This window comes from Xiphophorus hellerii, chromosome 20 (assembly GCF_003331165.1).
Source record: "Xiphophorus hellerii strain 12219 chromosome 20, Xiphophorus_hellerii-4.1, whole genome shotgun sequence".
NCBI lineage: Eukaryota > Metazoa > Chordata > Actinopteri > Cyprinodontiformes > Poeciliidae > Xiphophorus > Xiphophorus hellerii.
Genome location: NC_045691.1, coordinates 15,591,597 through 15,735,775, shown reverse-complemented (window position 1 = coordinate 15,735,775; position 144,179 = coordinate 15,591,597). Strand labels below are relative to the sequence as shown.

Here is a 144,179-nt window from a genome sequence, read left to right as displayed (position 1 = left end):
CATACTTTGCATATTTTCTTGGTCGACAAACAGAGGCAGGACAGATTCTTCAACACAATAAATTCACCAAGTCCTTGGCAAATTTGGAGCAGTAGCAGAAGAAATATTCTGATTCTTCACATTTTTTATGGAACACTAGATAAATGTTGTAACTAAAGGGAGCGGGGGAAAAAAAGCATGAATTCTGTTGCAACAATATATTTTAAACATTTGGTCTTTTTTCCTTTGATTTCATACTTTATTTTCTGTTACAAAGAACATAAGATAGTCGTTGTTGTTGTTGTTAATTTTATTGCCGAGTGCTTTTACACGGGCGTGCCGTCCGGTTAAACTGTAAATAAAGTAAGAAAAAACAAAACATCAATACTTAGTATTGCAGAATTTAATCAACACAAACTTAAATATAGATTTATTAGCTAGGCTTGACTAACCAGTTATAAGGCAGTTTATTCTTAGAACACTTCGTCATATAATAAACATCGGCATTCAACTATCACAGTGCAGCAAACACAGCTAGCATCGGGCTAATTAGCGCTAGCAAATTCAGCAAGCTCACGCTTAGAACAGATAACAAAAAAACTCATCTCCCCACAGCTTACAGCATTAATAACTCACCACGTTGGACAACACTCATGAACGCCAGTAGAATATGACTTTATTGTAGCTTCAGCTTGTTAGCTTCAGCTAACGGCAGTCTCGGTGTACTACTGGCCTGCCGTAAGTTTCTTCTCTTGTTTCACCTCCCCTCCACTACCAATGCAAAGCAACTACAGAGCCCCCTAGCGGAATGGGAGGAGTGAATCCAACAATTTTCACTTATGATACATTCACAAAAACCACCGATAGTGCAGCAATAGTTTAAATTCAATAGAGTTGTGCCATGCACGAGAGTCTATATGAATATTTGTTTGCTCTTATTGCCAAAAGTTTTAGCTACACACTTAGAAATCAGAAAATCATTGACTAAATTAATAAATTAGACTTTTTCTTTGAGCTGCAGCCGAGTCTGTTGGATGGGTCAAGTCACTTCCTCCTTCGAGCAATCTTACATGTATACTCACCTGGTTTGATCATCATCCTTGGCAGCTCCCTTTCCCCTATCTATCACCTGCCTTCACACCCTCCTGCACACTTACCCACCCAAGTTTGGATAAACCCGCGGAGAAAAACAAACCTTCATCATGCCGTTCTTCGGTGCCACATCCAGATTCACCTGGGGAGTCTCACCTGGACTCCCCTCAGTGCCACCATCCACTGGTGAAATAATAATAATGATCGATCCTCACTGTTATCATACTTGCCTTTCACCAAACTATTCTATCTCCTCTCACCTCCTCATCAGACACTGTCTGCAAACACAGACATCAGTAATTGAACTGAACTGTAACAAATATCTATCTATCTATCTATCTATCTATCTATCTATCTATCTATCTATCTATCTATCTATCTATCTATCTATCTATCTATCTATCTAGTAATTCACTAATAATTAACTAATTCAAAACTGCCAAATTCATTTTTTTTTTAAGATTTAAAGAAGAGCAAAAGTAAATACTCTCCTATGTGAATGTGTTTTATGATGTTCTCAACGGATGTAGAGCTAGAGAATACTGGGCCTGCGTTGTTTTGTGTTACTGCTTCATTTCACACAAAGGGCTGCACCGCTCTAGGGGCATAGTCCAGCAAAATAGCTACCACATATATCCCCCACCCCCTGTGCACACACAGTAAGTGATTCTACATTACTGACCCTCAAGGCTACATGTGCACATTGTTGGAAGGAGATGCTTTACACAAGGGCTGTATTTTTTCTAAACGTGGCACCATGTCACAAACAACAGGGGTTATTTCACAACAACAAAGCAGCCCATTGGCTAAATTACTTGCAATGCAGATCTATATATTTTTCTCTTCCTTCTGTGTATGTGAGCTATCTCAACATGCAGGAAGTAACTAACAACCACACTAGCGAGCTCATCTCACAAGCACTCAAACTCAAGATGAGTTCCACGGAGAGACATGTCGAAATAAATATGACATTTGAAACACAATAATCACTGCTAAACGGTGGAACACTGTTTACTGGCAGGTATGCTGGGTAGCCGGTAATGTGCATCTGTCGGCGCCGCTGAGCCATATCGGGACTCAACAAAACCACCGCTGTGCTCTCAGCCCAGCTATGCCAACTACAACGGGAAATAGCCAGCTCTCTCTGTCAGGCTGTCTGGATGTCTGTCATTCTCCCTTTGTCTCCTGTTCTCACACACATGCCTCTAAAAATCCATCGTTTTTGCAAAAAAAAAAAAAAAAGGAGGGGGGTCGGATGAACCAGTCCTTAATCTATTCACAGCTGTCCAACAACATGAAAGGAGTTGAGCCAGTTAGAAAAATTGCTCTTTCCTTTACCGCTTCTTGGTCGTCTTCGCTCTGCAGCGGCGGGCCTACCTCTCATTAAACGAGCACAAAGAGGCCTTACAATTACAGTTTGATAGACTGCTGCTTCAATTAATAAATTTATCTTTAACATCGGTGGGATGAACGATTTCTCATTTTCTTTTTTTTCAAACAGGTTCTAGACCACAGTGCTGCGGAGCACATTGTAGCATTTTTATGAATATCAATCAACTCTCGGTCATGTGAATCAAACTTGATATGTATTTGGGTTTGGCAGGTAGATACTGAAGCACAGTGCTGGAAATGAATTTTAAGTGCTAGAAAATTATAAACACAGAAGGTGAAAGACTATTCTCAATCAACCGTATACGCTATGAAAAAATTTATGCATGTGGTATATAAAAATTACAGTTAGCTTTGAAGTAAAATTTTGCATATTCACATGCATAATTACTTCCATCTATTTATACCATTAAAAATACATTCCAGTAGCTCTGAAGATGTTTTCAATATTAAAGAGATTGTTAAATCAAGTGCAAGTATTCTAGTTACACATTGTCACCACAGACATTTGCAACACATAACTGCGATGGACCTGTCTGCAACTCATAAATATACTCGGCCCATTTTTATTTAATCATGAGATTATCCAAACCTGACAGTAACACAAGCAGCAATATGCTGAGAAATTATTGCAAATGGCTTCCTTAATCTAATAACAAGCATTATTTAACTATGATCATGTGACTAACACATCTGATTCCCATCGAGACGAAGACAAAATGATCAAATTCAGCAGCTCTGGTGAAAATATCCAGAGATGGCAATTAGAGTGGAAGTAAATGAGGCCTGCTAATCTTCTATTTTTTTCTGTCTTGCTTGCCACTTGTCTGCCTTGCCAAAACATTAACATAACCTGCTGACAGATATTACCAACATACAGGCCTTGGTACTGTCAGCTGTTGTCATGAGGTGTGGGTTTTTGCTTTTACAGTTGCTATTTATGTCATTAAATTATACAGGTGAGTTAGCTTTTTATGTCTTCTAATATGAACAGCTTGAGGCCAAATCAATCAATTTGATTCAAAAATAAATTATTCTTTTTTCTGTGCGTGATTTAGCTGCAGAGACATAGCTTAAAAGTAGCACAGGAACTTCTAATTTAACTGTACATATTCACTGATCCGACTTAAATGTAGAAAGCATAAAACATGTTATGAACTTTCTTGCTTTAAAACAAAAATATAACCAACCAGAGCTGCCTGATGCATATGTTTTACGTTTTGATTAATCTAATCATAAACAGTTCAGGTCAGAGGTGAACAAAAACTCATCATGGAGGTGGATGTTATATTAACTCTGGGCTTTTAGCATAACTACTGTTATATGAAATGACTGAGTTGCCTTTTACGGAGGCTCCCATATGAGGAGTTGATCTGTGCACCCTATGCATTATAAAAAAACACAGATGATTTTAGTCATATATCCTGGCAACAAATGCCGCATGTTCATTTTCTGGTTGTAAAGATCAAACAAGATATATCTTTTATTTAAAAAAAAGAAAGTAGAATTAAAGTGAATCTCTGCAGGGCCAAAATTATATGCTCACATATTATATTAATACACTTTCTCTAATATTTAGTTAAACATTTACTAGCAGGTCATAGAAAACCATAATGGCCATCAATACATTTCCAAACTATGCTTTCTTGTAAAAGTATTCATTCCACATGAAAGTTTTCTGATTCTTTATGATAAAATACAACTACAAACTTCAATGCTTTAATAAAACAATAAAAAAGAAGGGATACCTGGAAATTCTTCACATTCACCTCAAATCACCTTCTGTTAGCTGGTTTTTGGTTATACTGTTTTACCAATACAATGCAGTACAATGAGTAGAGCAGCCTAACATTATAATTCTGGAATGGTTTTGACCTCAACCCCATTGAAAATTTATGGAATATACTTAAAAGTGGAGTTTGTGCCAAGAAACTGACTAAGTAAAATGAGCTCTTCTACGTCCGACAAGGAGAGCAAAATGAATGAGATTCAGGCTAATGATAAGTGTTTGTAAACTTCAGACTTGAAGTGTGTCGTGCAAAATCACAGGTTGTTTTAATGCAGCAACTATCATCAGTAGTCTCTGTAATTCATCATGTGTCAAACAGAAGTGAAGCATTTCCTTTAATAAGTCAATGTGTTCAAAGCATTTCAAGTGTCAACATCAAGAGGAGTCACTCTATTACATCTCAATGTGTGATAAAGAGTTTTGCTTTTGGAAAAAGGATACTATTTGGGCGTATATTAAAGATTGAAACAAGCGCTTTGCAAAAGATTGTAGGGCTAGACCCGCCCGGCCCCCCGGGCAGTGCTTCTCAATTCCAGTCCTCAAGCCCCCCTGCTCTGCATGTTTTAGATGTGCCTCTATACCAGAACAGCTGATTCAAATGATTGCATGAAGTCTTCTGCAGCCGCCAAGTACTGCAGAAGCCTGTTAATCACCCAAAGATTCAATCCAGGTGTGTGGCAGAAGGGAAACACCTAAAACATGCAGGGCAGGGGGGCCTGAGGACCGGAATTGAGAAACACTGCGCTAGAGCATGATCAGAATTGGGGAGGCCTTGTGGATCCATGGTAACTGCATGATTTATGCTGAATGTTTTCATATTCCTGGGCGGAAAATAACATTAGACTAAGGGGTTGGAGGGGGGGGCTGAGCATATGGCTTAGTACATTTTTCATCATTTCCTTTTAGGATCGTTTCTACTGTAACCTGCAGAGCTCTCCAGTTACTTTCACAAACATCAGAAAGGTAATGCATTTTCATCATGTGTCTTCATGGTCCTGGCCAATTCAAAGCCCACCAGCCTCGTGTCTGCATTCAACAGACACATTCATCACTCTTTGCCGCTCCAAAAAATTGTCTCGGGGCGGGGTCGCGTTGAAGACAAAAACACACAGAGAACGACGGTGTTTCAGAGGCGCAGACGTGTGTTCCGGCCATTTTATCTGCCTCCTTTCCAGCAGAGCTACACAGCTCATGACGAACGTGACTGTTATCCAGATTCAGAGGCTCAAAACCTTAAATACAGAAAACAGCATGTCTGTCTCCAACCATGCGTGTGAATTATCACCTGTCATTAGAAGGACCCACGTTTTCTGAGCAACGCTGAAATGCAATTTGGAAACAGCATACTATGACAGCTTAATCAACCCCCCTTTTATGACTTCACTGACTTTGGTTTATGTGCCTAGGGCTAATTTTACTGAATGACAGTCCTCTTCCCATTTTCTGTTTCCGGCTCGCTTTCTTGTACGATTTCCTCTGGGGTCATACTTGATTGGATCACACTAAGTTATAATCAAGAATGGCTAAGAAAAATGGCAGAAGATAAAATACATTTATGACATGATAATTACCTTCTTGAATTATATCCACTAATTTCATCGTAAGACATCACAGCAGTGTCCGTGATTCATCAAAAAGTCATTGGTACATGGGAAAAAACATATAAGTTCAATCTTTAATGGCATAATGGCGCTAAAACTCATTTTGAAACAAATTTTCCCTGACAAAACTAAATTATCACCTGTCAACTCAATCAATTGACCACCATTAGGCTTTTCTCCCAATAAGTGTTTTAAAGTTGACATGACAAGAAAATTGCTGATATTACTAATAATAACATAACAGGACAATTTTAGTTTTTTAAATAAAGAGCTTTTATTGCAATATATCATGCTTGAATGAAAGGTTTCAAAAAGATTGGTAGTAGAAGTTAAATTTCCAGGAGTCATACAACAGGGCTATGGGTTCATTTAGCCAGTGGTAATCTTGGCATAGTAGCTGAATACATGCCCATAAAGAGTAAAACAAAGAACAGTGTGACCTAAATATGTCTTCAGATATAACAGAAGAGTTGGCCTTCAAGGTGATAGCGTTTATTAGACCAGAGGCTGAGTCTTTGCTCAAGCTCCCAGTGAGCCAGCGGAGGACTCGCTGTAAAACCTGCCATTGTTTGTAAGCAAAGTTTGACTGAATCTGGGGAATAAGGAAGAAAAAAAAAAAAAACATTTACAGAAAAAGAGATTAGGAGTAGCTGGTGGTTTGAGACAAAGACCTGTGGCTTATGATGTGCTGTGTTTGGAATAATATGTAAAATAGAACATAAATAAACAGAATTATGAATATCTCTGTGATTTCTTCATATCTGTGGACTTAGGAATAATAACTTTTTTGGAATATAAAAGGTCACCAAGCATTCAAATAATTTCCCTTCAGCAGGAGCAAAACAATGTAAAGATTTATCACTGCAGAGTGACAAGCCAGATACAAGAAGCAGAAATGGTATTCTTCTGTAGCATGTCTGGGCTCTATGCCTTTTGAGATAATGTCGAGTGGAGCCGCTGCTCTTACACATCGAAAGGAGTCTGATGAGGTGAGTCTAATATCTGATCAGTTACCTCCTGGTGCTTTGCTTTGTTGGGGGTTCAGAAATGGTCCATAAGAAAAAGACCTTGGAGCAGAACCACAATTTCCTGAGGGACTACATTTCCTGGTGTTAGAAAACCTTGGGATACCTCAGACGGACCTGAAGAGTGGTAATAGGATGGATGGACGGACGATTTTTCACTAATGTTCTCTTGATAGCTGTTAAACATTCAAAGCTGAGCATTTTAGTTTAATTCAGTTTAGATAAGTCACAAAAATGTTGTTTCATCACACTGACACACAAACAGGCTCAATTGAATTTCAAGAAAGAGACAGCTAAAAAGTTAAACATTCAGTCAAATGTACTTTCTTTAAAAAAAATAAATAAATAAAGAGACTAAACAAGCAAAATGGCACCAGTACCTCAGTCAGAATCTCTATTCAAGAACAATAAATGGTTAAACAATGAAGTGTTGAGCCAGGAAGTACTTTGAAATAAAGAGAGTATGTCAAGGTAGTGGGTACAATATCTCCAATATTGGCTTCTTTTAGGAAAGACAATGACAGCTAAACAATGAAGCCTTGAATATTTTCTGTATATAAAAGTAAAAGCAATTGCTCAGATAATTCCTTCAGCAAGGAGAGGGACTTGTCTATTGACTGAAGCATAATGTAAGAAAGAGAAGCAACTTATTTAATAATAATGGACACAATAGTTTATAAAATGGCTTCTTTTTGAATGGAGACACAGCTAAATACTGAAGTCCATTCTGCTGGAAAGAAAAAAAATAAACTCTATAAAGACTGTTAGCATTGGAGTCCTAAAGCAGGAGTACTTTATATACGAAAAAGAAATAGATTATAAAGTATACAACTAATGGCAGTATAACTCTGTCAATGACATAGTCGAGGAAGGAGATACAGCTAAGCATAGAAGAACTAATCCAGGAGTACTCACCAGTGGAGTAAAGGTAAAGAACACAAAGTTAATGGCATTACTAACGCTGTCAATGGCTCTTTCCAGGAACGAGACAGTAAGAAGTATGACATTTTCTATGAGAAAACAAAAAAAAGCAGTATATAAATCTATTTATATAGATTTAGTACAAATTAAATCTATATTTAACTTATATTAAATATATAATGATGTCATGTGGTCTTTCATGTCATGACTCAGTCAAGAAAAGTGACACCCAAAACAGAGGCATTAAGTAAATAGCACTTCTCGATGTGAAAGAAATACTAAGAAAAAGTGCTAAGTAAATGGGCACATTAGCAAGTTCATTCCTCCATCAAGAAAAACAACAAAGCTAAACACATGTATTCATAACCTAGGGGAATTTCTAGGAAAAGAAAAACAAAGGAAATTTTATATATGAACTAAATGACAACAGTAGCCTTTTAATGGCTTCATCAAGGAGACAATTACTGCTACACATACAGAGTTGATTTTAAATTGATTCCATGTTTTTTCTTATATCCTAATGTCATTCACAGCCATTCCCAAAATGTCTTGAAAGTATGTATTTTATTAAATGATGTGATTCTTTTTTAACAAAGAAATTTAGAAAGACATCTCATTGAAATAAGAAAAAAACAGAACAATAAAGGCCATCTTAGAAGTTGAAAAAACCCCAACAACTATTATAAGGTGATATCTATCAGATTTTATTTAATAAGTAACAATTCACACTGCTGAACATGAGCACTCGGGTTTACATGACTGTGCCAGATTGTACCATCTAGGCTCATGTCAATTTGCAATGTGGTCAGGAAGCTATTAAACACTAAAAAAACAACATACTGTATATAAAATACAATATACCATACAGGCCAAAACATCCAACACATAAAAGTAAATACTCAACGACCAAAGCAAATTTAGTCACTTAAAATTTTACTCTTTTAACACATTCTCTCCCAGTTTTAAATCAATACAAAAGTAATGAGAAAAACCAACAAACACATGAATCTTCTTGCAAACTATGAACGTTGCCACAAGAGGATTGGGTAATCTATTTTTTATCTTCTCTATGAAAAATGTATGCTCTTTGGTTGGAGGTTACAAAAGTTATTTACTAATGCATGTGCAAACAATGAATGCTTTTCAATGGTAGTCTTTATTAATTCCCACATTAGTTTAGACTGGGTGAAATTGGTAATCCACTCATACAAGGAGGTGATTTTACCTTTGGCAAAGAGTGGCTTTTTAGCTCATTGGCCTACTGGATTACACTTTCTGCAGGGTCTTGTGGTGAATGGTTACATTTTTTATGATGTAAGAAGTAAGAAGCTTACGCTTCAGCGTTGATGAGCGTTTGGAAGAAAAACCCAGACTGGATCAATACAAATAGCTTTAAGGTAGAAGACTGCTCCTGTATATGCACTGAGATGCATTAGTTTCTCAACCCGCCTGTAAGGGTCACTGCCTGCATTCAAATGCCATCTGCATTCAAATGCTATGTAAATACAGCACTTGGTCACAATGATTCACCTGTGAAGAAAAATTATATGCATCCATTAGTACTTGGAGGACACAAATATGACCATTTTAGCTGTAAAGCAAAACATCTAATGTGACTGTCCCTCCATAGTATGTCATAACAAACATTGCCAACTCTAATTGAAGTGTTTTGATTGGTCTAAATTAATAGATTCTTTTGAAAATAATGAGCAGATAATTAGTTATAATCAAGTATGCTAACAAGAGCTGATTTATTAACTGATTTCTCCATACCGGCTTCGTCAGTGTTCACTGCATGCCAGGCTTTATTTTAATAACGCTGTCTGTCCCAATCATCATCAAACCACTTTTTTTTATTGCAGAGAGAAGTCAGTTATGAAGCTTTCAAAGTGCCAGGCTCTGCTGATGCTTTTTTTCATCTAACACACAATGCCTCGTTTAGTGTCTTAATACAGCAGGTATTTAGAGAGAAGGGAATTTAGAGTGATTACAAGTCAGTTGGAGATGTATAGGTAATAGTTTTAGTACCATACCTATTCTGTAGTTCAGTGAAGAAGATAAGCATCTTTAGATGGCTGCAGCTTCATATTATTAGCATACCAACCATCTATTCTGCCACTTGTCCTTGCAGGGTCAAAGTGGTGGGTGCCAATCTCAAGCAATCAATGGCCAAGAGGTGGGGTACACCCTGGATAGGACTCCACCCCAATGCAGATTATTGTCATATAGTGCCTTGCAAAATAAATGAGTTTTCACATTTTGTCACAAAACCACCTGCTTCAATATATTTTATCACATTTTTAAGCTAGATCAAAACAATATGCATACAATATGCATACAAAACATATAAAAACATATATAAAGTTTCTTACGCATATGTACTCAGCTCCTTTTACTCTTTCAACTCAAAATAAAGTCAAATCCAGGCAAATGCCTTCAAAAGCCATCTAATTAGTAAATGTAATATAATATCAGAAAGAATCCAGCTTTTCTACAAAGGCATCAGAGATTTCTGAGAAAACATTAATGAACAAAGAAGATCATGAAGACAATATCATAATGCTCAGATATGTCACAATGTCAAAAAGAGCATTGATACTTTTGGAAGGAAATGTAGACATATCCGGGCACAAGTTTCTGGCTCCCGGTGCTGCACTAGTGAAAAGTAACAGTCAAAATTCAGCACAGATAGGTATCGACTTAAAGAGAACAAATGGCAAAGAAACGACAACCAAGAAAGTTGTAGAAACAAAGAGCCCCAATATCTGTAGCAATTAATTTCAAGTTCAAGACCGAGCTTTTTTGTCATGCCAACTAATTTGAGTTGAATACCACTGGCCTACATAGAGCAGGGGGATTTAATATAATTGTTGTGATCCCACATGTGAACATGACAGGCATGCCAACTTGAGAATATAATAGACCCTGGAGGCATAACTTGCTAAGGCAAGAAGTTACATGAAATCAGGTCATTATGTCCTCCACTTGTACTGATATGATTTCTAAACTGGAAAACATCCCAAAACATTAAAACAAGATCCTACGATCCACTGTGCATGACCTCATACCAATCGTATTTTACTTACGATCAAAACGAGTCATAAGGAATCTGAGATGTGTTTATTAAACCCTTTCTGGACATGTCCTATATGACTGTTTACTCCAGCTAAAACATCTAAAGTCTTTTAGCTGAAAACTGAATCAACTCACAGTGAAACAGTGACAGTAACAAACTCTGCAGCAGCGTTTGTTCTGGAACAATAAAACCTTGCTGTAGTCGTAGGTGCGACTGAAAATATTTCTCTTTGTGTGGCCTCTTTTGTTCTAAATCCGTAAATAACTGAGACCACCTATGCTTTTGAAGTGAGACGTGCAGAAATGTTAATAAGCAGTAAGACATACAGTCGTACTTCCGGATTTATTCTCCCTCAGTAGCTAATTAAAAGGCATCTTTTTGATCTTGTAATAGCAGTGCTTCTTGGGTAAACAAAGCAAGTGACAATGACACAGTAATGGATTTTAGCATTTCAAGAGCAGATGAAACTTCTTATCCATGCCTATTTTTAACATTTTTGTCTTGAAAAATAGGTATAAAAATGTATTTCAGTGCCTCACTGTAAGAGTAAAAAAAAAATTAGATTCTGCCACTTTATAAGAACAGTTTTATATAAGTCTACTTCTTTGTTTTTCACCACAAAAAGCTTCAGTTTGACCCATCTGACAGGATGAGGCCTTGTAAGCTGAAATAGAAAATAGAAAATAAAATGCCAATGAGAAATAAATACAAATTTTGAGAAGGCTGACAAAACAGATACTGAAACTACAACCACATCTTTTCTTGTTAAGTGCCTTGAGAAGACATTTGCTATGAATTGGTACTATATAAATAAAGAGAATTGGATTTATTTGAATTTCTGAAGGCTAATGGAACATTTTAAAAAGAATGCAAGATGGACTTACTTGGCATTGCGTTTTCCTGCTTTATCTGTTAACATGCTATAGGGGCTTGGCATTTCAGGACAACTAGTGCACATATTTTGAAAATGAACTTTGTGTTGTTTGCTTTGTAAAAGAAGGCAGGTAAAGTTTCCACAATCAAAAATAATGTTGTTATAGTGAGCACAGAATATGAAATTCTATTGTCTCTGGCTTTTTTTTTTCAAGACATTATTTAAGTAGCAGGCTGTGTACCTTCAGTTGAGCGTGAATAATGCCTTCAAAGATTAGATAATGTTACTTGCAGAAAAGCATCTATTTACCAGCAACTATCCTGCATTTTGAACTGTGTGGATGGTCTCTCTCCCTTAAGGTTCTCAAGGTCCAGTGGACATTGTTTCTAGGAAGAATTTAAAATGTTGCTTTCATCTGAGTAATTATTCAAATATGCTAAAAGAAGATGAATCATACTTTTTATCTTTAGTTTTTTTGTTGGTTTCAATTTCTATTTAATCATGACCTCTTAGTCAAACAGTTGAAATAATAATTTACAGATATGCCCAAAATTATTCATATCACTGGCAAGTTTATGTTTAATTTAGTCTTTACATTTTTGACTGGACATAATATTAACAACTGTAAAGTCAATAACTACTTTCATTATATTTCCTGTGTAAAACAAAGTTGTTGGTTTAATATGAGTCGTCAATGGATAATGATTTTGAGCTTGACTTAATTTGTTGTTGTGTTGTGTCATATAGATACAATATGAAAATTTTTGTTCATATTCCTGTTACAGCCTATATGCACTGGTTGTGGCCCCTTTTGCAAGGATTACTGCAGCTATGTTATGACTGGCTCAAGGTCATAACAAAAACGCTTTTAAAGTGCACAAAAAGGAATATTTATTAACAAAAACAACAATGGATTGAGAATGTCAGTGTCAGTGGTGTAATCCAAATGCTTGGATGTGGTGTATGAGTGCATATGGAAGTGTTGAAGTGCAAAAACAAAGACAAACTCAAATGTGCAAAAGGAGGGGAGCTGAGGCCTGGCAACAAAACACCACAAGCATCAAGCGGCAGAGTGGACGCCAAAGGCGACCCAGAAGGTGGAGACAGCATGGTTTAAATGCTCTGTGCTCCAAATTAACAAATCAGCAGCACCTGTAAAGGGGAGGAGAACAAAGACAGACAACAAGACACCTGCAAACCAGCCCATAAGGCCCAGGGCCGTAACAAGCTACATTGCAAGAGTTGCGTACAGGAAATTAGTTTGTGACTCTAAAAAAGCCTAGGTTGCTTAAATAGCCCGTCTGCGTTGTCACAATTCTGCATAGTTTACATAGGATTTATATCAGGTAAGGTTGCTGACCAATCATGCACAGTATTGTCATTAAACCAAGTAACACAAAGAATGCATCATTTTTCAATTAGGTTTTCTTCACAATCCCCTTAAGGCTGCAACAGTTAATTCTGTTGTTTGTTCATATATTTAAACCAAATACATTTTCCCTTTCTTTAAACTTCAAAACAATGTAGATGCTGTAGTCTGTGAACAGACAGTTTCTTAAACAATTGCATGTTGCCATCCCACCCTTATGTCAATGATAGTTGTTAGATCACCAGTGATCTTCATGATTATTGTCCAGCAGGGCATGATGTTTCTGTTATTAAAAAATATATTTTTTTCTTTATTGGTTATGTATAATAGTCTTCTTTCCTCAGAAAAATGCATTTGTGTTTGTATTAGTTGTAAGTCGTATAAATAGATCAAAAAATATGACCATTCTTTGAAAAATATATTTATTTAAACAAATTTTCGAATTTGAGTGTCTTCTAATCACATTAAATACCGCTTGAGGGGAAAAACAAAATACTTACAGATTAAAGTCCACTAAACTCCTAGCCTATGAAGGGCTTAGACTACACGGTTATGAAAACATACATTTCAATAGCTTTCGTAACTTTTCAATTTGACGCTCTGGCTACGTCACAGTTTCTAAGCAGGTGGTTGAAGCACGTCTCGCGAGCGCTGGAATGTAACGGCTTGGAGTCAGGTAACCATGGAGACATTTCCCGAGTTAGCTAAACAGCTATTTGTCTGCTGTGTACTGCGCTGACTTGCCAGCTATCGTGTTTTGAGATATTAAATATTTAAGCACCCTTATTTGTATTGCTTGATACGATTAGACCTTCAGAGACAGACGAACCATAAACGGAGAATTTATTTTGAGCAAATTCTTTGGGTGCATTTGGCTGATGTGACGTGTCATTGAAATGTTCAAGAACAATTACCAGGTATTTGTTAGGCTTACATAGGCCACAATTTGTTTGGTATTTAAATGTTTGCAAGTTATATTATTATTATTATTATTACTATAAAGTAGTAGTAGTAGAAGAAAAGGAGGAGGAAATAATGAATTCCTTCTATTTGTTGCAGGGGGGAGCTGTGTTTGATCTCTTCACTGGACAAGGAAAGGACCCTGTAGCCAAATGGAAGCTTTGTGGGGGACCTTCGGCCATACATAAAGTGAGGTTTACAAGCAAGCTTCTATTTCTGCTTTTTTATTTACACCACAATCAATTTTAACAGGCCTATGTGTCCTCTAAGTCACGCTATTGTCGCATCCACACTACAGGGTTGCAGAAGCCATTCATGCAATATATGGTACAGTCTAATGTAGCATAGTGGAACAAAATACATCAGTGAGCACTATGCTAAGAAAAAAACCAAAAATGTTATACAACAGCTCAATAACATAGTGTTCACCGCATAAGTGCCATATGGTGTCATCCTGATAAATCAGATCAGATGTTTGCTACACAGTTTTTGTGGAGGTCAGGTGCTTTTTTCATACAGAGCTGACAAATAATCTTACCTTCATTACAATAGATGCCAAGCAATACTGCCAACTAAACACTTTTTACAGCTGGAATTGATCTTGACACATAGACTTTATAGCTGAAGCCTCTTATATATGCTCCCATAAAAACCATTTGTTATCCCCTAGGGACATTTACACAACAGGTATACAGTCATACACGGAAAGGCCTCAGACTTAGTAAGACCTCTTCTGAATTATGTTCTCTCTTAGGAGTATAATAAAGAAGTTAAAGGATTTGTTTACTGTCTCGAAGGAAGCAGCCACACTGTCAAAATGCAAATGCCGAAGAATGCTAAGATGTCTCGTAAGTCAATATCATTCTTTTCATACATCCATCTGTAACATTACTTTTGTTTGTTTTTTAAATTTGCATGGTAATTAAAACTTTGTTGCTTTGTCGCAGTTGGGCTTATTCAACGATTTTTGATCATTCAAGTAAATATTTCAGAGCGGCATGACTTTTCTACTGAGCTTGTGTAAGTATATGAGAGTTTGAAATTGTGTTTGTATATTATACAACCATCAAAATGGGACTTAATTTAAATAAAATAAAATATCAAAATTCATTTCAGTTATTCAGTTGGGTTCACATGTTATAGTTTTACTGTATACGGAATTATATCTTTGAAGCATCTACAGTACATGCTACATCTACAGCATCTAATTTTTATGATTATAGTTGACAGCTAAAATTCTATTTCTTAGAAAATTACAATATATTATACAATTAACTTTTAATGAAGAAATGTTGGTCGTCTGAAAAGTGTGGTCATGTATCGGACATTATAAGCACAAAATACTCAAGCTCTTCTTGCATTGCAGTGTGGCATGAAGAGGACTGATTTTGGATCTGATAAAACACAGTAGACCAATACCAGCAGATCAAATAGCTCCCCAAATATTCAATATCTGTAGAAATTTCCCACTGTATTTGATGAAACTTGGATTCTGTTCTCTCCACACCTCCTATAGACTCTTAGACTTTAATTTCTAAATGAAGTGAAAAATGTACTTCAAAAATTTATCTGGAATAGTGCAGTCATTCCTTAGCCTAGGTAAAACTCTTTTGATGTCTATGGTTTAGGAGTGGCTTTGAAACTAGGACTAGAACAGTTGTAGCCTATGTTCTGGATCTGTGTGTGTGTTGTGACTTTTAAAGTGTCAAGTCTGGCTACAGTCCATGCCTTGTGAATTTCAACAAAATTTATTACTTCACAATCTTCTCAAATGTTGGTTATCCCTGTTCTATGTACACCTTTTTCTAATGAACTGTTTCCTTCCACTCAACCTTCCACACATATGCCTTGATAGTGATTACCTTTTTGGCTTATTTTTCTTATTTGATGTGTCAGTGGCTGTCTGCTGGACCACCACAGACAATGTGTCCACAATCTTCCTATGATTGGAAGAGTGTGGACATTATGGTCCTTACATAATATTTCTAAGTTCAGATTTATTATTATTATTATTATTGCTTGGTATTTTTGGAAAAACAAAATTTTGGTTTGTCTAACTGTAAGACATTATCATCAAAGTGAACAAAAAAATGCTCACTCTATGTGTAGTTAGTAAATATATAACATAAATAAATAAAGTAAATAAACTTTTTAATGAAATTCCTATTGACCGAGCTGTACCTGTAGCCCTAGAGAGGACCAAGACAGCTGCTCTATTAAAGTGAAGACATCTTTAAGAAGTCACATTAGATACCAATAAAGCTTAACATTTGTATAATCAGAATCTCCTAGTGACACAGTTGTAGCAGGTGATAATTTATGTGCTGTTGTGCTATCTGCTTTAAACAGGATTACGGATTTACAGCATCTTAAAAGAAGACTTTGCTTTTCAACAGTGCATAAAGAGATGTCTGCCACACTTTTGCACGCAAAGATACCTTTCACAGAGCTGAAGCGGAATACTGTGAGTATGTAATTCATGCTTTATGCATTCATTATGAATTTTTAAAAGCACTTTTGGCTATGTACTTTTTTAAAATCTTTTTTCATGTTTAAATGTAAGCTGAACTGTATCACTAAAAGCCTAAAATTATGTTGTATCTGTTGTCTCAGTGGTCTACTTTATGCATCGACCTTGAATCTTTCGCTAGTGGACTTTTCAAGGGATTTTCGACTCTGGATGGCATCACTTTGTTTGCTACCTGTAAAGTTCGGAGGATCTTCACTATGAAAACAGACCCTAAAGTCATGTCAGGTGATACTGATGTGTTTGGTTAGTGGTTAGAAGTTATCTCGCTTAGCCCTAATGCCATCTGCATATCTGGTTATTTGACTAACTGCTGTTCACTGAAGGAGTCCAGTGTTCCCAGCTAAAAGCATTGTTTTCAGTGAGTGTGTGTATGCATGCACATCTTGTGTATATATGGTGAAGTATAAGAATAGATTTGGAAACAGTTTGCTGTTTTTGTTGTGATGGTTTGCTGAAAGCTTATTGGTAGATTTAGTGAAAATGCACAATAGTACCAGGTGCAAAGATGTGGCTGGCCAGTACTTTTTTACACCATGCCATTAATTTGTTTTTTGTGACATGATAATATGTCACAATGATATATTTTGGCCTGTTTTGCCAAAAATATCCCCACATTTTGTTAGAATTTTTCCAACATTGCATATTTTTTCTATTGCAGACACATTTCTTAATGGGGCTTGTCTCATGGAGATGATCCCTTGCAGTTTCTGGTACCCTTCAGATGTGAACCAAATTACTCACATGCTGAACTATGAGAATTTGCAGAAGGCCGAAGTGAAGTCTGATCCTTTTAGCTCAGCCTCTGGTAAGTAAGACAAAACCCCAGAATTGAAATGAGTCAGTGCAAAAGCAAAAGCTCTAAAACAATCCATTTCAATTAAAAATGACATTAGGTTATTTAACAATACAAAAAAACACAATAGAACAGATTATGCTCATCGTCATAGTTTTATGTGCTTTTGTGGTGGACTTTGCCTGCTCAGTCAGTGGCATTAGGCAGTTGGCTCTGCAGCTGCAGTTTGAGAAGGCCCTTTTATTGTTTCAGCTTGACTTTACCCTATGCACAAAGCAGGTGTAAGTTTTATGTGGAGCTTATTTTTCTTCCTGAAATCTTAACCTAAACCTTGTTTTGCTATGAACTGGCGGTGGATGGAGAGGTTGGCCCTTATCTTGAGCATCAGTACCTGACCAGATCCACTGCTCTAGTGAAAGAAATCCCTGCTGCCTGAAGAGATTTCTTTGAAGGAAAAGGGATGTTATTTCAGAAAAAAATAGCAATAGTGACGTGCTCAACATCTATAAATAATATGATGAAGGTATTTCCATGATCTTATGTAACCAAAATCTTTGGAGCACCATGTGGGCAGGTGGGGGGTGCTGCTTTTTATGGTTATTGGTAGAGAGTTAGTACAAATTGGGACAAGTCATCAGTAAATCATAGAACAAGACACCCAGGACAGTATGTGCACAGTCATAACTTTTTATACTACAAATTCATAAGACAAGACATAGCAAAGCTTGTCAAATTTATTTGTACAGCAACATTCAAGATAGTGCAGTTCTTTACAGCAGAATAAACATAGGAAATCACATAAGGTAAGAAATATTTTAAAAGAATTATAGTAAAAATGAATACATCACATGAAATAAATGTTATACATTATGCCAATATAAATATATTAATAGTTCAGGTGATAAAAGTGAATTAAGGAAATAATAATCTTAGACACAAATGAGGAAGCTGTGACTCCTTTACACACAATTAACAGTTGTGTAAAGCAGTCAACAGTTTTACACATCTCAAATTGTAAGGCATGTTTTGTACTCGTTTTTGCTCCTACAAAATTGATCCAAAAATGTAGGACTATGGCCTAGTAGAAAACCATTATTTGCTTCAGGTGTGGTGGGTCAGGGAAAAATCTAAAAATCATAGCTTGGCTTAGTAATTGACTTCATTGGGATGTTAAAATATATGCCAACACATTGAGCCTCATTAAGTTAAGACAAGTGCTACAGTTAAGTCCAAATTATTAAAACCCTTACCTGATTTACATGTAATGTAATCTTTTAATTTTGTCAACATTCTTCTTTAGACAGGAAGTAATATTTGAATTACTTAAAATATTACTTTATTATTTGAAGTAATATTACTCTAACCTAAGCCGTTCAGTTCATTACCAAAGATAAACCATCAAAATACAAGTTGGAACATGAAAAACTATGGGTGCTAATTGTAACAAGGGTTTTCTGTGGTGCCATTAATAAAGTTTTTTATTGATTTTTGAGAAGGATATGAAGAGTTTTTGTTTTTTTGACATTTTACGCATTCTATATACTGTAAGAGAATGTTAATAAAAACTGCTAAAATGTTTTTTTTTCATTGATTCCCATGTTATATTGTTTTATTATCTTTTGATAGATTTATTTGTCCTATGACCAAGAATGTATTGATTGAATGGAAATAGATAATAAACTAGATAAGTGTATAAACAATTTTGGTTTAATGATAGTTATCTCTGCCCTTGTGTCTTTTGATTAAAAAACAATAACATTTTTCTTGTTTGCCTTAACCTGGAAGAAATTCTGACCCATCCAGTTAAAGATATGATGCTTAGAGACTGTAAAATACTATTTTCATTAGGTGACAAAAAATATTAGAGTAATTAAAATAAATATAAGTCAGCGGTACACATATAGATGTTGAATAATAGAGACCTTATTATGAAGATGTAATTTTCTTTTGTTTCAGATTTCTAATTGGAATTTAGGAAGCAGTCCAAGTATAAAATAAAGTTGTCAAACTTTAGGACCTTTACATTTTCTGAACCACATGACTGGCATATATCTTCGGGAAATAGCAAAGATGTTGCTTTGAAAAAAACATTCCAATGATGTCAGTTTATGTCATTAGAGTAAAGCTGATAGACAGTTAATACATTTGTATAGAGGATTGCATGTTTATAATAACACTGATCATAACCATTTTGCTTTTTATTGTGCGAAATTCCTTTATTTCTTATTTTTGTGTTTATTTGGATCTTACCTGCTCTTGAGAAGCTGCAATTATCTCCTCAAACCGAAAGACATGCACCAGTAATCCAGTTCTGTTGCCTTCGTGGCCTTTTTTATCAGCGTATATTTATTTGTTCTGACAGCTGTCCAAGTCATGTTGAATCAAGCAGTATTGGCCTTAGTTGAGAGCAGTAACCACACACGGGAAAAATCTTTTCATAATTAGCATCTACGTTATTAACACAACATACCTAATCATAATTAAAACGATTGCTATTAAAGTAGGTGTCCAATTTAACTAGGACAGAGTTGTTTGTTGAATGCATTTCCTTCGGTACCCAAACTGTCAAAAACTGTTACAAGGAAGGCTACGTTTTTTTTTTTTTTTTGTCATTTGACAACAAACAATGCCTGTTTATCTCAGCCCTACACCAAAGACTCTTTGTTGCGCTGAAGGTCAATGAATTTTCACAGATCCAAATCACTGTTGAAACTACTTCTCCAGAGCCAGCTATCATACCTATATCTCATTGTAATCCTTTCTGTTATCCCATTCTTTATGGGCTTTTGCAGATTTGAAGCACACTGAAATTTATTCACACAACAGGTACAGCTCAGTGTGTTCCATCTGCTGTATCAGAGAAGTGTGATTTCCTCTTTCCTTCTTAGAACGTCCAGCTAAGCTCGGTCGGTATCATGTTGTCGATCATGTTTGTCTTGCGGACTGAAAGTGTTTGCTGTGCGCTTTGATGAGGATCAGATAGAACGTGTGTTTTGCTGTTAGCTTCAGCAGAGGTGGTCCTGATTAGCCCTGGCACAGATACAGCAAGGTCAGGTTGATGCCATATCAGAACAACTCCCACTTCAGCCCATTATTTTCACATGATGAAATGGCACTGATAGCCAGAAACACATCTTTCAACTGTATTAGATAAACTCCAGTTTAACTGAAATCTAGTTATTAGGTGTTTATGTATCTTTATGCATAAGTGCTATTTAATAGAGCTATTAGTTGATGAAGACAGGATCATCCGTATCATGAAATGCTTAAAGTTTATTATTGGGTAGTTTACAATGTCTTGCATCCTAAACATACTCCTGTGTATAAGCTAAACATTTCTGTTTTAAAAGTTTTTTTTCTTCAGTTACAGTGAAAAAGAAACTTTTAATAGGCCTTGTTACCAGACAAAACACTTCTTCTCTCTGACCTTAAATAGACCGTTCTGTGCACCAATGAGATGTGGAAATTTCTTTCTTTTTGCAGTACTTGATCAGTCTTCCACTGCCATATCAACTAGTTATCGGAGAACCAAGCCCCAGGGTGTTTTACAGACAGCCGCGGGCTCCAGAGCTTCTTCAGCATCTCCAAATACTGGAAGAACAAGCATTGCACACTTGGACAGAATGGAGAGAAGTGTATGGTTTATTTACATTACTGTAATCTATCTCATGTCAGAGGAAAGTGGACTTAAAATACTTTGCTAAAAACTAAGGTTCTCTTTGTGCTCTCAAAACAGCTGTGGCCCCAGAGGCATGTACTTCAGAAACCCTCTTAGGATGCTTAATTGTAAAAACACCCAGCATATAGTTCCTTAAAAATCTGTTCTGTATAATCTGAGGGCCGGATTAATGTCGCTTTTTCACCACTTAACCCACCCCTTAAAAAGCTCTGTTGGAATAAAATGTGGAATTGTTGAATACTTTAAAATGTTCAAACTATTTCAGAAACATTATTCAGATGAAAGAGAGAACAATGTGGAGAAAATTGTTGTCATGTTAATTCAATTTGGAGCAATGTTGAGCCAAGCAGTAATATCAAGCATAAACTTGTCTGCTTGCAACCAATGTTTTCCATCTGAACATTACTTAGAATACAAGATTAATATTTTTCAATCATCTTTACACATAGTATCCCTGCTTAAATCTAACCCACAGTTGTATGCTGACTATTTGTACACCCTGATATTAAGGGAGATTGATCACATCCAACTTCTGTTACTTTAAGATCGGGTTTAGAGATTTCTGTTGTTATTCTGGTAGTTAACAGACACAGTGTTCTTTGTGGTCAGCTTGTGAAAGTTCAGTCAGACATTGTTTGTCTGAATAATTTGGAAACCAAAAGAAGCCCATATAGGTCAACTTCCGGTTAAAATGATTTATCTTTAAACTATAATATTTGCAATCCTAATAGTTCTATTCACAATCCTAATAGTTCTATTATCTTTACATGCATTTGTTTATGCATATAAAGAGACACAACCTAAAAAAATAACACTCTTGTGTTGCCTGTTAATATATTGGATACCCCAGCATATAAAATATGAGCTGTATCTAATCCAAACTAAGATGGATATTTTAAACATGCAGAAAACTTCTCAGGCATTGTACATATCAAAAACCATATTTGCCATTGCTACAACATTTAAGTGCTGCTGAAACGTTACGAGATGTCTTTGTATGCCATCCATGCCAGGAAAGCTGTTTCCAGGAATGAAGAATAACTTAGTTTGGCCTGTCGAATGCTTGGAGTAGCTAATGTCAGCAGACTTGACTCTGTCTATTTGGTAATTCATCTGATAAGTGTTTCACTGCTTGTGGGCACACATTGATTGTGTATAGTGAGCAAACAATACTGTTCAACCCAAGTTAAAAAAATGTTTTTAGATATGTCACCATCTGTGGCAAATTAAGAAATAATGTAGCAGAATCTTAAGATTCAGTCCAAACAATGTGTTCTCCAATATGCACAAAGACTCCTTTCTGCTTTATCTAATATTCTGGATTTCAAGAATGACTTGCTGCCACCAGAAAGTCCTTCCATTTTTTAAAATGGACCATGTGACCATGTCTATTAGAGTTATAAGTAGTGTTCCAAGCACTTTGTAGATTAGTAATTCTAACTACTCAGACAACCCTTCACTGTAAAACATGTCACAGAGCCTCAAACTACTCTGACCCCTTGAGAAGGGAATAACCTTCTCTGGGCAGCTTTTAGTAGGTATTAAACATGTAATATGGTTAATTGCCTGCCTTTTTGCATAAGGCTTTGCACAAATCGATGTAGTTCTTTGTGAATTATCTGTGTCATTAGAGTACAAAAATGTAGGAAAATTGTGTTATCGAGCCTTTACCGTATGTACCTTTTGATATTGTACCACAGGTTTCTCCATCATGTAGACTGAATAAAAAGGAGCCCGCTGAGAGCCAGCATGTTACCATGGTTGGTGAGCATTTCTCCCAGGGTCAACAGTCTCTTACTTCGGTAAAAGGTAAATCTGAGTATATATCCAACTGTTTTTTTATTGTGTGAACATTTTCAACAATTTTGAATGCCCTTGTTCTGCTATTTCATCTATCAAAATCTCTGGTTTTTTTTTCCTTTGTGAGCGTTGTGTACTTGCTCAAACTAACAACTCAGGATACAGCAGTCAATACACAATAATGTTTGTAACACAAAAATGGAGAGAATCTAGATTTGTCAGGGTACAGTTAGTTGTCAGTAAAATGAAAAAAATAAGAAACAATCATGAAAGGTTTCACATGGTCCTTGAAAAATATGTATACCCAAGGAGAAAAGGAAAAAGTTACTGATGTCACTGCTGCCACATCTTCAGTAAGCCATAATGATGTTGGATTTGCTGATGGTTATAATTTATTTATCCTTAGTAATTTATCCAGAGTCTCAAATGAATGTCTTCTTACCTTTCCCCACAATACATCAAAAGCAAAACAACTTTCCCTGAGATAATGTGAAACTGGCAAAAGTTTGATAGGTCCCCGATTAACAAAAGCAAGATTTTGTATTTGATTATAGGTTAACTTTGGTGCTTAGTTAACTTTTTCAACTATTTAAACAGGTAGTAAAATATAGTATCTTTATTATTTCGTGGCAGCATCTTTTGCTGCAGTCACTGTCGTAAGTGTTCTCTGTACTTCACAACATAAGACTTGATTTGACTTGCCAAAGAGCTCCAGTTTTTATTTTAGCTCCAGTCATTTTAGTTTAAAGAATATACCCCAGAAACTTTGGGCCTTGTCAACATGCATAATAGCAAATGACATAAAGATGTCTTTGTTGGATGTTCTTGTAAGTGGTGAAGCCTTTGTAGAGCTTCTTCATTTCTACTCATTATGGATCAGAACGCATGAGATGATTTGACATAGCTTGACTTTGCAGTTTAGCGTGGCTCTTTTCTACCTTTTGGACTATTTACCCAAGATTACATCTAGTCTTGCTTTTAGTAACAGGATCATGTTATATGCTATAGCTGTTTAAGATCTTTTTGTAGCCCTTAATAGATCTTCTAAGCTCTCTCTGGTTCATGTTCATGATGGTGCAAACAACACGAAATATCCAGCAGCACATTTGTTTCTTTTAAAATGACTACATAGCTAATAAAATGCTTGATAGCAAACGTGATAGTACTCAAGGTTAAATACTTAGTTTAAAACTTGACTGTGATGCAATTATTCATCGTTTCTTTTGGGGAGCTTTTGCATCTCTAGCCAGAAACTATTGCCAACTGAGACTGATGGTTCCTAACTTTTTTGGCAGCTTTCTTTAATAGCACACTATAAGAAGTAAAATAAAAAAGAAAACCGAATAAGGACCGCAAAAATACTGCACACATTTCTCTTTTGGTACAAACTGATCTTAAATTTTATTGCACTGGGAAACGCAAAAAGAGAAAATATCAATAAAAATGTCCATATGTTGGATTTTATTTTGTGTTTTTTTAATATATGAAAAAAATATCCAGTCATGAACTGCATTGGGATAATAATGCATTTCTGACTTATCAGCACCACTTTTGACATTTATTAAACATAAACAACTGCAGTTTGCATTACAAACATAATGGATAGGCTAAGCTAGTTGAAAAGGTATACATAATGGGCTCAGGACCAGGTAGGCAAGGCTAGCCAAGTTAATGTAATTGCTTTAGTACATTTTTAGACAATGAAAACACACTTTTACATACACAAACCACTATATTTTTTATACCATAAAAACATACTGTATTCATCCTCTTTATTAAAAAAATCTTTCCATACAGCTTAATGACCTTTCAAGCGCACTTGAAATGTAAATTTTTACCATTTTTAAATATCTATATGCCAGCTTTTTCTCTCTAAGTATTATCTGAAATATTTGACCTCAACACAAAAGGCCACAGTAAAATTGCTAACCTTAAGATAAATAAAAAGTTGCATAGAAGGCAATGACAGTTTCAATAAGCTCTAATGATACCAACAAGTTTGTCCATATGTATATATATAGTAAAGCTGTGGACTGGTCCTTGAAAAAGAAAATATGAGGATGAATTGTTGGAGAGCACACGTACACCCTTGACATATCTACAGTAATAGGATGAATGTAAAAATATTAAAAGAAAGTGTCACTGACTTTGCCACTGCAAGGAACCTAGATAACTTTGGCTCATTACATGGCATCTCCTGTAGTAGAGAATCCTTCTAAGAAAATGATTCAGTTTCTTCCAAGCTCCGTGCCCTTTCAGAAGTATTACTTATAGGGCAACAAAAAATAAGCCCTGTTTCTGCAGAGTACGAAGTCTCTCGAGCATCCAATAACAGCCTTTATGATTGGTAATACACTATCCTTTCAGCACGACTGAATGCAAAATCTGGCTGATTAAAATTCCTTAATTCAGCCGAACATAATGCAGCTGGATATATTCTTTTTGCAATGAATGAATGTAAGAAGCTCAGTTGCCGAAATGCCTTCATTATTAGGAATTTTCACAGTGCATAATCAGTTCACAGATATGCTTCTGGCAAGCTTTAATAACATTGTTGTTTGAATCTATTGTTATAAACCATTTTCTGATGTTCAAATTATTATTTGTAGGAGAATCTTGCAAATTACAACCCCACCCGCCCAAACAAAGGGTGTTTGGTAAGCAGGGATCTAAGAAGTTACGGATCCTGAGTGCTGGAAGAGAGAGGGTATCATCAGGTACATTATATACACATATCAATCTGTTGTATTGTGTTTTTATTTAGTTAAGAATTAACTTTTTGGTTATATCCCTCAGATGCTGAATTTGGTGGTAAAAGCAGTGGAAGGAGGGATAATAGCCCTTTTCCATCCAGTCAGCCAGAGAGCAGCCAGCAGCTTCAAACTCAAGAAGAACAGTCGCCCAACCTAGTAATGGGTAAGGGAAAATAAGAATGATGTGAATTTTAAGACAAAGCAAAAGTCACAGTATCATAATAAGACAGTGAGGGATGAGAACATAAAACAAAAAAAATATATATTGATATGCAGGTTGGATGGTTTTGCATGTTCTGATTTTCCTAGACAGCTACTTTATACTTGAGAAAAATAGTCAGTCCCACTCTTCAGATAATTCATAAATTAGATCACTTCAAAATATTGCATGAATTTTAATGCTTCTATGCTGCATATGTGCTTTTGTTCCCCCTTTTAAATTTTACATAACCCACATCAGGGCCACTTGCATGACCCTTCTCTCTCCAACCTGTGCTCTCTTCCCCACCGCCATCCCCCCACGTAACCCTCATGCGCACACACCCACACTCCCATTGTCCTTGCAAAACGAGTGCATGTGTTCTGAGAGCTCATTTATGGAGGTTTCTCCACAAGCAGTAAGCTCCTTTGGTGCAGCCCTGCCCACAGATGGAAAGTAGTTAGTTCATTAATGGTAATGTGGCACATTAAATAAAAGTCAGAGGGACATCTCCTGGGCCCAGGGTTTGCCACACAGTGGGCAATTAGAGGAAGTGATTATACTGTCGAGAGGTTCAAATGTGCTCACTCATTCAGATTTAGGTGCCTCTGTCTTTTAACTGAGGTTTATCTTGGAGAATAAAGATTCACCGTGTCTTATTTGCACTTACACATTGAAGAAACTTTCATTTAAGCTTGTAAAAGCTTTTTTCCCCTTGATTGTGCATATAGTGCCTTGCAAAGGTATTCATATACCTTGATCTTGTTTACACTACACCCACAAGCTTCTGGGTAATTTTTAATGATTTTATGTTATAGGCGAATGCAGAGTAGTGTCTTTTTTATAAATCCTAATTAAATACTTCTATTTACAGAGGGCATTTGGCCCTCTGTACATTGATACCCATAAGTCAAATTCAAGACAACCAACTGTGGAGAGCCACAGCTCAGGTGGAAGACTCTATCAACAGGACAATAATTATTTCACACAATTTTAAAACTGCGCATTTCCTTGAACATACTTGACATAAAAGTCCCTGCTAAAAAGGGACTGATCAGAAGAGATGTGAAGATTGGGGGAAATACTAACGGAAGAAAGCCTATTGGAGGCTGCAAAGGGCTTGAGACTGGGGTGGAGGGTCATGAGTCAGCAGGAAAAACCTAAACATACAACCAGAGCAAGAATGGAATGGCTTAGATTGCATATTCATGTATTAAAATGGCACAGTCAAAGTCCGTATCTAAATACAATTGAGAATTTGTGGCAAGAGTTGAAAATTGATGTTCACAGATGTTCCCCATTCAATCTGACTGAGGATGAGCGTTTTTGGAAGCACAGGCAGAAACTTGCAAAGCTGTTGCTGAAATGAAAAAATATTTCTGCAATGCATTGACTTAGTGAGGCTTAATACATTCTCAGCACACACCATAGCTGTAGTTTTATTTATATTTACATGGTTACCTCATTCAGAGATTTCTATAACAAATACATGAAAGGAATTTAACATATCATGGCCACAAATGCCAGGAATGAAGGTAGACTTTTCCAGGCAGAGAAATTACAACTATGCATACTGGTATCAAAGATTGCAAAGTGAGTATTATCAATAAGAATAGCATCACACCATCTTGAAAAAGATGTTCTGTTCATAGAGAAATTACTCATCAAAAACAGCTAAGGAGTAAATTAACTTGGAACGCAGAATAAATGAGTGTATTTATAATTCTAGATGAGCAGAGCTGCAGCCCTGCCAATGCAAGTATGGAAGCCGCCCCCACACCAGTGGAGTCTCAACTTCGATCAGGTTTGTCTTTTGACCCGGAGGTCTGGAACAGCCGGGAGAGTAATGAGGGGTCCGAGCCCCAGCTCACTTTGCAGAAGGAGGTGTTCACTTTCTCATCTCAGCCCCACTCACCCAAGCGAGGGCAAAGCCAGGGTGACCAGGAGAAGATGGATCTGGGAGACGGTCAGGTCCAGAGCACTGGTGGGGGGCGGCGTCAAGCGCAGCCTGAGGATGACTTTATCGGCAGTGAAAGTGATGAGGTATGTCCGTTTCTTGTGAGCCACAGAGTCACAAAGGTTTAATGTGCTTTCTATAATACCAGATAACTAATTACAAGCAGAACATTTGCTTTATGTCACAGAGAATACTATTTTTGACAGCGTTGCAGTAGATTTTAAAGCTGCCTTTGCCATTTTTTGCCATGCAACATAGTTGAATTTTTTCTAGCACACGTGACCCACGTTAAGTCCTACAATATGTTTAAAGTTAAATTAAGTTTACTTTGTTAAAATTTAAGACATTTACATCATCAATTGTAAGAGTCAGAATTAATTGTGCATTTATCATTTGAAGTGAAGAGTTTACTGTTGCACATTTCACTTGAAAAGTCAAAGTTGCTCGTCATCACATCATATATTAATTACTCTGTTATTTGTATTAAAGAGCAGGATTTTTTATGCTAAGCAGTGAAATTAAAACTGTAGAAATAAAATCATGAAGATCTATCTTCAAAGAAATGCTAATTGCTTTTACTTATTTAAAACTTGGTAATAAGTCTGATAATTCACAGTTAAGAACCTTTTTGTTGTGCAGTTGGTCTTTGTCATTAGAATACAGGAGCCGGTTTAACCATACAGAAAGATTCTAGAGCACATGCACACACCAGAAATCAGGCACTCACAGTCTTTGCTAAACCATTAGTAGGACATTTTAATACTTCAAAATAACTGAATCTTTTATACTGACCTTTTTGAACTGCAGGTATAACATTTTTTTCCATAACATTTTTAACTGAACTGACATTTACTTTTGGAATTCCCTTTCTAGTCAGATTTGAGAAGGTTTTTACACTGCCTTGCAAAAGTATTTATTCCCTTTTAATTTTTTTTTCAGTTTGTCACATTACAACCACAAGTATCTTGTATGGGGATTTTATATAATAGTTCAATACAAATTAGTGTATAATTTTGAGATGGGAAGAAAACTATAAATGTTCTCAAAATGTACAAATAGACATTTGAAATGTTTATATTAAGCTCCCCTGAGTATATCCTTTGTTGACTGATCTTTTACTGTAATTGCATCTGCAAACCTTATTAGATATTTCTTTTCCAAACTTAGTTATTTTTCTTTCCTATTTCTCTTTGCAAAGTAGCTTAAGTTGAGTCAGAATGAATAGAGTATACAGTTGCAAGTCTTGCCACAGACTCTAAATTGATTTAGGACTGGAAGTTTCTGGGTTCATTCTAACACTTGCATATAATTTGATCTAAGATGGTGGTTTTTGGAGGTGGTGTTACTAAGATTAAAATCCGCACCGGTGAACTCTGCTAACTAATTAGTTGGATTCAGAAGGCAATTATAACAGTTGGATTGGATTTCATTTAGGGGTATTTGAGTTAAGAGAAGCACTACTTTCTGTTGATTTATTACAAATAATATAATATTGTGCCTTGCCTTACCTTTAATTATTTGTGAAAAAGGTTCATGGGAAATTAATGCTTTGATAAGGCACTGTATATCTAATACCCCTGCATCTAGGTGGAAGTGGCCAGTCCTCTTCAAAGCTGTAATTTTACATAATGTATTCAAATAGTCTTTATACTTTATGATAAGTTATATATATATATATATATATATATATATATATATATATATATATATATATATATATATATATATATATATATATTATAATGGAAAGCAAGCTAAAAGTATAAATGCAAAGAAAGAGCTCAGTATAAGTGCTTGCTTTGTATGTGGGGAAGAGTCACATGGTATACTCATGCGCGAACTCACTGCACACCCACACACCCTCTCACAAACACACTTACACACCCACATGGAGACAGGTTGTTAGAGGAAAGCATCTTTCTCTCTATGCAATCAAATGATCATGTAGCCTCTTCGTTGAATCTGTCTGAACACTTCAAAAAAAAAAGAGCACTTCAAAAGAAACAAACACCGCTGTACGAGTGGACGCCCTGAGATTTTCAAAATACAGTATCGTGTTTTGTATGTAATTGTTTTTATCTGCTGCTGTTTCTGTATTATTGATGCATCTATTGCAGAAAACATGCCAATAACATCTAAAAAAACACCAACAATGCCTCCGAAATCCTAACCAATTTAGAAAGTCACTGCTACTTCATCAGTCATTGTAAAACTTTGTGTCAGTTATCAAAATTTTCCACAAGAACATTTACACACATTTTTGCTCTGTGATGATCATTAGCACAATTTAAAAAATTATGAATATTTCCCAATGAAATTGGACAAACTAAGTGTTTGAAATTGTTTCAAGTCTGTGTGTTTAAATTTCAAATTTTTATAGCTGGCAAAATATAAAACAAAATATTTGTACAGGTGCCAAAATTTTGGAGTACAGTCCTGCAAATTTTGCACAACTTTTAATAAAACTAATGAAACCTCTCTGGATTGGGAATATTATAGCAAATACCCTGTTTGAAGGGCTTTTGTTTGATTAGTCAGTTAGCTTTGTTACAGACATGTAAGTGAAACAGTGTTGCTTTTAATGTAACAAAGTAAAAACCCAACATTTCTCTCATGCACTCAGAAACCTTGCTATATTGGTCTAAGTACCTTTCAGTCCTACTCATCTGGTAATTCACATGCAACCTTCCTGAGCTTCAGTGATGGCTACATAAGCACCTGTGAGTGAGCCATAAGAGGATCTTGATAAAGTCACATAAAGGAGATTTGTTAAGACCAGAATAAGAACAACACTGACAATTCTGTGGAGCTGGTTAAAGAAAATGTTGAAGTATTTTGACAATTAAATTTAGGTAAAACCACAAATTAAAAAGTTATACAGAAGGAAATTAGATAACTAGTTGGGGCTATTCTTTGCTTATAGAGATCATGATTTAGTGAAACTTGTAATAATATACACTGTAAGTAATTCAAGATAGATGTGCTCTTAAAAAACTTCTGACAAAAAATTACTTAGGCTGTTATTTTAGAAAGGTGATAATACACAGACTTGTACACAATATGAACATTATGTTGTTTTTGACCAATAGCTTTACATTTAGTGACTAATGTCTTAAATTTCCAGGCTAAAGATGTTCAGAGTTACTAATTTATTGATGCCCAAGCTTTTCACAAAACGAAGGTTTATATTTGTAGTTAGTACTTCACACATTTCAATATAATATGGGTATAGATGTTGACAGGACATCATATTTCAGTCTCTGATTTTTTTCAGTTTTTACCATCTGATCATTTTTTGAGTTAAACATTTTTACACTGTGTTTTGTATGTTGGAGTTTTTAGATATTTTATTTTCTGAAGTTTGTTTTTCTTGTTTATTTTTCTTTCATCTTCTACTATTCCTTAGTTTTTCTAGTCCTATTGTTTGTTTGCTATAACATCCATTGGTATACTTTTCATTTTGTCTTTATCAGTCAGTGTTATGGTGCAGTTGTAATAAAGTGTATTTACTCTTGTTATCCTGCTTTCTGGGTTCCTGAACTTTCTGTTGTTACATGCATGAAGTTTTCTGGTACTTTGGTCCTGTTAGTTTGGAGGAGATATAAGGCAGCTGATAATGCTTATTTTGACTTTAAGCAGTGATCTCCGCTGGTTAGTCCTGGCTTTTGGTCATCTACTTTTTACATCGGCTTTGAAAAGGATGATTGTTTGTTTCATAACAAGAACAGGCATAAAAGTTTGACACAATCATAAATGCTCACATTTCAAAACCAATAAGAGGTGAGTACTTGTAACTTCATAAATAGAAAAATCAGACACCCTTTACTATATCTTCCAATAAACACAGTTTCTGAAAAAGACTGTAGTCTAACTAAACTTGATTTCTAATCATCAAAAAGCCAACTAAAGCCTACGCTCGACTCTAACACGTTTTACCCACAGCTGTATGTTTTCATAGGAATCCACACACTGTCAACAATATTAACTGAGGCAAATATTCTTTCCTGTAATACTGCAAGCCACTGTGTTGCTACCCTGTCAATATTATTAAACTGTATGTTTATACATCCAACATTGGTCAGCCTGATTTTGATTTTTATTCATTTGTCGGTTTTCTGAACTTGGAGCATTATTATCTTTCAACGTGTTGCATCAGGTTCATGCAACTCTCTTGAGCAGACATTAGTTTTTAAACAGAGAGAAATATTAAAAGCAGAACAAAGCAACAAACTTTCCGCATATGAAACACTTTGAAATATATCAGAAACAATGGACCAAGGTAAAGTTTGTTATAATTTCTGCCGAAACCAGTTGTTTTGATGTAAAAATACCTCAAACAATGGACAGCGGAGCAGCTCAGTAAGGCTCATTCATGCTTGCAGACACGCCCAGATCCGGCCTTTCAATAATACATGTATTTCATTGTTTATTCACCTGAACTTATGAAAATGATAAAGCAAAGAAAGAGAGTAGAGAAAATAATATGTGGAACCACTGAGCGTCAAACCTCCAGGGGCTTATGATAACATTTCACCCTAAACAATCCTAAGAGATGAAGGACAGTAGAAGGAAGCGATATAGTGCTGAAGTTACACTAGGAGGACTTAATTTGAGAGAAATAATGCCTATACAATGAGCGTAATAAATGTACATATGCTAGCAATCAGTCTAAATGCATGCAATAGCTGTGACTCCCTGTTTTCTGAAGAACTTGCAGAGGCTGGAGAGAAAAATGAGAGGACACATAATTAGAGAAACATTGGTTTTAGGCTGGGAATTCTCAGTATCCCTGAAAACATGGTTTATTAAAATATAAATAGAATTTGATGCATCTATTCATCAAGTTAGGATATTAAATCAATGTCAGTTTGTAACCAATAGTGCAGAATAACACTAAATTAATGCTCCACAGAAAATCTATGCTTTCGATATGAAACATTCATGCAGTGTAAGCTTGAACAGTGTGCCTCATGTGTGTAGCTTGCTCCTTCAAGAACGATGGAAGCAGTTGTCAGCTTTGTCTCACAACCCTTGCAATAGATTTTTTTTGTGGCGACCCAGTTGTACATTGAGGAAAAAACTGTCAATAGAAGGGAGAGAAATTTTCCATAACCCTTTCTGCATAATTACTGAGGGTTCGTCCAAATAAAGCATTTGTATTGAACATTTGTTGGCCTTGAATGAGTTAAAGAGTACATCTTGTCATGGATTTGCTAACCTGTGTTGCTACATATCTGAACAAACAATACATGCCTGTCTTTAGTGTACGGTTGTGCAGTGGTCAACTGATCTAAATAACAGTTTTTGAGGAAATTTATGTCAGATTTTTAATATCCTTTTCTTATGCTGTGAAAGTGGGTCACATTTTGAGTTCTGTGCTGTTAATTCAGCTGCAAACCCCCAGTAAAAGAGCAAGTCTCAAACTTTTTAGCATCATGCATCTTTGAAGCTTGCTGGGATAACTTTTGGTATTCAAAATTGTGGTTTCTATGAGTTTTTCTTCAGTGCAGAAAAGAACCATGCATTGCCTTTATAACATCCAGTGTCCTACATTATACAAGTTGGCACAGATCTATAGCTGGAGTGTTTAGAGCTAACTCTAAATCTCATAGTTTTGCAAATTACCACATTTAAGTCTTTTGAAATGTGATATCAACTTAAAAGAATTTTTGAAGTGAGTTTGTAATTGTATTTAATTTTTTGGATATTAATGAACGCAGGTTTTGTTGAAAAGTTTGAAACATTGAATGTGTTACCACAAGTACAAAACCTTATTGGTGTCAGTTGTATGAATCCGAATTAGTGGATGCCTGATCCAGTCTCAGAACTATCAACACATTTATATGAAAACCATTAAAGTTTTTCTAGCATGCTGGTGTAGAAGGAAAGAGAAATGGAGTAGGAGTTATCCTGTAGGAGGAGTTTGTTAGGAATATTCTGGAAGTGAAAGGGGTGTCAGATGGGCTGATGAGACTTAAGCTCAAAATTGAAGAAATGATTATTAATGTTGTTAGTGGTTATGCCCTACATGTAAGGTGTGTATAAGAAGAGAAGCAGAAATTCTAGAGTGACCTAGAGTGATGCAAAGTTGAGAGATTGGTGATTGGTGCAGACTTTACCCAACATGTTTAAGGGAACAAAGGTGATGAGGAAGTGTATAAGTGTATACCCTGTATGCCCTGTATATCAAAAACCTAATTAAATCCTATTCTCTTGCTCAATACACATACATTTCTGGTTCTTCAAAAATAAAAGCACTTCCTGTTTAATGAATTCAGATATATATAGCATTAACTGATATCATCCTATTTATGTTATTTTTCCCTGAATACAAATATTTAGATTTCCTTTTCTGGGTAAATATTATATCATAATTTTCTAAATGCATTATGTATTATGGATAATGATTTTAAATTCATAATTAATTCAATGAATTGTAGTTATTAGTGACTTGAGAATTGACTGCAATTTTGGAAAAAAAACCAACTTCATTTTGACATATTGAAGCCATAAATGTAATATTTACCTGACCAAAACCTTTTTTTTCCTTTCAGGATGTGAGCTACATCAAGTTCCACCATCAAAGTGTGTCTTATCCTTCTACTCTAAGATCTGCTGATACAAGCCAGCATGTGCAGCTAGAGAATCCTCTAGTTTCTGAATCTCCGCGTACAAACCCAGCATCACCAAGACAAGATTTAACTAAAACCTGCATGCAGTATCTATGCAGCGGGAGAGCTGAACCAGTAAGGATGGTCCCTGCACGTTGCCGCTCACCCAGCAGAAGCAAACACAAGTCTGAAAAAGCAGATCAGGTTTTGGGTGAAAATATCACCGTTTCACTTTGTAGGAGCTTTCTCCAAGAGGTTCACTTCAATGACTCCATACAGCATAAGGTAGGACTCAAAGACTATTACCCACTTTACACTATATCTCTCAAAGTGGTCTTATGGATAATATTTTCCTTTCCCTTGCTATAATTCACTGAATGGATGTAGATGAGATTCTGCACCTAGTTACCCCCATTGCGAGCTCCCATATTTGATGTTCCAGTGTACAGCTGCAAAACAGTGCTTTCCAGATAAGATTCACAAGAAATGCATCCTCAGTAAGATGACTATTGAATCAGGTTTGACTATAGTAGTTTTTCAGTTAAAAGCCAAACAAGTTAATCTTTTTAAGTTCAGTATTGTCATTGCTCTTCTTGTTTTATAATTTTATATAGCTGTTCAAGCTTGAAATTTTTATAGAATAACTGAAAATGATCAAGTGAGATGGGCACAGAAGAAGCAGAAGTTACAACCTTCTTTGAGGACATTTTTCTGTAAATATATTTAACAGTCAAAACCTGACTCTGAGCCACTGTCAGCAGAGCCTGCAGCCATCCGATCCTCTAAAAAAAAGCTCGGGTGAATCCACCGTAAACTGTTTGTCCTGCATCAAACATCAGACAGAGGTGACAGAAGAACAGGTGAATGCAGAGCTGGCTCAATCAAACATCCAAATGCTTGTGGGGAGTTTTGTGGACGCGGCAGTGGGATAAGACAGAAAGCTGTTGTTTAATTTCCACAAAAGATGATTAATGAACCAAAATAAACATAATTGCCTTTAAGCAATTATGTTTGCTGTAGAACTTCCAGTAAATTTCTTATTTATGTGTTGAAGCCTCATAAGAAACAGTCATCATATTAAATCATTTTATGATATTTTTACTACAGTGCTTTACAAAAGTTTTTAGGCATCCTTATCTTTTCCACATTTTTTCATGTTACATCCACAAACCTTTGTGTATTTCATTTGGATTGTATGTAGGCCTATGTCAAAATAGTGTAGTTTGAGGTGAGAGGAATTTTGAAATTTTCCACATATGAAAACACATGAAAAATATAATCTGAGTTAGCATCCTGCCAGTTTAATACTTTTTAAAAGTACCTTTAGCTGCAGTTGCATTCTTCTGGGGTATGCCTCCACCAGTTCTTTACATGTAGAGACTGAAATTATTCTCCTTTGTACAGTAGCTCAAGCTCAATTAGATTAGATGGTGGTGAGCTTAATGGGGCTAAGTATAAATGAATCCTGCACTTTTCAGACTTTTATCTGTGGGAAAAAAAGATTAAGATGTTTAATTTTCCTTCCACTTCATAGCTACGCTGGCCTGGCCAATGCCTTCCTACACAATTTTGCTCTATTCTCATCTCCCTTCATTTCTCTGTGTGTTTGCCCCATTGAGCTCTATTTCTCAGAATGCATTTCACCCTGGCCAATCAACAAACAGAAGGAGGAGTTATGAACAATGACAATGAGTTTCTGTGCTGTTTTTGAATTGTAGTCTGACTGTGGTTGTAGCTTGGCAACAGTAGCAGAGGAAGTGAACGAAGCCATTCAGTCCATGTTGGCCACACTTTCAGATATTGAACAATTAAACTTGGAGCTTCTCTCTTTGTAGTGGGGTATGGTTGTTTACAGTGCACACAACTCATAGCGTAGCTTCTTTCACAATTGAGCTGGCGCATTACAAATGTCACGGTCAAATGTTAGTAACTGGGCACAATCAGATCCAATTGTTTAAATTTCAACATGGTCCACGTCTGCAGCAAGCAATCTTTTTCTAAATAGACAAGGTTTCAGACCCTCTGTACGAAGCAAAGCAGAGAACAATGGACTTTTACCAGGTTTCAGTTATGTGCTGTGTTGTGCAGATCTGTCACACAAATCCCAGTAAAACACATTATTGTTTGTAGTTTTAAGGTAATGTGTAAAAGTATAAAGTGTACAAATACTCCTGTAAAGCTGTCTACCTGTTTCTACTTCAGCACTATGATCACTGTTATTTTAGACAACTAAAGGGGTTACCAAAAATGTTTTTCAGGATTAAACTATAGCTACAATTGAAGGAGTCCCTTGCTTATATCGAACACATCTAGGATCTGAAAGGAATCAGCTGAAGTGATCTCAAGGCCTGAAGCAAGTTCTGAGTCAAAGCTGTTGCTTTTTGCATGCGCACAACTCTGCTGAGTGATATCGCAGCATCCTTCATCAGTGCAACTTCTCACCGCTGATTTGTGCCAACTCCAGCAGGCAGCACGCAGTGATGGCTTTGAGTGAAATGTTGTCATAGAAATATGACAAGGGGTTTGTTTCCCCTCCTGCAGCTCCAGTGTATTGACTACCATTGATTCGCCACCAGAGTCCCTTACACTTTGTCTGACAAATCAAGTTACCATAGGACTCTCCTAAATCAATAGATACACTGTTTAAAGAGGGTTAAAGCAACAGATCAAGTCCAGCACTACCTTAATGTCTGCCTGGCATCCCAGCTGCAGTTAAACTTTTCACTCCTATGTTGACTGCAAAGAATACAGTACTTACAGATTCATACACCTTGAACCTTTTTACAATTTGCCACATTACGATTACAAATGTCAATGTTTTCTTGTAATAATAATAATAGACCAGCACAAAGGGGCCAAAAATTGTTAAGTGGAAGAAAAATGAATGCCAAGAATCTAAAATGTCTCTGCCCTTATAAGCCTAAAAAATGCAGTTCAGGTTGCCTAATTAGTAAATGAAATGTAATTGTGTGCAATGTAATCCCAACATAATACAGCTCTGCTTAGGCCTCATGGGTTCGTTAGAGAGCATTAGTCAACAAACAGCTGAGGTGCGAAAATCTGTTGACATGATATCTATTAGCCCTCCAAAAATAAAGGATTTGTTAAAAAAAAAAAAAGCAACAACGGTAGTGTAAGGTTGCTGTAAATTAAATATGTAAGTTATGTAAGGGGCACAAACATCCAAGAAGGTGCTTGGGTCAGCTAAAATCAAGTTATTTTTTTTGTTCTGCATTAAAATGGCAGTGACAGAAAACTAAATACCTAAAAACACCATGCTCACTGTATGACCTGGGAGTGGCATTGTCATGCTTTGGGGATGCTGTTTTTCAAGAGGGTCAGAGAAGCTGGTCAGCATTAATGGAAAGACTAGTGGAACTAAATGCAGAGCCAAAAAAAAAAGAGTTGAGAAAGTTAAGATGCATGAGAATGAGCAGTTTACGTCCCAGCCCAGTTGAGAGCCTGTAGTGGAAACTGTTTCTCACAAACATCCTACATCAAAACCGGGTTGTGGGTGTATAAATGAGTATGAATTTTGTTTGGTTTTATTGGTAAATTATACGTTGAATTTTGTTGTAAACATGTGGAAAAGTTCAAGGGGTATGTAATAAACATGGACTGATAGTCACATCTTTGAATTGAGTGTGTAGTTTGCAAAAAAATAAGGATAGCCTCCAAATAAGTGATCTCTATCTTTTATGGATAATAAATTTAAAGGAAGAAGAAAATGAGATGCTGAGGACTGTTGAGTCGAGTAATTGTGTCTCACAACTGCACGCCAGCACAAGGATGTGTGAAGACGATGACGAGGAACTCCAAATGCTGGCAAGCCTGCAAAGACAGCAGGACGAAGATGAATGTAGGGCTCCTGTCCTCAGCGCATCTCAAGTCCACCAGTGTGATGTCAGCATCAGCCTGAGCAGTGACGATGCCTCAACCTGGACCCACATCTCACAAGTATGCGCCATCACGCTCTGATACTTTCCATCAGTCCTCGTTAACTCTTTCCTAACAAACCCTGCTCAGCAGAGTGATGTAGTCATTAGTAGGTTGTCCTTCTGTCTGAAATATTTCCTTTGACCCTAGTTGACCCTCACTCTTGCTAATTTCCATTTCAAGCCCCTACATATGCCACCCTGAAGTGCTAATGCATCTTCTTCTCTACAGTGCTTTCTGCATTACAAAGGATGGAGAAGATAGTAGCACTTTTATTGGGCTTTTCCTGCTTTTAAGATTACACTGGCATCATATCCACAGCACCCTCAGTGACTGAAAATTATTTAGGTCAGTTGAAATTATCCCCCAGAAGTCTTTACAGAATTCAAAGATGGTGCAGTTTGCTCTTGGCTACTGAAGGTCATTATATTATGATCCATTAGCATATGCACGACTCTTTTATGAAGATAGAACACTGCTGGCTTCACTGTAGAATCCCCAGTGAATAAAAATCATCACAAAAGCTCAGGTTCTAGGGCTGTTAGCAACTCTATACATGCAGGTTTTCTTTAAAGTACTGGGATTCTAGCTACACATAAACAGAAGTGGTACCAAAGGGATTTTCATCTTGTGGTTTAGTTTGAGGACACACAGATATGGTCACCAATTTTATATATATACATATATATATATATAAGTTCCTGAAGCCTTTACTGAAAGACTGAGGGAGATTTACAGAAGTGATCTCTAGTCAGATGCATTGTTTAAAAGTCTTAATATGCACAGTATGACAACAGCACCACCAACAGTATATAGGGAAAATGCTTTTAAATAAAGAGAAGATGGAAACACAGTACAACACATTGTGAGAGCGGATATAGATTTGGAGACACTGTAACAAATAAAACCTCCAACAAAAATGAAGTGATGCATTTAGAACCAGAAGATAATCATGGAACCTTAATAGAAAAGGCAGGCACTCACAGGAAATGACAAGCCATTTCTTGTCCCTGGATGCTGTGATTTCAGTGATTCCCACTGCTGTCATTCGTGCCATTGTTGCTGGTTTTCACTGCTTCAGCAGCCACTGTAAGAGCCCAGACAGAAGTTCTCCCCCGGGCGATGCTGTGCGAGGCTTGCATTACTAGCAGTCTACTTGTAGATTAAGCAGTTGTGTGAAATTAGGTGTCACATTTACATGTGGTCTCAGACTTTATAGGTAAGGGATTTTTTGGGGGTAAAAAGAAGTCTTACATTGCCTTTCAAATGTATTAAATATTTTTCCTATTTTATCAGGACTCTGCTCTGTGGTTAGACTGTGATAAAACATGTTTTTCAGAAAAAGAGTTATTTTTTATTATTTTGAACCCCCTAAATTAAATTGAGAACTAAAGAACATAAAGTGAGACATGATGATGCATAATCTTCTGTGGCATTTTTTCACAGTGCCTTGCAAATGTTTTTGTGCTTCTTGTATATTTTTCTCATTTTGTCAGAAGCAGACTAATAGAAGTCAGCTCTGTTGTGTAATAAGATCTCCTTTTCATTATTTTGAAACCACCAGGCTGCCTCAATTAAAGTGAAAGAAGTTGAAGTTAGAAACGAACATGCATAACCTTCAGTGGATTTATTTACAGCATCTTGCTAGAGTAATATGTAGTAGTGCAGAATTGTAAGATGGAAGGAAACTGTTACATAAAATGTTATTTGCATTTGTATACAGTGCATACTGATTCAACAGTTTGCAAAACCGTCTTTTACCACAACTACATCTACAAGGTGTTGAGGTCTTTGCTATCTTTGTACTATTAGTATGAGACTAAAAATATATCTTTTAATTTCAGACATACTGAGACTAAAAGACAATGCCATTGTATGTATGCCTGTATGTGTAGTGTTGTTGTCCTGCTGGAAAGAAAAACTAAATCCCAGTCTTAAGTCTTTTGAAACTTGTTTTCTTCCAAGATTGCCCTGTGTTTAACTCCATTCATCTTCCCATAATTTCTAAATAATTTTCCCTTTCCTTGCCAAAGAAATAATCCAAGAGTGCAATAAGGCCGCAATCTGTGTGGGGCTCTTGTGCTCAGGGTGATGTGCAATGTTAATTTTCTGCCACATATTGCATTTTTCATGTATGTCAATAAGATTTAATTTTGGTCTCATCTGACCAAAAATGCTTCTTGTAAGATGTTTTCTACCTTCCAAACATTGCTTGTGGCAAATTGCAAATGGGACTACTTATGAGCTACTTTCTATTCTGGTTTTCTCTTTACACTAGTCCAAAATCACCACAATCTAGTGTCCACAACTAACAGCTGACAGATTCTCCCACTTGAGTTGTAGATCTCTACAGCTTCTCCAGAGTTATGGGTCTTGTGATTGCTGATTTCTCTGATTAATGATCGCCTTCCCAGGGCTGTTAAGTTTAGGTGGATGCCTGGACAACTTTGCGATTCTGCCATAGCCTTCCCATTTCCAAATTATGGACAACATAGTGCTCTGTAACATGGACAATGCTTGGCTTATTTCAAACCCTGCTTTAAGCTTCTCTACAATTTTCTCCCTGAATTGTCTGCTGTGCTCATTGGTTTTAATGATGTTGTCTTTTAGTAACGTTTTCTAACCTACCTCTAAGGCCTTCACAGAAAAGCTGGATTTATACTGAGCTGCAATTACACATAGGTGGACTGTTTACTAAATATGTCATTTCTGAAGGCAGTTGTTTAAACTGAAATGTATTCAGGGGTATCTGTTTAAATTGGACTGAATACATATGCATGTCACATTTTCTGGATCTCTGCCTGTTAATAAAAAAAAAGAAAATCATCTATTCTTCTATCTTTACTTAAAGATGGCAAATGACATTGAAGTTTGTGTTTTCAGTGAAAATATTGGAAAAAGCTAAAACGAATTTAATACTTTTGCTTTTATCTTGACAATAATAACCACAGATAAAAGTCTGATTCAAACAGAACCCCAAAAATGCACAAAAGCATATAACAAATGAAAAATACCAAGAAATGTTTTTTTTTTTTTTTTCTAAAATTGATCATTTTTTTCTCTCCTTGCACCAAAAACATTTGCCAAGTTGACTATGACAGTTGCTGTGAAGAATTTAAATGGTTAAGACATATGACTAGACTCCGGTATTTTAAATGCCACAAAAACGTTTGTAGAGAGCTCCATCCAGTCGCCTCATCAAAAGAGCTTTCTTACATGTCAGTGTTGACTAAACAGCTCATGACAAGCCTGCAACTTGCACGATGATAAAAGCTCAACAATCACCAGCAACACAGAGTGCCCTGACAATCTTTCCCAACAAATGGGGCATTCCTTTGTTTGTTATGAAAACGCCTTTCTGACCGATCCTGCCACAACAACTCCAGGCAGACTTACTTCGGCTCCATTTTGTAGTTGCTAAGGTGACTTTTTTATGTTTATGGCGAGCTGCCTGAGAAGTAGCAACAGTGATGACATCAGCGTCTTTTAAAAAAGTAGAGTTTTTTTTAGTTTTTTTTTACCTAAAGTACTTGGATCAGCTTGACAGAATAAAAGGAGAGGAAGCTCTGAAACAGCTTGGCACAGCACTTTTCCTATAGGAGGTCACATGCCGCCACAAACATTTTCTCATCATTGGGAGGAATAGATAAGAGATTCCAGTGTTCAGATACAACACTATGTGAATAAAAGCACTTAATATAGAGGCTATGTAGCCTAACCCTAATGTAACCTTTGTGTTGAAAAAGTCCAATTTACTGCTAAATTGTAAACACAATGGTCTCATTACTTATATTTCATGTTGGTTAAAAGGTTTGTGAAAACTTAAATTTCTAATATAAATATTAATGTAAAAATTAAACCTATACATCCATTAGTGGTATGTGATTTATCTTATAAGAGAGAAGCTGGATCTTTTCCCAGCTTTCTTTAGGAAGGAGGTGGAGTATACCCTTGGCAGGTTGGAAGTCCATATCAGGGCCAAAATGGTGACCTGACACCCACTTGTGCTCACACCCAGTTCAGAATCAGTAATTAACCTAACATGCTTGGTTTTAGATTTGTGTTGTCTGTAGCTGCAGGCCAGTGAGAAAAACCCACACATGGGTAGAAAGACACTCCAGTCAGATCAAATCTGCATCTGTCCTCCTGAAGGGAGAATGTACTGTATTAACTGATTAACTGAGCTGATTTTGGTTTTGCTGTTATTTATAACAGCAAAAGCTTCCAGAACTTTCTTTTTCTACATTGCTGAGACTTTATAAATAAAGGGGGGAGGGTCATACATTTCCCAGATACATAGTGTAATTTTATAGTACAATCAAGTAACTATGCTACCATCACTTGTTATGAAAATGCTGCATATATCAAAAACAACTTGAAAGAAATTTGACATTGCATTATAGTTGTATCTGACACTTTGAAATTGCCTGTGTCTCTTTAAGAACCTCCTGCCCCCTCTAACACTCCAACTTCAGCACCTCCCACGTCAACTTTTGAGTACAGAAAATGATATGGAACAGTTTTTCTTTTCTGCTTTTTTAAAATCTTTGTACTGTTAACACAGTTTTTCTAATCATACAGTTTGACTTTTCTATATCTTCCTTTTGTAAAATAAGATGTATGCTGAAGCAAAAAATGTTTTATGAAAAATAGTTAACTGATAAGCGAGTTAGAAAATAGCCTTCCATATTAATTAACACATTTATATTACATTTTCCTTGTATTTTGTATTACGTTACATAAAGTTTTATTTACACTGAATTTGTAATATAATTACATTTAAAAGCCGTGGCTGAGTAAGGTTTCAATGAGAGCTACACAATACACATTTGTTTCACTTAGGAGCAAATATTCATTGTTACTGCCTCGCCTGTAAATTTGTTTGGGCAGTAAGCAGAGGAAGTAAACACTTGGAGTTGCATATATAGAAAATGAAAGAGAACAGCCAAGAGACAGAAGTTGGACCACCTTTCAACTCCTGAAAACAGCCTTGATTAAAAGAAATGCTCTTGAGGTAAGCAGTAATTTTCTGCTTCGGTTTATTTAAACATGTTTGCCTATGGGGATGCAATGCATGCTTTTATTAAAAGCTTCTTCCTGAATGTTTTAATTATTTTTTTTTTTTGTCTTTCCAAAAAGTCCTAATTTTACCAGAGACAAACAGCTCTTAAGGTTTTCTCTGTTTTTGCAGGATGCAAGATCCTAATGTACAAAAGTGGAGTGAGGTGCAGCGATAATAAACTACAGCTCCATGATCACTGATGATAACACAGTGAGACAATGCAAGCAATTGAGATGTCAGCTGTAAAAGCCAGTCGTCTTGTATGATTTTTTCTGAGAAACTCAGCAGCAACTTGTGTGTCAGGCATGCCATCAGTGCCTCAGCTACAGCTGCTGAGTTGAACTTTCAAACCACATTTTGCTGTCAGGCAAATGGAAAATAGTGTTTGTTCAAAATAAATGATGTACGTCAGAGAACAGCAGATGCACTTTTGTGTTCTGTTCAATTTGTTTGAAATTCTAGTTTATCTAAGTTTCCATGATGAGATGTGGGGCTGTTTTTTTATGTTTCAGTGGAATACTGAAATGGTTCCTAACCTTCAGTTTCTGGTTGTTTTTCTTTCCTAGTCTTCTCCAGGTAACATGTCATCATCAGTCCATTTTACCTGTGGAATTCCTCAGGGTGCAATTTTAGTTTCTACTACAAGATTACATAAAGAAAGGCAGTGGAACAACTCAGACAGACCAAATTAAATCAAGCAATGCAAAGACTAGAGCTCCAGTGTGCCTGCTTCTTCATCAAAGTCTTCTAATAAAATAGCCCTTACACTCAAAAACACTCCTGAGACTTTAATATGGTATTTAGCCTCAGCAAGATCTGTCTGTCTGTTTGTTTCTGCCTTTCTTGCAGTTGTTTTTGTTTTGAATTATACATCAAATTATTTCTTTTCTATTTTATGGATGCCTTGATCTCATTGTGTTGACCTTTCACAGCCCACCCGTTTATTCTGGTTCTTAGATCTATTGTGTGTTTCTGTTTTTTTTTTCTTTTCTTTTCTTTGGTTTCAATAAAAATCCCAGCTTTTTTGACTTGTTAGCCTGTTACACTTCAAATAAAGCCCTTAAAAGATGTAAAAAACAGAAAACAAGTCATTATTCTCAAAAGTGAAAAAAAATCTGCCAATGGATCTAATAGTTTTTATCTACACTCAGGATTTATTGACTTAAGACAAGCTCAGATGTCTTACTGAAAAGTTACTTGTACTTTGGTTTAGTCTTATTTCAAGTTTACTAAGACATTTGTACTAAAAACTAAGACAATAACAATTGATAAGATTTTGTGTTTTGGCAGTGTATCTTCGTGTAGAACCATGAAATATACTTGTACAACACAAAAATATTTTTTTGCCCCAATCTGACCAGGCAGCATGATGCATACATAAATTACATAAAAATGTGGAACTAAAGAACTATAGGCTTTTATAAGAATTCCCTCTAGGTCTTCTTCATTTCCTTGTGTGCCTTTGTGTTGAGTAGTTCCAGTGGTACAGTTTGTGTTAGAGACGTGAGTTGATATTCTGAACCGTGTCTCCACAAGACACTTCTCACACTGAATATAATGCCTACCTGAGGGACATGTTCCAGAAATACAGAAATTACTCCGCTGATAATAGGAGCCACACTGGCATGGTTTAATTCTCAGACAAGAGTGCATTGAATTTGGTCATGGTTCTCCACAAATGCGAAAGGAAATACAGATAATATGGCTCTATATGCATTTCTCAAGGATGCAAGATAGGCTGTAAAGCAGAGAATAAATCAAAGTACATCTCAGCAGATGAATTCAAAGCTGTCTTCCTCTGGTTTGCCCTCGCTGCAGGGCTGCACATGCACCTGCCACAAGGCAACCTTTTGAAGACCCCATGTAAAACATGGGTGGGGCCCCGTCAGAAGAAATGCGATTTCCAGAGTATATACTCGTCATGTAGAAAGGTCAGGGACCAGATGGGCTGGTTTATGACTTTAAAGCAAGTGTGTACTGCCTTCTGGATTCTATAGTTTTATATGGGGAACACTTTAGAAATGGGTTTGTAGACGTTTTAACTCTGACACATTTGACTTTTTTTTTTTTTACCCAAATATGCTGAAGCTGCCTAATTTCAAAGCTGTGATTCTTTCTGTGAATTTTATAATAGGTTGTAGAGAAGTATACACTCACCGGCCACTTTATTAGGTACACATGCTCGATTGCTTCTTAACACAAATAGTGTATATGCAAATCCAATGACAGAAACTCAATTCAGTTAGATATCTAGAGGTGCTAAAGACTTCTCGCTGAAGTTTAACCCGAGCATCAGAATGGTAAGGAAAGGGAATTTAAGTGAAGCTGAATGGCGGCAAGGCTGATGCTGCTGATGTACTGGGATTTTCATGCACAACCTTTTCTCGGATTTACAGAGAATGGTCCAAATAAGAGGAAACAACCAGAGAGCAGCAGTGTCAGTGCATCAAAACTTGAAGCAGATGGCCTACAGCAGCAGAAGGCCACACAGGTACCACTCCTGTCAGCTAAGAACACAAAACCAAAGCTTTAATTCACACAGCTAGCTGAGTACTGCTGGTTGACCATCCTTTTTTCACCAGAGTATACCCATCTTCTGATGGCTTTTTCCAGCAGGGTAATGTCACAAAGCTCAAGTAATCTCAAACTGGTTTCTTGACTGTGACAATACGTTCAATGTACTCCAGTGACCTCCACAGTTGCTTGATCTCATCTATCAGAGCCTTAGGGATCCTGTGGAGTGAGAGATTTGCAGTCATAGATGTGCAGCCAACCAATCTGCAGCAACGGTGAGATGCTCATGCTGTCATGTTAATATGGACCAAAATCTCTTAGGAATGTTTCTAACACTTACCTGAATCTGTGAAGAAAAGGAGTATTAAAACAGTTTTGAAGAGAAAAATGGGGTCCAACTTAGTTGTAGCAAGGTGTACCTAATAAAACGGCTGGTGACTATAGCTCTGTAATAGAAAGAATCCTTGATATACTTAAGTTTAGTTTATTATTTTATTCAACAGGGGCAGGGTCCATTAATTAACTGTTTAATATAACATGTATAATACAAAAGCATTTAAAAAATCTTAACATTATATCCTATTTACATTTATGATTTACCAAAAGAAACATTTTAATAGTTTTCTTTCTTAACAGTTACCATTATAAACACAACACAGTATAATTAGAAAAAAGAAAACATGTTTTAAAAGAACTACATAAAAAAACAGGTACTTTCAACTGTGATAAGTTTTTATAGATCGCACACAACATTTATTTGTTATTTGTTCATCACTTAGGAAAGAACAGCTATGAAATTGATGCATTTACATTTGGAAACTGTTGCTGCAGACACACAATATGTAGTCAAACAAGCTCTCAGTGCGAGTTTAACCAGCCATCCTTAGGTTGCAGAAACAAATCAAAATCTATCAGAGAGACAGCAGGAATGCTGAGAATGAAAAAAAAAACCCAGTACAGCCTGGTACATTCTGTGATAGAAAAAAGTGCATTTTGAGTTTAACAACATTAAAGGACCTAGAGGTTCATAGGAGACAGCTGTGGTGGCAAAGCTTTCAATATTAAAGTAAAAGCTCCTCAGAAAATGCAGTTAAGAGAAGAAGTGCTCTAGAGTAGAATGGTGGATCGTTATCCACATCTGTCATGAAACTTCATTAGTGCAAATATTGAGAGTTTACCCTGAGGTGCAAATCATTCATTCACCATTACTCAAGAACAACATTCTTTAAAGGGCAAAAGATCGACATTAACCAGTATGCTGAATACAAAATAGGAAAAGGGAATGTTAAAATGGCTTATGATCTGAACCATATATCATCTTTGAAACATGTGGAGAAAGTAAGATAGCAAGGACACACATGGCTTCTGTTGTCACTGGGTCACAAGTGTCTGCTGATGATGCGATGGGCCAAAGCATTCAAAGGTATTATGTAGGAAAAGAAGATGTACTCTCTGCTCTGATAGACCCAAATGCAGCAAATCGGATGACATTGTTTCATTGAACAGATAGGCAGTGACCCAAAGCATTCACAGTAGCATCCAGTGATTTTTTTAAGGTAAAATGCGGCAAAGTTATTGTGTTGGAAAGTGAATCTCATTCACACTGATGAAGATCAGCTTTAAAGTATGAGTATAACACAACAGCAGTAAAGTTCGGCAAAATTCTTCACACCTCATTATTTTACTGGAATACCATGTCCACTTCCTACCCAATTTCTAAGTTCAATCCTTTCTAATATACAACTGCTACAAACATCTGATTTTGTGAAATTCTCTCTGTGCAGAAGAGAGGCTAAATGCCCTGCGACAATTATCTTTGAAAAACTGCCACTTTCTGTTTAGAAGCATCAATGTTTGACAAACAGTGACCTTCATTACTCATTGGGACAAAAAAAGATATTTCTCTCTTGATGCAGATATATTTACTTTTTGTCTCTAAATCACATACTTAGTACTGTTCTTCACACTGACATGTCATGGACATGACAAAATAATAACAAGAATTTCTGGAAATGTGCTGAACTTGAGCATCGGTGACATTTTAAAGCAGCTTCTGACATTTTTTTTTCATCTAGGCAGTGAATCAGGGACATCATTATCAGAAGGAAATGAACCCCTTGCTTCAATCAAACCCAAGGTAAAAGCATGTGTCTCACTATAGACTGTGTATTTTATTTATTTTTTGTTTAAAATACTATATAAATGGGGTGTGCTGTGGTGGCGTAGGGGCTAAGCACAACCCACATATGGATGCCCCGGTCCTCGACGTGGCGGTCGCAGGTTCGAGTCCCGGCCTGGCAACCCTTGTCGCATATCTTCCCCTTCTCTCATTACCCACTTTCCTGTCAATTAACTATCAAATAAAGGCCACTAGAGCCAAAAAAATACAATATAAACTACAAACTTTTTGGGATAGATGAAGACATAGATTTGTATTTATTTATTTATTTATTGCACACTCAAATGCGTTGCACTTCAATGTCCGACTGTGAAAAGACTAGCTCCCATTAAACAGAACTGATATGCTGTCTAACCTCTTTGGGTCTTGGATTATTAATAGCCTTGGTGAAGAGAAGACAATAGTTTATAAAATTGTAAGCACCACTGATGTACATCATGCATTGCCTTAGAAACAAACGGCCTTGAAGCCCAGAGTTAGGCATTGAAAAAAAGAAAGTTAGAAAATCATAATCAGATGGTTACCAGTGACTGCAATATTTACTCTAAATGTCAACTGTCAGATGGATGTGTAGGCTGGGGCTTATCTTGCTCTCAGAAGACTCCAAATAAACTTGGAGTATGTCAGGTACTGTGCTTTTCTTCTCCCAGAACTGCTGTTGTCATTTTCACAATGGCATTTTTCCCTCTTTTTTTCTTTTTTTACAGATTATTATGCTTGACAGGCTTGATATCTGGAAACTATTTGATAAGAAGTTTAATTTTGCTGGGAAATTTGAGGTACACATTTGATTTGGGCTTTTGAAAATTAAAAGAGCAAGTCTTTCCTTTAGTGTCTTTTCCTTATGTCCTACAAAAGACGTTAAAGAGTCTTTTTTAGAATCTTTAATGCAGAACAACAATTGGATATAGGCTCACATCGTTTTACTTGCCTGCAGATTAAAGTGAAATTCAAAAAGAATAAAAATTTAAGTAGTAACCTCTTACTACTAGAGGAGAAGGAATTTAATTCCTGTCTTCATTTAAGTTTAAAGCTGAACTACATTCTGCTGCATAACAAAAATGTTCTTACTGGTGGGAAACACTGTCTGAAATGTTTCGCACCTATCATTTATATGTGCCATTTTGTAATTTTTCACAAAATGGTGAGAAAAATTTAATTGTATAACCCTAAAGCAGAGTAGATTAAAAAACTGAGAACAATGTGAATCATTTAGAATTGCTTCCAACATTATTGTGGCCTACAAACAACACAACATAATTATTTGTGGAAGACACATTTTTGGTGCAAAAATAATACTGAACATCATAAAATTAAAAATAACTAATTCTCAAAGTGAAGCAAGGTGTGGGGAGCATCTGCTTTTTGTTTCTTCAGCTCAAACTGGGACTATAATTCAAGGTGGAGGGAATTATAAGCAGTTCCAATTACAGCTCAATGTTGCTGCAAAACCAACAGGCTTTTGTTAGAAAACTAAAGATGCAAAATAATTGCATCTTTCGACCTTCTGCAAAATAATTTCCAAAACTATACGTCCAAATCAGCTAAAGAATTGGTGGGTTCAACAGAAGAAGATTCTTAGAATGAGCCAGCCAGAGTCCAGACTTGAATCTGATTTTTAGAGGCGAGGGCAAATATTGCCAAGTCAAGATGTGCCATGCTGATAGGGCCCCTATCCTAAAAGACAATAACAAAATGAAAAGACGCATCATCAGCTATAAGGTATCTAAAACCAATATTTTACTTTCTTTCTTTTCTCCTAAAAATATTATTTTTTTTTGTTAAGTTGAGTGGCATAGGTTCTAGGTCACAATAAAGGTATACAAAGTTCAGAAGTTATTTATCTTGGCCTCAAGTCTTTTACATCACAGAAAATAAGCATTCCTAACAGGGCTGTGCTATCTCTTTATGATCACTGTCTGTCAAATTTGTTTTGGTCCTCAGAGAGAGAAGCAAGCTTAGCGAATTGAGTTATTTTAAAATAGGTTCAAAACCTCCTCTAATACATCTGTTGGTTTCATTAAAAAAACAATAAAAACAAAGAATGATAAATAATCTAGCATTGCAAACATGTCACAGTATACCGCTCGGTCTCAGTGAGACTGAATCCCAGCCTTTATCTGGGCTGTATTGTGTACTATTTATCCATCTGAGCGCCCTGCTGTGGCAGGGTATGAATGGATCCAGTTGTCCTTGGAGGCTTCTGCAGACATTATATCGCGCCAGCACTCGCTAAAGCACAGCCACGTCTCTGTGCTTGTCCATCTCTTTATGGGTGTACACAACCATGTGATGTGTTACAAAGGAAGACAAAGGGGTTGCATCACAGATCCGCTACTGAAAATATGCAACTCCCTCCAACCACCCACCCAAACTCTTCTGATTTATTGATGAAAAGGAAGGTACCCCGGCGAGAACGCATGTTGTCTCCCATGTGTTTAAATAGTCTTTGTGGTATTTGTAAGAACAGATGTAAAATATCTCCTTAGCTGCAGGAACAAACAAGATAGATGTTTTCCTTTTTGTTGTATTTAACCAACAAACTGTATGACTGCTCAGTGAAGGGATGTTATTTGATTGAATGTCCACTGAAATGGATAGTAGTATTGACTGGGAGCTCTACAGCATCTACAGCTGTAATGCTGAAATTAGACTTAGAGGCAAGTAGTGATTTACATATTAAATAGCAGCTGCGCAGGATTTCTGTTTGTTTTCTTTGTTTTCTTCAAGGCTTTGCATCCTCAGTACACCCTTACAGTGAATACTATTATAATGTTTTTAGAGCATCCTGGCACCACTGCAACTCTTTCTCTCTGCTAAGAGCTACAGCTTCCTTGACAACAAAAATGCTCCAGTCTCTGAGCTTTATGTTGCCATGGCTTCCTTTTTTTTTGTAACATGTGATGTATTTTCTTTGGCAGCTTATTTTAAAATCTAACATGATGACATGCGTTTTGTTATTGTCTCTCATGTTGGCAGGTGCACAAATGAGAAAATGCAAATAAGGATATTAGATCAATACTTAAATGTAAATTAGAATTGCAAGGTATTTAAACAAATACAAGTTTGAACTTTTAGTGGAGTTGCGAAGGTGTAAAGCAAACAGTCTCTATTTTTTTTCTGGGAGCTATTTGGAAAGCATATTTTCAATACACGGCATAACTTTGCAGAGGCAGTCTACCTGCACACGTTAAATGAAGAGGAATTATTCTCTTTATCCCACGCCTGTATTTGGAGTGTAATAAATTAAAATTCCAAGAATTTAATCACTCTTGCCAAGTCCCACTTAACATTTTGAGGTCCAATTTACACTTCGGTTGCAGGGACCCTTGTCCTTGAAAATTGCTTCCATTAACTTTTATACAATGTTCCTGCCCATCAAACAGTCAAAGTGGTTTTTGGAAAGAGGTAAATGCTTCTGTTATACAGAAAAATCAACTCCTTAGAACAGCTCACTTGCAGTATGTAACTGCTTAAAAGGAATTAGAACAAAAATAAAATTATTCATTTTCATATAAATGGAGAGGTCATATCTATAAAGATATAAAACTATATAAATTCAACAGAATACTTACTTTGGTGTTGGTGATGTTGCCTCTTCACTTTTTTTGTTCCTTTGCAGTTTTGCAACTTTGTACCAAACCTTTCTGGGGATATAAATGATGTCCTCCACTGCAGGACATTTTGCCCGGATCATGCAAGAACATTTGCTTGTTTTGTGCCTGCTTTTGTCTTCTAGAATCCAGTCATAGACTTCTATCACAAAATCTACATTATGTGACCAATAAATGATTTCTACCAACAGGAAGTCACCTTGTGTTATGGCTTTATCTGAGGTCATAATTTATTACTCCTTATAAGATTGACCCAAATGAGGATCAGAACCAAATAGAGTAGGAATAGAGTGTTCATGCAAGGTTTATAAGCCATAAATTGAATTTAATTATTTTTATTTCTTGATTATGGTTATGACTGCCATCCGTCTTAAGTCTTGCATGGAGGATCAGGGCAATACCTGTACTTTGGCATAAGTGAAAGAATAAATATAATTACGTGTGAGACTTTTTAATGACCTGGGCCTCCCTTCTGAAGCTGCTACCCCTGTACCCGACCCCGGATAAAGTGGAAGAAAATGGATGGATGGATGGATGAATGGACTTTTTAATGACTATTTCTGAAAATTCTTTACTACAATGAATAATAAACTATTAAACTATAGCTTAATTACATAGATACAAAATGGTTTGTTTCCAGGCACAAGATAGAAAAAGGAAGGGACAAAATGCTAATGCTCATAGAAGACTTGTAAAAGGATTCAACTGAATCTGAGATATTTGATTCTTCTAGCAGCTGTTAGTCTAAATTGGTGGATGTTTGCTTTAGTTGTTTTTTGTAATTACCAAATAAACTAGCATCATTATTTTGCCATTAATCAGGCAAAATTCTGTAATAATAAATCTGCTTTGTTAATTTTTTGTAGATTTTTAAAAAATCTGCTTTGGATTTATGCAAAATAGTTTGTTTTGTTGTTTTTTTAAATTGACAGCAGTCTTAAATATGTCATGCTGCTGGCAGTGTGCTGTAAAATATAGCAGTAAACAAACCATGAAAAATTTGCCTTCTAAGTGGATGAACTGTTTTCAGGAAGAGCGACAGCAGCAAACATTGCACTTCTGGATGAGAAGGCAGACCAACCAGAGGCAAACGCTTGAATCTCCTGCTGCCAGGCGAATATTGTGCAGAAGATTATACTGTAATTCCACATTAAATATGCTCTGGTTTGCTCTTATCCAGAGGCGCAAGATGTTAATGGTTGATTGCACAACTGATGTATAGCCCAAAAATGATTATGGATGCTGTTTAACAAATGAATCTTGCATCTCTTCCGAGTAATAACTCATCTTGCGATATTTCCTCCCTGGCTGCAATCATTCACGCCGTGCTAAAGGAGCAGTGTTTTCATTTACTGGTAAGTGAAAGATCTATAGTTGTACCCTGCGTACATCACGGATGGGGAGGATGCACTCATTTGGGGAGAAATGAAGTCATGCTCCCACAGAAACAGGCGAGGTTAGGACCCTGACTCGTAGTCACAATGTGATGATGCTTGGAAGTCGCAGCTGGAGTCAGAATTTAATAAGTGATCCTTCAGGTAAATCTGCGAGGCTGCGGGAGAAGTGGCTCAAGGACAATGGAATCTAAGATGGGCTTCTGAGAGTGCATGATGATGGGACTCCATTGTTAAAATGTCATAGGGTAAGATGGTGAGTGTAATGGTATGTGTTGTCATGACTGTCTGGCTTTATGGTCTTTTCCCCAGAGAGTGGATGGACGTGCTCAGCCCTCCTATTATGCCTCCCAGCCAGCAGAGAAGGTCAGGCAACACAGAGAACAATTGGGAAAGTCTACTCAGAGGTATGGTAACCTTCATTTTAGTCCTTTTACCCCCGTTCTGCCTTTTATGTCCTTGGGAGTAGGGAAGATGGCAAACAGTCTGTTGCTTTAAGACTAGTTACACGAAAGCATTCAGCTAATGGAAACAGTCGCTGCTGAAAGAGCTTTCAGAGATTTTAAATTTCCTTCAAGGATGCGAGCAGGAAGATGGGACAGCAACTGAAAGTGTATCTAATTAGGCCTAAGAAAAAAAGAAGTCATGAGTGGAGCTCTCTGTCCTTCACGTAACACCATAGGTCAGAAGAGACAGGCTCATTACAGGCCTGTACCCCCCCCCAGACACATCCGCAAGGTTAACTGATGAAACCTTTCCAGTTTACTACATCACTTTTAAAACTCTCACAACGTGTCACATAATTAGTTTTCATTATTGTTGCCCACGTTCGAATAAGATAAAATGCTCATCTCGATGCGTTCCATAACCTTTTTAGCATTTAACTGCCTGTCAGTTTAACAGCTCAGTTTCTGCACTTTAAGGTAGTGGGGGATTACAGGGAATCTCTTTACGGCTTCATAATTTGGTTCTGCGTCTGGGTGTCTTAGGGCTTGATTGATTAGGGAAAAAATGGCAGCGGCAGAAAACTTTTAAATCCACCTGGGTCTGAAGGTCACCATACAAGCTGTATTCTATTAAAAATTGACAGAGTAGGCCTTTATTCGCATCTGGCACTGCAGTGCTACTAAAAATACAACAAAAAAAAACCCCTAAATAAATCTGTGCAATCGTGATTTTAATCAATGCTTTCTTGTCTCATTTTGCATGTTCTAAATATGAGGTTTTCACTGTGATTTTCTTGGCTTTAATACAGGAGGGGGTAGCATGGTGAAAGAAGAGGAGAATGGAGATGAATATTTGAAACTCCTCTATGATCCTTGCCTCAACTGCTATTTTGATCCTGAGTCAGGAAAGTACTATGAACTAGCTTAACTCAAAGCCCATTACCATCAGAATGAATAAATCACATTAACAGGAGATGAATTGCTTTGAGATTTTACTTTTTTTTTTTTGAGCTGAGCTTTATTGATCGGAAGTGAATTCCCTTTTCACCAAAACCCCTTCCTGTGTTTGCTCCTTTGTTCCTGGAAACTAACGTCAGCTTTGTTTTGCCATGTGTGGTTAGTCATGCTAGATTGTAAGGTATTGGAAAACTCTCTAAATCAAACACATGGCCTTTTGCAAGTGAGGGCTCATTCACTTCTGATGACAAAGACAGGCTTTTCATAAGTCTTGGCTTGGAAGTTAATATGGAAACCTTCTAAAAGAATTTGCCGTCGCTTCTTTTTAACGTTACAGTGTCTTAACATTTAAATAGTGAAAAGATTTATGGTTTTGTTTTTTTTTTTAGCTGAATGTATGCAAAAAAAAACTCCATCAAAATACGTTGATGTTTTCTTAGTAGCTGAAATAAATTTGATTTGAAAAATGTGGTTCCGGTCTCTTGTGTTTGTTTTCTTTCTAATTAGTCAGAGCTGTCCAAGAATACAAGAATGAGATGAAAGATGATTGATTTTAATACATTCAACTGGATTTAAGATACTCCAGGCTCTTTTCATGGTGTTTAGCTGTAACTAGGAGTGGCAGCTGGTGGGCTGCTGATTAGACTGGCAGGTCTCACCAAATCCCCCCGCCCCACAACACTTGTCACACCTGAAGCCATGGGGTATTGATTCGCCATTTTTGTGGCTGATAAAATTACTGCACAAAATGAATCAAAAAATGAAAAAAAAACAATGTTTATCTATTCTGTTCTAAATACACTTCAGTTCATTCAATAAGCTTGAGTAGAAAGTGATAGCATGTGCACAATTGTTATTTTAAGCAACTTTGTGACTCTAAGAACAAGTGAGTTTTTAATCTGTTTGCTCTGTACCTAGGAAGAAGAGACCAGCATCCAGATGAAAGCAACTGGAAGTCATTATTGAGAGGGTGATCCTGTTGCTCTAATATCTATTTTTCTTTTACAGCTGGTCTAGTCTTGTACATGTCAGTAAAGTCCTTCAGGTTTATTCCAGCAATTTTAGCTACATAATTTAATAATATTCTAGTCTAAACCCTGTAATCAGAAATGGAAGCACTCATTTAATTTGTCCGTTTCCTGGCACGGACCGGGCATTTTTACTAAGTTCATTAATTTACATTAGGGTTGAGGTGGGTGTAGTTCCACAATCTTAATCATCAACCTGCTTTGTTAAAACCGGCTTTATTGTTTGTTTTTGGATCATTATTGTTCTCCAACAACAGTTTTAACCTTTTGGGTTGTTGATTTAAAGTGAGATTGAAAAATGTAATAGTTCTCTGTTTTAGAATTCCATCCACTTGGTGAGAAGCACCAGCTAGATTGGCATGCATTACAGCTAGTACTGTACGTCATTCTGGGTTTGAAAAACTTACTTTGTCTCCTCACACAGTTCCTGTCATTTTGTTCAAGTGGGCCAAGCTTTGTCTTTGTCTGATCATAAAACTTTCCTCCAGAATGCATTTGACTTGTCCATATGGGCAGCTGCAATTTTCAATTCCTCTTTAATTTTTGAGGAGGCCTTTTCCTATCGGTCCCCCTATCAGTAAGTATTAATGTCAAAATCATTTTGCTGTGGAATTAATAGGCTTTGAACTTGGCATTTCTTGCATTGTTAAATAACATGAACGGTTTGCTTGTATCTGAGGGAAACTGAGTTAAAACTGGGAAACAACTTGGTGTACAAATAATTCAATGATCTTTAGTATGTGTAAAATAAAACATTTTTTGTAGAGAAAAAAACAGATTAAGGTGCTCTGGGAAAAGCACTAACCTTAACCCGATTGAAAAAGCAGAGGTTATATTTAAAAAGAACAGGAGCAGGCCTTAAAACCACACCGTTTAAATTATTTCCACTATCTCTGATAAGACGTGTGGTCAAACATCTACTCCAAAACCTTGTTAATGATTACAAGCAGTTTGTTTTCTCTGCAACTTGCTGATGGACATCTATCTAAATATTAGCATCATGTATGTATTTGAGCCGGCGATTTTTATTTGTCTGTTTTGTTTTTATTTATCTTGTGTGGATTAATGAAAACCCACAATAAATTCAAACTAATTCCTGTATTTAAAAATCATTGCTGTATAATAATTTCACCGTAATATTATTGGTAAAATCCATTATTAAAAGATCCAGTTTAATGACTTTGATGCCCATAATGACTGTATGTGAACTTCCAACTAGAAATATATTCAGCACAACATCCAGGTTACAATATTCAGTTTAATAATTCATTGTTTCAAGTTAATAGTCCTGACCTCTAACAAAACCTTGGAAACAGAGTTCAGCAATTTTGATTTCTAATGCTCTCATAACTTACAAAATACAGGTAGTGGAAATTGTGCTGCAGCATGGATGTTAAAAAGACACTGAATGTTACATAAGGAGCTGTCATAAATTAACTACAAGTCATACATTTTAAACATGATCTCAATGTTTTATATCATAATTCATGACTGAGTGGGATATGTCCAGGGATTACCTGTGAGTTTGGCCTCCTTAGTTTCAAGCATAAGTTTGGGGGTCATTATAATGATATTCCATGGTTCTCAAACTGTGGTACTGCTGCCACTGGAGGTACTTGACTGCCTATAGTGGTACTTACAAAAACAGGTACATATTATTTGGAAATATATTATAATAAATGTAATGTTGAACTACCATGCACCAATGACCAAACACTTGACTAATTATCATTGTTAAATGTTAAAATTGATAAATGGCAACATTTTCATCTACAAGTGAAACCACTTGCATAATTCTGTGAGCTTGTATGACTGTGATGAATGGGTGTTCAGACTGAGCTGGGTTCTGTTCCAGATTACAACCACATGCTCATACATTCACGACTTGATGGAATCTGCTGGGTTTCTGTGATAATAAACGTTTTTACTATTTGGCAAAATAAACTTGACTCTGTTGTGTAATAACTAGGACTTAATTGTGCACGCAGCTTAATGAATTTGAATCTGTCTAAAGGACTGAACTGTTTTGATTTTATATTTCAGAAAATTAATTGCATGTGTTTGTTTTGCAAATTTTTTTTTTGATATTTGGTATTTGGTACTTCTTGTATTGTTGTTTAACATATAGATGATATAGATGTATCATATAGATGATACATAGATGATGGCATACTTGTAAAACTCAACTGAAGTGGTTCCGAAGATCAATAATGAGTTTGAATTCGCCCAGTTACAGTATATTTTACTTCTATTTCAAAGGGTACTTCTCAGAGTAGTTTTACTGCACAGTACTTAATTACTTCTACTTCCTGAATATTATTTGCAGTAACTCTTATTGTAAAATATTTTTTGGCTAATGTACTAACTTCTGGATAGTGAACAATCATGTTTTAACCAACAATGCACAGATACACCCACACAGCATATGGCGATGTAAGAATCCTGGCCTGGACAGAACATTCCTGGATCTCAGGTTATTTTCTGTCGGTCAAGTCTGCTGTGGCATTTAGAGGGCAAGTAAGTATATGGTATATCTTCTCAATGGGACAAGTCTACACCTGTGGGACTAGGAAACTTAGATTTCCAGCTACATTATTTACTTCGTTGAAAATGTTTCAACCAAATATTCAGCAAACATTGACACACATCTATTAAAAAATATACTCTGGTCTAATAGGAAGTACTTACGTTTTGGTTTAAAAAGTCTTTTATTGTGAGCAAAATTAAATTTGGAAATGTGTTTCTTTGAAGTTTTTTTGTTTGGATAATATTTATTTTTACTCATTATTTTCTTATCCTATAAAATATCAGAATTTGAGCTTATTTATAGTAGCCAATTTGTTTGTCTCAATAAAATCCTTTTTAGCAAATTAAATCATATGTTGTGATCAAGCAACATATGATTGTTGTTTTATCAAATACTTCTTAATTATTACTTAAGTCACTTTTTTGGGACCCTTATGTTTTTACTTCTGTTTGAGTAAAATTATATTCACGTAAAGCTACTTTTACTCGAGTAAAACATTTAGCTGCACGTCTGTACTTAGTAACTTGTCTGGCGTCATTAAGGGGCGTGGCAACAGGTGAGCGCCTCGACCAGGAACCAGGAAGTAAACAACGATGGCTGGCTTCGAAAACGTTACGTGTAGACTTTAAAAGAAAACATTTTTACTAGCTAGTTTTACACTTTTTAAAAACTGTTGGAACGGCGTTCTCTTTCGCTGTTGAAAAAGTTAGACTACATCGCGATGACAAAATTTTAAAACCCAGCTTTGAAGTCCTCCAGGATGTCAGGGCAACAGGTACATCTTTTAAAGTCTTGACCTCCTCTTGAAAGCAAATGACGTGCATATTTTGTCGTTAAATTCATAAGTAGAGTGTTTGGTATTGAATTCTGTATAGGTCGTTTGTTAGAAAGGAAAGCCACAGTCTATGAAGGGGAAATAGACCTCAAAGAGGCTTTCCACAGAATATTCTCGATCATACGCCGATTTGTCATTGTCCTCTCGCTGTTTGATTGACTGATCTGTTATTAAATGTAGTTTTATTTTTAGGCGCAGAAACAGAAAGTGCTGTGATCCTCTCAGCAACTTTAGCTGACTCTGATGTAGGAATTACAAGTTACAGCCTCAAATGAGGAAGTGCAGCTGCTTGTTTACTCTTGTTAAAGCTCTAATTCTTCGCATGTTTGGTAAATGTGTTGCTAAAATAAGCAACAATTTATACAAATTAAAGAATTGGTGATAAATACTCTGTTAAGCTTTACTATGAAAGGTAAATTTGAAATTAATGAGAAGATAATAAATTAATCAATCATTAAGTAAAGATTACTACTTGAATATGTGAAACCTCCATTATGTAAGCTTCCTCATTAACTCTACTGTTGAGCAGCATTTAAGTATTAATGATACTCATTAATAATTACCCCTACATCAGTAGTGTTTTCTTCTTCTCTTGATAATACTCTTACCAAGTAATTCATTACTCCGGAGAATACTCATCCTTATTTTTGACCCCTTCAACTGAAGTGGCGCAACATAGAAGTTTCCTTGCGCTCTTTTGTGTTTTAGCGAAAAACAACTGCTTCGTTACAGCTAAAAATGCATAAAATCCCAATAATCCATGTCTTCACTTGTCATGGCCTCGCTGACTAAGCTTAAACAGCATAATTTCATCATGATTTGATCAGCCGCTTTTATGACAACAAAATTAGCAAGACCTAAAAGGGAAAACTAAATCATGCATTGGAATATTTTACTTGTTGAGTCTAAATTATAGATACAAGTTGCAGTCTAACAAGTAGATCAGTCATGATGATGTAAGGTTCGACGTACAGCAGCTTCTCATTCTAACGCAGCACTTTGCTTTAAAGACCAAGTTATCAGTGATGTAATGAAGGACTGCTTAGTATGCATCAGGACTTTGCAGAGTTATATATTATTACTTAGAGTGCAGGAAGATAGTACTTAGTTTGTCCAGATCCATTTGAAAGCATTATGCAAGCTCTTTGGTTTAAGTAATTATCAAGCCTAATTCCTAATTTGTGTCCTTCTTCATTTTTAATTAGCTTACCATTAGCCTATCATTAACACAATTGAATTAGAGGGTACACATCAAGTAATGTTTAACCAGCACTAAGTTCCTCATTTGTTTCTAATTTGTTTTCTGGTAAATACTCACAGTTTACTGTCCCCCATTATTTGTCTACAAATACAGATGAATTATTGATAAATGGTAAAGCTTTATGGATATGTTTAGACAAGGATATAATCTCTGAAGTACCTACAACTTTCTATCTGAACAAAAGCACAATGCCTGTAGAGATAAAATTGTACCCTAGAGTTAATCTTACACAAGTACTTTACAAATAACTTCTTTTTTTTTTTTTTTTTTTTACCTTTCAACCACAAATGTCAGTATGTTTTACTAACATTTTATATAATGGATCATTGTTGTGAAGTGTAATAAATATTAATTTAGTATTAGTTAATATTAGTTAACTATTAGTTTGCCATTATTGCTGGTAGCAAAGTATTATTCACAAGTCAGGTCTGACAAAGCAGACATATTGAAAGAGGTTCTCTTCTCAGGTGAAAACTAGATCTGCGCAATATACTGAATTATACTTGACAATATGTACAATATCAATTAATTAAAAATCACACTACCACCTTACAACATTGGCTGTACCATTTCAAAATATATTCATAAAAACTCTGCTTTCCAATAATATATTTATGTAAGCTACTGCGATGTTGTTTTACTCTTCACAACTCACAGAGATTGGCGAGGATATCGTAATGATGGAAAAGAAAGAAAAATTACAATAACCTGTGGGCTGATCATAACTGATATCTGTTTGCCTTCTTTCAAAACGCTTTTGTGGAAGAATACTAACATTATGTATCACCTTGAACACACCATTTCCACAGTGACACATGGTAGTGGCAACATTATTACGTGGAAATGCTTTGGTTCAGTTTACCAAATTGCATTTTCCATCTATAAACATAGCATACACTTTGATGAATATCCCACCTTTTACTTATTTAAAATATTTTTTATTTTATTCTTGCATTTCATCATCCTTATGGAAATGCCAATAAAACCCACATATAGAAATTTCCCCACACTCTCATATTCCATGGCCTCTCTCAGAACCTTTAAATGGTTTCCAGACCTCCGGGGAAACATTTGTCTTAACACCCTGGAGAGGAACAGAAAAGACAGGTGAGTAATCACATCCTAGCATTTTTAAGCAACTTCTTTGCACTTCCCCTTTTACCTTTAGACTTTACACAAACATTTGTCTGGGGTTTTTCTAAACACTATACCTTATTTGCTGCAAGTAACAATTCTTTTCTCCTCACAGACAACCATTCTTCCTAATGAGGAGCAGCTGTGCAGGGCCTGGAACAAAAGGCTACATGCTAATTATTGAAATATTCAATAAATGGTTAAAACTTCTAGTGTGCATATTGCTATTGAGTGCAAATCTATTACTAAGTGCAGTGCTTAAAAAGTTCAAAGGTTCTTTCAAAGATCTGTACAAGTTACCATTCTGGATTTGGTCCCACTAATTAAGACTTCTTCATTACAGGTGTGAATATTTTTCCAAGACCCTGTACACTACCAATTGGAAAAACAACGCTAAGTGATGCGTTACAAGTGTCATACCTCCATCCAGCCTCATCTTTGTTTCACAGTTTCTCGTGTCTGACGGCACCACACGTGATAAATTGTTCCTGCTGGGTCTGTTGTGCTTCGGTCACGCTCGCTGTGCTTTCTAATTATTGCTGCAAACCCTAATACTCACAAAGTCCACATTACAAAACGATCCCATGCACAGCCCTTGCTTTAAACACACCAAGGAATAATAGATGATTTGTATGATTAGTGATGGTCCAAGAAAGTGTCACTTTTTTTTGTGCTTACTCAGAGATTCACAACCCTGCTGCGGAGCTTTCGCTATGATTTATAACCCATGGCTGTTCAGCTGTCATATCTCCTGCGTGTATTTCCTTTTTATCTGTGCTACACATCATGAACCGAGCTGTTAGGTTTATGGGCTCTTTAACTACCCCACTGTTACATCTTATTGGATTCATTTGTCTTTTTAGGCCGGGTTAAGGCTTCACCCTGGCATTATTGCATCGGTGATCCTGGTCTGCGCGGCGGCAGTCGCTGCTGCCGTATTGATCATCCGAAAATACTGCTTCCCAGTCAAGTAAGCAGGCTTGATTAATGAGCCGTGGCGTGATTATTTTAAACCATTAACGCAGAAGAAACTCATCAGCCTGTACTGTCACGTAACTTCATTCCAGTGAGGCGACGTACAGATACTCTTTGCTGAGGCGCATGGAGGATCAGGAGTCGGCGGTGACAGAGGAAGATGGCAACAGGGGGCCCTCCACTGTGGGAGAGGAGTCAGACGAGGTCAGTGCATTGTGGCATCTCTCACTGTAGCTTTCACTCTTCTCTGTCCCCCAGCACAAGTCAACACAGCCGTAACCCTCCTCTTCTCATGCAACCTCCCTTTTTCTTGTCTTGTGACAGGAGCTACTAGAATAAATCTCCAACTGGGACGCAGCCGCACTGACTGGACAGGAGTTCATTATCGACAGATTGTGCGGTACAAAGGCCTGCAGCTGACTATTATTTACAGACGACCATTTTAACTTCCTGCTGTTCATCTTAAAATGTGAGATTCAATACAGAACAAGACGAGACTATGTTACAAACTCCCGCATTTTAGAAGCTGGAACCATCTAGTATTTTATTTTCTTTGAGATTTAAGTTGGGTCAGTTAATTTTTACCAACACCTTCTGATTGATCTACAGAGGATCAGATAATAGACTTGTTTCACCTGCCCTGTGTAGTCATCATTTATTTAAATTCCACCCAGACTTTTATCTTTTGTTTGATGTGAGGTATTGATCCCCAGTTGCATCGTAGACTCCCACGAGTTTAGTCAGTTTCTATCAAAGAACAGATACAGCTCAAGTTGACGCCTTTGAAGTGACACCGAGCTGTCGATAAGCATTAATCCTTGACCTTGTTTTTACCTCCGGCTACTGTAGGACCTTCTGATAGGTGAAGGTTGTTCCTGCAGGCATAACCTAGGGCTTAAAGAAACTAAAGGCACCATCTCTGTCTTTCATGGTCAGTATTCTTCTAAAATGTGCAACAATAGAACATAAATTAAATATTTATTATCAGAGGTGGCAGGGAAGATGGGCAAAATATCAGACTGCCTGTATTTTTTGTGAGTTTATTTCTACAGTTGATTTAGAAGAAACATATTTTAATATTTTACTGCTCATCAACTCAAATTATTTTAACTTTTGCACATTTTTTGTTGTAGGCATCCACTTACAACAAGGCTGTTTTTTTTTCTGCTTTTGTGAAAAAGAGATAAGTAACACTCCACTGTGCAGATTCTTTCTTTTTTTAAATTAAAACATTTGTCTGTGGACCAGGGAATTTATTTTTTATGTATCTTAGTGTTATTGGAGTTATTTATCTTTGGTTAGACTTCAGCATCTTGCCTACTGTACTGTCACACCGAAGCTGTTTATTGAAGATGAATGTAGCCACTGTGACAACATCCCTGTGTTGCAAATTGTCGTATTGAAACTGAGAGCACACAGAAAGAGACACCGCAAGCTTTAAAATTAATTTAAATGGGAAATTGAAAAGTAAATGGCCTCAGCACACTGGTGAAATTAGCTAAGGATATTAGGTATGAGTAATGCATTTTTTAAAAAATATATTAATTGTTAATAAAGATGGTAATACACCAAGTTGTTTGGAAACTACTACTTTTCAAGGCCAGAGTACCTTTTTGCCATTCTTACTAACTATTCCTGTACTGATGTCTGCTATCATAGTTTTATTAGAAAACAATTACAAAATGGACTCCGGGGCCACAGACGAGCTGCGTTTTGATTTTCAGGACACATAACCTCTCTACCTCATTGATTTATTGCTTTGGTAAACAGATATGTACCAGCAATCAATGTTAAATCAGAGTAGATGTTGTCAGCACCAGGATTTGTGGTAGACAATGTTCACTATGTGTCTTCCTCCCAGATGTATGGACAGGTTTTGTTTGAACTTAAAACATATTTTATGTTGGACTTTTTAATGAATTTCCCCCCCCCTATTTTTTAAAAAATAGGGGGAAATTAAGATAATGGTTTGAATGGTCTTTTTTATCTACTGGTACATCTTAAGGTAAAAGGTTTTTCATAAATAACTGAATACTTTCCTGCAATTTTCAAACAGTTTTCAATCATTAAAATGCTCATCTCTTAAACATGCCGTCAATAAATTTAGAAGAAAATGTTTTGTTAGTTAATAGAGAGAAGCTGCCGTTTCTTGAGTATTATTATATCACTGAGGCAGTTATATTGTAGAAGAAGCTTCCATCAGTGGTATAACACTTTAAATCCCTGTTGTTGTCGCTTCACGTCTGTCTATCTCTTATATAAATTCTGAGAGTAGTCCGCCGTTTGCACACCTCAAGTCTAAGAAAAGCGGACAGGATTACCTGCATGGCCACAAAGCAATTTTCTGCTGTGAATTGGGGTCAAACCCAAAACGTGCTTTATTCACTTAAATCACTACAACCGTGTACTACACATAAGTGTTTCGAACTTGAACATGCAAAATAACATCATTTTTACATTTCACTTTCAGAAGAAGTAAGGAAATTAAACAAAATCACGTAATGGGCTAAAAATGGCTCATTATAATCTGTTTCAAGAGTATGCAACATTTAGACTATTTTCACAGTTTCACAGGAAGGCGGCTGTTATATTGCTCTCTTCAAACCCACCAGACTCCTTCGGAAAGAGTGATAATTTTACCTCACAGATCACATGGGTTGCATCTCACACAGAGGGAATCAATCTTCAGATCTAAGCCATTGTGTTGAAAATCTCAGTTGTTCTTAACACAAATGATCTGTAAATTATACTGGCATTCCTTCCCCTATGTGCACATCAGGGTACAATTGTTTTTTATCAAAGGAACATTTTAACCTTGATGATTTATGACATAATGACATGATGGGGGAAAAAAAATGCTGAACAAGTTGACGTTTATCTTCATAAATGTTTTTCTTATTGGGGTCTTTACATAAAATTCACACCAAATGTCTGTAAGCATTTGATTTTCACACACAGAAACACAAAGTTCAAGATTTTTAACAAATTACTCCATAGCCTAAGTGTGGTAAATGCATGAACTCAAGGGAAATTATTGGACAAGTTTATGGAAACGTGTTAAATAGATAGAAATGCAGTGGTTGGTAATGGCAACTTCAGGAGTCTCCAGTGTTGCGAAACCAATGCCTTGTATTCCATAAATGTAATTTTAAGTCATAAACTCTCCAAATCTTTAAGGTTAAGTTTTTATCTTTAATCTCTGATTTTAAAGTTCTTTCCACTCTTTTACAATTAGATTGAAATCGTGTGATTGACTCGGTCCTTTTAGAGACTTTATTTTCTTTCTCTGCAACCAATTGAGAGTTTCCTTGGCTGTGTTCTCGATCATCAGTGAATTTCTAAAATGGCACTTTTTAAAGTCTGTCAGTGTGTTGATCCCAGCCCCACACTTCCTTGTTCATATGGTGTCTTTGTCACTTGTCCTTCAAAACGTGAATGCTGACATCCTTTTTCTTCAGCAGTGGAGTTTTGTTTAGTGACTATGCATAGAGGCGATTGCTGTTCTGTGTATTGCATGTTGCATTCATGGAAAAAAAATCCATATGTTCCAAGTATTTGTGAAACTTACTGCAAGTGGTCTTTGAATCTTAAGAAAGATTCAAAGACCTTTGAATCTTTCAAAGACCTTTGAATCTTTCATGGACAATCATTGTATCATTGTTCATGTGATAAAATGATTATCATTTTATCCCCTTTGTCGCAAATCTTGTGAAGAACCTGCTTGGTTCTTGGTGTGGACAAATTATGTTCTCTCCACTTCTGCATTATGGCCTCAGTACTGCTCACTGAAACATTCAGAAGATTAGAAATATGTCAGTAGCCAGAGCCAGCTAGTATGCTTTGCAATAATATTGTTGCAGCGATCTTGAGAGCGCTCTTTTCTCTTTCCCATGATAAGATGCTTTTGTGATACCTTGGTAATTGGAAACATGTTTACAGACCATCACTTAGGACTAACCCAGCTGATACTACTTTGAACTGATGGGGAGCAGGATTGCTTTATAAATACTGTCAGCTGTTTTCTTGGCTCTCTGTGGCTTTTTGCTTTTTCCTTTGTTTAATGTGTTCAATAATTTTTCAATCACGTTCCACTTTATTACACATTAAGTAATTTGCTTTGATATCTCTGGGAATTATTTGGGTTATTTCCAATATTTGATGTGAATTTAATGTCAGTAGCCCCCAGTTAGAAATATATTTACGGTGAAAAATATTTGTCTTCAGTGCTTTGATTGAAAAGAGTTGAAAACAATGCTGGTGTCTATTTAATGTTGATCAGTTGTTTGTATTTGGACAAATGATACCAGACAAAACTGATACTAAATAATACAGCTTAAGTACAGTAAAATGTGTCCTGTGAATAAATCAGCAGTATTTCCGTGGGAGTGTTAATAAGCTAAGCTAAAACTGAATATTTTAAATTCAAACAATGTTACATATCACAAATGTATAACTTGTAGCAGAAATAAAATTAGCATATCTCCCAAACTATCGCATCTAAATTAGATGTTTTAGATTTTTTTTTTTTTTTTTATGATCTTCAGATAGAAATAGCTGCATTAAGAGGTGATCACCTGCCAGCTGGCCAATTCCCCTTTGAAACTACTCTTCTTTCATTAGCCCACTACAGGTAAATTTTCTGCACAGCTGCGAGCCCAACGACTTTTAAATGGACATTGGGATTTTGCATAACATTTTCTGACACCTTATCCAACAGAGAAGAAGGGAGAAGAAAAGAAATTGCACCTGTCGGGGAGTTTGGAGCAAACGATGTGATGTGGTGAGTGTCACGGGATGCCGGTGGCAGTTCATAATGAATGATTAATCAGAAATTGCTTCACTGTGTTTTGTTTCACACTCTGTATTCGCTCATTGTCCATGTGATCAGCAAATGAGAAAATAAAACCACACTGAGGTCTTCTGTCTCTTCTTTATTGGGTTTGTCATGTTGTTTATCTGTTTAACCATGGATGTGAATTGTTGTAATAATGTGAATACTAAACGTTTATACATTGGTGAATTATTTGAGATATTGCATTGCTTATTAAACATATTTATCTTTTCAACTGTGCTCAATAGTGTTTGGCTTGCTCTTACTTCACATTTTTATGTTAATTATATTCCTTATGAGAGAGTATTCCAAATGTTTTTTTAATGATCATGAATTTTTTGTCTCACTTTTCAGTTGTTATTATTTCTTCTTCAAATTTTAATTAGAATTTGACATTTCTTTACACAGTTTTATTGTCTTTGACTCTCTGAATTCCCCCTAGACCAGTCTGGCAGTACACAAGGGCCCCCTTCTGATTCTCTCTGGTATTACACCTTAATTTTGTCTCATTTTAATTTTAGGATATAAAACTTAATATTAAATTAAAATGTAGTCATTGCAGAAAGGAACCTGATTACATGAGGGAAAACACAATCAAAAAGATAAATTAAATAAAGGATGCACCCTTAGTGCCTCTCTATAAGACCAGCTTTTCTCTGTTGAGGATTGAGAGTAGGCAATTTCACAGATTAATGTGTTTGCAAATATAAATGGTTTTAAATTTTAAAAAATGGCACAATCTTAAGGACTTAATTCCAGGAATAATGTTATGTCAGATTTTGGTATTCCCGTATGATATTAAAATCTCTTAATTTTTGTTCAAATCAAAGATGAACATGGTGTCTGAGTGCCAAATGTGGTTATGTTTTCTGTAAAAATGTACATGTGAAAATATTTTTGGCATATTTAGCCTCTTTAAAGAGTAACTAAACACGTCCACAATAGCGAATGCTTTTCCTGTTTTTTATTAGGGTGTTTTACAATCTTTTGCAGCAGCTGTATTGGCACCACTGGGAAAGATGTGTAAAAATTCAACATTTATAGCAATACCACAGTTTCAAACTGCACAGCCCAACGCATAAAATAAGTGCATGTTTTTGATGGAAAAAGTTATACTTTTTATTTTATACGTGACACCTAATTTCTGATTAAAAAACAAATCTTCGAAACAGTAGTTTACTTTTCCATCTGTGGCTTTCTTTTTCCCTGGGGTATAAATATTGTGCGACACAGACATTTCTATGAGACCCTCTTCAAAACGGGAAAGACAAGTCAGCACCTGATTCAAATCAGGGCAGATGTTTGTTGATCTTTATGGGTTTAAAATGGCAGTAAGAAAATAGCAGCATGCCTTTGCAGAGAGCAATATTTTAAATGTTTAAAACATCAGGAAATGTTAGAAGCAAAGCTGGACTTAAAGTACTATGCTTTGCAAATGCACTCTTGCCACTCTGAATTTCTTCGCATTTATTATATTTCTCTCAAAAATGTCAGTGTTTTGCACTGAAATTTTATGTTATCAACTCAATGGGTATTTTAAACTATAAGTCTTATGAATGGATTGCAACATTTTTTGCACAAACTTGTCTGAAAAGTGTGCCGTATATTAGCATTCAGTCACACAGAGTTTGTTAACTCGCAATAGACTGCAGTTACAGCCGTAAAGCAGTGGGTGTGTGTCTCCACCAGCTTGGCTCCTTTAGAGAATGAAATCCAAGTGGATGGGATATTAATCTGTTTGAAAAGTCTTGGCACCCAACAATAACAACAGAACTCCAAAAGTAAACATGTTGCTCTTAATCTTGTCACTGTTTAAATTCCAAATGAAGAAAATAGACATAGTCAGAAAGTCTCACCAAAGTTTTATTATGAGCAGATTGGAAACTGGGTTCTTATCACTTTGCATTTTTTGGTAGTGTGTTTCAACTCTTCAACAAGATGTTGACTGTCAATTGTTTCTGTAAAAACATTGTACTCCTCGTCTGCACACACTGTCATTTCCTCGCTGTCTGCATATAGTTTTTGTTCCAGTGTTTTGCCATCTGTACATAACTTTCTTTGCCCTGCCATCTGGAGTTACAGATTTACATTTTACATTCTGTGCTGTCATTCTTATGCCTCTTTGCACGTTTAAAATTGTCTTTCTGTAATCTGTTCTTCGAACTCACATTTTTGTGTTTCATCTAGTTTTATTTATTCAGAGTATTGTCATTAAATGCTCATGCTAAATACAATTATTAGGTGCACAGGAATAGGAAAAGTCCAGCCCCTCTACTCTGGGGGAAAGTCATTTCTTTGCAAGAAAGTCTGAGGCCAGTTCCAAGTCCATAACTTTGAATTTAAAGTTTTAAGCAACTGATTTGATCAATAATGTAATATAAATTCATCACAATAAAAACTTTAAAGCATTAAATTCAAAATACAAATTTCTTTGACTGAACAGGCAGAAATTGAAACAGCACTTATAAAGCTTAAAAATATCCTCACGTTTCACATTGCGACATAACAAATTGAGTGTTTCTGTCATGGTATGTCATTTTTATTTATATATTACAATGCACTTATAGTTACAAGACAAAGAGAATGTATGTACAAAAATATAACTAAATCAATCCAGTCAAATAGACAAATTCAAATTTGTCTATTTTTTCATTCATCACATTCCACTTTAATCCTAGTTATAAAACAATAAATTCAAATTCAGTTTATAATATCAGTTGATAAAGGTTTTCTAGCTAAGGAAGCCCAGTCACTTTCATTGAGTCATGAACTTTACAGCAATACCTCATACTGAGCAAGCACATGGAGACAGTGGAAAGGAAGAACTTCTTGTTAACAGGAAGAAACACCTAACAGAACCGGGCTCAGCATGACCAAGGAAAAAGTCTAAACTGCTATTAAAATAATCTCTCTTACAAAAATTTACCTTTTCTGTGTTTTTTAAAGGGACACTGTAAATAGTTATGTGTTTTGTCTAAATTGAACAAATTGTTAATGCAGAAATAAAAACAATGGTTTCGACAATATATAATGCTTTCACAAGCAACAGAAGCAGGCATGAAAACTTTGATTTGAATTATTTTCTCCAAAGGATGCTTTGTTTTTGTTTTGCATTGATTATCTGGGTTTTGCACTGTAACTTAACATGTCATTATCAAAGCTTCACAAGTGTAAATATCTGCTTCCTTTCACTTTATTTAAATCTTGGTGAGCTTATTTACTTTTTAAATATTTTAAAGTTTCCACTGTTTACTTTTTTAAAGAGTTTGTATTGTTACCAAGAACTGAGAAGGAAACACCCAACATGTTTGTTCTGGTATTTCAAATTACTTTTCAGCCTTCATGCTTTAAACAACCAATCAAAATGACATTGATTAGCCCGTAAGACCAGTGGATTTCATGTCTTTCTTCTTTTTTAAGCTGACTTGACAGCCATCACTGCTCTGTTAATCATGCATTGTGTAAATTCAAATTTTGAACAAAGTTGGACATCATTGTCTGTATATCTACACATTTGGCATATTTTGTTTCTGTTTAACTGCCTCATAATTTCTGTAAACAAATGCAATGACCTTTTTTTTTCTCTAAAGCCATAGAGCAAAATATAATGTCTATTCACTATATTTCACTATATAGTGTCTATTCATGCTTCTCTTCTGCAACTTCACTGTATGTTGTGTCAGACGCAGGGATTCTGGATAGTTTTTGTTAACAGTTTATTAAGTTTAATGTCGATTCAAAAGATGTTTAAGGTATATCGGTGGAAATTTTCAACATGAAGTGAAGTCACAGGTGTTAAAGTCTGAATCATGTTCCAAGTCTTTTGGGATATCATCGAGTCGAATATGGAGTCATTAAATGTGTTACTCAGATTTGAGTTGATTCCAACTCATACGATTGAAGTCCACACGTCCAGGGAACTGCAGCAATCAATAATGTAATAACCTGCCACTCCTGTAATAAGGTATCAGGGCCAACAGGGTGATAACATTTCCCCAGTAATGTGATAATTTATTACATTTTTTGGCCAGTATTCTGAAGATAATTTAAAAATGTAGGTCACATGATCTCTTCCTGCATTCTAGCACATTTTACACTGAGATTTAAATACCAAATGAACTTCACATTCATTAATTAAATCTCCCTCTATACATGTAGAAATGTGTATACATGACCAAAAAGTTTCAAACCATTTGTACAACACAAGGTTCTCCAACAGGGATTACAGTTAATTAAAAAGACTGAATGCTGAATAGTATGTAACCTTGACGAATGAATATGAAGTTTATGTCATCCACCAAGCCTATTTTTTATGAGCTTCACTGCAAAAAACTATTATTTCCAACAAATTCTGTCTTGTTAATGTAAGATGCTTATTGACTGCAGCTGCTGCATTTTCAATACAATCCAGTACAATACAATGCTTTTTTTATGTTAACATAATGACTTATTACACTACTGGCAAAAGGTTATTTCATTATTGGTTTAAAAATCTTATTACACTATTGGCTTTATTACATTTAAAATGGCTGAGTAATTATGCTATTGGCAGGAATTGTGTTATTGGCTACAACAGGGATTACAACATTAACAATGTTGGTTCTAATCAAAACCATGAACCTAAATACTAACATGATGTCATAATACATTATCATATTTACTCCACCTTCATAGCAGCCAGCATAGATCTCACATTCGCTGCCATGTTTTGAGTTTTATTGTTTTGCTGTAATTAATTTCACATATGATTCCATGTTGTGTTTAGTTTCTTATCACGAAATGTGTTTTCTACGCCTCGGTTTTAATCCTTTGATTGTTTTTTTCCTTCTGTAGTCTCCAGAGGTTTTATGCAGTTAGGTGTGTGTGAGCTGTTTTATGCAGATATTGGTTTTACAAAAATTTACATACAAATAGAAAACTCTGACAACTGCTACAATGATTCTTTAAACCCTTTTTTTTCATTCACCCATGCAATTTGATATATGAGGCTTTTGCCCCCTTTTTCCACCTCCGTTTTACTGTTCTACCTTTTCTTTCTTCAGCTGTCAGATGCCTATTTGCACGACAGATTCAGTGTACCCGGTAGTTTGATACTTGAGTAAACCTTCTTTAGGTTGAGAAGGGAAACTTGACCATCAAGTTCACACTGGGTGTGACACGTGTGTGTGTGTATTGTTAATCCCACGTCCTGGTCTTTCTGTAACTCTAAGAGCCTTGACATATTTTTCTTTTCCCTTTTGTTCACACAAATGCGAGAGTTGGCTGCTGGGAATTTTTCAGGGAACGTCTGCAACAGATAAGATGACAACAACGCTGCACTGTACCAGTTTTATTTGCGTAATGAGCGCATGAAGAACACCTGAAAGGATTCATTTTGACAGATCAGTCTTTTAGTTTGTTGCTGAAATGAAAGATCGAAGTAAGGGTTTATTTTAAAACTGGTAGGTTTGCTTCTGAGACTCGTGATCTTCATGTGTCTTTCTTCTTTCTTGGCAGTGTTCCTGACCCTCACTGCTGTGATTGTGCTCCTTCTAATCTTTTTCCTAACTTCGTTTGATGCACAGGAGAAGGCACAAAATGTTCTCAGTGAGATGATTTATTTCTATTCTTAAATCTTTAAAGCTCAGTAGTGATCTCTTGCCAATGCCATACAATCTATTTTTTAATTTTATTTTATTTCAGGGTTCAATAAAATTCACACAAAATTCACAACAGGTAAGTCAGAAATTCACATTTTGCTGCTGGCTTTTAAATCAAGTCAGTTTTATACTCAATTTGTATTAAAGTGGTAACCTAGTTCTTTTTTTATGTCTAATTTACATTTTAAGGCACAGCTAAAGTAGTACCAAAGTGCAGCCTTTCTGCAGTCTGTCCCTCGGACCACTTTGCTTTTAAAATCTGGAGTGGAGCTGCTAATGTAGTTGGTCCAAAAATCTGCTTTGATGGTAAAAAGTATGTATGAATGTGGTGAGAGATTCACATACTGAACCGGCAAAAGCTGCGACCCTGCTGTGAAAATCAATTTTCATCTGTGTCTCAACAGCATTATGAGTCACATTATGAACAATGTGGGACCAGGACTAAACACTGTGGTGGTAAATGGTAAACTCTGATTATAAATATAGAAGTCAGCACACCGATAAGCTGTCTGTGTACAGTCATGATGTCTAAATGTTTATTGTTGATTGTTTTTAAAAGGATTAACCTGAATGGTTTCAGGCTTGTAGGTTTAGTCTTGCAGAAATACAGTGCTTTGCAAAAGTATTAACACCCACTGATTTATCATGTTACAACCACAAGATTTTACTTGACAGGTCAACACAGTGTAATTCATGGTTGAGAAGAGAAATAAATTCCAAATATTTTTACAAGTAGTCAGTGTTTTATAGAATCGCATTTTGCTTCAGGTCTAGAGACCCAAGGTTGAATGAAAGTTGTGTGTAAGCATGAATTTTCAAGTTTTCCTGTAGTACGATCCTTGATTAGGACAATCTAATCCATGAATATTATTGCACTCAAGTCTAATAGGTTCTCCTTCAGAATTTCCCTGTATTTAGCTCCGTCTTGCATCTCATCAACTCTGCTTTTGAAAAATGCATATCCACAGAATACTTCCGCTACAATTCCTTATGGCAAGGGATTGCGTTCAGGGTTAGTTAAAACTCTAAGTCCATTTGCTGCTTGGGCCTCCATGACAAGCTGCTAATCATGCTATTTTTTAGCTCAGCTGAACAACAGCCTTCCACTCAGAGATTTATAGTTTACACTCCAGCCTGTGAGAGGGCATTAATGTGTTAGCTAATATGTGTTTTCTACTATAATATTAACCCGTTTTTTGTATGCCTTGTCCACACAACAACAAATCACTCCTCACTGTATTTCTTTAAAGTAAACATCATTGTTGTTTTTTTTCTTCTGCTTATGATCTGACCCATGTCATGTTTTATATCCGCTATGGATTTGGTGTCACTGCCTGACTGAGGTAATTACTATTCCTGCTGGCCCACATAGCCAGACTGTTGTGGACAGGTACAGATGAATTAGATGAGTTAGATTAATTTACGTGCCAGATGATGGAGCGAACAGGGCTGAATTAGGCTTTGGTTTTTATCCACACATCAGTTTTTGCCTGTAGGTCAAGTGGTTTAGTTTTATTCTCATCTGACCAAAGTACCTCCACATATTTTCTGTGTAGTAAACTTTAAACCAGACTTACGAAGGCTTTCTTTCAACAATGACTTTGTGACTGCGTTATTTGTTAAGTTCTCTTGTCAACAGATTTAAAGTAAAAAGTCTTAATACAAAAATATAACAAAGTTTGCTGCACTTGAAAGGTTATTGCATGCAAAATGTTTGGTTTTATTGTTGTAAAATTGCCTGTTGGCCTATGAAAGTCATAGTGGTGAGAGTGAAATGGAGGTTGGTGCATTTAGGATGATAATGGCTTGTGGGAAGAAACTGTCCCTGAGTCTGTTTGTCCTGGTTCTAATGCCTGGCGGAGGGCAGCAGGTCAAACAGGTGGTAGGCGGGATGAGTGCTGTCTTTGATGATGCGCTTTGCTCTCCTGAAGCAACAAGAAGTATAAATGTCTTTCAAAGAAGGCAGAGGGCAGCCCACAATCTTCTGCACTGTCTTGATCACTCTCTGGAGCCTCTTCTAATCTGCCTCAGTTCAGTAGCTGAACCACGTCGAGGTACAGTGGGTTAGGATGCTCTCTGTGGAGGATCGGTGGAAGGTTATCAACAGCTTCTGGTAGATGCGATTCCCTCTAAGCAATCTCAGGAAATGCAAATGTTGTACCTTCTTGATGACAGACCAGGACAGAGGAAAGATTTTGGTACCCTGACTCACAGACGAGTATGTAACATAAATGAGCTGCAGCGTCTGTGATCGACGCCATTAAGTAATGTCTTGGTATGTTGGTAATTGTGTTATTCTCTTTTCATTTGTGTAAGATGAAAGAGAAAAAAACTCTATGTTTGAAACTTGAAATGTTATTTTTTTAATCTAACTTTGGTTTAAACTTCTCCACAACTTTATCCCTGAGCTGTCTGACGTGTTCCTTGATCTTCATGTTGGTGTTTGATCACTAACATTATCTACAAAACCTTTGAGGCCTTCACAGAAAAACCTTAGTTATGCTGAGATTAAATTGCACACAAGAGGGCTCTATTTGCTATATAGGTACATTCTGAGGGCAGTTTAAGTTTAGGGGGCAGTATAAATATCCAGACCGCAATATTTTAGATTTTTATAAGAAAAAAGTTCAAATCATGAATCCTTTTCCTTCCACTGCAGTATTATGTGCCAAGTCCAGCACAAAAAAATCCCAATGAAATACATTGTAGTTTGTGATTGTTATGTGAAAAAGGGTGAAAAGGGGTATGAATACTTTTCTAAAACACTATATATTGCTTCAAGGCTTTCCAATAATAGTCAAGCAGTCAATGTGAATGGTCTTTTTCCGACTTAATTATGAAATGGAGTCAAACAGGAAATGGCTACTTTAGCTGCCAAACTGTTTAATCATGTGGCATCTCATGGTTGTATTCAGACTATTTTTCCCACTACTGTAAGTAAAATACTAAATAATTTAATTTAGTATGTAATATGGGTTCTTTTTCTATCACAAATAGGTGAGAATGGAGTTGTTGAAAAGTTTGGCTATCTTAACATGATTAGTGGAAGTAAGTAATGACAATTTGCATAACACATTTCAAATGTTGAGCTTTATTGAAGCTCCAGAGTTTCTTTTCTCTCCAAATTTTAATTCCATATCAGACTCGACAGACATCTTGGCATACCTGAAGGAGATAAAACCAGGAATGATTGTGCTGGTGGCCTCCTTTGATGATGCAGCAACAAAGTAAGCCTGAATCAAAACTTTCCAACATTTAAAAACGATCCAGTGTCACAGAACAGTAACCTTTTCTGCTCATTTGTTGCAGGATGACAGAGGAAATAAGGCAGATGTTTGTCGAGATGGGAAGCACTTTGATCGACTCTGTTAAGCAGAGAGACAACTGGGTGTTTGCTGGAAGAACGGGGATAAAAATCAAAAGCTTCTTTGAGCAGGTCAGTGGACCCTGTCTGTGTCACTTTATTTGTTGTATTTGTGCCAGAAAAGACTTTGAAAATATGCAGAAAAGCAGAGCAGAATACATAAAACAAGTGTTTTTTCTCTTCCTGCCTCTGTTAGCGAGCTGAGAATGATAAGAAAACAAACATTTTCGATGGATGGCCAGAGATGGTGGAGGTGGGCGGCTGTTTCCCAAGAACCACAAGTGTCTAAAAGTTTTCATAAATGGACTTTGAAGATTTTCTTGCAAAAGACTTGAAGCTATGGAAAGTATTTTATTCTGCAGAAGTAAACAAAACACTCTAAATGCATGCTTACCCTTTCTTACATAGTGGTCGCTGCAGTGGGCAACCACTCTAAGTCCACATAAACATTGTTAAAAAACATAAAAACATGAACCAGGTGGAATGTAATGCTGGACACTTGGTGAATGTTTTGGCTGTCCCTCTGTTGTACAAAATCCTTATGGACAAAAAAATAAAATAAAATAAATAACAATATAAATTAATTGTCAAATTTTTTCTTCTCATTTTATACTTGGAGGATTGGAATAAATTACCTGTCCAATGAGGTGGACATTATGCATCAATGGTTATGTTTACTGGTACTGGTAATGTCCTGTTCCTGGAAATACTTGAACAGCAGCACCTGTTCCTGCTTGCATCCAAAAACAAAACCAAACAAACATATTTTTGTTATTAGGCTGTACTTTTCAGATTAGTTCAGTTGTGCATGAATCAGTTGGTGTATTTTACTTATTTTCTTTTTTTTCACTATGCAAGTCTGAAGACCTATAAGTGGCACAGTGGAGCTTGGTCAAGTGAGCAAAATGTTAGTACCCTAAAGATTCAGAATGAAGGATTAGGAAATAATAGACATAGTGATTCTCAGATGCTGAGTGAGATAAATAAAGTACATGAAAAAGTTGAGGATTTGACATCTGACAAAACTTAAGGACATTATACAACAAAATGTTGGATTACAGAATGCTAAAAAAAAACCAATCTGTTGTTTCAGTGTGATTGCCTTGTGAATATGTTCCTTAGTCATACCAATAGGTTGCTGGTTTGGGTCATTTAGTGCTCAGAGGGGCAGGTAAAGCTGTAGAGCTCCAAGAGGAATGATTTGGAAGGGTGAAAGGAGCATCTAGAAAGTCTTTGTAAACTAACACTGAGACCTCTTTCACTGTATTCAACAATACTAGAAAATGGAAAAATGTGTATGATAGCAATATTTTTGCAATATTTTAGTTTTTTCCTATTAAATATTATTAGTGTTTTGTAACATTCAGCTAAATCCAAAATGTTTCATACCTTTGGCTGATTTAGGTTTTATAGCAACATTATCTTATTAAAACATTTCCCTACTGACTGTAAACATGATAAATGTTTCTGAGTGGAAAAATTAGAGTCTTGGCTTGAATCTGTGGCTTGAGCTAAAGATTAAGGTGATGGCTGGAAGTCCTTCCAACCTCAAAGAAATCACAAAGTTAAGATTACTGTAATAACAATAAAAGTTGCTTTCAAGTGATTGAGGACAGAAATCATTTTTGAAATTTCTTTGTGCAATTATCTTTTCTTAAATCATTTTGGACTCATGTGTACCTATTTTAAAACTAAAACACTTTTCTCACATGAGTGAAATTTGGGGACTTTTGAAAAGGCAAATGTTTAAAAATTACATAGGAAGAAAGTATTTAATGTATGTTTGTGTCACAAAGACAAGTATTGGCAAATGTTTAACATGTTGAAACTTCATCTTAAAAAGTTTTCACTTTCACAACAGTGATAAGAAAATACAAGACTGCAAGGGACATTGAATCCCTTATGGAATAGTTGGCATTATTATCCAGAAAAGACGAAACTCATGTTTAGTGTAGATTGTGAAGAATCATCTCAGAAGGTTTTCGAACAGCTTCAGGCTGACCTGGGGCTGTCTCCACTGTCTGTCTGAGACTCACGATGAATCAGCTGTGTACAGTGTGGAGTGGAAAACAGGAGAAGTTTTATGAGCAAAAGCCAAAGGAGACACCCCCCACTGTAACAGCAGCCCAGAAATGTGAAATTAATGTTTGTTTTAATGAGCCAGTCTTTCTGAAATGCCACAAAAATAGATCTCTTTGGGAATAAAGAGCATCAGTTTGTTTACAGTCAACAAAATGAAGTCCGTGTGGGAAAGCGTTGTCTGTCTTTTGATGCCCTGTGTGTTTTCTCCTCTAACTGTTTTTTGGATAGTCTGAGTCATACTTTGATCTTTTTGAATCGTCGTGACTTTGAACACTTATCTAGATGATCATTTTTGGACTTCTTTGAAGACAAATATCTTTGAGTGAATTTTTTACACTGTGTAACTGGGTTAGGGGTCTCAGCGAGACTTTTTGAAGGACCGTTTTGATGTCTTAGCAATGCCATGCAGTTTTTGTGCTTATGAGATGTCAACACATCTTCAAAACCTAACTCTGAAAGATACTGCATGGCCTAAGTTTGCCTCTTTAATAAATTCAAAAGATCAAAGTCCATTTTCTTCTGAATTTATTCAGATTCTGACAGAATCCAATACTCCTGTATGTAACCTGTTTGTTTTGAGTGCTGCTTTCCTGGGAGGATAATTATTGGTTGAAAAAGTTTCTATTTATCTCTTTTGCTTGGCAACTGGAGCAAAGAAAGAATTGCCTCAAGTAAACTGTAGAAACTCACCTGCTGATACAAGTGTCTGAAAAAAGTTCAGGACAGAATATATTTTTTAATTTATTTATTTCATTTCTCCCTTAGTTGAAAAATGTAACTTTCTAGTAGTTGATCCATTCAGAAGGTTGGAGCAGAGACACTTTTTAGGCAGTTCCTTTCTTCTGCTGGATTTGTGGACATCCTGCAGGACCGAGATCCCGGGCCAGATCCAGAACATTTTGGATGGATTATTTTTCCCTTTTGGCCCTGGAACAGCAGGACCTCCCCAGTGGAGAGGGATGTCTTGGTCTCCCCACCCGGACCTGTGGCTCCTGTGAACTGACCTCAGATAAGCAGACAAAGATGAATGGCTGAATGGACTCTCTGCACCCTGAGACCCAGCAGGTCTCTGACCAGTCACTGAGTTCCTCATTCATGCTGAGAACTTGGCAGTGACCCATAGTGAGGTGAGTTTTCTCTTGACTTCCTCATGAAACACATCATGTGAGTCATTCTTCAGGAACATTAGGATAACCAAGCATAACCTATGTGACAAAACATCTTTCTCAAAGTTATAAAACAAACGCTTTAGGTTTAACTCACATTTTCCTGTTTTCTGTGTCTCACTTCTACTTATTTCCCCAAAGGAAGTGAATAATCGGACCAAAAACAGGTCTTTATCAAACTGAAAAGATGCCTGCTGAACAGTGGGCCTCAGAGACTGTTTATGCTGTCATGTCCTATTAATTCCTCTCAGCACAATATCCTCTGTGTGAGACTGGCCAAACAGCAGGACTCCCCCTTCATCAACCAAACAGCTGCTGGCACTGATGCTACCATTAAAGACCTTCCTGCACTTTTATAGATTCTTTTTCTATTTAGATCATTTGCTGCTGTCTCGTGAAATCCAACTAATGATGTAAAGTAGACACTGCGGAGCATTTGTGATGGTAGCAAATTATAGAGAAAGAGGACTATTTTTTTGCGGCGTGTAACTCTCTTTGTAAGAAAGTTGCTGTTTATGTGCAGGCGTTTATAACCGCGTTTCATCATACCTTTCTTTAATAGCTCTTTGGAGCCATTTGGGAAGTCAGGAAGACAAACTTTTGCAGTTATGAAACTAAATGTTTTTCTTTAATTAGTTGATGATGCATCTCAGCTGCCCAGCAGTTCAGAACCTTCTCTCGTGCTTTGTTCTGTTTGTTTTCAGCACACAAATTAGTTCTGCAGTCATGTCTGTGTAACACCTAAACTGCCTTTCTATGAAGCTGTGTTGTTTTTTAAAAGGGTCTTTGGCACTTTGAAGCACAGATTTTGTCATATGTGTGTAGGACATGATTCATTAAACAGTTAGTGCACTGGTTTTGTTAAAATAAACCAAGTGAATAGGTGAAACTGATAGAAAGAGAGCTTAAAATGATCTGAAGACTGATGACAGCCAGCTGAAGGTTATAGCTCGTGCTAGTAAGTAGGCACATACATTCTATTTATCAGACAGTTTTAAAAGAAAAAAGCACAAAATGCCTCACACAAAGCCAGAGGAAAATTAATAAAAGATGATGAAAAAGACAAAAAACCTTTTCCGCAGAACCGATTTACATGATTTTCAGTTGAACTGTGTGTTATACACGTACAGCAGATCAAAGCTGAAAAAAGTGTTGATATCATTTATAATGATCTCATTAAATCCGACCGAAAATGTAGCATTTTATCAGGGAGTGTGGACACTTTTTATATCCACGACATAAGAATTTAAGAGTTGGTCAGGAATGACCGGGCTTAAGATCCTCTGGGATTTCTAGCAGCTGACCGCAGCCGCTGGGAAACCTCAAATGAAGCCGATGGTGATGGATGCAGTGATCTGAGCTGGCAGCAGTTTTGAGAAGTACGGAAAGAGGAAGTTTCAGAAACTCTAAGTGCTGAAAGGTGAAAAATGAATCAGAAATTGTGAAAAGTTAATGTCTCTGTGGTGGAAGGGCCATTAGATCTCTGGGGCCCGTGTCCCCTCAACCTGACTGCAGACTGCAGGCTCTCGGATGTGAACTTCTGGACCAGGTTTGAGATGGAAATAAGAAGAGTTTTAGAAAAGATCTTCACATTTATAGATCTAATGATGCATCTATTAACATGTTTCTTCAAGTCTCCTGATTCTCTGAATAAAGCTCAGACAATTAAATGGCAGATATTTTACAATTTTCTTTCAGGAACATTGTCTTAAAATGTCCCTTTACAGTCTTTAATTCGTAGCTGAAACCTTACTTCTCTCTCTTAATAATATTCATAAAATATCCCACTTTTTAAGCCTAAAACAGATTTTTCTTTCCTGTCAAATTTAAAATGAATACAATCAAAATGTTTCATTTTCAGAAATCAGTAACTTGCTTTTCCAGTTACATTTTCCACAGTGCCCTGTCTCTTGCTTTTCCATTGTTACAGCACATTCAATGAATTTATTATCAGACAACAAAGGCAGAAGGAAACAGTTTATTCAGCTGTCCTGTCTGAGTCCCACAGGGAGAGTGATTCTTCTCTCGTCAATTAATTCTGCTCAAACTCCATCAAACGAGGATCTCAGTAGGAATCAGACTAGTTCTTGTTTGATCCCCTCATTAATGAGGTAGCTGTTCACCTTGAGGGCGCTCGCTTCACTGGACATGTAGAGCACCAATGGCTTCATTTGTATGTCATCATTAAAACATTGACATGTGCTGCTGTCGTGTGAAATTATTTCTTTCTTTCATTAGTTAGTTTATTTAAAACATTTTTGCACACTAGAATTTTGAAATATCCAAAGATATTAAGTATGAGTGCCTGAGGTATTAGGCACTCAGGTGAAAAAAAGAAAGATATTTAATGTGTTTGTATTTTTAAGTAATTTAATATATGTTTTTTTATTAATGCTAACATATGTAATATTTGATCATGAATACTATTATTAGCATCAATACTAATGTTGCTATTTAATTTATATATATATATATACATTTGTAATCATTAAATTAGTTAATCATTAATTACTTAAATACTAAAATGGATGTTTCTATTTTGACATGGTGTCAGCTGGACGTTTGGTTTGAAGAATCCAACAGAACCACATCGACTGCAAGAACCAAAGCTGGGATGCTGAGATTCCTAAACCAGACTCCCTCCTGTCCCTGATCATACCTTGAGATCCTGTCCATAAACACCATACACAGGATCGGTCACAGATAGACATTTTTCACATTTTCCAAAAGTCTGTTTCAGCCTGGCTTGTTAGGTGATTACATTGTTTTTCAGACTATTGTGTATCTGCATGTGGGGGAAAGATAATCGAGTGTCTTCATCCTGTTTTGTTGGTTTCATTTCCAGTTTTGTTTTTCTTTTTTATTAAATTAGTCATCGTTGGAGATAGTTACTGACTGTGAATACTGGTTGTCTTGTTATTCTCTGAGCTATTTCCAAACTTACAATGATCAGACCTATCTGTCTTTAATTTCATGTTACTTCATCTCTCCCATTTTGAAGGTCGGCTAAAAGAAATGAATTCCTGTGCCGAGTCACATTAGAACCAGAATCAGCTTTATTGGCCATGTCTGTCCAAACAGTCAGAACATTGACTTCAGTTCCTCTATGTAGTTAAAGTATTAATATCTAAATATAAATATTATAATTTTCTTGGAAATTATTTTATTTTATTAAATAACTACATTTAAAGTGCTATTACAAAAAAGAGTGGATACAACATAAAAAAAGTAAGTCACTGATTACTAAATATGTGTATCTAGATACTAATTTACTTAAAAAATGAAAACATTTAGAGGTAACGACAACTGCAACATGTGATTTTTCCCTCCACACTGAATAAATCTGCTTGAATTAAATGTTTTTTGTAAAACTTTCAGTGTGAGTTTGTGGCATTATAAAAAGATCATTGATTTTTTTTTTTTAACACATTTTAAAATATGGCACTAATAACTGCAATTCAAAATAACTTTGTTTCTAAATATGGGTACAATTATTGAGTGCAAAGAAATTAACATACGTTTCAGATCGGACATTTCTGCTCAAAATATAAATTTTTATTGCTCTTATCTGCTATTCCAATTTTCCGAATTGCTAACTTTTTATCTGTAAGCCATACTCATCATTGAATTATTTAAGTTCACGTATGTTGAATCTATGTAAGATACCGGTTTCACTTTATGAAATAAATCTCAAAGAATAAATGTCTGTTATGTAATATTCATATATTTAGATTTACCTATTTGTAACTATTTAAAGACAAAAAGAGCATAATATCTTTCCCCATGAATAAATACCTCATGCATTAAACTGTGAAACAGTTTTACCTCTTGGCATTCTCTTTTGTTGTTTGTCACGATATTGACCTTGGAGCAAATTGAAACTAGGCCATCTTAAGTTTGTTCACAGTAGCTTCAACCTGAAAATAAGGATTGCTTTGTTTTCATTCTCTTTTGGGTCACTTTAATCTGTACTTATCCCTAAAACTGCACCTCTCATCTAAATATCAAACTTCTTTGTTTTGACTTTAAACTTCACATTATAATACCAGCAGCTCGTTGAAGGATAACTCACCCACACAATTTTACTACTGCCTATTTCCAAAGACAAAAAAGGAAACCCAAAACAACTGCGAAATCATAATTTTTGACATCTTCTCCATTTGCTTTTTTTAAATTGAATCTGAAGAACCAAGATAAGAAACATGTCAACACTGCTTCGTCACAAAACTAAATCCAGCTCTGTCAACCAGCTTTATCTCCATTTTAGCATTTAAAAAAATAAGTACAGTGACAGTGGGTGTTAATAAAGTCAATAAACATTTTAAATATTGTATTTGTCATAGGCATAAACTAGTTGTTAACTTTAAAGTATCACAGAAACTCCACTCAATGATTGATTTTTTTACTTTTCAAGATTATTCTCCCCTGCAAAACAGCTTCAAGAGGTATGTAAAAAAATCTGTTTTAACAAGCCCAATATGATATTCATTACATAAAAAAACAATAATAGTGAACATATCGCATTATGGTGCAGATTCACCAATGTTAACATGTGATTGAATACCAAGAGTTTCTGTCTCTTCTATCTCAGCTCCACTGTCAGGCAGAAAGCAGTGATCTTATCAGACCCCACAAACCTCCCTGTCATTTAACAACCTGCAGACACTCCACCAATAACCGTGGATGACCCACAAGAGGTTGGACAGATATACACTGAAAGTCATAAATACTCACAGCCAAGTTTTATTATTTGTATAAATCCTGGAATTTGCTGTCTTTTCAGAGAGGAGAATAGGCCAGGAAGGACACTCTGGACACTTGAAAGCTTTGGAGAGGAAAACAGGAGGGAAGGGAAAGTGGAGGTCGTCATACCTCCGTGGAGGACTGTGGGAAAAGTAGAGATGGCTAAAAAAAAAGCAAGACTTTTTATGGAGGTCAACATTTGAAATTTGTGTAAGTATGTCCAATTATCTCAGTTATTTGAAATCACTGCTTACATGTAAGGGGCTAATTGCATGTTTGTGATGATTAAGACCTACAAACTTTTGTTATGCTCATTTATGACCCTTTTGAGACATTTTTTCTCCAGGTATACTTTAAATCCATACAATTTATCCATATTTCTTTTCTAGTTTTTGTAATGCTTCAGGTAGTATACCCATTAAACTATGTTTTCGTCCCTAACTTGTGCCATGACAAGGAAGAAAAATGCATATGTGGGCTCAACGAAGAAGAACTGAACACCGTGACAGTGTGATAAGCAGGTGACCACCATCAGGAGGACCAGGCTGGTGTGGTGTGTACGGTTCTTTCTTGCACTTCTGAGCCCCCTGCTTGTTCAATGAATGAATTGTTTTGATGTAGTACTGTGGGATGAAAGATTGTCCTGTGTTGTGTTTTGATACAGCTCTGACCTTCCTGGGATTCAGGATCTACACTATTTCGCATCCTGCAAATATTAAGTGGGTTTGAAAACCAAATTAATTGATACTTTGATTGTACAGCATGCATTGTAGTTCCGTATTCAGCCAGTGGAGGGCAGCCCAACCTAGTCTTTGTCAATGTACTCAATTTATTCATTCAAGACATGCTATATCTAATTTATTTCGTATAATACAGTTTCCACAGAAATTAATTCCACAGAATTAACAGATATGCATCACTTATAATGAATAAATATCTGTACTGTAACACAATTTTACTGCCTGTTTTGTTTTTATGAATTTTGCCTTTTCATTAAGCAGTCATTTAAAAAAAAAAAGTTTCAAAGATAACCCCCATTTTCAAGGGGGTTCATCTCAAGATCCCAAGATCTAAACACAATTACTTAAGTTTTGTTTCTACTGACAAAAAGACAAGGAATGGAAGAAAGAGCCTAACTCCTAATTAAATGTTGTTTAGGACCTCTGTTCTCAATAATAAAAAATACTATGAATCCTGTGTCTGTTTCTTTTAGATATTTTGCCAAACAGGATTAAGTTTGGCTAAATATTAAACAGGTATTATAGAAAAATACACAGTTAAAAGATTGTCAAGCTATAAAAAAATTGTTCTGTGTCAGAATCAGCGTCAAAAACTTTCGGTTTAGATTTAAAAGCACTAAACAAGATGAGTTCAGTCAATCTGAAAGCTTCTTGTAACAAGTTTCATGAAAAGGAAGCAGAGTGAACGAAAACATTCTTCCCCAATTCAGTCTGAGCAAAAGGGACAGAAAGAAGCAGAAAATTGTGTGAGCGAAAAGTACAACATTTCTCAGTACAAATATATGCTGGCAGGAGTCCAAGTAGTGCTTTGTAAATAAAACTTAACCAATGTGATTTCCTTTGGGTAGCCAGACCAAGCCATCACACTCGTGAGTATAAATCACAGTGATATACAATATGTACTTACAGTATGTCCTTACTATACCACCAAATTAGTTACAAGGTTGCTTAAGGGCTGAAAGGTCAATGTGTTGGAGTGACCATCACGAAGAAAATCTGTAGACTGAACAGAAAAGGTGTTTGTGAGAGAGACGGCCTATAAACTTGGCTCCGTTTATAGACAGCCCATTCCTTCCTGTCAGGAGAAATGGGCCAAAATTACAACAATCCATTGTCCGCTTGTAAGGAGATTCACAAAAGATTTCATCAGTGTAATACAGTTTAAAAAGCAGCCCCACCCTATACAGAGGATGTATTTAAGCCTCTGAATTTAAAGAGAAGGAAATCAAATTTCTCACATTATTAACTGAAAATAGGAAAGGTTTATGTAAAATGTATACAGTGTAAGCAAACATATGTGCCTTCATGTTTCTGGTGTGGTGTGACAGCAATTTTCCCTATTAGTGGTTTAGTTTGATATATTTCGCTCTCTGTGTAACATAATACCATGCCTTTGTTTATTTTCATTGGAATGATTAGTTTGCATTCTCATCCTGCAAAAAAAACACAAGTAGGTGAGATAGATATGCAGACAAATTTGTCTTTTGAGATGTACAAAAAGTCTTAAAATTATTATTATTATTATTATTATTATTATTATTATTAGAATCTCATGGGGAAAAAATTAGAAAAGTCTTTGTTTGAGTACAGTTAGACTGGAGTTGAAAAAATCCCTAATTAAAAAAGTTATTTTACTAAATCCACTAAATCTCCATTGGAATAATTATTCATCCCTCCACTTTTGAATTACATGCAATTCTGAATGTGTACTTCTTCAAATTTCAACATTATCATTCTATAAACATACAGCAATCTAAGATGTTCTGTTTCCAAACATAACATTTCTCAAATCCTCTGGCCACCTGGCTGGGTATGGACTCATGTCTGTCTTGCCAACACAAATAGGAGGATTCTCAGAGATGCAGCAGAGAGAGGCGTCTAAGTCTCTATCACAGCTGTTAGATTGTGTCGACATGACAACCAGTTAGTTGGGAGGCTGTCCTGATATGTTGAGTTTATCCAAAGTTATTTCAACCGGAGCGGTGTGTGTGTGAGTCAAATGGGACCATTTCATTTTTCAGGCAAAAACACCCTGACACACTGGATTGGTACTGATGAAAAATTGGAAAAGCTGCCTCTATTAGGTAAAGAGATCTGTAATGCTATGGATTTGTTTCTCATCCAAAGGCACTGTGAACTTTGTTGAAGTACATGGTGTCATAAGTTCTTTGAAATACCAGGAACCATAAAAAAGACAATCTGATAGGCTCGATCAGCAAATTTCTCTGCTATTTTCACAGCATTAAGATCCAAAACATTTATCTAAATTAAAAAGAATGGTTCAGTCAAATATAAAGTCAACGTCATCTGCAAGGCCAAATGTCTGCACATCTATAACTTTAAACCGAAGCACACTGTAAAGAATGTAAATAGTTATCTGTGACCTGAATTTGTTCACAACTGAATCTGTTTTCTCATTTTACTTTCCATTATAAAGACTGTCTCGTCTCATGACAATACAAACAATGCATAGACAAGGAAGTTTTATTTCATTTCCTGCAGTCATTTCTTTGTGGGTACAAATCGTATTTTCATACAACTTTTTCAATAACCCATGATGCATTGCATCCATACATTTGTAGCTCAAAACAGCTTTTACAAAAAAGGATATACAATATATACTTATATTTATATTTTATATATATATATATATATATATTATATACATGTGTTTCTTTATGCATTTTAGTGTGTTTGTAACGGGTAACAGAAGCTTTAAAAAAAAAAAAAACACAGCCGGGTTGAGATAAATCCCAACAGAAAGTCTTTACCAAACATATAATGGCCAGGTTATCAAAGTCATCAACATTGGCTATAGTACGCTCAACATGAAGCCCTTCAAACACAGTTTGCATATATTCCACATCTACAGTCATGTAAATCCAGAGTGATTTGCCTTTTTTTTTTTGTACTATGGACCCACATTAACAGCTACATATGAAACAAAACTCTTTAACGAAGGAGGATCAGTTGATGGGCTAGTTCACTGAGTTTCTAAAGCTTTGTTTTTTTCTTGAAACAGAATCCAACATATCATGGGATACATTCTTTTATACCAGTAATGATGTGAAGAATATCAGGATTATAGGCCTTTGTAATTCAGTGGTGAAGTTGCAGTGATAATATTATGTGTTTTCAATCACTTGTAGAATTGGAGTGGTACAATAAGTAAACAAACAAAATAAATCATGTATCAATCCATCATTGCAGTGCTCAATGTATGGCTTCAGTGTCTTTTCCTTAAGAGGACAAATGTAAATAGTGCACTCCAGCAGCCAGTTGTTGCTACTTGTACATTTGTTTTTAAGACCTTGCTGAAAATAGATTTAAAAAAATACCAACTTAGTACGATAGCTGATATGTGTTTTTTTTTCTTTAGTAGGGTCAAAGATGAGGGAAAAAAAGCAAGCAGGAAAACAGCCGTAAATAAACATAGTACAGAAAAAAGATCACTCAGAAAGAGACTTGACTGTTCGAGTCAATGCAAATGATAAGTCCACTGTGCTGTGTTGTACTTTGTCAACATTACTTCAGGTGTTAATCACTTCACATTATATAGCTCAAAAATTACATCAGTTTTCAATACAACATAGTAATATTAAATTGTGTGTTTAGACTAATTGATCATCATTCATGTAAACATATTAAACCAGGTCATGCAAACAGTAGACCAAAACTTCTTCCACTAGAGGTGCACAGCACAGAGCAGGCAGAGCGCCCAGACTGAGATCCTCCCGACTCAACATGAGCCGGGTCTGGGCCAGGACAGGAGACTGACAGCCTGTGGATTTCTGTATTTTTATCACTTTATTTATTTTTTTTATTGTTTATTTTATTTTTTGCTGAAAACAAAATGGTGAAAATAAGCATGATGTTTCTGTATTCCACATGGCATAAGAGCTCATGGATATAAAGAGTGGGGATCTCAGTTTGAGCCTCTGATAACAAAACAGCCATAAAACAAACAAACAAAAATGTCTCCTTTTGGATATTCATACATTTCAATGGTTTTCCCCGACAGGAAGCATGCAGACACTTCAGGTCAAAACCACCCATTACTAACCCAGTCTGAGCCAGAATATAGAGTCCAAAAACCCCATGTTTTAATTGCTACTTTCAGATATCTCCATATTGTTTACACAAAGTGGTAATTAGTCAGGAGAAAAAAGAAAAAAATGATAGTTGGACAAAATAAAATAAAAAAAAACAACGTAATTTTGCAGTAATAAATGCTCAGCTTTCAGACAGGCAGCTCTTTCATGATCAGAAGACACATTTACTGTTAAATTAATTGTTAAATGTTATGTTATTATCCATCTGATCTGAACTTCTTTTTGCAGTGTTTTTATTTCTCATCCACATGAAAACAGCATTTGTTGGGGAAAATGACATTTTAAGGTTGGCATTTTGTATTTCTTCATGAATAGAATATCCAGCCACTAATGCCCACTACATACAGTACTTGATAGAAGTAAACTGTATCCTATGAAGAATTAGATTAAATTGGGCTTCACTGGACTGAAATGCATTTCATTCAGTTAGGAAACGTTTGAGTAAAATGAGATGTAAAAATGGACTGAACTGTGAATCTGGTGGATTATATTGGGACTTAAATATATTGTATTCAGTTAAAATTATTTAGTAAATTTTAGTCATTTGGGTGATAACTGAGATAAACCAGACTAGTTTTATAAGTAGGATTTTTAGGTTGAACTGTGTTACAGTGGACTGAATTGGATTATATTTGGGGTTGAAAAAGCTAAAATAAATTAGAGTAAGTATTTACTTGAGCTATATTCAGCTGGGATGAACTGGAGTTAATCTGTCTATTTTTTAACTGAAGTGCATTATATTTACTTGTACATAACGAGTCGGGGTGAGTCCGTGGAGGTGCGCACGCCAAAGCCTAAATGTTATTGGTCAGTTTACTTTGGTAAATTTGGGGGCTTGTTGCTTTTTCTGTAAGCTACAAATGAATGAGCAGAGTTTGAATCCTCCTGTAGTTCTAAGAGAGGTCGTTTGGATCCTGTCCAGAGCTTTTTACCGTGTGCTCGGTTCAATAGCAAACAATCATCAAAACTAGCCAGACCGCAGCACATGGTAGACCCAAAAACTTTGTCCTCCAGGTAAGGGATGTTTACTGTTTACTTCGGGGCAAATTTCGACAAACCCACTGAATTGATTGACAGGTGCCATCATACCCATTGAACAAGTGTGCGTGCCTGACATTCAAAGTGCATAACAGAGGTGACGAAACATCCTATGGCCCCCCGACCTCAAAAATGAATCTGATCAAATCACATTACAATAGAACTGCATTCAATTTAATTGAAATGGTTTACTTTATCTAAAATGTTCCCTGAGTGGACTTTTGTTTTGCAGAGGTTCCACACAAACTGAGTTGTTCAGTAGGCATTAAAACATAACTTGAGGGAGAAACAATGTTCAGCTACTTGACTAGAGTCACTTCTTGGATAGCGGCTGGCATTTCATTAAAGAATAAAGAGTAGAAAGACCTGCAGGACTCTCTTTAAGTACCGGTTCCCTTTAAATGGTATTTTCTCTGTAACCTGCCTGGCCAAATTTCTCAGGGAAAGCTGCCAGTATTGTAGAGTGTGTGGGCCAGATGGATGCAGACACAGAAATTATGATTAGAGGTAGGTGTTTCACATAATGAGATAACAATTACGATAAAGGACACAGCTTTTAGAACTCCTCTTTGATTGAAACCCACTGTGAAGCTAACATGCTGAACCATTGGTAAAAAAAATTAAAAAACATGCTCTGTTATGGCTGCACAACAAAGATAATTTCATTATAAGGATGGGTTGCTGAGTTAGACCTTTTCAAACTGAAATAACCTCTGCATTCTCAAAGCAGCCTTACAGATTTTTTTCAGTTTTTGGTTTGTTGTCACAACAAATTGTTTCAGCTCACCTGAGTTGATACAAAATGCAGTTCTCAAATGGTAATTTCATTTATTAAAGGTAAAAACTATTCAAACAATGCCTCCCTTTGTGAAAAAAGTATTTGGTTGCTAAATTTAGCAATCCTTGGCAAAGACTGCCACCAAGCTCTTGGGTTAACCTGCAATGAGTCTTTTTTATCTCAGTGGAGGAATGTTATCTTACTCTACTTTGAAGAATTTGAATTCGGGCACATTGTAGCATTTGAACATTTTAACAGCCTGATAACTGTTGTTTCACAGGATTTCTGACAGATTTAGGTCCAATCAGCAGTGATATTCACTTTAGATCTCTTATGGAGGACATTTTACTCAGGCATGTGAGGTGTGCAGTGCTTCACACATCAGAAGTGACTTTCTAGATGACAATTTTGGTTGTTGTTTTTTCTATTTGAGGATAATGACTCTTACTATGGTACAATGTAGGTCCTATAGCTTATGAAAGCTTTTGGACCCTTTACAAACTTAAACTTAGGTAATTTTATTTCTCATCTGTTGTTTAAGTCCTTTGAGATCTCTTAACCTATGTCACATTCCTTCCTGATTCAGATGGTCTGGCAGTAACTAGCCCTGTATGTGGCTGTAAAATTGAACAACAATGGGGTCAATTACAGGCAAAGGCTGAGATTAACCTTTCCCTGTAATTAACCTTGCTTTGGTTAGTTTCCCTTAATAATTGAAATCATCACTTTAGAACTGCTTCTTGTATTTCCCCTTGTATCTTTGACAGTATAATTTGCTTAATGATGCAGCAAAACATTGAAGTGTGGCAAAAAAAAAAACAATTTGTAATTGGGAAAATACTTTTCTTAAAGAACTGAAATAATGATTTATTTGAAAATAATAAAATAATTATATATATATATATATATATACAGTATACTGTATATATATACTTGGTTCTTTAAAAAAAAAAGAAAGTAGAGGAGTACTGTTGTCTGGGTATGTGCTCTGGTGGACATTGACTAATATCTACTCTGCCTTACTGGCCAGACTGGGTGGGCGGGTTCTGGGTGCTCCAAAGACACTTAATCATCATGACACCAGGAGGCTTTGCTCAGATGCGACTGGTTGGCCTGCAGCAGTAGGTGCAGCTTCTCAGGCTGTCCCGATCTGTGCTACCCTCGTTACTTCCACGACGACCATCCTCGTAGTGCGACACTTGGTGATGAAGAGCAGAGCAGCAGAGGAATTAAGAAAAACCCAAGGGTTAGTCATTACGAGTACAACATCAAAGTTAACATAATTTTTTCAGTATATTAAACATGAGAGTATCTGTTTGACTGTGACAGTGCTGCATAATTTAATATGTTGGCAAACCTGTCCAACTAATAAATAAGATTTATGAGTAGGAGGGAAGATATAAGATACCCAACAGAGCAGAATTAATGCAATAACAATTCAAGTCTAGCAACAGCACACAGGGAACAAGCCTTTTGCTTTCTGTAGCAGCAGGACCTTCATCTCACTCATTACCTTTAAGATTGTAATGCTTTACTTTACATGATATACAATCAGAAATTTTTAAAGTTGTAGTCACTAGCTCATGGCAGTCTTAGATTTAAAGTGTCCCTATCCATTTATAACAAAACTCTTATAATATGGCAATACTAAAACAAAGTATCACCTGCAACCATTTCTATGTATGTTGCACATGACACACATGATGCTTTACAACTGCAGGTCTTGCAGAGATCTAAATCATTACTTTAGGAGTAACAATTGACAAGGGTTAGAATATGTAACACAGTAGCTTGTCTTATAATAGAATACATTCATTCACAACATGGTATTAAGGGAAACTTAACTATGCAAATAGGAATAATGAAAGCAAAATACTAGTCTCCAAACAAATACATTACTTCTAAAGAGACACTGAGTGTTGTGAAAGAAAACACACAATCCCATCTGCACAAAAAAATTATATAACTGCTTCTGGTGCTTTTTGTCAACATTTGTCAACAGCCTGGGCTGAGTCACAACCAGATCGTCTCTCAAAAATACGGCAGACGGGGCGTCCTGGCAGCTAAAGGATTTGTAAATGAAAAAAAAAAAGTATATATATATATATATATATATATATATATATATATATATATATATATATATATATATATATATATATATATATCTTACATTGCTCATCATTATTCTGTCCTGTAAACTACACAGTTGGTTAAAGAACTTTGTAAAATAAGCCTGAGATTTCTCTAAAGTTATTGTAGTATCTTAATGTAATATCTACCGTTTTCTGTCATCTTAAATATTTTTAAATTGTGATAACATACAATGACTCACTACTTCTACACACACCTTGTCAAAATTCCAGATCTTTTGACCGCAATGAAAAACTTCCAGTCTTTTTTACTTTCAGTGTCATCACATGTTTCCTGCCCAATTCAGCAGGTAAATAAACCAGATCAGACGAAAATGTAAGGAGTAAAAAAAATTGTAATAACCTAATTGCATATCCTTAAACTAAAACTTAGTTTGATTTCAGTCTTGTTGAGCTCTAAAGGAATGATGTGGTTATTTTGAGAATTAAATTTGGGTAAATATTTTTAAGTCAACATGTGGGATGCCTAAAGACTCCAACCACATGAAATCAAAATGCTAAAATTAAATCAAAAGATATTTCAGCAAAGTATTAGTTTAAGGTTATTGCACGTTTGTTGTTAACTTTTCCAGCCTAACATTTTTATTCATTGTTTTAATTAATTTACACAATATAAATGTAACTTTAAAAATGGTCAAAAGAAAATATGGACATTATTTATCATATACTTAATTGAAATGTCAAAAAATTATTTCTACCTGAGGTGTGTACTCCACTGTGCAAAAGCAAAATTAAAGACTTCATCTAAAAAAGTCTTTGGGAGGTACCTTCACAAAGCACCTATTTTGCAAGATTTGTCTATTAACCACATACAGCACTGGCCAGGTTTGAAGTTGTATTTGCTCGTTGACTATGAGTTGCTGACTTACAGCTCTCCTCCTCCTCGTTCCCCAGTTCATCCTCTTCTTCCTCCACCTCCTCCTCTGGGAGCAGATGTCCATGGCAGGGACTGGTGGGAGTAATCTGACTCGGTCCCTCGAGACTGGTGCCCAGCTGCAGCCTCCGCATGTGTCGCACCACCGCCGTGGCATTGAATGCTTGCTGCAGAAGCCAAAAATACAAGAAAAAAAACCCATATATATATATATATATATATATATGCTTCCTGTATGTCAAAAAAATCCTCAAATTTTTTTCCTTGTATGTTTTCTTCTTTTTGACAGTAATTTGAAATGTGAGTTGTAGAAATAAATATTTCTACTTTAAAATGTTTTTTTAACAGGCTGACTGAAACATCATGCCAAATATACTCCAGTAAGGAAAATGTAAGAAAATTATAATTTTTAACTTATTAAAATAAAGTTGGCCAACCAATTAGCAATAAGTGTCTTTGGAGAATTATATAAACAACTGAATAATAAATGTATACAAAAGTACATTCACAGAGTTGGAAAATTTATTTTTGACAGATGCTATCATGCATATTTTGTAAATCAATTCAAATGACTAAATATCCTTATATTAACATTGTTCTTAGGGTGGCTCTGTTTTTACCAGTGATTATGTTTTTGCGTGTTTTTTCTAAGCTGTAAATGAAAAAATATTTTGCACATAAAAGCTTTACCAGTAAATATGAAAAGATTCTTTAAACTGAACAGTGAAGTGAAAATTGCAAAAATCACAGATGGTGTAGCCCACTAGAGGTTACATTAAATTATTTATGACAAACTCCCACACAGTCATACTGATGTGTAGCAGAAAGTTGCCTCTCAACAAAAGATAAAAAAGAGGCATGTCAGTAAACTTCTGGATGTGTTACTGTTATAGCTGGGATGTTTAATCCTTTGTCACATGGAGAAAATTTGTTAACTTGAAAATCCTTTTTATTTTGTAATATTAATCTCATTATTTTTGCTGCTCAACAGTAAACTAAACACAAAAATAATTTCAGGAGACCAACAATATATTCTGATTTTGGTAGAAAAGTGATCTGTAGATCACTGAAGATCCGAAACATAAAGTAAGTCAGAAGCTGAGCCCAAACACACCGCAAAAAAGGAACATTATGGGTCAGTTCATGAGCAGGTGAAGGCGAATTATGGCCATGTTTGTTTTTAAGAAACATTAGAACCTCTGCTCTGTCCCAGCTTGTACTATTCAGTCCTTTTCTTAATTTCTTTCTCTGCAGAGACACCGTATAAACCAGGGCATCAACATCTCCCCCAGGAAGCTTTAGTAAAAACTGTATATTTCTGGGGAGAAGATGGTTATACAGCTGACCTAAAAATAGTAGGAACAGGGCTCACATACAAGAACACAGAGAGATATGTCTACTTGAAAATACTTTCAGGATACAAAGATATAACATTTTATAGTGACAAGCCTTAGTCATAAGTTTATAGAAAATGCACTGACTGACAGAAAAAATAAGCAGCCAGACTTGGTTGCTTTGTCATCAGTGAGTGTCTGCTTTTATGTTGAGTCAATATTCCAAAACCAAAATAATTAAACTCAACTATTCTGCAATGACCCCAGAGTTCCTTCTCTAGCCTGGCAGTGCCAGAGCAATTGTCTGCATGAGTTAAATTGTTTTCATTAACTGCACCAGGGGGAGGTGTAGATTTTATGCATGCCTGCTTTGGGTTCAAGAGAAAGAGAGAAAGATAAAGATTGACGGAGAGAGAGAAAGATATGTTATTGCTGCTACTTCTCATTCTTGTTTGTGCTGGGATCTCTTAGACTTTTTATCATAGGGGGGTTGTTTTCAATAATAAAAATCTGAGGAGAGATTGAGGGACATTTTAGGTCTGTCGAGGTCTGAAAATTTGCCAGGTGGTGACTAATTTCTGTAAATCCAAAGGAGTGTGTGCAGTTTTTTACTTCAATCTAAAACACTAAATGTATAACGCCATAGTGACGCAATGATTGCCAGTTTTTAAAAAATATATATATCTAAAGTGAGACAAACAAGCAAAGAAGAAAACATGTAATCCAACTCCTGCTGGACCTAAATCTGCTCCTTTCACAGTTTGTTGACTGACCTTCCATTTACTTTTGGCAAAGTTCTTCTTGATTTGAGCACTGACAGATTCATGTATATTCTTGTCCAGAGCTGTGTCACCACATATCCTGAAAAAAATAAAATAAAAATAGAACAGGACACATTAAAGGGACTTTTGCAACATGGACGCTTGGAGTTTGCTCATCACAAGTGAATTTAACACAACAGACTATTGACATCTGTTTTAATAATCATTTAATTGTTTCACTTTTGGAGTTAAAAGGCTTCATACGTTTTTCTTGAGTTAATCTGAAAGCCGCATGAAGTTTGCAGGACTGCAGAAAATCTGAAATGTCTGTCACACGCCTAATAGTCATCTGACCCCATTGTGTGATTTTTCTCACTTTGTAGCTGAGTTATTGTTTTCACTAACTTCACTGACTTCCTGAGTCCTGTTTCCAAAAGTGTTTGTAGAAGCAGTCAGAATACCTCAGAGATGGAGTTTATATAGCCTGTGGCCACTGAAGGGGTCACCTAAATTCAATGATTTTCATAAGTGTTGTCGATCAGCATATACTGTATCTCTGGTTAATGTTACTTTTGCGGAAGACCAATCTAACTCTGAGAGGGGGAGAAGAATAGAGGTGAAACCATCATTTATGACTGTTCTTGCTCTTTTCATTGTCTCTCACCATTGATCTCTTTGTAAGTGTTGATTTGTAATCTGCTTACTGAACATGGGTCTTTCAGTGCTTTATTAAGGTAACTTTGAAATCAGTTTGGGATTTTCAGCATCACAGTGAGGGTTCATTTCTTACCTGGCTCTATCACCACAGTAACATATGAGACAAACTTAATCTGTCCTTTAACAGATTAGGTTTGCAGATTAGAGCTCAAGAGCATAAAATCACTTTTTCTCAACCAATGAATGCCAGGAAAAGAATAAATAAATAAATAAAACCTGGTAGTCTGTGAACAGTGTCTTCTTTGTTCTCCTGCACATTCTGTCTTTGAACATAATTTGATGAGTTACTTCTTATCAGAATGAATCCATATCTACCTAAAACAGAGATTGTTAATTCTAAAGTTTGCTCCAATTAGAGGTTAATGGGTTAAAACTAATATTAGTGTTGTTTCTTAACTAAAATACCTTAATCTTAAAAAATGTTCATGTCGAAACAAGTTCAATCTAATTGCCATCCAGAGTAGAGTTTGGATGGCACAAAATGACCTCAGACATTTGCAATATCTCCACTATTGCTGGAATGAATCCTTTTCATTTTTGTGACTCACTTAATTCAAGGGGGATTTAGAACAGTCAGGACTGTGGCACATAGATTAAACCAGCAGCTTTTACAACATCAATGTATCAAAACCAACTCATATCCAAGGTGAGTAACCCTTTTGTATCACAATTTGAGCAAAATGTTCTGTTTTGGGGTTAGTAAGAGTAGATTTCTCAAAGAAAACCCTAATATATTTGAATAAACTTGTTCAGATTAGATTTTCAGCATTAGTCACTAAAGTGATCCTGAACTGAATCTAAAATGACCTCAAAAGGCCACAAATCCCACATTGTTATCTAGGCTCATCTTAACCTTTTTCTTTTTCTTAATCTAATTTCCCCCAAAACAGAAAGCTTTAAATTTCATACTGAAATTAAAAATATAACTTAAAGCATATGCCATTGGCCTTCTTGCACAGAAAAGTTGCAGCATCATTTATAACAGATACCACAAATTGTTTGAGTCTCCTACCAAGGATGTTGGAGAGCCTGCTCACAAGTATACCTCTTCATGGGGTCCTTTTCCATCATATGACAGATGAAGTCTTTGGCTGCCAACAAAATTTAGGTTCATGTTATTAAAAAGCACTTGTAATTGTTGTGTCCACTGTAAATATTCTGGAAGTACCTGAATCTGAGATGTCATCCCAGTATGGAGAGTCGAATTCATACTCTGCTTTCAGAATCTGCTCAAATAACTTGGCATCATTTTCGTCGTAAAACGGAGGATATCCACAGAGTCTGGGGGAACAAAGTTACAACCTGATCATTTTCTTAAAAAAACGTTCATTTGAAAAATAAACACAAAAGATCAACTCACAAAATGTAAGAAATAACTCCTATGGACCAACAATCCACAGCTTTACTGTATGGTTTCTGAGCGAGGACTTCGGGGGCTGTGAAGCAAACACAATACACAGAGTAAAAAATACACAAGATGTAAGTAATCCTGACCTTTCAGCAAAACTGTATGATCTAACAGGTCACTCTAAGCAAGAACAGAGCTCTTCTGAAGCACTTAGAGCTGGCTCAGAAGTGGATAAAGAGCCTCTTACAGTCCATTGAGTAATGAGGAGATGTCAGCTGTAACAGCTCTCATAGAAATGAGAGGAGAAGGTGAAGAGAATCTGAATGACCAGAGAAAGAGCTCCTCACCCACATAACCAGGAGTACCACACGCCGTGGACATGACACTGCCCGCTCCCTCGATCTTCGACAGACCAAAGTCACTGATCATGATCTTGGAGTCCTCGTCCATACTGTAGTACAGTAAATTCTCTGGCTGCAAACAAAACAACGTAGGACCAGTATTATTGTTTGAAAATGGAAAGCAAAGGTAGTGCATCTGTCTTTAATGAAAGAAGGTACCTTCAAATCTCTGTGGACGATTCCCATATCATGGAGATATTTTACAGCATCCAAGATCTGGTGGATGAGCTGGCTGGCATCCCTCTCCGTGTAGAACCCTTTCTCCACAATCCGGTCGAAAAGTTCCCCACCAGAAACTCTGCCAAAAAGAAAAATATGTAAAAAAATTTAATAAATAAAGAACTTACTTTTCTAAAATAACTTTTTAAACTTTTTTCAGTGAGAAGAATTCATTTCTGAATGATGTTGATTTGTTTTATTTATTATTTTTATTTTTCTGAGTAAACAAAAGTTACTTTTAAAATTTAAGTGTAAATTCATTTTGTTTCTAGAGAAAACGCTCCCTCTGACTGTCCAAAACAATGAACTGTACACCAGCATATGAAGATATCTTGATGAATTGAATATTAATGGTATGTCCTAATTTTTTCACATCAATTACATGAGCATTACATAAGGTTCATGAGTGGCATAAGTACAATATTTAAATTTATCGTAGCTCTAAACATCAGCTGTAAAATTAAAAAAAAGTTATCTTATTGAAAAGTTTTGTGAAATCTTTTTTTTAGCTCATTGTTAGTATCTTGTTGAAATCTGCACACAATCCTGTCTTCATGGAGACCCCTGGTCAAATTCATGCCCTTCCAATCATATTAAGTTTACAAAATGAAGAGGCTTCATCTCTTAACCATTAAAAATCAAAGTTTATTGTATGTGGAATTTTGCCATAACAGATTGTTTAGCATTTACAAATAAATCAGAACTCAGCTTGCAGAGAGAAAAAGGGAGCTTTTTGACACTGTGATTTTTCTCCTCTGGCCATCATACTAGTGACTACAGCCAAATTAACAGGGCAGATGTCTTCAGATTATGTAAGTGGAGGATTACTGAGCTGATGTTTTGCCTAAATGAAATCGGGGTTTTAAATCAGCTTGAAGAGCTTTGAGGGCGACTGCAATCTAAAATAAAAGCACTTTGAAATGCCTTGCTGCTGAAATGTGCTATACAAATAAAATTTGATTGATTGATTGATAAAATGTGGTTTTAATGAGGCTCTATTTAAATTGAATCCCAGACTTTATTTACAGTCTGACAACAGAGGTGGAAAAATATATGAATGTGAGCTAGTTTATTGGGAACATGGTTGAATGCATTATTTGTGAACACAGATTGTAACAAAGACCAGAGTAGTTGTAGAAAAGCTGACACAGACAGTTTTTGGAAAATAAATTGACATAATTAATTTGCAAAGTGACATTCTGTATGTATACTTTCTTCAGTACTCTGAAAAAGCATTTATCCATTTACAGATTGCTTCTGATTTAGCTGTTTACTGGTCTCATTTACATCATTCAGATCATCAAACAAAATTTTATATTTTATATACAGACAGAGTCAAATCAAAAAGGGTTCTCAAATGTGGATTTTATTAATTAAAAAAGATTCTGAACAGTCCTGATCTGAGAAAGTAATTACTTTTCTGGATAAATCCCAAACTTTGTCTTTTTTGAAAAGGTCCTTTTAGAAGAACATCTTGTAACCTCTTGTCCGCTTTGAAATTTTAAATAACTAAAGGAAATCCAAAATAGTTTAGTATATGACTACATTTTTTTTTTACACCTACCAAAAACTTTTGCACTGTGATACATTTCTGAGCATCTCCACTGTTTTGGCTGCATTTTGTTGCTATTTTTCACATGTGTGGGTGTCTATGATGGCTAAATGCCTGGATTTTGCTGTGTATGTTTCCCAAGCAGGACAAGCACACAGCCTCTTAAATAATTCCAGTTCTCACAAGGCAAAAAGGGAAAAAATACAAAAATATATATCCTTATATGGGTATTTCTCAATCAAGTAGTAGGACAAAGTCTTATTTTAATTTCTTCTACAGTCATCCATGCCATCTGCAGAGAAATGATGGATAATCTTTGATTTAGAACCATGGATAGATGGAAAAGAGGAAAAGGCTACTCACAGTTGCATGACAAGATATAGATGAGACATACTCTCAAAGATGTCCTCCAGTGAAACAATGTTTGGGTGCTTGATTCTAGAGGAGATATATGACAGAAATCTTACTGAAACAAGCCAGATCTCATCACAAGTTGGTCAACAGATGTATCTGTGATGAACAGATCACATGAAGAAAAGTCTGCTCTCTCATTTTTATACAAAGCAAAACTGGAAAAGCAATTACGTTACACAGAAAATACATAAAAGTTAAAAATAAACCAGTTCACTGAAAAATGACAACAGCTAAGGAGGGTTGACATTCAGAACAACAGCTTGAAACACTAACAAGAAATGATGCAGAACTTAACAAAAAAAAACTACAATAAATGCTAATCTCATCTCATTCATAGAAGGGATTGATCTGGACAAAGTGGCCATCAGAGTCGAGTTGAGAGCGTATGAGCTAACACCACTTCAACAAAAAGAGCCAAAAAACAGTCTAACTATTAACAGACTGTTTCACATCTTTCACTGGTCTTCCTGTTACTTTATTGCTTTAAATATTTCCAAAACTCCACACTCCCATACACTTCTCTTCTTCTTCTATCAAAGCCTCCCGCACGACACCTCCTCACCACTCTCCACACTCCCACCCTCTCCGTGCCTCTTTCTCTTTCTTCAGTACACTGCTGCGGGGAACTCCACACCATCTCCGCCTCTGTGTGCTGTTGCCCTAGAAACAGGGACACTAAAAATAGGCCTATCTTCTTTACTCCTGACATTTCCGGTGCACAATCCTACTGTTTCTACTGACACTATACATTCAGTCATCTTTTCTGTTGACCCCTATGCTGGATCTACACGTGCATGTGGTGTGAGACGCTGAGCTGACTAATTCCTGAGCCCACGGCGGATGCATGGCAGGTACCTCACCTGTGCAGAACAGCGATCTCGTTTTCAATGTTGTTCTCTTTTCCTTCCAGGGCTTTCTTAGGGATGCACTTGATGGCCACTAGCCTCTGAGTCCTCTTCTCCTCTGCGAGAACCACCTCGGAGAAAGCCCCCCTGCAACATATCATCACATATACAGTATATATTATAAATTTAATAGTGTGGAAAAAATTTGGTTTTTTCTAATTTTTTCTGCTTGTAAAATCTGGTTTTCCCAACAACTTCATATCTTCCATTCTTTTTTGTAACCATTGGTTTGCGTGTACGCTAGTGTTTGCGTACAGATGAAAAATTCAAAGTGGTGACATTCCTAAGTGATTTGGAAGGGGCTGGAGCAAAGGCTCCAGAGTTGAAGCATATTTGTAGGAAGAAGAAAAAACCGCAGCTGCTGTTAAGAAATGAAACTATTTTTAAACCATTCAATAATAAATAGCGTAAATGTAGTGGAGTTGCATCTGAGGGAGACCAGACTGCATTATGGATTATGGTCTGGTAATGATGAGAGGGAGAATTGTGTGTATTTACACAGTCTACCCACCAAAGCGTGGGTGGAGGCTCAGAAGGAGGCCTAAATGCCTGAACATTGTAAGTAACCACGGGGATCCGATTCATGAGCGAAAAAGCGATGACAAGACGATCATAATAGATCACCACTCAAAAACTTGTTCTCCTGGGTTTTAAGGGGATGCATCTAAATAGAGATGTTTTTTTATATATTTTGTCAAATCAATCTGCAGCCTTCTCAACGTCAGAAACTAACAAATTCCAATATTCATGTTCAGCTTCTTATTTGATTCCAGGCGTCTCTCTCTGATGTGGATTTCTGTTCCCATCTGGCTTCATAGAATGAATCCCCGCTTTGCTCCGTTACATCCTGCAATCATGAAAACAGTGCGGAAAAAGTCTAAAGCTGTCAAGAGAGGGGCCACTTTTCACACTCGTCTCCAGTTTCATTTTTAAACCGTCCTAAAATAATCCCCTCAACAAAATCACATAAGGCTCGTGTTCTCATCGACCCATAAAAGTGTCTTAATTCGTTTATGTCTGCAGCATCTTTAGCCATGGATTCATTAGAGAGACCAGAACTCTAAACCCCAATTATCTGCCAGTTAAAAGTTTTTGTTTAGGAAGTTGAATGGGAAACCACAAGAAAAAATAGAAGAGGGTGAAACTTGATATTTCTATTCACTATAAGAAAAGACACAACCTTTTTTTCCTACTGTCTGATCTTAAATCACACTTTTTTTTTGTAGGTCAGATTACCAAAATTGTGTCTGTTGCTAAACGCCACAACAATGAGAGAGAAAATTTCTCAGTCACATTTTGTAAATTCTGAGGCTCACAGAAATTTATGCACATTTTCTTACATTGCTTTTTAATCTGCATGCTTTTGGTTAAACATTTTGGCTTTCCTTTCGCTCAAAATAATTTGCAGGAGTTTTGTCCCATTCCTCTAGAAAGAACTGGTGTATGCTGCTTTGCTATACTAATCGTTTTAGCTCTGGTCACAATGTTTGTTTTGTTTAAATGAATGACCAAGTAATCTTAATCTGCGAAAAAGCTTTAAATTAGTTTGTGGTGAAACTTTGAAATTGTACCAATTATTTTATTTTACGATCCTAAAATATAAAAGATTTGGAAGTTAATGCATATAACGTATATTCATATTGCACCTTATTATATTCATATACTGGCTTCAAATATAGATTACACTTGCTTCCTTTTGTTGTTCTATCCATCCATCCATCCATCCATCCATTTCTTCTCCCTTATCTATCTAATGAAGGGTAGATTTCTGAGGAAAATGCCATGTCAAAGCTGTTCTATGACATTTATATTCATGGTCACAGAAACTGCCAAGCTGACAGATGAATTAGCTATGAGTCTCTGAGACCAGTGAGTCATGCAAAACTTTTATTTATAATTTTTTTTAACATGGAGTTAAAGTAAGGGCAAGAATTTGTTACTGGCATTCAATTTGTTTTTGCTGTACCAGGGTTTGACTGCATTATTTAAATATTTAAATCCATGAGGCCTGACTGTAGCACAAACCACCCATTTATCTATTTTTATGACTGTCAGGCATTACTGTACAAAGTGCACATTAACTCTTCACAAAATCTCATTAGTAGAGAGCAGTTGCGACAGTAGCTTCCTCTCCTCCTTTGCATTTCTCTCACAAATCCACTGAGAGCCCACACCTACTACGTCTCCAAGGAGAAACGAGCAAGTGGATGGTTAATTACACAGTGTCTAATGGCAACAGAAGATACGTCTGTATGTGTGTATACTTCCTGATTTAGTGTCAGGCTTTTTGACTCTCACAAGGATTTCAGAGAATGGTACTGCTTATAAAATTAGTTTGGTTTATTTAGAAGAACAAACACAGTTACTCTAAATATTATACATCATGTATTCATGGTTGATTTAGTTTATGACCACATTTGTGCTACATTATGCAATCTACCTGGAAACAGTAGCGATTTTGTGCTAAGACCAACATTTTAGTTTGTGTAGTCATTTAAAAAATATAACACAGCAATAAATACTCAGCTTAGTTTATTTAAAAAAAAAAATCACATTTAATTTTTTTTAATCTCTGGAAATTAAATTAAACACAATAATTACAAATAAATACCAAAAAGTAATACTTTTTCTAATTAATCAAAAATGGATTAACAAAATAGTTGTTCTGAGGAAAAGTTAGGACACTCACACCCTGACAAGAAAAGAAAAAAACAAACGTCAGGAAATTCCATCTAATCATGTTTACAGTGAGATAAACATGTTCTTTTCTTAAGGTCCACACACACCATTTCAGTCAAATTTCTTCTGTCCTTTTCTGATTGTACAGGAATTAATATTTATATCCACTTCAGCAACAACCGACTGTAGGTCCTGTGATGACATTTTTGAGTTTTGGAAACTTTTTGAAGCATCTCGTGGAAAGTCTTCAGGCAATATTGACTGTATTAATTAACTATAACTAATATAACTAATTATAGATAGACAATAAGATATAGCTAATTACAGATAGATAATAAAATATAAGTGGTTATAGACAGACAGACAGATACCACCAGTCCCACAGCCATCGGCACATTATGAACACATGCAGCACAGCATGGGTCCCTGTCTGACACACTCTCACGCTCACCCCCACCCACAAACAGGCACACACATTCAAGTTGGTGAAGACATTGTAATCCCAGCTGCCTATATGGGCAAATATTGATTCACACATTCTCAATTTGCTATGAGTGTCTCAGTGTTCGAGGTATGAGCTGTGTCTTCAAGACTTCTCAAAGGGGTGGTTTAATTATATTAAATAAACACAAACATAAACAATGTTGATTACTGTATCAATTATTATGCTTTTAATTCTGGCTCCATCACCCATCTTAAAATATCAAAATGATCAGCAGGGACAAAGTTATTTGTTTTCAATCCAATAGCACATGGAAGATTGCAGCCAAATCACTCCAAATGAGTCCAAACACAATTTGCCTACATCAAAAGCACTGACTGTGAGTAAAAGATGAACACAACCACTAATTTCACCTTTTGGTTTGCGAAATTCAGCTTAAAGCATGCATATTAACCCTCTATGGCATGGCGTTGCCCTCAGGCAACAAACCACATATCTGTACCTCACATTGCTCCTTTATTTTATTTTTTGGGGGGCATGATTTTTGACATATTTTTGTCCAAAAAAAAGTTTTTTTATGAATATAGTTTTTGTTTGATTTGTATTTCATTTCTCATAATCAGTGTAGAAAATCTTGGTGTTCTAGACCAATGTTACCCTGAGGCAACAAACCCAAATCTGGTTCCAGGAGGTGTCAGAGTCCGATTTTATGATTGACATGTAATTAGGGACCACCAAGCTCCCAAAGAATGCAGGAAAATATTTTTTCCCCCAAAAAATAAAAAGTCATGCCATAGAGGGTTAAAAACTTCAACCAACATATTCACAAGGGTGAATATGTTTGGTTTTCTTCTGTGTTTGGTGCAAAATTGTTCCTCAAAGGGACACAAAATCTGTTTTCTGCCTGAACTATCTATCTGCTGGATAAGATAAATATGGCACCTTCAGGTCTCTGGAAAACTAGTTTGGTTTATTTATTAGCACAAGCACAGCTAGTCTAAATATTATTAAATGTATGTCATATGTTCAAGGTAAATTGAGTTCATCACTACATTTCTATTGTGTTATGTAATCTACGTGGAAACAGTAGCAATATTGTGCTAAGAGCAACATTTCAATTTGTGTAGTCATTTAAAAAAAAGAGTAAATCAGTAAATGGTTTGTACTTGTGTAGTGCTAAGCATTCAGTTATTCCTGCACACATTCACACACTGGTGGTGGCAAACTGGTGGAGAGTAGCCACAGCTGCACTACCAGGCAAGGCGGATGATGTGACTTGCACAAGGACACAACAGAGACGGACAGAGCGGGAATCTAACCAGCAACCCACCGATTGCTAAACTCCTACCATCGACGCCATGCATGTAAAGAGCCTCGATTTTTTTTTTCTTATACTTGATTTGCATGCCTTTAAATGTGTCCGCAGGTTTCCTTCCATTTAACTCAAACATTGTTAATTAACCTATTGAATACTTATACAGTCATGACACAAACATCTGTGCTTCCACTGTTTAAAGGGCTTGTTCTCTTAGTGTATGTAAATTTCTGACTCGGAGGGAAGTAGTAAATTGATTTCCCTCATTATTCTCCTGTTTAGCAATAAGGTGTTATTTTGTTAATCCTAAAACAGGAAAGGTTTAGTTTGTGCTGCTTTACGCAGGATCTAGGTTCAATTGTAATTTAGTCTATGTAAGTCATACATGTTGTTTGTTTATGATGTAGCTGTAATTTTTAAATTAACTATAAAAAAGTTACAATTAATTTTCCATTTCACCATTTTACTTCACCATAAGTAATGATATGTTTGAATCTGTGTCGTTTGCTAAATGAAAATTAGAATTAATTGTAAAACATGCTAGAGACCAGCTCTAGATTAAAGCCAAGAATTGACAGAAGTCGTGCTTTCTTTTTAGCATTACTGAAACAAACAAACAAACAAAACAGAAATAAAAAATGCAGAAATCTTCTAATTGACATCAAGATCTGTACAACATAAACTCCAGTCATCTATGCCTGATGGTGAGTGTCTGCTATGGGTTTTGAGTCAAATTAAGTGGATGAAAAATAACAAGAGGCATGAGATAAAAGTTTGAAAAATAAGTTGAACCAATATAGTCTAAAAAAAAAGTGCATATGTAACTTGGCAAGGCTCTAACACATTGCACAATAAGGAACTGACGAGCATAATTGATCTTGCGTTCGTTAAGTTTCCAGTCAATACTGACACCTGCTAAATCTTCCATGCATTGTCTGAACTGGACAGGTTGCCAGTCCATCAAAGCGCCTGCAAAATTATACATAATTCAAATATCTCCAACTTTTATAAAGGATGTCTTCACAAAATTCCCCCGTCATATAACCACCGTGCAACTTGTCCTCTGGCTCCTCTTAAATCATGAGTTGGTGAAGCCTCTTACCTCCACAGACAATCTGACAAGCACGAGTGCTTTGTAGCAGTGTTAAGAGGTACATAGGCACATAGTTTAAGCTCTTACTGGATATCCACCTGAAGAGTACAGGTAACTCTTAAAACCGACCCATTCTGTAATTTACAACCCTGTACTGTTTTTTTAAGAAAAGATGATGAAATGAAACCCTGTGTTTGAAAACATGGTCCCTGCATTTAAACCATATATAAACTCCCAAAATATTTTCATCCATCAATAAACATCTGAAATTACACCTAAGAGGAAAAGTTAAAATATAATCTTTATCCCTCTAATCTACACATCTGCCTCTATTACTATTCTTCAGTAAAATTAATACTGGTTTAAATGTAATAATCTAACCAGGGTCAGAGTAAGACCAGTGGAAAGTAAAGTTCAGCAGTACTCAAAGAATATCTTGCATCTTTGGGTAGTTTTTAGTGTTTTTGTATAAATGAAAACATTTTTAGAATGCATGGTGTTTTTTAATGAAAATATGCTGTAACAGCAACATTTTACAAAGGATAAGTAAACCCTTTGTGAATATTTGTGCAAGACTGAGCGTCTCTGCCTCAAATTTAGATTCATTGAATTGGGGATTCATTTATTTAAGTTTGAATACATTTTACTGTTCATAGAAAAATTGTTCATTAGAAGAATAAACACAATTGGAAAAAATGTCTCTACTCACAGTCTAACATAACAGATGAAAATGGGAAATTTCTCTCCCATCTGCTAACCTTCCTAGGAGGACAGTTTGTCCTAAAGTGGATTCCAAACAGAAGTAGAACTGTGGGGATTAGCCGGATCTGAAAATAATATTTCAACATAAATCAATTAACTTCACACACTAAATTCCTGGATAAAGCTCCTCAGTAATCATTTCTCTGAGCATAAGGAGCTTTTCATCTATGTGTTAATTCTGCTCTCAGTCAGGTCCATCTACAAGCGACAGGAGGGAAAAATATTACTGCAGCTTGTTTTCCCTCTTTTTTTCCTATTAAAATAAGGAAACAAGGTATCCCAGCCAAACACATGAGACTTTGTTATATAACTTTGTAGGTCCTCATTTAAATTACAGACATTTAAATGAGTTTTTGTCAAATATTTGTTGAAGAAATCAACAGAAATTCTCAACTTTATAGAGTTTGTTAAAGTTAAACTGTGAATATCCATATCTGGCACGTGGATGCCTTACGTATTATCTGCTGTGCTCTTTCAACATTGGGAAAAACAGTTTAATTTGAATAACTGCTGTTTCACTTTCCTGGAGCTGAACCAGTGTTTTGCGGGAATTAATGTCCAATGCTGTCCAGCCTCTCCGGGGGAAGCAGGTGTGATTCCAAAATGAGAGAAAACGGTCTCACCACATATGGCGGCATCATGTTATGACAGGTGGGCATGCGCTGGGGTCACCTGTTCACAGACTGAGAGTGGGGAGTTGTTCCCTGACCATCTGGGCTCAGTCCTGTCCCTTTTGGACAGTGAAAATCCGAGCCCAGCTCTTAACTTTACTTACTTTATGCCACTGATTTGTGATTAATATAGCAATTCTTTTAAAAAATGGGATGAATAAATCAAGGTATAATTTGAATTTCAAAATTCAGTAGCAATAAAATAATCTAACCAGGGTCAGAGTAAGAGCAGTGGAAAGTAAAGTTCAGCAGTAGATTATGTATCTGAAATATTTGTCTGGGTTAATGGCAGCAGTTTCATTAATGTCATCCATTGGTCATGATTACCCTAAAGAGTTTTTGCATCGATCCATCATATTCAGTCGGCTCTTTAGAGTAAGATGGAACACAGATGCATCCGATTCCCCCTGACTCTTGGAAAAAGCAAAGAAGGCGTTACAGCAGATTTACAAACTCTATTCTGCTTTGTGTTCTAAAATCTAAAGTATATATTGTTTTAGACTTCATAAACTGATATGCCACTGCAAACAAAGCCCAGTTTTAACAATGAAAAGTGATTTCCTTTAGTGTCTCTCTGAGCTATGGGCGCAAATCAGACTGTAATAAAAGTAAATCTCAACTTATCTCCCCAGGAAACTCAAAGTGTCTGTTGTAAAGTACAATTCTTTAACTCCATAGCTGAAAGGTTTACAACTGTTTTAAAAAAGTAAGTGCTGTTTTTGCAACCGCATGGCTAGAACACCAACAACCAGCAAAAGTGTGGAAGAAGCTGCTTGGATCAGATTAAATCAAATGTGAACAAAAAACAAATCCATGTGTGGCAGAAAACTAGTCCTGCACATCATTCTGGACTTGACAGGAACACAAAGTGGCTCATATGTAGTGGCAGCATCATGCTGTGGGAATGCTTTTCTTCAGCAGGCACAGGGAAGCTGAATAGAGTTGAAGGAGCTAAATACAAGAGAATACTGGAAGAAATAATGTCAAAAGCTGGAAAAAGAAATTCAGACAAGGGCAGAAATTTACCTTCCAACAGGACAATAATCATAAACACACAACCAGAGCAACATGAACTGGTTTTGATCAGAGGATGGTAGAACAGCCCAGTCTGAAAAGTCTGGAAGCTTAAAATTTATGGCAAGACATGAAAATAGATTTTCACAGACACTCTCCATCCAAATTGGCTGAGCGTGAGCTATTTGGCAAAGAAAAATGGACCAAACGAAATCTGCTTCTAAATGTGCAAAATGAGTAGAAATATACACAAAAGAACATTGTGGCAGAAATTATTCTCTGAATACAAATTCTTGCCAAACTCTTCAGACTTAATTGTAAAACAAAAAAAATCCCCCTTTGAGAACCAAATGTTCTTTCCCCTTCACTTCACTTGAGATTTATGTGCAACAACTCACTGAAGTCAGGTGGCTCTCAATGCCTGTAAACTTGAGGACTAAATTTCTAAAAGCATAAACTCTGGCCGATTCACAGCTTAAATGAAGCCTAAAACCAAAACTTTCACCGCACAACATTCTGAGCTTATGGCACTTTCTTTTTTAGACACTAACCAAACTATAAAAGTTAACTGTACTTCAGGGAAGGAAAACAGTTGGTGGGAGTGGAAGGAGTGCTGTGTGGGTTTATATGGGAAACAGCAAAGTCAGCTGTAAGCTGTGGCCAAGAACAAGAGATGTTTGACCCAAAATCTCCAGTGTCCCGGCTCAACTACTACAGCACAAACAGCAAGGATTGATGGGATGAATACATTCTCTTTGTTCCTTCATCTGCAAGCCTGTGTGCGTGTTGAATATGCACTTGTTTTGGTATCCAGTTATGAAGATTGTTTAGGATTAGTTTTGGAAATGCTTTGAGCAAATCTCCTTCTGCAGAGGCCTCTGTAGAAACAGTGCACTGGACATAAATAACTCTTTCTCTCTGGACAGCAGGTACACTGATCCAAAGTCTGTGCATCTGTAAATTTGCACTTGTTTTAATTGATGGACAAATTTATGTACACTCAGCTCACTATATATATTATTACACCTTTAAACTACTGAGATCAAAAGATGCTCATTTGGCAGGTTGTGTTAAAAAAAACAGAATTGAACTGCTACATTACTTACGTTCCCAGCACTTCTTTGAAGTCATAATGTTCTTTGATGTCTGATGTCTTCTTCTTCCATCCGTTTCCATCCTCTCCAAGAGGCATCCTACAACGCTGATTGGATTCGCCACACTAAAGCTTAAGGTCAGAAAGAACATTTTGCGTACAGTCAAGTTTTAAGCAGCCACACTAGGAGCAGATCACGATTACAGTAAGAGGCACATGCTAAATGTTACCAATAAAGGAAACAGGAACTGAATGAGGATTTGTCAAACAGTTTTTAAATGCTTAAAGGTAAAAATCTTAACCTTTAAGTGAGACACACGCATCTTCTGTTTTTGAAAATGTTCCTCTGGAGCTGGTTTGCCTCACATGGATAGAAAAATTTCATTTTTGGCTTACTTTATTGGAAGTATTTTTACCCCTCAAAAGTAGAAAACCTCACTAATTTTCCTCTTTGCAACTAGAATGCACACGAATCAAGTGAGACATCATGTTTTAATCTGAACTCTAACATCCAAGACAACATGTATTCTATTCTATTTCAATGTGAGCTCATAGAAGGATGCTTAATTCAGTATTTTGTCCAGTGACGGTGGAGCAGAAATGAGGACAGATTTTTTTTGAGAGGCAGCAGCTTCAAGACGTCATGGTGACTAACAAGGCGGATGTCGTGACCAAAGCAGGAGATAGACAGTGAAGTAATACACAGAACAAAATGCAAAAGATTTAGTTGTGTTTATGTTTTTTATCTTCTTTAATAACTGTAATTTTCTCATGCAGTATTGGTAGTGTTGTGCTCAGGCTCCTTCAAATGCCTGCATTTGGGAGTGTTGAAACTTTTGTGAACTTTAACTTTAAAGAGGTTGTTTTGTCAATAAGTGAAGGGCTGCGGCAAAGATTTGTAGGTTAACCTTTTGCTATTTGATGGAAGAACAAGAATAGTTGGATACTGCATAACAGTTAGACTATAAATATGATAAAATACAAAATGGAAAAAGGGGACGCCATATGAACATGACCTTTTCACCTGTGTAGCAAAGCAACTTTCAAATCTTCCTAGTCTCTGACCTGACACTTGTCTATGTTTTAAGTTTAATATCTACATCTGTACATCTACTGCATAGATCTCTTCATATTTTTAAATCCACAATATTCACTACTTGTGATTTCTGAATGAATGCTACCAGGGTGAGCCCCTCCTTGCATACCCTATATACAGAAATATGTTAATCTTAATATAAGTTTGGCTTGAAAAAAGCATTGCAAAAACTAGCACTAGTTTTTTTATTTTATTTTTTTACATAAGTCTTTTTCAATTGGACATTTAAGACAACTCATCTAATATCTCATGCAGATTACACAAGTGAGCTGTGGTTCACTAAAAAGTTAATCATTGTGTGGTTTAGTGAGACAGCAAACAGACTATCTAGCAAACCAAAAACAGAAGGAAAAGAGATTTCCTATTCTGCCCATAATGGGCAGCTCCTCATGCTAGTGTCCCAAAGAAGAGCTCTGCACCAGCATGGTGTGGTACAGTTGGTTTTGTCTGATTTTAAAAAGTGCAGTGTGAAACTGTACCAAACCAAATAAAGGTGTGACATGTTTTGGCTTAAGACAACTAATTGAAATGAGTTCCCCTGGACTATTCCAGTGTGAAAATGTCCAAAGAGTTTTGGAATTTTTGATTTTTTTGGCTCTAGCTGCCTTTATTTGACAGAGTGGACAGGAAAGTGGGTTGTGAGAGCGAGGGAAGACATGCATCAAAGGTCAAATGGCCGGGACTTGAACCTGTGATGGCCACATAGAGGACTGAAGCCTCCATAAATGGGTCATATGCTTTACCCCTGCACTACTGCCATGTCCAAAATGTTCCAAGAGTTTAATAAACCTCAATCTGCATACTAAAGACTCTACCATTGGCTAGAGTCTGACCAATGGTATTGATTTTGAACTACGGGTATCAAATGCAGTCCAATTTTCTTACAAAAAAAAGAAGTTACAAATCAGACTCCAACTTGTGTTGTTAGTGTAGTTCTTCAGGAGTGTCATACAGATATGTTTTCTAATGGTGCCTACACTGTGTACGACACAAGAAGATAATTTCTTTAATGAAAGGACAGAGAAATAAAGCAATAGGCACAACTGACATACATTTTTAAAGACTTTGTGCTGCTTTTTGACATGAATGGTGCACAAGGTAGTGAGCCATGTGGCATAGGTTCATATAAACATCAGATTTCTATATTATTGTCGACTACAGCTATAAGCTGTTCGGCTGCCGTTCCATAGGATAAATCTTCATTCCTTATATTGTAATGTCATTTCAGTTTTAGGAAGACTTTAAAAGTTTTTTTTAATACGTTTTCTGAAACAGAAACATATGAACATGTGTCCTTAGCAACTGCAAAGAGAAAAAATGTAAAAGAATTAAATAAATGTATCCTTAAAATTATGTATATTCTTAGGGATCTTAAACTTGCAAAACTGAATCCTTTGTATACCAAACAAATCAAGCAGCTAGAAAGAGTCTTTAGGATACCTAAACTATTTATCATTTAGATTAATTATCATATCAAATGCTTTCTTTGCAGAATTTTGGACTAAAACGCTACATATTAGGCCTGTGATCCTTTCTTTGTTAATTGTTTGGTTTTCATAATTTGCCTAAATTAAAGGAAAAATCTAAAGGTTAACATTTTGGGATAATGAAGACATGCCAGTAAAAACAAAGCGCTCAATTCTCAATTAGTAACGCCTCAAAGTGGCACAACTGCAGATCTTTCTGCTGACATTCCGCTTTCATCAATAAATAGCAACTAATAATAGCGTTTTAAGCATGGCCAATAGAGGAGCAGGCTGCACGAAAGGGACCGTATACCGTCGCAAAAACAAACGCATGGTCAGTAGAGGCGGACACAAACTGGAGGACCTGTGCTATATTTAACATCTAAAGCTTCAAACAGTTCCCCTTGCCTGAGGGGGGGGGAAAAATAATCAAAATATGAGGAAAAATCATACAGATATATGCATTCTAGGAGCTCTTGTCAAGTGGAAACTGAATTCTTCTGAGTAACATTTACCAACCTGTTCTGCATTAAGCCTGCAGGGCGTGAATGACATGTGAGTGAGGGAGTTTGCATGCAATGAAACCGTTCGCAGGTGCCATGACCAATACTCAAGTCTACCTATTTTTTTAGGATGGTAACCATGAAATAACCCCCTTTTAAATAGAAAGAATAGGCGGTGTGGGTGTGCAACCTGCATACTGCAGCGTTCAAGGGTATGGCAGTCAAATGTAAGCAACATCTTTAGGTTAAATCAGGAGGCTGCGGACATGGAAGCGCACCAAATGCGCTTTGTTTTACGCAAAAAGGAAAGTATATTAAAAACCGGATAGTGCATTTGAATAAATCTGCAGCTGGAAAGGAACGTACCTAAATGGCGAGCTGTAGCTGTGCGGTGTCCTGCTTTCCTCTGGGAGAGATGTGGTTGCTGAGCTTGTGCGCAGCGCTGGATGCGCTCAGACTTCTTTTGACGTCAAGAAATCCAGACGTCTACGGACGTAGTGTACCATAAAATCACTAACTGTTCTCTCAACAACACGGATCTGCAAAATGTAGTTTCTGGTCATCGAGCCACCTTCTCTTAATATGGGAGGTGCTTTCTTTTTTTCTTAGACATCTGCTTGTGCAGAGTGTGTAGGTTCTGCACAGTTTTTAGGGGGATTTCAAAACAGGCACAGCGTGTCACTGTGAATAATGCATCAAACAGCAGCAGCAAAAGCAGCAGAAGCCACTGAGCAGAGATTTTCTTTTTTTCAGAAGAACATATTTCAGAATAGCCTAAATGTATTTCTCTTGATTAAACGGAATGTAAACCCCGATCTTAAGGTAACGCCTACTTTCCTTTTTTAACTAATCCAGACACTCCCACTCGTTTCTCTAAGTTAGAAAAGCCTGGGCACACACTGTTAAAGCTAACTTTGCATAAAGGGTGTGGACAGGCAAAAAGTCTGATGCCAGTAAATGATTAAAGAAAATGATAGATCATTGTTTAAAAATAATTAAATAATAAGTAAATAATTTGACAGCTTGGTTAACTCTAATATGTGGAGGACTATAATAAATCAGAAATAAACAAAATTAATCATAAAAACTTCAACGTGACAAACCTCTGCTATATCTGCACAGTTTATCGTTATGTTGGTCGAAAAGAATTTTAATTTTTTCGTTATTTTTGGTCTTTTGGAAAGTAAATGTCCTGGACTAACAAACAAACGTTAATGGCAAAATATTGTCAAAAAATTACAAACATATTTAGTAGTTTACCAGTGCAGTTAATGGATTCTGTGGTAAAGATGTCTAAACACACTTATTGCAGCAACATAATGTTACATTTCAATGTGAGGGGATATTTTTTCGGTGTTTCTACGTAGAGATTACCTTTACTCACCAGGGATGCGGGCGGAGAAGTTTTCTTCGGTACTCCAACAGCTGGTTGGTTGGTCTCGGTCTCACTTAATTGCTCGAGCCTCTAGGTATGAGTGAGAGTGTGCAAAATCCTCCTGTGTGTCCTTACGTTGCTCTTTGTACTGATCAGGGTGTAACACACTGACTGAAAAAATAAATCTGTTCACTTGCAGCTTTAGATAAATTTAAAACCTCAGTAAACAGTGTTTACAGAGTAACTTCAAACCCTTTACAGATTATACTAGCCAAGAAAATCTACTTATAGATTTTAATGGTGTTATTTGGTTAGTGAGTAAAAGAACTACTTTTCTTTTTGCAGTAAAACACTCAGTCTTCGGTATTTGCGCTTGTATTCTTTTAGATGTAGTACCCCCTCTACACTCAAGAGGTCAGCACCTCCCACTGACAAACTTAACACATTTTCAACTTCCGGACAGGAGTTTTCAAAGAACGCTAAGCTAGCAATATAGCTAGCTTTGACTGTTTTTCTTTTTTGCTCAGGGAATTAAAGTGACATTTTCCGAACTTCGGTAAGATATGTATCAAAAACATAATCGGTTTTTAGTTTGGGACTTCTTTATCTTTTGTGGAACTTTTGTTTAATTAACGTTCCTTTTCATAAAAGTAGCAAGATGACTAGAATGGGATGCTAGTAGCCGCTCGTCGGTTTGCTTTGTTTCATTCTAGCCGTAGCAACCCGTTGAGTGGTAGTTCCTTCTTTAACTTTGTTCTTGGTGGGGGCGTTAACAACTGATGGTCTCTTGAATTAATCTGGTAACAGATTTTTATTCTTATTATATTATTTGTTTGTTTTTTTGGATCTTGTTTTTAGCTAGCGGGCTAGACTGTTAAAGCAGTCGGCGATGTCAGCGAACTCTAAGAGGAGAAGAGCCACCTCTCCCTGCAGCAGTGTCAGCGGAGGAGGAGATCCTGAGGATGCGTCTTCGACGGCTGGAAGCGGCAGGAAGAAAAGGAAGATCTCCAATGTTCCCCCTGTTGACACGGTGAGTGCGCCTTTTCATTGCACGATTACACTTATTCTGACGGGACTTGGTTTATTGTAAATCCCGGTCTCAACGGCTGAGTGTGTTTTCCTTTTGTCCTCCAGATCGCTGTGTGCCATGAGCTGTTTAATGCTGTTAAAGACTACAAGGATGATCAAGGGAGGCAACTTTGTGAAGTTTTCCTTAGGGTACCAAAGAGGAGGTAATATTTAGAAGACCAGCGCCTACTACTATAAACCAACACTCTAAATTTCAATCTGAGCAGTTTATTAAAGTTTGCCTTGGTGACTTATGTAGCAGCCTGTAAAATATAGCTAACGTTTCACTTTAACTGTGTTTTACTTCACAAAATAAAAGATAAAACATTAGTAGGTATGTTAATCTTTTTTTTAAGGTAAGGCGATTCAAAGTGACTTGATGAAAACATAAAACAACAAAAACCAAGAAACATTGCAATGGCAAAATAAAGGAATGTTGGAATATGGACTGAGATTAATGAAGTTTCGGTTATTAATAAAAAGCAGCTCTAAACAAATTGATTTTTAGACTTGATTTTAAGGAACTAACTGTTTCAGTCTTTTTGGAATTTCTGGAAATTTCTCCTTTAATAGCATAATTTAAAATAATATTATAAATAAAATGACAAATGATTATTGAGATGGAAATAGCCTGAGGATTGGCCATATTTTTTATCCTTATTTAAAAAAAAGTTGATCATAGGGTCAAAAACTAGGTTTTCCCAATTTTTATTTTACTCTGAGTTACTGCATCAATTTGAAATTGATTCAGGTCCTTTTATCCTATTATAATACATCAGAAGGCTTGAAATATGAGTAGACAGATCATCTAACATTGTGTTTGCAATATACTTATGACAAAACATGTGATGACACATAATGAGAAACTATGAGGAGCATTTTAAAATACCATTCACTCAGTTATGGTAATAGTGTGAGTGCTGCAAGGTTAATACACAAACAATGTAATGTACAAATGGTTAGACTTCATTTTCTTTTTCTTCTTTTTCAGGAATCAGCCTGATTACTATGAAGTTGTCTCCCAGCCAATTGATATGACGAAAATCCAGTACAAACTGAAGTCAGAAGAATACAATGATGTGGAGCAGCTTACTGCGGATTTTCAGCTCATGTTTAATAATGCTAGAAATTTCTACAAGGTATATTTAATTTGTGATTCTCATCAGCAGTAAATTTGTACCATAAACCTTGCTGCTACATAGGCTGTAAACAGCATTTGCTCTTAATATGAGCATGAATTTAGTTTTATTTTGTTTAACCTTTAAAAATATTAAAATTTAGCCCGTAAACTTCTTTTCTTGGTAAAAGCCCAACTATACTGCTAGATCGGAACAGAGATTGGTAACATCCAATTTGATTACAATACATTCTTAATCATAAAGAGTCCATTTTATAACAGAATGACATTTGGGGAAGGGATTGACTATGGTTATTAATGTAATCAAGCCTTTGTGTGGGCATAGATATAGGGACATTGGAGATTTATAATTAACACTCTGCTCTGTACCAAATAGTCAGCATGATTTAAATATCTGGTGTGGTGCAAAAAAGAATAAAGTAAAATACACAGTGCTGTTTACAAAGAAACCAGCATATAGACAATCATTTATAACCATTTTAGCTAAATAAATAGTCCATGTAAATAGAAAACATGAAATATGGTAAAGCATCAGGAGAAGACAGTGTTCTTGAGTCTATTTTGTTATGCATTTAGTAGAGCTTCACTGCCTTCTAGAGGGAGGGAGTTTAAACAGATACCATCTAGGATGGAAGGGGTCAGAGGACATTTTTGTTACCAGGCTAAGGAAGGTGGCAACATAGTCCAAGAATGGTGGCAGACTGTTGATGTGCTGGGCATTTTTATTCACTCTCTGCGATGCCTTTCTGTCAGTAGCTGAGCAGCCACTGTGCCTCTCTCACTACATTACCATGTGTGGGATAATGCCAGTAAACACAGCCTGTGCAAAAGAATTTTGACAGTTTTGATCTCTAATTTTTAAGTGTGACTAGTGTGGCTGCACATCTGATGTCCCACCTTATGCTTGTGTCTAATCAGAGTGACAGTGAGGAGTATCAAACAGCGAGCAAGCTGTGGGAAGTGTATTTGCAAACAAGGAATGAATTTGTGCAGCCTGGAGATGGAGATGAGGACGATGAAGAAGGTGACGACATGATGGCTAATTCAGGACTGTCAAATGAATATGAGGTAGGTGTTTGTATTCGGATATTGTTAAATTGCTAATGTTTATCTGATTGTAACACAGCGACTTTGACAGACATACTGTATTATTTATATTGTTGAACCTCTAACTTGCTTATTTATATTTTAGACATCGGGTAGCAGTCTGAAAGAAGTCCTGGAGCAACTCTTGGAGGCCATAGTGTCACACACCGACCCCTCAGGCCACCTCGTCAGTGAACTATTCCAAAAACTGCCTTCCAAAGTGGTTAGTATTCAGACTTGTAATAATACCAGTTAATTTATCATACTTACTTTCATACTTATAAAAGTACAATAAACATGAGTTGACGCATTAAGCGTTTTGTATTCTTCTAATCTCTTTGTGTAGACTTGATTCCAAATTAAAGCCCCAAAGTATTATTTCATTTATTTCTTTTAATACTGACATGTTTGATTGTTTTGTTTCACACCTTGTCTGTCCTTCATAGCAATACCCAGACTACTATGCTATTATAAAAGAACCAATCGATCTCAGAACGATTGCTCAGAGAATACAGGTAACCTACTTACTCCTTTTCTGTTATGCTTTGCAAACAAACTTGTTTCACAATTTTAGATCTTTGTACTGGTACTTGACTGTTTTACTTTATGTCAACAGACTGGATACTATAAAAGTGTTCATGCTATGGCCAAGGACATTGACTTGATGACCAAAAATGCCAAAACGTACAATGAACCAGGATCTCAGGTTTTCAAGGTGAAATCTTTTCTCTTTTTTGTTTTTGATATTTTTGTTGTTCCTAAAATAATCTAATCATGTTTTCCTATTTTACAGGATGCAAACACCATAAAAAAAGTCTTCATCCAACGCAAGACTGAACTCGAACATGCTGAGCCTACTAAATCTAGCATTCGTATCAGGTACTCAGATAGTTGCACTTCTTAAGACCACCGAATTATTCAGACAAATATGTTTTTAAATTTATGGCTCTCCTGCAGAAACCGCAAATCAGGACAAGCGGATCGCTTTTCTGGTGTCAGCGTTGCTCTTCATTATGGTTCAGAGAGTGAGGATGACCCTGTGCTTTCTGGTAAAATTTAGCAATTATTTTGGATATGGAAAAAAATAATAGCTACGTTCAAAAATAACTGTTCAAACTTTAAATGCTTACAGGCTCCGTCTGCTATGATGAGGGCGAGTCAGAGGCAGAGAGCCAGAGTTCAAGCATGGAGATGAGCAATCCAATCTTCCAGCTGTACGAAGCCGTGCGGGGGGCCCGGAACAGCCAGGGCCAGGTTTTCTCCGAACCTTTCCAGCAACTGCCGTCCCGCAGGGAGTATCCTGATTACTATCAGCAGATAAAACAGCCCATCTCGCTGCAGCAAATAAGGTTTATTACATTTCAATTGACTTCATTGACTTTTCTTCAAATGATAGTTCTACTGGAAGTGTGCATGGGCAAAAGGAGTTAAAATCAAGGTGCTGCATTTACATTTTTAGGGCAAAGATGAAGAATGGCGAGTATGACAGCGTGGAACAGATAGATGCCGACCTCAATTTGATGTTTGAGAACGCGAAGCGCTACAACATGCCCAACTCTAGCATATACAAACGAGCCTTCAGGCTGCAGCAGATTATGCAGGTAGTAATTTGTTGTTAAATGTGATATTAGTCCAAAACAACAAAAAATATTGAATAGATAACTTATTGTTATGTGTTTGTTTCTGTTGTTTGTTTAGGCTAAGAAAAGGGAGCTTCTGAGGAAAGATGAGGAAGATGGAGATAGCATTTTGTCATCTGATGCAGGAAGCGTCAAGAGGAAAAGGTTGTAGGATCTTAATGTTAAGTATTCTTTAATAATTTTAAGTTGTTTATATCCTTACAGTTTGATGTTTTTCTACGTGTGTCCAGCCACAAGAAAAATATCAAAAAGAACCGAATGAAAGCGTTGTACGCAGCAGTGAGTGAAGCCAGGGAGGCAGCTACCAGCAGACGTCTGTGTGATCTTTTCATGGTCAAACCATCCAAGAAAGACTACCCTGACTACTATAACGTCATCCTCGAACCGATGGACCTGAAAACCATCGAGCACAAGATTAAAAATGAACGCTACGGGAACGAGGAGGAGCTCATAGAGGACATGAAGCTTATGTTTCGTAACGCTCGGCATTATAACGAGGAGGGATCTCAGGTCTGCAGCAAGACTTCTTTTATAAAATATTATACATTTATTTAGGGAGTTGCAGTTGCATTTAAAAACTCATTTTGAAATGCAATACACTTTTCTGACTCTAGTTTTTGGGTTTATGCAGGTGTATAATGATGCAGATGTTTTAGAGAAGATACTAAAAGATAAGCGGAAGGAGTTGGGGCCACCACCAGAGGAGGAGGATGTGGGATCACCTAAATTGAAATTACGTAGGTGTTGTCAGTGTTTGCTGTGTTTTAATTGACCTACTAGACAGACTGGATGTGCTGCAGTCAAATATATTCAATCCATACATACCCTTTGAAATATTTTGCTAGTTGCAAATTTACAATTTTGTTTTCATTGCAAATATTTTTTTCTTCAGTTTCTGTATTAGCTTAGCCCATTTACATTCCAGCGGTAGAAAACCTGGACTATTCTTTTATTCAAAGTTGACGCTTAGTCAGCAGTTTGGGGACGAAACTATCATCAGCGAATCCTGTCTTCTTGGACGGAGGTGTTATTGGCACCCTTAGTAAGGAACTGTAAAAGGTCTTAAAATAAATCCCTCCTTTACTTTGATCTTATAATGTTGAAGAATTGTTTTAATGTCAAACAAGAACACTTGTTCAGTGTCAATATGATGTCACAGAAATAACTTTGTTACTAACTCACTGGTTAATCAATTGAGTGTCTTATAAGTCCCTTTAAATTTAACTGAAACAATTTTTTTAATTCATAGTTTACATTTTTGCGTGCATCAGAGTTTCTAGATAATTCTAATTAGTAAGCTGCCTGAAGTAAAACTGTTAGTCAAAAGTATACTAAGATGGAACTTTTCTACTAGAAAATAGTCAAATAGGAAAAGCATGAAGGAAGATATAATTATGTGGTATAACACCTTCCTATTGTTAAGTATGATGGAGCAGCTAAGATGCTTTGGGCCGGTTTCTCTTCTAAAAGCCTAATTTTGCTAAATGAAATCATTAAAAGTAGTGGGACATATAAAAAAAAATCTAGAGTCTTTGCCAGTAATTTAAAGTGGGTCATCTTTGGGTCTTTTACAACCCCCACTAATATAGTGACCAAATGTACTATCTAATCGTAACATGTTGAGATATTACTCTTTCAAAAAAAGAGGTTATTTTTGGGCTTTTTACAAAGCTTTATAAGGTGTGCCATCATATTTTGCAGACGTTTGTGACCTGCTTTGTGATTTCATAACGTTTTATCCAACTAGTCATTGTTTTGCAACTCTCATTTGCAGTTTTAATACAGAGTTAAATTTTCTATCCCCAGGAAAAAGTGGCATTTCTCCAAAGAAGTCCAAATACCTCACCCCTCTCCAGCAGAAATTAAATGAGCTCTACGATGCCGTCCGAAACTTCACAGACCGCCGAGGTCGCCGTTTAAGCACAATCTTTCTCCGGCTGCCGTCTCGCTCCGAGCTGCCTGACTACTACGCCACAATTAAAAGACCCATCGATATGGAGCGCATCAGAAGCCACATGTTAACAGGCCGCTATCAGGATGTTGAAGCTCTGTTCGAGGATTTTGCTCTCATGTTCAACAACGCTTGCATCTACAATGAGCCAGAGTCACTGATCTACAGGGACGCTCTGGTGTTGCACAGAGTGCTACTGGAGACGCGAAAGCAGCAGGAGCGAGGGGAGGACTCCGGCCCCCCTCCTGTGGGACCTCTGGTGCGAGAGCTGATCAGGAATCTGTTTGTGTCGGTAATGGGCCACCAGGATGAAGAGGGCCGATGTTACAGTGACTCTCTGGCTGAGATTCCTGCTGTGGATCCAAGTGCCCCTGAGAGGCCGATGCTTAACTTTGACATCATCAGGAATAATGTGGAGCGGGGTCTTTACCGGAGACTGGACATTTTCCAGGAGCATGTGTTTGAGGTGCTGGAGAAGGCAAGAAGGCTGAACAGGTATGGGAACTTAAATAAAAAAAAACATAAAATGTAGGTCCCTCTGAAAATACCTTTAATTTCAGTATGTAAAAAACATTTGTTTTGAATACCAAAAAGAGTTTTAAGTAAAACAGATGTTTTTTGCAGAGATGATTGTAATTGGGTAATTGGTATCTTTCACCACAATTTCAAGAGTTTACATTCACTCAGTGATATGATCAACTTTAGCTGATAAATAAAACATTTGTTTATAGTTGTAGTGATCTTGTTTGTAAATATCAGAATGAAATTTAACTAATCCATTATAATGTTTTTACTTACTTGATTCCAAATAGTTTTTAGTTGAAAATAGTGATTCTTATTTATAATAAATTGGCCACATTGTCTTGGATCATAAGACAAATACGAAAATCAGCTTAAATGTTTTCTGATATTTAATGTTGTCGATGGTTATATATCTTTTAATTTATCTATTTAATTTAGCTGGCTGTTTTGACTCATTTTTTCATCTGCTTTACTTTTGGAAGCTGTGTCTTGCGGTTGAAGATACTTTTTTTTCACTTTACAGGACTGACTCTGAGGTGTTTGAGGATGCTGTTGAGCTTCATCAATTTTTTATAAAGATCAGGGATGAGCTGTGCAAGAATGGAGAGATCTTACTCTCTATTGCCCTCAATTACACGTTAAAGCACCTGCACAACGACGTGGAGCAGGATAAGAGGGAGAAAATCCCTAAAGAGATTGAGGAAGATAAGCAAAAAACACAGGAAGAGGAGGAAAACAAAGGTTTGTATATGTTTCTCTCAGTATGGTGGTGATGCATCAATATTCCATTTCCTGGTTGTAACCAGTTTCTGGATTGATAGAAAGAATGACTGCAAGAAAACATTTTTTATTTGACTTGGTGATCACAAATTAGAGCAAATTAAGAAAAATGTCAAATTCTGATCCCTGCCAGTTGATTGCTGCAAAGCTTCATCACAATGATGTGAATAAGACTAAACATTTTTTCAGCCCATTTAAATCATTCTTTGGGTTCTCATTTACAGAGGCGAAGAAAGCAGAAGACTTACAGAAAGAGGGATGGCAGTCTGAATCAGAATCAAAGATTGTTTACAGGGAGGAATGCAGCTTTGAGAACACAACTTACCATGTGGGCGAGTTTGTTTATGTGGAGCCATCAGAACCAAACCTGAAGCCTCATGTTGTCTGCATCGAACGTTTGTGGGAAGATGAAACGGGTAAAAATTCTACTTTTTACCACTTAATCTGCTCTCAGGAAGTAAACCATTGATATCCTTGTTTCAGTTTACTGAACAAGGATTTTGGAAAACTCTGTGTGTTTTAATCTTTCTTTACTTTTGTGTCGGAAGGTGGAAAATGGCTCTACGGCTGCTGGTTTTATAGACCCAGCGAAACTTTTCATTTGGCCACTCGCAAGTTTCTGGAAAAAGAGGTCTTCAAGAGCGACTACTACAACAAGGTTTCCATTAGTAAAGTTCTTGACAAATGTATGGTCATTTTTGTGAAGGTAAGACTACTCTAAAATGAAAACAGTAATGAAAACCAGATTTTTTATTCAGTTATCAAATTTATTTATTAGCAACCTTCTGCTTTGTGTAGGATTATTTCAAGATGCAGCCTGAGGGCTTTAAACCAGAGGATGTGTATGTGTGTGAATCACGTTATGCTGCCAGAACCAAGTCCTTCAAGAAGATCAAAGTCTGGGCCATGCCGGAGAGTTCTGTGAAACTCGTACCCCGAGAAGTTCCTCTTCCTGTTGTGCGTGTAGCGTCAATGTTTGCCAAACCCGACCTGGAAAAAATGGCAATGTCATACACTGGCCATGGCAATTTTATTGAAAAGGTCAGATGATGTCATGTTTTCCTGAATTAAATACTTGACATTAGGGTTTAAAGATTTTATATACATTTATTTGCAATAGCAAAATTAGATTTTTTTTTTTGTAAACTTTAAAGAACAACAGTTATTTAGTGTACCTCATTATTATGAATTATGAAACTGGAGTACTTGCTCTACAGGGAATCTCACTTTAAAGTATAATCGTGTAGCTGACGTCATGAGAAAAAGGAAAATTGATTTCCCTCATGTATTGTTACTCAGCAAAAACATTTATTATTTTTCATGTCCTACTGAGGATTAATTAACTCCTAAGGTGGCTACCCACTTCCTGACATGGGACAGGGTGACTAAGGAGTTGTCATTTCTGTGTACAAAACATTATGAAAGTATAAACATCTCTTCTGTGTACATTCATGAATTTACTTAGGAGAGAGAAGACGTCCCTATGGAGATGAGTGCAACTGAACCAAGCTGCCAGTACTATGAGCAATTACGCTTCAACAGCTTGTGGTTTAAAGTGGGAGACTTTGTTTACATCCAATCACATGGTCTGTCAAAACCTCGGGTTGCCAGGTTGGTGAAAGTTCATCATTCAAGCAATTGTTAAGGAAATAATGTTTTAAATAATGCTGATCCTGTTTAAAGATGATATAGTTATTGATTGATTATATTTGATGACTCCTCTGGTTGCCCTGCAGGTTAGAAAAGCTGTGGGTACAGAATGGAACTACCTTTCTCTTTGGACCCATTTTTATTCATCCAGAGGAAACGGAGCATGAGCCTACAAAAATGTTCTACAAGAGAGAAGTGTTTCTGAGTCACCGAGAGGAGACCCTGCCCATGTCTTGTGTCATGGGTACTTTTTTGAAAAACTCTTTCTGAAACTTTTGTTCAGTCATTTTTGTGCCAACATTCAGACCATTAGTTTTCTGATTCCCCAGCCACTTGCTTAGATTAAGAAGCCAATTGCCTGATTACAGGCGGTCCCCTTACAGGCTGTCCACCTTTTCCCCCCCGCATATTTTTTTCACTTTGTAGTGTATGTGAAGTATGTGATCCCCAAAATAGTGGGGATAAAGCTTACATTTAAGTGTTAGTATAATTCAGTAAAAATATTTCTTTCTCTCTGTCAGGTAAATGCATGGTGTCCTCTTTTAAGGACTACCTGTCCAACAGACCCACTGAGTTTGCAGAGGAAGATATCCTACTGTGTGAGAGCCGTTACATTGAGACAGAGAAGACAATGAAAAAATTTAAGGGTTTGAAACGGTTCTCGTACACCTCCAAAGTGGTGGAGGATGAGGTCTATTATTTCAGGTTTGGGAACTAAATTATATTATTTGATTTCCTAATGGAGCCAATTTGTTCCCATCTGTTTTATCTTTTGTTTGTTTTGATATCTTTTATAGGAAACTGATAGTGCCGCAAAAGGAAGCTTCACCCTTCTTGGACAAAAAAATAGATGAGCTTGAGGTGAAACTGGAGGATGCAGATGACGACATGGATGACATGGATGAAGATGAAGACGCTCCAACAACACCCTCTATGCCTCAGATGCAATCCTCTCTTACAAGTGACATGGACATTTTGTCCTACACACCTCAGGTATTCATACACTTGTAAAATAAAACTGCATTTTATTTTACAATCAGAAGCTTCAATTTCTTACTGCAGGATATTACAATGGATTAATTTCTTTTATTTATTATTAAGGCAACTCCTAAGGTAAAAGGGTTGGCAAAGAAGGAGGGAGCCAAGAGAAAGATCAACATGAGTGGCTACATCCTGTTCAGCAGTGAAGTGCGAGCAATCATCAAAGCTCGACACCCCGATTATTCTTTCGGGGAGCTGAGTCGTCTTGTTGGCACGGAGTGGAGAAACCTTGAAGCTTCTAAGAAAGCTGAATATGAAGGTGAATCATTAGGACCTGCAAGCTTGGATCAGGGTCTCTGTGTTAGCAGATGTCAACCAAGAAACTGTTTTCATGTTTCAGAGCGTGCCGCCAGGATAGTGGAGCAACAAGAACGTGACAGGCCCTTCAAGCAAGGTTCCCCTAGAGCAGGTACCCCCGTAGGGGCACTGATGGGGGTGGTGCCTTCGCCTAGCACTATGGGAATGATAAACCAGTCCATGACACCTGTGTCAGGTAACCCCTCTCAGAGACAGCACGAGTGTTTGACAACAAGGCAGCAGGAAAATGAGGCTGGACTGTTTGAAAACCTTGACCTTCCTTTAACATTGTAGACCTTTTTTGATATAAAACCACATTCTGGAAGCATTTCATTTCTTCTTTTGCTTCTGTTACATATTTTATATTGTCATCATCTCCAGTTTCATGTGTGATTTTGCATGACAGTGACTGCATGATTGACTTTTTAACCAGGAATGTTTGTTATCAAGTTTTCCATTTAATATACAGTTTTTTTTTTTAACATTTATTCATTTTCAAACATGTGCATTGTCAGCCCCTTTCACACACTGTATCTTCAGCATTACCAGTTTTTGCAAATTAAGTGCAATTTTATTTTCTAATAGTTCACACAAAGCTTTTCCTTATTCCTCACTCATGCATGTATGCATGTTGTTTTTTTGAAGATGTAGACCCAATGAGAGACGGATCATTTTTCACGCTACTTGAAATGATAAGTTTGGATTAAATGAAGGAACTTTATGCTCACAAACAATTCCTAAGGTCATATCGATGTTATGGCTTTTTACTCCCTGCTTAAGCTACACTGCCGGTCCAGGAAAGGTTACACACACCAATATTTTGTTGACCACCTTTAGCTCTGATTGCATCGTACATTCACTATGGCAACGGAGTGATAACGTTGCTAAATCTAGATCAGACCAACTGCAGTGACAGCAGATCACAGTATTGCTACACATGCTTTTGTTCTGTTAACGTTAAGCATTATGCTCCCTGGTAAATTAAAGCCTTTTGTTGTGATTAGCCTCACTAATCAGTTTTTCTTTAGACTACACAACTGTCCAGAGTTCCTTTTCACATTGTGTAAGTGGAGACAGGCTTAATGTCACTATTGAAAACTTGGCAAAGTCTGTCTTCTTTGCCTTTTTACCTTCATAGAACTCATCCATGTTGCTTGCATATAAACTGAAGTGCTCAACATATATAAATAATAAACTGCCACACTTCCATTCAGTGTAATTCTTAAATAGGGAGGAAACTTGACTGAAACATAAACATATGTTCTGAAGGTGCATGTGTGAAAAGGGCAAATGTGTGTAGTAGCAGTAGTGCATGTTGTTTTAGAGACAGCTGCATGTAACTTATGCATGAATGTGTTGTGCTCTCCTCGCCTTCTTCCCAAAGGCATGATGGGAGCTTACGGTCCACCATACATGCCCATGCAGGGCCCCCACGAGGGTTTGCTGAGTGTGGCCCCAATGCCACCTCACCCTGCAGGGGGTCCTAACCTGCTTCCTCACCATCTCCTCCAAGGCATGCCAGGGTATCCGAGCATGCCACATCAGGGTAAGGGCCCGACTGTCCTAGCCACACCTGCTCAGTCACATGCGGTGGTGTCTCTCCTGCTGGAGGGGTTTACCTGGTCCACAGGCTGCAAAGCCTGAGCTACACACATCTGAGCTGAGAAAGCTCCCCGCTCTCAAACAGCCAACATTCACTCACTTAACGCACCTAATGTACAACATCCATATTCATACACATATTGCATGATAGAGCTGATACCAGATAACTAACATTTAACTGATATTGATAGACTAACAATTTTAGAAGTTGTTGTAAGTCCTAATGTAAAGGAAATCCAGCAATAAGAACCAACTCAGGCCTTCTTAAATCTAATGCAAGTTATGTCTTAAATTAGGTATGATGGGAGCTGGTATCAATGGCATGGCAGGAAGTCCTGGGCAAAGCAACTTCATTCAACAGGTGAGTGGTTTTTTATTTATTTAATTTTTTAGTAAATAATCATATTGAGTGTGTTTATAGTCATATTGATTCCTCAGTAGCTGCACTTAAATGGAGAAGGCAGTTATTGTAGTGATGCAACAATGTTGTGATTAACATTCAGTTTTGATTTATTTTCTATTTCTTCCAAGCCTGGCATGTTCAGTCCAGGACAGCATGCTCCTCCACCATATCCAGGACAGGGCCAGCCGTCTCACTTGCAGCCGACTACTCCGATGTTTGTGGCACCACCACCAAAAACACAGAGGGTGCTCCACTCAGAGGCCTACCTGAAGTATATAGAGGGATTAAATTCTGAGTCAAACACTGTCAGCAAGTGGGACCAAATGCTGAAAGGTGCTTCTTTCTGCTCCCTTTAGGCTTATTAGTGTGAATGCTGTAGGCATCCATTATTAGTGTGAATGTTGTAGGCATCCATTATTAGTGTGAATGCTGTAGGCATCCATTATTAGTGTGAATGCTGTAGGCATCCATTATTAGTGTGAATGCTGTAGGCATGTTTTTATCAGAAGGAATAGGGGAAAGTTTCTGTCCTTTTCAAATTTTAGGGTTCACATGAGTTTTTTTTTTTTTTTTAACATTTCATGGAATATATTACTGTAACCCAGCATGCTAGTGGTAGCCTATTTGCTATCATTAGTGTTTTAGCTTTTTAGCTAATTTTGGCTTTTATGTGGGTTTTTCACACTGCATGGACTATTTCTTACCTTTCTGCAAGTCTTCAGCAGTTGGCTTTAGACGCTTTTGTCATTTTCAAGCAAAAGCATTGAGAATTCACACTTGCATTTTCATAGGAAATGCACACTTTCTAGTATTCTAATGTTTTTCAAAATCAATATGCATAATGGTTTAATTTAAAGCCTTCTGCTATTTTTAAGTGTTGATTTTCTGAAGACTTTATATTTCAATTGGCCAGTATGAGGATTGCACCCAGGACCTTGGCATTATTAGCGCCACGCTCTGACCAGCTGAGCTAATGTTGAAACTACATAATGTTTAGTTTCCATCAATTTAAGAAAAACTTGCATGATCTTGACAAAAGTGCTCATATTCTTATTTTTTTCAAAATCAACATGCATAGAGGTATATTTTCCAGCTTTCTTTTATTTTGAAGTGTTGATTTTATTTTCCAGCATTTTTTATTTTGGAGTGTTGATTTTATTTTTCAGCCATTTTTTATTTTGAAGTGTTGATTTTGTTTTTCAGCCTTTTTTTAGTTTGAAGTGTTGATTGTATTTCAGAGCCATTTTTTATTTTGAAGTGTTGATTTTGTTTTTCAGCCTTTTTTTAGTTTGAAGTGTTGATTGTCTGAAAGACTTTAGATTTCAATTGGCCAGTTTGGGGGACTGAACCCATGACCTCAGCATTATTAGCACCATGCTCTGACCTGCTGAGCTAACGTACCTTACATAATGATGAGTTTTCATGGATTTAAAAAAAAACTTACCGTACATGATCTTACTACAGTGAAGATTTGAGAAAAGTGCTCATTAGAGTGAATGCTTTAGGCATTCACACTAATGAGTTCCACTTTTCTGGTTGCTCTGTAAATTTCGCCGCTCTTCTTCTCCTGCATACTTTGTGCCATTTTCACCATTCAACTTTTATACTATTCAGCTTGCTCTCCTAATGCCGGCTATTTCTCTTGGTATCCATAATCTTTATACTTCTTATAATAATCAGCTTTTTATGAATTTTTCTCCCCATGGGGGAAACCGCTGTGGCAGAATTGAGAATTACAATATAAAATGTCTGTTGTGTTTTACAGTGGATGTTTCAGGTCCTGCCTATTAATTGCATTGAATCATCTAGTTTCGAGCTGTCATGGAGGAAAAAAGGCAGTGGCCATTTTAAAGTTGGGCATTTTAACAGCTTTTATGCTGTTTAACACCTGGGAATAATTTGAGCTTTTGACATTGCTTTTTTTCGTACTGCATGTAGCATGTTTTTTGTAGTCACCGTGCTAAACGATGCTTCCAAGCAAATGTTGATATCTCAAGAACCATAAAAGGTATGGATTTCATTCACCCACTGTTTTTATCAGAAGGAATGAGGGGAAGTTTCTGTCCTTTTCAAATTTTAGGGTTCACATGAGTTTGGTTTTTTTTTTTTTGCTTTATTTATTTTACATTTCATGGAATATATTACAGTAACCCAGCATGCTAGTGGTAGCCTATTTGCTACCACTAGTAGCAAATACCTAATCATTAGTATTTTAGCTAGTTTTAGCTTTTTAGCTAATTTTGGCTTTTACGTGGGTTTTTCACACTGCATGGACTATTTCTTACCTTTCCGCAAGTCTTCAGCAGTTGGCTTCAAACTCTTTTGCCATTTTCACCAAAAGCATTCAGCATTGAGCATTCACACTTGCATTTTCATAGGAAATGCACACTTTCTAGTATCTGTTTGTTTTTGTAAATTCAATGAATTAAGTTGCAAGATCTACATTTTTAGTATTTTTTCCTGGATCAACAAAACTTACAATATGTCATTTTCATGTTTTTACACACTTCTAAAAACATGTGTATGTGGTTCTGCTTGCTTAGTTTTCAGAAGTTTCATACCCCTTGATTTTTCCACATTTTATCGGGCTGCAATCACAAATTTAAAAAATAAAGTTGTGTGTAATCCTTAAATTCAAGGAGATAGATACAAGGTTTTCAGTTTTTTCCCTCATAAAAATATGAAAATTGAGGTGTACATTTGTATTCAGGCCCCCTATGTTAGTATTGTGGAAACCACTTAACTCAGTTACCAGCTGCAAATCTTTTGGAGTCTGTGTCTATAAGCCCTGCTCATATAGAGAATAAAACGGTTGTATGTTAAGTCATTGTCCTATTAGAATGTGAATCTCTCCCACAGTCTCAAATATTTGCTGGCTTCAAAAAGGTTTTATTCTAGATATGCCTTGTACATATCTGCATCCAATTTTCCATCAACTATGAACAACGTTCCTCTCTCTCATGAAAATACTTGTTTCCATCACCATAAGTGGTTGTAGGAATGATGTATTGAAGTTGTTGGTTTTCCAGTGAAAACGTAGCACTTGCATGCAAGCCAGAAAGCAAAGTTTTAGTCTCATTTGACCAGAACACATTTTCCTACATATTTGTGATTGCGTCATTCTCTTTGGATTTACAAATGATTGGTGTACAGTGCTCCATGAGATGTTCAAAGCTTGGATAATATACTTCTTTGTGTTGGTCTACGACATAAAATCTCAGTGAAACGATTTGAAGGCTGTTGCAGGTAAAACAAAATGTGGAGAGGTTCAGGCAGTTTGAATATATTTGCAAAGCATTGTTTAAATCAGTAAATTATTTTCTTTACAGCTCAAAGACGTGATGCCCACCTGACCAAAGAGCAGGAGAGTCGGCTTCCAGCACACTGGCTGAAGAGCAAAGGAGCTCACACAACCATGGTGGACGCATTGTGGCGTTTGCGTGACCTAATGTTGAGAGATTCTCTGAATATCTGTCAGGCGTACAACCTGTAACCTCCCACATAGAACCACTCACCTCAGTAACGACTCTTTATCCTCATGTTCTTAAACTGCTAGACTCTAGAAGCAATATTTTATAGTGAGTAATGACCACTTTTATATTTATCAGCTTAAAAAAAATTGTGTGTTTTTTAATACAATTTGGAATAATAGTGACGCTAAGCCTGTAATTTTATTTTAAGTTTTTCTTTTTTGATGTACTTGTGCAACCAAAATAAAATTATGATCTCCTTTTACCTGCTGTAGGTTTAATTTGAATTCGTTTCTAAATTATTTTGGAATTTATTTGAAGTACTTCCTGTCTGATGTTGTCATATCCTGGAGAGAATTAAGTCTGTGCCATTCTCTTTAGTGTTTGCCCTGTCGTCCCAATGTTCTCCTCTTAGCTGCCCGCATTTTGACAATAAAATAACACACCGACGCTCGAAACTGGAATCCAAGAAAAGCAAATCACTTTAAGCTATCAGTTCGTATGGATTGATTTAAAATCTGAAGACAAGGAGCGACTAGGTGAGGTTGATTTTCTGCTCAGAGTTGTCGGCATTAGCCAGGTGGCTAGCGGCTTTGATTCACTTCTGTAGGAGTCGCCGGTAAATTAAATATCAGACTTGATTAGTAGCGCAATGTCAAGCTTTTTTGCTCGTCTGTTATGGGTTTTTCGTCATATCTACACAATTTTTTGGAAATGATAGCTTTTGATTCTGCGAAAATTAAATCACTAGTGGCTTTGCAGCGAGAAAACTGCTTTGCTAACATTGTTTTAGTAGCAGACCGGCGGCCTGATTTATTTTGGGAACTTAAATATGTTCTTAGCTGACAGTAGTATTTTCTAAGGACAGGTTTCGTAATCACTCAAAATAATGTAGTTGACCTTTATTATGTTTCTGCAAGTGCTTTGCGTGCTTGTATGCGTCAGCTAACTGGCTAGCATAGAGGTTAATCTCTTAGGAACAGAAACATTTAAGGTGACATTTCATCTGCAAGTCGGGTAAGGTTCGGCAGACTGATATTTGTGAATTAACGCGCTAAATGTGACTGAAATCGGAGTTTTAACGCCCAAATATACCTATTTAGACCGCAACAGCATCAGCGCGCACATGATTCGTGACAAAAGAAAATTAATGTATGGAGGATAGACTGATGAAATCCAGTTAAACAGTAAAAAGCTTATAAGTCTCTTTGCTCATATTTTTCATCATTAAGGCAAGAGGAGCGCTTTCACCTCTACAAAAGGTTCGTGTCATCTACTGTAGCGTTTATTCATTGGGTAATTTAGATTAATGCAGCATTTAAAAATTTTTAGAAAGTATAGGACTGTAATCCATTAACATCCTCATTGTAATAGTATCTAGAAGTACTGGGTCAGCTATACAGGTAACTGAATTCAGGTGTTTCAATCACTATCGTGGCCACAGGTGTACAGAGTCAATCACCGACTAGGGATGTCAAACTCTGTTCCCTGCAACTTGGAGATGTGTCCTTAGTTGAACACATCTGAGTCAAATGCCTAAAATGACCTACTCAATATGCAGTCAAGTTCTCCAGAGTCCTGCTAATGAACCTAATTATTTTAAACAGGCGTGTTGAAGGAGAAACTCATCTAAAGGTTGCAGGACACCGACCCTTGAGGACTGGAGTTTGACACCTATGAGTCCTGGGCCTGTATTCTCAAGGAGTCATTGGACTAAATGTAGCTCCTAATACTTAGAATTCTGGAATTCTAAGATTTTTCTTAGAATTGTACCTCAGTAAGATTAAAATTATTCACAAAACACCTTAGGCCTTACCATAGCTATTAATGTGACGCCATTTCCTGTTGAAGCGTGTCTTCAACAGGAAAGACTGACAAAGAATGAAAGATGTTTTCTGTAAAATAGATAGAGCTGATGCTGTGTGGCAATGAATTTTAAATTTACGTATTTTTTATCATGATTTCATTATATGCTTGGTTAATGTCTATCAGCTGATTACTAGGAGTGTATATGCTTTCTTTTTTTTCTCAAGTTGTGTATCAACCAATAGCAGTCAAAACTTGACCATTATTGATTTCAGAAAAATTCAAGAAGTAGATTGATTGCAATGCAAAGCATCAGATGCAGGGATGCACACATCCACTGGTCTGTAGAGGATCATGTCTCCCTGTCATGGTAATCCAATTAGAGTCTGGATTGCTAAGAGAACCGACCATTTCATCCTGCATTTTGCAAAGTATGATGCTTCATAGACAGATGATTATTTGTTTTTGTTTTTTTTATTATATGTTTTTGGAAATAATTAAGATACCAGATTTCCTGGTATCTTAGAGTTTGTAAATGAACTTGATTGGCCTGTAAAAAGTCCTTATCTCAGCCTGTTGAAACACCTTTGGCATGATTTGAAGTGCTCTGAATGCAGTGCTACGTTTTTCTGGAAGATGTTGTATATTTCCCACTGCAGATTTCTCATCTTGACTCCAGCATCAGAGCAAAAGAATGTCTCAGCTCCAGTTTCAGTGTCTGCCTAGCGCCATTCCTGCTGCCTCTGCCTCGCTGCAGCTAGGGCAGCCGCAGCCTGGCTACAGCATCCCAGTGTGCTACAGGTGCCCTTCCATCAGAGAGCGCCAGCCAGCCAATCAGAAGCTCTGCTCTGCCCGCGGGCTCCGCCACTCCCTATAACACCACCACAGGTTTGTTTGCCTTAAAATATATTTTAGTCTCCAGAAGGATGCTGATGCATCTCGAAACGCATTGTTTTACCATTTCAGTTGAAAAAATTAAACATATATTGATCTTGTACATAGTGATATATTTCACTATTTTTTTGTGAATGAAAATGCGAAATTCAATTTCTCAGATAATTAGGACATTACATGAGGCCAATAACATGAATTTAAGACTGTATGAAAAAAAGTAAGTCCATACACTGCGTGGTAAATGCTCAGTTCTCGATTGGGGCTCCTTTTAATGTTGCAGCTTTTTATGGAGGTGATAAGAAAACCCAAGTTAGTCACAGAGTCTCCTTTTCCTCAGTTGAAATTTCTGCACTTAATTTTTTTTTCTCTTATGCAATATTCAAAATTTTTTACAGAACTAATTTTGTTTTTTGTTTGCTTTAAGCCATGATCATCAAAGTTAACATTAAACTCTTGAAACAAATAACTCTTTATGTACTCAGATTTTCTGAATTGAATTATTTCAATAAAGGAATCTTTTAAGTGTTTAGGACCATGTTAGGTTGTTGGTTGTGAGTGACTTATTTTGTTTTGTTATAGTTTATAACATGGCAAACCCTAAAGAGAAGACTCCCATGTGTTTGGTGAATGAGTTAGCCCGTTTCAACAAGATCCAACCTGAATACAAGCTTCTTTCTGAGCAAGGACCAGCTCACTCCAAGGTACACGTCTCATACCAGAATTCAGTTCTCTTGACTTGTTTTGTGCCTTTTATTCAAATGAAGCGATTTTTCCCTTCAGATTTTCTCGGTGAGACTCACACTGGGAGATCAGTACTGGGAGGCCGAAGGAACCAGTATAAAGAAAGCCCAGCATTCTGCTGCAGCATCTGCCCTTGCCGAAACGACGCTACCCAAACCCACAGTGAGGACACCCCGCAACACCGGCAGGAACCCAGGTGGGCCGCTCAAACTTGCTCTGGCCCAATCCGAGTAATCATTTTCATAGAGGAAAATGAACACATGAATTTTATCTTAGAGGAGTTTTCTGCTCTTTGCTTTACAGTAGATGGCAGCACACACACCATGGAGTTGAATGCACTTTGTTTGAAGCTTGGTAAAAAACCTAACTTTAAACCCATCGACCCATACCCGGGTATGCGACCACCAAGCTACAACTACAGTGTCCGTGCTCCAGGACCTTACCAGCGCTCTATGCAACAGTGAGTTAAAAAAAATAAAAGTCAATAAAATGTTTCAATAATTGTCATTTGCAGTTGGTGTAAACTCTCTCATTGTGTCCAGGTACTACTATCCATTTCCTCCAGTGGGACCAATAATTTACCACATGGAGCTTTCTGTCGGGAGCCAGCAGTTCATTGGGAAGGGACGGACGCGGCAGCAGGCCAAACACGACGCCGCTGCCAAAGCCTTGAAAGTGCTGCAGAAGGAGCCAATGCTGCAGCAGTCGCCAGTGGTGAGAAAGAAGAGGCAGCTCAGCATGAAAAGGCTTTTATGCAGCACTAGATAAGAGACTCACAACTTTTCTATTTTTAATGTTGTTTTTGACAGATGAACGGAGAGCCCGAGGAGGAGAACTTGAACAAATCAGAAATAAGTCAAGTGTTTGAAATTGCTCTAAAAAGGAACCTACCCGTCAACTTTGAGGTTCGAATGGATTTGCTGTTCTCAAAGATCCAGCTACATAGGAATAAGAAGGGATTGCTTGTCAAATATATATTGTTACATGGAAGATCACTGTTTTTCCCACACAGATTTTAAAGGAAGAAGGACCTCCACACATGAAGAGTTTTCTAGTGCGTGTTATAGTCGGGGAGTTCGTGGGAGAGGGTGAGGGCAAAAGCAAAAAGATTGCAAAGAAGCTGGCAGCTGCTGCAGCGCTGGTGGAGTTAAAGAGGCTCCCCCACATACCCAGTGTGGAGAAGAAGCTGCCACGCATCAAAAAGAAAACAAAATCTATAATCAAGGTGATGCAACTTTTAACGCTGGTTGGGATTAGTCAGAAGAGACCTAAAGGCTGTTCATAAGGTAATGATTTGTCCATCGTGTCAACAGCTGCAGACCAGCCCTGAGTATGGCCAGGGGATGAATCCCATCAGCCGCTTGGCTCAGATCCAGCAGGCCAAGAAGGAGAAGGAGCCGGAGTACAGCATGGTGACAGAAAGAGGTCTGCCGCGGCGCAGAGAGTTCGTCATGCAGGTGAATCATCTGCAGTTTGAGGCATGCTGCCAGTCATGCTTCTGTTTGCCCTTCTTTGCTTGTTTATTCTTTGTGGGATTTTTGGTGACTTTCATCTTCTGTTGCAGGTGACTGTGTGCGGCCAGACTGCAGAGGGGCTGGGGCCGAGTAAGAAGGTGGCCAAGAGGAATGCCGCTGAGAAAATGCTGGAACTGTTGGGATATAAAGTGCCTCAGCCTCAACCTCCCAAACCAGCACTCAAATCTGATGAAAAGGTACTGCTCAATTTTCAAAAAAAGTTTCATGAATGTATTAATTTTAAAGGAAATGCAGCACAACTTTTACAACATCTCCTTTTCAGCTGTTGAATTAGTTTTATTAATGTCCCAAATGGAAAATGTTTGAAACGGAGAGAAATCAAAGCCAATGCAGCTCAGTACTTGGCCAAAGTGATGACATCACCTACAAAAACCTAGGCTTGTTCATTGAGCACCTAAAAAACAGTGATGGTAAAGGCCTAAATGTTAATGTAACTTAAGTGTGGAACTCACCTTCTGTGAGTTCTACATGTGAAAATGTATCCGATGAGGAAAAGGAACAACAAGCTGGCAATACTCGGTGTGAACAAAAAATATGTATCCAAAAAACAACATTTCTGTTGACATTAAGATGAGAGTAATTTGTACTCTAATTACAACCAGGGTTGTTTTTGAGTTGCACACAAGATTCAGCACTGATTTCTCTGAGCTTTGCTGTGATTATGAAACATATTGGCAATAAATGGAAGGAGCAGAACGGCTCACTTTTCTCCACTTAATCACTTTGAGTTTTACTCACAAGAGCTGAATTGCCCTAGTGCAGCTGTCAAGACATTTTTAGGCTGTCATCTGGACACTCGGAACTGTTTAAATCTGCCTACAGCTGGTTTTCTCTTAATGGTTTTTCATTTTGCCCTGAAAAGTCACTTCAAGTTAAAGCTGCACATTTGGTGGTTGAAATACTCGTCGTATACATTCTGCTCAGACACTTGGAGCAGCTGGCAATTATTACAGGTAATCACGCTGTAGAAGAGAGGAGAGATGCCTTTATAAAATGAAATTGAACTACGCAATTCGTGACTGTTGGCAGATATTTCGTAGTGACAGAGAACTCAAAAAATAAGTCGGGCTTAAGTAGCACATTTTCTGAGTTACCTGTGGTTATCTCTGGGATGGCTGCTGAATCCACACCATAAGAGCTTTCCCTTATCACCATGACATGATCTGTAATGTTTCCTCATCCCTCAGCTTTGGGTAGGTTCTTTCCTAAAAGCAAAGACTCCTGATTGTTTCATATTGCTGTACGAAAAGGGTTTTGAATGGGATCTTTTTTTTTGTTGGATGACAAGAAATCCATCCTTTTCATTCATTGGCATTTTTGATATTTTAATGTTGCTTTAGCTAACTTTCCCTTTTACAGGGGCATGTCTCCAAAAGGCTCTTTGTTTTTGTTAGAAAAGTGTTGTAAAATTGTCCACGTTATTTGAAACCAGGTGAATTTATTTCTTTTACGCTTTAAACATTTTTAACTCTCCTGGCTCTAAAGTGATATTTGCAATTTAATGTTATAAATCCCAGTAAAACATATTTATAGTGACTTGATATCTTTTCATTCAGACACCAGTGAAAAAGTCGTGTGATGGGCGCAAAGTGACCTTCTTTGAACCAGGTTCTGCAGAGGAGGTGTCTGTGGGTAAGTCTCCATTAGAGTCACCTTGAATGGGTTAAAAAAAACATCACAAGCATCTTCTCACATGGGTGTTCATGTCAGGCTCCAAGGAGGAGGACTTCCGCTTGCCTTACCTCAGCCACCAGCAGCTGCCTGCAGGTATCCTGCCCATGGTGCCCGAGGTGGCGCAAGCAGTCGGGGTCTGCCAAGGATCCCAGGTCAAGGACTACAGCCGAGTTGTGCCCAACCCAGGCAAGACCACCATCACTGCCACCATCGCCAACGAGCTGCTGTATGCCGGCACGTCCCTGACCGCTGTGACGATACTAAAGAACACAAACAACATGATCCAGGTTCCCCACGGACCGCTCACCAGACCCTCGGAACAAGCTTGGCTATCTTGCGTCTGTACAGGGTCTGCAGGTAAACAGCACTTCGCCTTCATTAAAGCATGGATTTTATAGTTGCTGTATTTTTTTTTCTATAAGTATGTGATTTGCTTGCAGGTGGAATACAAGGATTTCCCAAAAAACAATAAGAATGAATTTGTGTCGCTGATTAACTGCTCCTCCCAGCCTCCGCTCATCAGTCATGGCATTGGAAAAGACATAGAGTCCTGTCATGATATGGTAAGTAACTTAAATATAACTACTATAAAACTATTTATGATTTCAGAAAATATTCAGAGTCCATTTATAGCCACTAAAAAAAACCAAAATTAGCTGGAAAGATGTCTATTATATTTAAATATGTTTATTTTAAAATACGACGCAAAAATAATCATGATCACAAGAAAACAAAGCTTTGATTTTCATAGTACTAGTTTAGAATGGATCATAGTTAACAGAGAACAAAATTAAACATGACTTCTGGTGGATTAAAGGACACTCAGTGTTCAGTTATCCCCAGTTATCAACATGAAAAAAATATTGTTCCTTGGAGATACGCAACGTATACATATTTAGTCTTAGAAAAGTACATTTTATTTGTATAGCAACTTTCATTAATAAAATTCTCAGTCTTTCACAATAAGAATGCATAAAACTTAAAACAGGATTCAAAAGGCTAAACTAAGTTAAGATACAGATTATTAACAGATAAGCATTTAAATGGTTTTAAGGAAACGCATGTTTGGATAAAAATGCCAGCTTTTTAAATGAGAAATGCTCTTCCTTCAAACTGATGGGGCTGGACATGTTTTACAAAAATGAATTGAAATATCTTTAGACGTGTAAAGCCATTGGAGAAATGCAGGTTTTTGTTTGCAAAACATTTTGAAAACCATGCATTTCTTTCTTTCTTTCCTATTTCACAAATGTGCCCTGCTTTAAATAATAATAAAATACAGTTTGGTTTGTAGTTGTTGCATCAAAAAATGTGATGAAATTCAAGAAATATAAATATTTTGCAAGTAGTTTTGCAGATTCATGCACACAGCATCTTTTCAGCTACTTTTTTTGAGACGACACAGTTACAGATGAATACCTAGCAATAGAAAAATGGGACAAATGTCTATTAGTGGGTGAAATATTTACTTTGCTGAGTATTAAAACTCTTCAATGGTTTGGATCTCTGAGTTACTGTAATGCAAGACAAAAGGCATTGTTAAAGCTGGTGCTGAGCGGAATGGGCTTCAGCGTAATAAATGTTATTCCTTTATCTCTGCAGGCTGCTCTGAATATATTGAAGTTGCTGTCAGAGTTAGACCAGCAGCCAAACGAAAGGACGGGGAATGGACCAGCCTCAGGGTAAGATGTGAAGAAATGCCAAGTTGACATTTAGTTAAGCATTTATTTACCCATGAAATATTCAACATGCTTATAATTAAACTTAGTATTTTTATTGGAGGTGAATTTTTTTATTATTATTATTTTTGCATTTGTGCAAAACTAATACACAAATCCATTAGTTGGTTATTGAATTACTTTATATTCAAATGAAAATTAAAAACAAAATTACAACTTATTTAAAATAGGCTGGATGTAATGTCTAATAAAACTTTATATTTGAAGAAATTCAAGCCAAACTTTAGGCTCTCATGTTGAAATATCTCCAGCCAATTTTATTTTGAGAGGAAACAATCCTTTTTAGAATATTTTACTCTGCGTTTCTCGTTCTACTCTGCATTTCCACCTATTTGATCAGCCTTACAGCAAAACTGAATCTGTCCTTTTTGCTGCAGGTGTGGCAAGCAGGAAATGGAGGGTGACCTGCACCTCAAACAGGCTAACTCAAGCACATTGGCACAGACGCTGGATAGCACGGCTTAGATCAGGTTTGGTTGTCTGTGAAAGCACTAGAGAAAACTCACCCCACAGTGTTCTTAGTCTTGTTTTGGCTTGCTACAGAGAGCTTCACCCACTGTGGGCCCTGAAGTGTTAAGCTTACTGTTACAAAATGTTCACAGTTAAACAAGATTGATAGGAAAATAGCTTCTCCTCCTTGATGTTGTTTAATTGTACACATTATTTATTTTTCTTTTCAATATAGAAACAATAGCTGCATCCTAGTCAATGATTTTTGAGTGTATGTGATTAAAAATAACCCTTAAGTGATGAACTGTGAACATTGTTTTGTTTCGGATAGAAATTGTTTCTTATATTTTTATGTGTTTTTATGTTTTATTCTCGCCAAGCTAGTTGATAAAGAAAATATGTTAAGTTCGGGCCTCTTCTTTGTCTAGGGTGCAGCTGACGATGTTTGTTGATTTTCCTAGAGTGCTTTCTATAAACAACCAAAAATTATTTACTAAATGTAGCGTGTGATGTAATGTGATTGTCACTGCTGTGTGTGGCAGTGACGTTCCTCATGACCCCTTTTTCTCCCTCATGTCATCTTCCCTTCTCTATCCATAACCCATAATGGTAATTAAACTTCGGTGTCTACAGGCACAAAACAAATACTTCTACTGTCTTGCACTTTTTTCCCCATCTACTGATGCCTGATATGGATAGGATAGACTTTCAGCGAGCCTGATGCAAGTCTTTTTATTTATTTATTTATTTTTGTAGCTGAGATGCTAAAACTCAGTGGTGGAAAAATTGTAAAGAAGTAAAAGAAAGAAGGAAAATGTTAAGCTTCTAGTTCTTTTTAACCATTAGTTACAAATTTTAATTAGAAAAATATGGTAGATTTTGTATTTGTAAAGATTTGGATAATTTGAGTTGTATATTATAGACTGGAAAACGTTTAAGTCAAAATGAAAAACAAAGAAATTTAGGGCACAAACAATATTTTGCGGCACGTAACTTTAGATATTTATTATGCAACTCTACTGCTTTAGGAAATTCATTAGTCACGCTTGCTCCCTTCCATGAAAATAAATTTGAGCATTGATTTTGATTCACTGCAACACTGCTGTATTCTGAGAATGGCAAGTCTTGTTCTTCCAATGTTGGAGCTCAGTGACTTCCTAGGTGCAGTAATTCGAGCAAAACGAGGAATTCAGTTTTTTAAAAACTCATGGATATTACACATTTTCCTCCATGTAGCTATGCACCTTACATTTAGGGTTGGATTATATCAAACCCTTGAAGTTTTGCATCTTTTTGCTTTTTTAACATTACAATTTGTAAGAGAGTAGCTGAAACAAATGTTCCATTTTTTTCTCTCATATATGTTGTATTCTGCAATATCCAGCTACATAAAGTTGCAAATGAAAAATTTTTAACATTTTTGATCTGCTGATATTTTTAAAATATGGTCAGAATAGTTTGAGGGTATTTTAAACTTCATCTAACCATTTTAGAAATCTACAAGTTTCGTATCACTCCTCCTGAGTGACAACACTCCTGAGTTGTCACTTAGCACAAATTTCTGAGTGAGTAGTTAAAATTTTTCTGCTGAATTAATAATAGTTTCACTTTTGTCAAACTATTTATCCTTTTTACTACATTTACTTCAAATGTGAGACCCTAACTCTCCATTGTTTTGTCTTTGCTCCTTGTTGTTGGTGAAAGGGAACGTGTACCAGTCTTAACCTATGAAATGATGTTGGAATTCCATAGCAACAAACTGAAATTAGATGTTTAGCTAAAGAATATCAATAGGAAAGCCGATTCTCATTTGTTGTGGAGTTAATGTGATGCTCATGCTCTAGACAGGAAAGGCAAGCAGGAGAGGCGGTGGAGTCACACTAATGGTTGGTCTGTCAGGATGGGATTCATGGCTTGTCAAAGTGTCGAGATACATAAAACAATGGTAAGTGCAATCATACATTAAACACTGATAAAACACCAAACTCTAGAGCAAAGCGAAGGGAGGGATGGATGATAAAACATCCCTGCCTGTGTCCACGATGTAGGAACAAGTGGTCTTCACCTCTTCAACCTTGTCAGTCAGCGACTCATAGAAGAGAAACATAAGAAAGCCCACAACAGCAAACTTACTGGTATAGTCATCCTGCCATATGCAACAGCCACTCATCAGCTGTAGGTACTTGATATACATTTGTTTTTTATTTTTGTCCTGTCTTTGGAATGGAATTGCAGTATTTTGCTCCCCCCCTTGCTTCACCTCCACTCAAGCTTCAGCTCCACTCAAGCCAGCATCCTCTGCCTGCTGAGCGGGCAGAGGATGCTGGCAACAGCCCTTGACTCTGGGCCTTCATTTGAGGCAGGAAAGCCTTTGCCGATACAGACATAAATTGTCATTCAACTGTTGATGAAACTGAGGGGGTACTCATTGGATCTGAATAAGTCTAATATATTTAAATAATTTCAAACTACAGGGGAGATTGTTTCCTAAGCAGCTCTTTATTCAGAGGATCAGTGTGAGAAACTGCAGTGTGAGCCAGATGTAATGCTACTGATGTAATGCATTTCACATGTGTGTATGAATACATTGTGCATTTACCACTCAGCATATACACAATAACATGTTTAGTGGAATTCAGCAGATTTAGTTTGAGGTTAGGTTTTTTTTGTTTGTTTTTCTTTCCCCTACAATTGTTGTTTTTCTACCAAACGCATGAGTAGTTTGTACATGCAAGTCACATTTGCAGGATTGTTTCATGCATATTTAATGAGCTAAACAGAAGCTATCACATTGGCAAAGACTCAAACTTGCACCAAAAAAAAAATCTTCCAGCTTATTTGCTTCTTTGTAAGCACTTTAAAGGACACAATTTTAAGTCCATATAGTTCCCCTTATTAGAAACAAGATGTGGCTTATTCTGATAAGCTTAAATGTGATTAATAATCTGGATCAGCAGGTTTATGGACATAAAATATCCAAATCCACACACAGATACGAGGCTGTGTTGCACGGACCTTTTCATGTGGTGTTAATTAAAAGGCATCTGGACTTTCAGTTTGATCTTAAGGATGGTTATGTTTTTCATTTGAAGTACTTCAACTAAAGAAGAGTCCAACTAGAAGTGCAGACGGCCAGGCTGCTGTTTACCTCCCTCTGACAGTCTCAGCTTCCACCAGTTTATTTGAACTCCTTCCTCTTGGATGCTAATGAAACCACTTCTGTTATAAGCTGTGAAAGTAAAAATGTTATCATGGCTGCTGAGCAAAATAATGTGCCAGAGATCCTTGTTGATGCTGGTATGAAGAATGGTAAAGTTTAAAGTTGTAAGCATGCCATGGGATCAGAAACAACCAAACATGTTGGCTCTTGACTTTTTGTTTGTTTGTGTTTGATGTTTAAAACCCATACCTTATTTGGATTTAATTGGATGGGGTGTATTTTTGTGTAGCAGAAGAAAAAATATGCATTCAGAGGAGGTAAAAGAAAACTCTGAAAAGCTGCATTACAGCTGAAAGCTTTTTTTTTTTTTGCCATCATCTCTGTCCATGTTGAGGAAAATCTGGAGAGAGCATTCTGTTTTATTTGATTATAGCACCTATTTTCACTTTTGCTGATTTTCCCCATCATGGCCCATAAAAACAAATAAAACTGGTCACTCTTCCATAAAGGCCAAATTTGTGAAATACATCACTAGAACTGATTAGAAATACTTTTGCAAGACGCTGTAAGCACAGATGGATTCTCAGCACACC

The 144,179-nt window shown here is 36.5% G+C and overlaps 5 protein-coding genes across 5 annotated transcripts; 4 read left to right on the top strand and 1 right to left on the bottom strand.

Moving 5' to 3' along the window:
• The first annotated feature begins 13,830 nt into the window (after window positions 1-13,830).
• cfap20dc (CFAP20 domain containing) lies at window positions 13,831-54,970 on the top strand. The gene is made up of 17 exons (XM_032548429.1): window positions 13,831-14,032; window positions 14,175-14,264; window positions 14,830-14,923; window positions 15,023-15,095; window positions 16,425-16,539; window positions 16,689-16,830; window positions 17,264-17,410; window positions 20,882-21,033; window positions 22,778-22,886; window positions 25,487-25,594; window positions 25,674-25,793; window positions 27,559-27,872; window positions 34,341-34,682; window positions 38,115-38,354; window positions 47,985-48,046; window positions 53,409-53,503; window positions 54,352-54,970. Exons 1-17 carry the CDS (start codon window positions 14,012-14,014, stop codon window positions 54,468-54,470), a joined length of 2,343 nt encoding a protein of 780 aa, XP_032404320.1. The 5' UTR covers window positions 13,831-14,011; the 3' UTR covers window positions 54,471-54,970.
• Window positions 54,971-71,719: 16,749 nt separating this feature from the next.
• LOC116710069 (protein FAM3C) lies at window positions 71,720-76,670 on the top strand. The gene is made up of 9 exons (XM_032548869.1): window positions 71,720-72,509; window positions 72,587-72,676; window positions 72,773-72,805; window positions 72,919-73,042; window positions 73,134-73,192; window positions 75,727-75,777; window positions 75,872-75,956; window positions 76,039-76,165; window positions 76,290-76,670. The coding sequence occupies exons 1-9, from the start codon at window positions 72,497-72,499 to the stop codon at window positions 76,380-76,382; spliced, it is 675 nt and encodes a 224-aa protein (XP_032404760.1). The 5' UTR covers window positions 71,720-72,496; the 3' UTR covers window positions 76,383-76,670.
• A 10,620-nt stretch (window positions 76,671-87,290) lies between these two features.
• On the bottom strand, window positions 87,291-114,296 carry camk1a (calcium/calmodulin-dependent protein kinase Ia). Its single transcript, XM_032550241.1, has 12 exons — window positions 113,931-114,296; window positions 110,513-110,631; window positions 101,386-101,517; window positions 100,475-100,549; window positions 98,500-98,638; window positions 98,287-98,413; window positions 97,952-98,027; window positions 97,760-97,872; window positions 97,604-97,682; window positions 95,887-95,974; window positions 93,775-93,946; window positions 87,291-91,950 (listed from the first exon to the last, which is right to left on the bottom strand). Exons 2-12 carry the CDS (start codon window positions 110,596-110,598, stop codon window positions 91,847-91,849), a joined length of 1,191 nt encoding a protein of 396 aa, XP_032406132.1. The 5' UTR covers window positions 110,599-110,631; window positions 113,931-114,296; the 3' UTR covers window positions 87,291-91,846.
• A 1,089-nt stretch (window positions 114,297-115,385) lies between these two features.
• On the top strand, window positions 115,386-131,725 carry pbrm1l (polybromo 1, like). The gene is made up of 30 exons (XM_032548883.1): window positions 115,386-115,495; window positions 115,798-115,969; window positions 116,074-116,171; window positions 116,999-117,146; window positions 118,064-118,213; window positions 118,338-118,454; window positions 118,678-118,746; window positions 118,848-118,946; window positions 119,025-119,110; window positions 119,189-119,280; window positions 119,364-119,580; window positions 119,691-119,832; window positions 119,930-120,015; window positions 120,102-120,381; window positions 120,503-120,608; window positions 121,678-122,317; window positions 122,868-123,085; window positions 123,349-123,540; window positions 123,673-123,830; window positions 123,923-124,165; window positions 124,590-124,735; window positions 124,861-125,018; window positions 125,296-125,479; window positions 125,572-125,767; window positions 125,876-126,074; window positions 126,156-126,308; window positions 127,497-127,658; window positions 128,011-128,075; window positions 128,246-128,450; window positions 131,447-131,725. Exons 2-30 carry the CDS (start codon window positions 115,829-115,831, stop codon window positions 131,608-131,610), a joined length of 4,914 nt encoding a protein of 1,637 aa, XP_032404774.1. The 5' UTR covers window positions 115,386-115,495; window positions 115,798-115,828; the 3' UTR covers window positions 131,611-131,725.
• A 2,327-nt stretch (window positions 131,726-134,052) lies between these two features.
• stau1 (staufen double-stranded RNA binding protein 1) lies at window positions 134,053-141,073 on the top strand. The gene is given in 16 exon segments (XM_032548885.1): window positions 134,053-134,183; window positions 134,185-134,281; window positions 134,867-134,988; window positions 135,068-135,224; window positions 135,332-135,488; window positions 135,571-135,742; window positions 135,838-135,933; window positions 136,041-136,253; window positions 136,342-136,485; window positions 136,593-136,739; window positions 138,120-138,195; window positions 138,274-138,560; window positions 138,562-138,594; window positions 138,678-138,800; window positions 139,840-139,919; window positions 140,354-141,073. Coding segments are annotated over 16 exon segments (2,088 nt in total). The 5' UTR covers window positions 134,053-134,087; the 3' UTR covers window positions 140,442-141,073.
• The last annotated feature ends 3,106 nt before the right edge of the window (window positions 141,074-144,179 follow it).

What these genes read in the sequence shown, in the direction of transcription:
- LOC116710069 (XM_032548869.1), top strand. An exon ending in AAACACTGTGGTGGTAAATG is followed by an intron (nt 73,193 to 75,726) that starts GTAAACTCTGAT and finishes TATCACAAATAG; the next exon opens with GTGAGAATGGAGTTGTTGAA. An exon ending in TCAAAAGCTTCTTTGAGCAG is followed by an intron (nt 76,166 to 76,289) that starts GTCAGTGGACCC and finishes TGCCTCTGTTAG; the next exon opens with CGAGCTGAGAATGATAAGAA.
- pbrm1l (XM_032548883.1), top strand. Translation starts at nt 115,829, where the DNA reads ATGTCAGCGAACTCTAAGAGGAGAAGAGCCACCTCTCCCTGCAGCAGT. An exon ending in AAATCTAGCATTCGTATCAG is followed by an intron (nt 119,111 to 119,188) that starts GTACTCAGATAG and finishes GCTCTCCTGCAG; the next exon opens with AAACCGCAAATCAGGACAAG. An exon ending in ATCACCTAAATTGAAATTAC is followed by an intron (nt 120,609 to 121,677) that starts GTAGGTGTTGTC and finishes TTCTATCCCCAG; the next exon opens with GAAAAAGTGGCATTTCTCCA.
- camk1a (XM_032550241.1), bottom strand. Translation starts at nt 110,598, where the DNA reads ATGCCTCTTGGAGAGGATGGAAACGGATGGAAGAAGAAGACATCAGAC. An exon ending in TGGTACTCCTGGTTATGTGG is followed by an intron (nt 98,028 to 98,286) that starts GTGAGGAGCTCT and finishes TTTGCTTCACAG; the next exon opens with CCCCCGAAGTCCTCGCTCAG. An exon ending in CAGGCTCTCCAACATCCTTG is followed by an intron (nt 95,975 to 97,603) that starts GTAGGAGACTCA and finishes TATTTTTTTCAG; the next exon opens with GATATGTGGTGACACAGCTC.
- cfap20dc (XM_032548429.1), top strand. Translation starts at nt 14,012, where the DNA reads ATGTTCAAGAACAATTACCAG. An exon ending in CAGAGCTGAAGCGGAATACT is followed by an intron (nt 16,540 to 16,688) that starts GTGAGTATGTAA and finishes CTGTTGTCTCAG; the next exon opens with TGGTCTACTTTATGCATCGA. An exon ending in TTGGGAAAGTCTACTCAGAG is followed by an intron (nt 53,504 to 54,351) that starts GTATGGTAACCT and finishes GCTTTAATACAG; the next exon opens with GAGGGGGTAGCATGGTGAAA.